Source organism: Equus asinus, chromosome 25 (genome assembly GCF_041296235.1).
Source record: "Equus asinus isolate D_3611 breed Donkey chromosome 25, EquAss-T2T_v2, whole genome shotgun sequence".
NCBI lineage: Eukaryota > Metazoa > Chordata > Mammalia > Perissodactyla > Equidae > Equus > Equus asinus.
Window position 1 is genome coordinate 43,109,403 of NC_091814.1, and position 144,179 is coordinate 43,253,581.

Genomic DNA, 144,179 nt, shown 5'->3' on the forward strand with positions numbered 1-144,179 from the left:
TATGTATAAAGTACAAAAATATATAAAGTTCATGAACAGACATACAGTATATGGCTGGTATTGAAATTTTACAGGGGTAGGCGATTAGAAAAAAAATTATCTAAAATAGCTCTTTAGGGAGGTGAGAATGAAAAATTTGAGAAACACTGCTGTAGATTCTTCTGCTAGGTTGGGAATACCTACATTAATTCCACTTGAGTGATAATTCAAAATCCCTGGATAAAACAGAAAGTCATGGTGATTCTAACCAGTGTATTTGTGAACGGCTCCCAATCTTTGGCCTTTGTTTCTCCTAGCAGAAGTCACGAAAATTGTTCTAGTGTAAGGAAAATTCTAGGATTCAAAAAAAAGCGTATGAATTATTAAGTTTACAACACACACAGATGGTACAAACCAAGAAAGTAAATTTATTTAAATTACTAAAATAGCTTTTAAAGTCATTTACAGATTAGCTGCTACAATTATTTTTCCTGAAAGATATAAGTAACATTAATTACTTTAAAATTATTTTGGTCAGTGAAACATTTAATAAAAACATTTGCTTCTCCATATAATATATATGTATAAAATGAGCCTTTTAAAAAACCTTGTTTTAGAATCCTCTATAAATCAGATGATTTGACTTTTGACAGTCAGGAAGAAATTATAATAAGGGATGTGAATTTATGAACACTGGTAGTCCTAGTGGGAAGAAACTAGACCACACTCTACTACCAGTCGCGGGATCCTCACAAGGTAAATGATGAAGCCAATAACTGGCTCTGGTACTCTAAAAACAAAATTTTCATTTAAAGGTTCGTAGACAATAAAAAAACACGGTGGATCTAGAATTTTAAGATACTAAGAAAACCAAAGCAGTTGGTAGATAAGCTCAGTTATAGATGCAAAGTTACAACCAAAATACTATAATAGTCCAGTAATGTACAGTAGTACCTTTTAACATTCTTCATATATGGTAAAGTTTACTTTCTTTTTGGCTTGAGGCACTCAATAAAATCTATCACGTGCATAGTAAATCCTTACTTTTGTTATAAGAGCATCATTCAAGGACTTAGACTGTAACAAGTAGACACACAGAAAATTAAATCCTTCTTCAACAGCCCAGAAAAGCTGGTTAACAAATGGTTTACCAATTCCTGAAACTGTATTTCTTGATTCAAAACAACAGCTTCAGGATATGTCCAAAATAAACTGCTCTGAATTTACCCATGCAGAAGAGTCAAATGAACAAATATACAAAATTTCATGATGTACATGCTTCGAAATCCTTGGGAGGACCAAAAATTTCTTAGAGGGGAAAAAAAACCATGTGAAAAACAAATCCCAAGAGAATTCTCTGAGAAAGGAGTTCACATGACCATGTTTGACTAATCTAAGTCTCAGTGGCTTAACATTTCACCTTGAAGACTGTTTTTTTCCTCCTTTCCTACCCCATTTCACAATTTCTCTCTTTTCTTTTGCTTCCTCCTCCCCGCCCTCCAAAAACAAAGGAAAAAAAATTCAAACACACACTCAGATGACCTTTCATTACTTTTGTTCCTATAAGCGGAAGCTGACTAAGGAAATCACACCTAAATGATGTAAAAGAGAACAAAATGGGAAAACCCATGGTTGCATTTAGAGAGCTGTCTAACAACTCAACAAACTCAAAGACCTAAGATAAAAAATTGGGAAGATTCATAGGAAGGAGCCTACTCTCTCCCACTGGTCATATCACAGCGATGATTCGCCCCAGAATCTGAAGGGATCCTCTGTGGGACTGCAGATCATTTACAGTCCTCAAATACCATTAACAGAGAGCTCATGGAAATAAACGATTCTCTCAAATAACAGATCATTAGGTTATATATATGGATGTTCCAGGTTTCCATAAGAACTTAACTTCCTTCAAAAAGAAACCAGTTCTTTCAAAAAGAGCTCTGAATCCTGTCTCTGGTTGGAAAGTCTGAAAAGTTCTCAGAACTTGAGACATGATTTTCTCTTCCATCACCCCTTACAAGCAGATGCCCCCTTTCAGGGCATTTTCAGGTTGTATAGGCAGGACTAAGTGAGAAATTCGGCTCCAGAGCCCACTCAATTTGTCTGGGTCCATGTGTTTGTAGGAGTTGGGTGTGTCAGAGTTGGTGAACTTGACTTTGAGGAAATCCCTCACTTTCTCTTCAATTTCCTTTAGGCCTAGACTGGTTTCAAGTGTCTTCTCCTCCAACAAGACAGTCAGGACTAAGGCTACGTCTTTGAAAGCTGCATTTTCATGGTCACAATACTTATAGAAGATCAAAGTGGAGCCTGCAGGCAGCGACTCGAAGCGGTGCACCACAGCTGCATTCTGGCCATTTCTGAATCCATTGCTCAGTTCCTGATCCACCTCTAGTTTGACAGCATCGCTGTCTTGAGTAGCTTTGCCTGCCCCATCAATCCTGATGGCACGGACACTGTGGACGGAAGAATAGGCATCAGCAATTTGTTCACTCAGGCACTTGAGTGCTTGTTCAGCATCTTGAGCAGCAGTGAGCAGCAAGATAGCAGGCTGAGGCCGAGGTTGGGAGCTATTAAGATGTTTCTCCAGGAATGTTAGGCTCCTTTTCCACAGCTTCTCATCTTGACCTTGGTACTTCTTCATAAGTTGTTTCATCCGGTTCTGGAACTCTTGAACAGCAGTGGTTTCCACCTCAGGAGTAGGAGAGAGCCAAAAGCTCCCAAGGGCAAGAGCAGCTATCAGAGCGAGTAGCAACCACCACTTCGTCTTGACAAAAGGTGCATTTTTGGGCTGTCCAGTCACTTCTGCACAGGAAAACAAAATGACAGATATAAATATTATTTTATTAGATTCAGGTGACTTTTAAAACCAATACTAATCTTTATAAACATTAGATAAATGAGGAAGAAATTTAAAGAAAGGAGTTGATAATTTACTTTCTTAAAGAAATAATTTCTCACAGGTTTTCAAGAAAATCTCACTGATAGGTTTTAAGTTATACGTATAAGTATGCATAAGTCTCTTCAATGTCAAAATGATAAAAGTCTTAAGAGGAAAAAGCAGGATTTAAATATATGAAATGGCATAAGCAGGTCAAAAATGATATAATTTATAAAGCAAAACTATTGCTACTACTGCTAATATTTGGGAGGTAACCAATATTAAAAGATACTTTACAAAATATTTTTTAATTTAGAATCTCAGAGTTCACATGGTTAATTATCCAAGGTGGAATTTTTTAAAGCACATAAAGGAATAAAGAAAAGGATGCACTGTAAGTGAGCGTCTTCAATGTATTAGGATAGCTAGCCGTCCCTGTAATTACATGGATGCCTATTTTTTTTTTTTGAAGATTTTTTTATTTTTTCCTTTTTCTCCCCAAAGCCCCCCGGTACATAGTTGTATATTCTTTGTTGTGGGTTCTTCCAGTTGTGGCATGTGGGACGCTGCCTCAGCGTGGTCTGATGAGCAGTGCCATGTCCACACCCAGGATTCGAACCAACGAAACACTGGGCCGCCTGCAGCGGAGCGCGCGAACTTAACCACTCGGCCACGGGGCCAGCCCCAATGGATGCTTATTTTTTGTGGCATGCAAGTTAATTCCGGTAAAATTTAGTTTGCAACTCATCTCTAATTATTACTGGCAATAATTTACTTTCATCTAGTGCTTTTCAGTTTATAAAGCACTTTCTTATATACTTCATTTAATCATTCAATATGATAGCAACAATGGTACTATTACACCTTCTATTTATTGATTGACTGCTTTAGGATAATAATTGTACTACGGACCTTTTAGAGCAACAGTTCTCAAAGTGTGGTTGGTGGGGTACCTCGAGATTCTTTCACGGGGGTCCTTGAGGTTAAATGTATTCTCATAGCACTAAGACAACAGTTGACTTTTTGTACCATGTTGACATTTGCATTGATGGTGCAAAAAGCCACGGTGGGAAAACGATGGCTGCTTTAGCATGAATCACAGGGCAGTGGCACAAACTGGACTAGTGTAGTCTTTGTATCCTTCACGGCCACACATTCAAGGTTATCAGTGTCACCTAAGAATGTCTTTCATGAAGCAGTTAAAATTATTTACCTTATTAAAACTCAACCTCTGTGTAGAAATCTTAAGAGTCTGTGTGAAGAACTGGGAAGCATACACAAAGCACTGCCGTGGCATGGCACCGTACAACAGTCGCCTCAAGGAAAAGAACTTTGCGCAACTGAGCTGTAAACTGAACTAGTGCTTTTTTCATGATATTTTTGCTTGAAAGAACCAGTGACAAACTATGATTAGTCAGACTTCCGTATTTGGCAGACATTTTTTTGAAAATGAATAAAGTGAGCCTACTGCTTCTAGGAAGAAAACGGACAATATCTGTTACCAATTATAAAATTCAAGATTTCAAGTGAAAATTAGAATTGTATAAATCTTGTGTCTGCCACCATGAGCCTGACAGCTCCAGTACTAAAGACATTTTTGTCTTCAGATTGAGGTGCTATTAACAAATGTGATTTACACTGTATTACAAAATGTGTCAACATATGGAAGATCTATGTGACTTAGTGAACCAATATTTCCCAAATGACCAGCATATGTGACATTCCATTCAAGGTACAAGACCAATGGATTTTTATGTAATATAATACAAAAAGTTCATTAACATGATTTCAGATTTCACATTTCAAATAACATTTAGAAACTACCACTTGTTGAGTTTGAGTTTTAGAGAGTATCAAAAGAGACACCCACAATTATCTGAAGACAATTAAAATTCTACATGTCTGTATAAAGCTGGATTTTCTGTAGATACTTCAATCAAAACAATCTATTTTAACAGACTGAATGCAGAAGCAGATACGAGAATCCAGCTCCATTTTATTAAGTCAGACATTAAAGAGATTAGAAAAAATATAAAACAATTTGTCACTCTTCTAAATTATTTAAAAATAAATTAATAAATATTTTTTAAAATCTTCAACTTTAATTTTAAGGTAAATATGGACAGGTATAACCTATATTTTATTTTCGGGTACTTACTAATTTTGCTGGTGGAAAGTGGTACTGAGACCAAAAAGTTTGAGAATCACTGTTATTTTCTTAGTACTCATGCAGGATAATAAACAGGATTAGAGCATTAAAGAAATTTGCCCCAAGGCTGTACAGAAGGTAAGTGGTCCAATCTAATTCAAATACAGGTCTGTAGACTCTAAAATCCGTGGTAATCCCATTATGTCATGCTATGTGTTGTCTTTCTTTTGACTCAGCCAGGTTCACTCAGTTGATAGTATCAGTCACTTTACTTATTAACTTTTACTTTTGATCTTATGGACAGTGAAGTGAAGGAGAAAAACCAGCTGCTGTTTCATAGAGTTTGTCCTTAAAGAATTTTTCTGCTCGTAAGATATCTACTTTTTCCTCTGAAGTGCTTAAAATACAGTTCTTCAAATAGCATTAAGTTATTTCGCTGTCAAAAAACTGAAAAACAATTATGGATCACCGATTTTAGAGACTCAATAAGAACTGAAGAGACAAACTTACGTTGGCTGGAGGTTGACGGAGACTGGTTCCAAAGTTCTGATGTCTGAACGCTGTCATCTAATGATAGGAGTGATAAAGACGATCAATTTATGTTTCACAATTTAAGTATTTCCAATAGAGAAAGAAAATACAAATTCCACCAAGAGAAAATAGGCAGAAATCAGCCAGAAACAGAAGAAAGAGCAGAAGATCTGAGCGCCCATTAAATTGACAGCTCCTCGAGACACAAGGCCAATTTCTTTCATAATTATTTGCAGCATGTAGAGGTGAAGTACAAAGCATGCTCTTAATACATGAGTTTTGTGAGAGAAAGCCTTTAAGTATTTGACCCAAATTATTTAATGGGAGTGGTGAAACTTTTGGGACAAATAAGAAGACAAAGAAAATAAGCACAACTATAATAAAAGGAAACATATTATACCATCTGAAAAATTGCCATGTGGAAAACTCTTGCCTGGTGATGATGCTGTAAAGACGGGAAAAAGGACAAAATATGGATTATGGATTCCTGAGCTATCCGGATAAGGAGTTTTCACATAAAACTCAATCTTAATCCTCACGATTTTCTACCTCAAATTGATTCAAATATTTCTTCTGGTACTTCTAACTATTTCAAATATCAGTAATATAAATTACATTAAAAAAACTTCACCATTTCTGTTAATAGACAAGTAATTCTGTTTTAGATTTGGGTTAAACAACAGATTTCAAAAATACCTTTCTCACAACTCCATCAAATCTCTACTTCCATCATTACTTTAGAAAACAAATTAAAAACTATCCCCACTCTTTCCTTTTTCCCTCCATCCTTGTGCGCCTGGCTGCAGATCTTAACATCTAAGAGAGAGGAAATGGAAGGACAGGGTTCAGAAGGTGAAGAGGCTGAGTTACCCATCTGTAGGACCTACATTTACCAATACTGCCATCTATAACTCGCCTGGAGTTTTGCAACTTTTGTATATATAAATGATCTTCCTGGTGGATTTTCCTGGTGTTTACCAAAGCTTTCACTTGAGAAACACTGGACTAAACTGGAGGAATAAAATTAGCACTGCTAAGATACAGTCTTAGTTTTGGTCATATGACAAAGAACCTCAAATGAAACAAAATGGCATCAAGCTTAAGTCTAAAGACATACTGTTTTACAATTACTAGTTTAGCCTAGGAAACGACATCATTTAGGAGCTTCAAAGCTGGTCTCCAAAGTTACAACTGTATTACTATAAAAAAAAAATTCATCAGATAATGTTTATCCTGAATACTTCACTCCATGATTGCAAAGATCAAATGAGATAATACTATAGGAAAATTCTATACTATGATGGTATTAATGATGAAAAATAGCTAAATAATAGTTGTTATGTAACATACGCAGTATTTATACATCTCATAGAACATAAAATTAAGAAAACAAAATTAACACAAACAAGGGCTGGCCCAGTGGCGTAGTGATTAAGTTTGCACACTCCCCTTTGGCGGCCCAGGGTTGCCAGGTTTGAATCCTGGGTGTGGACCTACACAGTGGTGGCTCATCAAGCCATGCTGTATGGCGTCCCACGCACAAAATAGAGGAACACTGGCATAGATGTTAGCTCAGGGACAATCTTCCTCAAGAAAAAAAAGGAAGACTGGCAATAGATGTTAGCTCAGGGACAATCTTCCTCAAGAAAAAAAAATTAACACAAACAAAATTAAGAAAACAATTCCATTCAAAATTGCATGAAAAAGAATAAATACTTAGGAATAAACTTAACCAAGGAGGTGAAAGACTTGTACTTGAAAACTAGAAAAAAACTGACGAAAGAAACTAAAGTAGACACAAATAAATGGAAAGACATTCCACGTTCATAGATTGGAGAAATAATATTCTTAAAATGTCCATACTCCCCAAAGCAATCTACAGATTCAGTGCAATCCCTATCACAATTCCAATAGCATTTTTTATAGAGATAGAAAACAATCCTAAAATTCATATGGAACCACAAAAGACCTCAAATAGCCAAAGAAATTTTGAATAAGAGGAACAAACCTAGAGGCATCACACTTCCTGATTTCAAATACATTACAAAGCTAGAGTAATCAAAACAGTATGGTACTGACATAAAAACAGACACATAGACCAAGAAAAGAGAATAGAGTCCAGAAACGGACACGCAGATGCGGTCATCTGATCTTCAACAAGGGTGCCAAGATCACACAATGGAGAAAGGACAGTCTCTTCAATAAATGGCGCTGGGAAAACTGAATATCCATACGCAAAAGAATAAAATTGGCCCCTAATCTTACACCATACACAAAAATCAACTCAAAGTGGATTAAAGACTTAAACCTAAGTATAGAAACCATAAAACTCCCAGAAGTAACATAGGGAAAAAGCTTCTTGATGTTGGTCTTGGCAATGATTTCTTGGATATGACAGCAAAAGCACAGGCAACAAAAGCAAAAATAGACGATGGGATTATGACAAACTAAAAAAGCACAATGAAATATGTGATCGAAATCACAATGAGATATCACCTCATACCTGTTAGAATGGCTATTACCAAAAAAACAAAAGAGTTAGGTATGTGGAGAGGATGTGGAGAAAAGGGAACCCCTGTAGACCGTTGGTGGGACTATAAGTTGGAAAAGCCACTACGGAGGTTTCTCAAAAAATCAAAAATGGAACTAACCATATGAACTAGCAATCCCACTTTTGGATACATATCTGAGCAAATTGAAATTAGCATCCTGAAGAGATATCTGAATGCCCATGTTCACTACAATAATATTCACAATAGCCAAGACATGAAAGCAACCACTGATGGATAAATTGATAAAGAAAATGTGGTATATATACATACAATGGAATATTACTCGGCCTTAAAAAAGATGGAAATCCTGCCATGTGCAACAACACGGAGGACATTAGGCGAAGTGAAATAAGCCAGACACAGATGGACAAATACTTCAGGATACCATTTATGTGAGGAATCTAAAATAGTCAAATTCATAGAAGTAGGGAGCAGAATGGTGGTTGCCAGGGGCTGAGGGAGGGGGAAACAAGGAGGTATTAGTCAAAGGCTACAAAGTTTCAGTTATACAAGGTGAAGAAGTCCTAGAAATCTACCGCAGAGCACAGTTACCCATAGCTAACAACACTGTATTGTATATTTAAAAATTTGTTAAGAGAGTAGATCTCATGTTAAGCATTCTTATCACACATGCAAAAAAAAAATAATAAACAGAGGGTGGGAGGAAACTTTTGGGGGTGATAGATATGTTTATAGTATAGATTATGGTGATGGCTTCACAGGTGTATACTTATCTCCAAACTCATCAAGTTCTATCCATTAAATACATAAGCTATTTATACATTAAATGTATGTCAATCATACCTCAAAAAAATGGTTTAAAAAAAAACCCCATGAGGATGGCAAGTGAAAGAGCATGAGAAACAGTCTTTTAGTTTAGAAAAAAAAAATCCATCAAGATAACGTTTATCTTGAATACCTTACTCCATGATTGCAAAGATCAAATGAGATAATACACGAAAAGCTGTTATGTGCTCTTCTATGATTTTAATGATGAAAACTGACTAAATCACAGTTATTATATAACGTATGTAATATTTATAATATTCATAGAACACAAACTTAGCAGGGTATATACTGCTGAAGCAGGGCAGTGTTAAAAAGGTAATGTCTATCCCTCTTATTAAAAACATTATTAGAGATAGTAACAAAATTCCCTAAAATAAAGATCTTTTTAAAAGCTAAAGCTCAAGTTTTCAAGTCTGAAGACTATGGTAACAATTAATCGCTCTAAAAGTCAAGAGCAGAGGGCACAAATCTTGCATAGTTATTATTATTGGTTATTACACACTATCTTGTTAATAATAAGCATTAATAATTATGTCGTATTTAGACTTAAAAAACTATGTTTACATATATAATAAGCTCATTAGAATAAATGAGTTATAGGCACTATTATCTCTACTTTAAAGGTAAGAAAATTGAGGTTCACAAAGGTTAAGTGACTTTACCAAGATCACTCAATTAGTAAGTAAAAGAGCTGGAACTGGGACCCAAGAGCCCTAACTCCAAACTCCCCTCTTTTTTCTACACCACTTTTAGAGACAGGTTCCAAAGCACACAATCTTCCTCACAGACACACACACACGCACACACAAAAATGAACTGTGACCATTACTGCTTTAATGATGGAAAAACAAAGTCATCGAGGTTATCTTGTCCAATTAGTCATTTCATAAGCAAGAGAGATATAATGGGGATTTTTATTATATTATCTAAATAAAAGTAAGGGGATGCCTGATGACCTCGAGACCCACTATGGTTGCGATGAGTAAAAGTTAAGGGGCACTTAAGGCATGGATTCGTTTTACACTGTCAAGGGTTAATGTGGACGCATTGCTACAGAAAGTATGATAGACTGAGTTCAGAGTGTGATTACTACATCACATCTATCTATGGTATTTCCTAAATTCTTTTACATTGAATTCATCCTAAACCTAAACACAAAAATACAGTTTGTGGATTTCACCCTTTATTGCTTAAAATAATAGATACACAGAGCTGCTCTAAATAGTTATTTATATACAAGTAAACAAAGTCTGCTAAAAATAAAACACATACTGTCAAAAGAGTAGAAATTCATTATCATGTACAAATTGTACTGCTGCTAGATAGAGCTGACAACTTGTCAAGTCCAGACTCACCATCCATGGGTCTTCTTGCACCACTATCTACACTTTACACCCAGTCCACCTCCTGCCAGTCCAAGCAGGTGGAAATAACTAAACTAGTAATCATAGCTGTCCTTTATTAATGAAATCACAAACAACCTAAATGCTTATCTGAAGAACTAAATATTTTTACATGTTAAATAAGCCAGAAAAACAGCAAATAAAATTATTTCAATAACAGTAGAGATTTATTAACTTACTTTGCACCCCCGTCCTTTTTCTTGTGGTTTGTTCAACCCATTGCTGAGGGGTTTTTTGATATGCCGAGCCTGAAGCAAACACATACACCAAGATACTATTTCACATAATTTGACAATGTATACCATGCTCCAGTGCTGTAAGGTAAATTTATCAGAAAGACAAAACAAAGTTGGGGAGGAAAACAACAAAAGCAATAGGTTCAGAAGTAGAAGATAATGTCAAAAGATAACATCAGTGAGGATGAACCGCTTCCCACAGCAAAAAAGGCAGCAAATAAACACACAATCACCTAACAGACAAATCCATGCACAAGTCCTTTGCTCTGGTCTATGAGAATGACTGGGTTCAATAAAACTTGAACTTGATTTCAACGTCGTTTACAAAGAAAAAGTTAACCATTTACTCTTGCCAATAAACTACTTCTGGTAAAACAGTCCTGAACACATGTCCACATCACAGAGTAACTATCACATACAGTACCAATGTGTGGTGCATTAAAAGGCAAAGAGGGTAAAATGACCTAAAATCCTATTCAAACTTTTTGTTGCAGAATAAGACAGGGTTAGAATTGGTTGACTGATAAAAGAACGGATAATCAACCACTTACTTAGCACTGAAGGTTGCTTATCAAGAGCTGTGAAGTCTCGATCTGGAACAGAAAACAGAGATAAGCTCATAGAATACCTGGAAACAAAAACAATGAAGATGTTTCATCGACATTTTACTTGTTTACTATGGACACTATAAACCAATAGTTAAAAAAAAAAATCAAACTTCTCATTCATCAGTCCCAAACATATTATATATATATATGTTTCCCCCCTTTTCCAAATTTCAAAATGTTCAGGAATTAGATAAGAAGCAGTCAGCTTTAGGATCAATAACATCAAAATAATGGCTAAATGTACTGAATGTTTACAGGCTATCAAGGATAATTTTACTTAATTCTCACACTTTATGCGGTGGATACTATTATTCTCATTTTAAAAACAAGGAAAGTGAAATTGATAATTCGCCCAAGATTATATATCTAAAACTAGCAGTGCTGAGATACAAACCCAGGCAGTCCACATGTAACAGTATATACTATATAAGCAAATCTGTGGACATTGCGAAGTAGTTATGGAGTGAAAGATGCTACTTCAAGTTTTAGAATGGCATTTAAGGACAACTGCAAAATGATACAATGAGACAATTAGGAAATGATATTACAAACAATTATAACAAGGTAAATTTCCAGACATGCCCTGAAGAAACGTTACTTCTACCCCTTGATACAAGTATCAAAGTAAATTTATTTTCAACTTTATTTTTTTCTAAATACAAATGCAATATATGCTAGCTGTAAAAGAAAGGCACCATTCTACAAATGTATAACTTAAAATTCATAAACATCTATTATGTACCTACTGTGTACAAAACATTACATGTAGGGACCCCATGGTGACTAAGACAGACAGATGCACACTCTTAGATTTGTTCTCAGTCTACACTAAAAAAATACTTTTTAAAAAAGTAGACACATGCTTTAAGTTGTCTTTCATCAATTCTAAGAAATACTTTTTGAAAAACACTTCTGGGGCTGCATCTTATAATCAATGGTATGTCATGGTTTAACTAGACGGTCTTTCTTTCGCTGTGATACATAAAATCAATGGTATCTTAGGTTCAAGGAAATATATCCTGATCATCTATTCATTAATATACAAAGAACTTTCATAACGAAAAGTATTTCACTGCATGAGTGTAGCATAATTTATACAGGGAGATACATTTAAGAGCTTCCAAAGGTCAAAGATTTAGAATAACAAAAGGCAAACATATAAGATGATTAATATTCCACTAATGATTTATGTTGGAGCTTTAGAGATTACATATATATATATTTACATTTTGAGATTACATATATATATGGTGGAATTCTATGAACATAGTGACTATAAAACTGATTTCCAAAGACTTTTTTTTAAAAAATAGTCTCCTATTTTAAAAATGATGATCTTGAAGGAAACAAAAGGTCATTGAAGATTCTACATATGAGGATATTTTTGGTTAATTAATAATTAATACAAATTCTGGGACTTGATTTGAAAAAGGAAAAAGAAAAAACAGTATCATTTCTGCTTAACCTAAGAAATACACATCCTTTGTAGATAACCTGCAAAATACAGAAAAAAAGTAAAAGAAAAATGTCATCAATGATTCTACCATCCTGAACAGACCATTGTTAGCATTTTAGTAATTACTTTCCAATCCTTTTGGTGTGTTATATTTTCTCAACACTTTAATATGAAAATTTTCAAAGTTGTAAGTAAAGCTGTAAGACTTTTATATACCCAGCACCTAGCTTACCATTAATTTTTTACTATACCTGGTTTATCACTTATTTATTCATCCTTCCAAACTTTTGCAATAGTGTTGAAATGATACTGCATATAAAATTTTATATCCTTATTGGAATATGTCCATATAAGTAGGCTCAAACTACTGCATCAGTTAAACTAAAAACAATCAACAAATTTATACTAGAAGCAAGGATATTCAACAAATCACAGAAAGCAGTACATTTTTGCTTTTTAAATTCTAATTCAAGGTTTGCTACAGAGATGACGAATTCAAGAAGCAAATTCAAGATGCAGGATGAGATTTTTCACATTCATCATACCTCTTTTTCAACATTTACATTTAACTGCAAAAGAGGATCTTCAAAAACAACAGCAGCATTTGACCATGCACACAGTCTAAGATGTAACACGGTAAACACGGCTTCACTCACTTTGTGCTAACTGCCAAGGCGATTCTGAATGCTGACTTGATGATCTGCTGGTTTGACCTAAAAAGTAAAAAAGGAATACAGCGCAGTATAAAGCATATTTAACTTCTTAAACACACATTTTACAAGAGAACAACGAATAACCACAAGAGTAAAAATATTCAGATAAATCCCAGGGAATTGAACACTTGGGTGTATAATTTATTTTAAAAAATAGCTTCTAAAGAGTTATGTTGTATCTAAAAAATTAATTATCCACTTTTTTTTAATTAAAGATTGGCACCTGAGCTAACAACTGTTGCCAGTCTTTTTTTTTTCCCCCTTCTTCTTCTCCCCAAGCCCCTCAGTACATAGTTGTATATTCCAGTTGTGAGTGCTTCTGGTTGTGACATGTGGGACAGCACCTCAGCATGGCCTGATGAGCAGTGCCACATCCATGCCCAAGATCCGAATCAGTGAAACCCTGGGCCACTGACATGGAGCACGCGAACTTAACCACTTGGCCATGGGGCCGGCCCCTCTAACCACTTTTTAAAGAAAAAATATGCAAGATATAGAACATGGCATGAGGTAAGGGAGATAATGAAAACTCTGAGTTGCGGAAAATTTTGCAAGTTTATAATAATGGATCTTCCTGAAATCATTAATACCCATTTTGCCTTAAATTTTTCTTGCAAGTGGTCAATATGTTATGTATCTTAGTCTACTCTTCTTAAAAACTTTTTTCCATATAAAAGTGGAGTTCATAACTAAATCAGTTTAAAAGTGACCAGATGGCTGTTTTGGAAACAGAAGCATTTGACACATTCAGCTGTGGTGGCTAAATATTTTTGTTAGTGTACACCTATTACTAAAAAAATTTTGAGCATCAATCTCCAAAATATTATTTCTTTCTAATATTATACCCATACATTACTGAAATATATTAACTAATGTGTTATGCATATCATAAAACAGACAAAAACAGACACTTTTAAATGATGAAATAAAAAATAAATATACATGAAATTCTAATACTTTCTTCCTGCATTCCACTGGATCGTCTTGTGACTCTTCAGTGATCTCTGGCCCAGAAGATAATTTAGGAAGATCAGTATTCTTCTTAACAGGCCTGACCTCTTTGTTCTTTAGCTAGAGTTTTCTTCTGCACGTAAGCAATGGCATCAAACTTTCGGCTGTACGAATGGCTTAATTAGTCTCTACTTTTATTTTTTATTTTTATTATTTTTTATTGAGTTAATCATAGGTTACAATCTTGTGAAATTTCAGTTGTACGTTATTGTCTGTCAGTCATGTTGTAGGTGCATCCCTTCACCCTTTGTGCCCACCCCCTACCCTACCTTTCCCCTGGTAGCCACTAATCTGTTCTCTTTGTCCACAGGTTTAAATTCCTCATATGAGTGGAGTCATACAGAGATTGTCCTTCTCTATCTGGCTTATTTCACTTAACATAATTTCCTCAAGGTCTATCCATGTTGTTGCAAATGGGACAATTTTGTTCTTTTTTGTGGCTGAGTAGTATTCGATTGTATATATATACCACATCTTCTTTACCCATTCACCTGTTGATGGGCACTTAGGTTGCTTCCACGTCTTGGCTATTGTAAATAATGCTGCAATGAACATAGAGGTGCATGGGACTTTTGGAATTGCTGATTTCAGGTTCTCTGGATAGATACCCAGTAGTGGGATAGCTAGATTATATGGTAGTTCTATTTTTAATTTTTTGAGGAATCTCCATACAGTTTTCTACAGTGGCTGTACCAGTTTGCATTCCCACCAGCAGTGTATGAGGGTTCCTTTTTCTCCACAACCTCTCCAACATTTGTTACTATTTGTTTTAGTTATTTTTGTCATTCTAATGGGTGTAAGGTGATATCTTAGTGTAGTTTTGATTTGCATTTCCCTGATGCACAGCGATGATGAACATCTTTTCATGTGCCTATTGGCCATCCGTATATCTTCTTTGGAGAAATGTCTGTTCATGTCTCCTGCCCATTTTTTGATTGGGTTGTTTGATTTTTTTGTTGTTGAGTTGTGTGAGTTCTTTATATATTATGGATATTAAGCCTTTGTCAGATGTATTACTTGCAAATATTTTTTCCCAGTTAGTGGGTTTTTTTTTGTTTCAATCCTGTTTTCCTTTGCCTTGAAGAAGCTCTTTAGTCTGATTAAGTCCCATTTGTTTATTCTTTCTATTGTTTCCCTTGTCTGAGAAGACATGGTGTCCGAAAAGATTCTTTTAATACTGATGTCAAAGAGTGTATTGCCTACATTTTCTTCTAGAAGCCTTATGGTTTCAGGTAGTCTCTACTTTTAGAGCTTTATGTATACATACATGAAAACTAATAGCAGCACTTAATTTGAGTATTTACTATGTGGTAGGTACCTTCTAAGTGCTTTGCACATATGAATTATAATTTAACCTCACAACAACCCAGATGAGGAAACTGAGGAACACAGAAGTTAAGCAATTGCCTGAGGGCACAAACCTAGCAGTGGAGTAACCCAGGGATTCTGGCTCCAGAGCCCATGTTCTTAACCACTATGCTAGAAGGCTGCATATCTCCTTTGGGATTTCTCTATCAAGAAAGAATGAGGAAAAATGAGGAAGAGTGGGGAATATATAGAATACCAAATGCCCATAAACCAGCTTATGAGCTTATTTTTAAAGTGGAATGATAAAGTAAAACATAGGAATTACAGAAATTCTCAAAAAGTGGTGAGGGAAAAATGGAGAATTACTCTTCCACAAGAGTAAAATATAAAATTACTCATAATTTATAAGGTGTACAAATCCATTTAGCATCTTAAGCCTCAAATTGGTAGTTTTTTTTCTTCAGTCAATTCTTTCATTGAATAAACTTAAAGATAAATTCACATAAACATCAGAAACTGTAATTACTAACTTGGTGTGAATTTGAACAATCAAGAGATAAAAGTAGTTATCTAAGTATATTAAAACTTCCTAAAAGCTAACTAACACTCCTGATGGTGTAGTAAGAACCAATGCCAATGTGATCAGGCTCTTGCTAAAACTTTTTTAAAAGGTACAAATAACTATTCTTTAGAGCACAAAAATTTCTTATATTTCATAAACATCAAAGCAGGCTAAAAGTGATTTGTTTAGACATTACATGACATTACATTCCTAATCAGATGTACACATGGAATCAGGAATTTTAATAAATATTTAAAAGCATACTTTTTAAAAAGTAGTTTTAATAAAATATTTTACAGTATTTTTAAAAAAACAAATTCACAGAATATCTTCATATTTTAACTAAAAAGACAGCTCTTAAGAATCATATGTACATAAAGCAATATTACCTCCAAAATTAACAGAATCCCCGTATCTGATCTTAACAGTGTCAGAGCTGTCTTGATCATCATCTTCAGTTTCTCCTAAAAAGAAGTATAGAATACAATAGTATAGTCTTTATTCTAATGCTTTAAAGATCTGGATTAAGAAACAAAAACAAGTAATTCAATACTAAAATGAAGCCTTTTTAATGATCAGATATAGAATCAATACTTATTATGCTTACTATTCTGAATCACAAAGTTCTAAATAAGCTGTGAACTCATTTATTTTATGTTCTCTGAGGCACATAATTATATCCCAAGCAAATATTCAAAGCAATCTCTCTAGGATTATATGCTAAGGCTTTAATGTAGAGTCAAAAAGTAAACAAATGAGCATTAAATAGTGGAAAAATTTTACCGGGGGTGGGGCACTACACACAGTGCATAAATTCAGACAAGATTAGTCTACGCATGTGTATTTGTATACCTGTGCAATTGTGACACCCATACACAAACATTTCAGTATGAAGGTGACTAATTCCACATTCTGATGGGCTTAAAAATGGACTAAATTTTACTGTACTATTCAAACACAGACTGGTTATGAGAATTTGGAAAAGCAGTTATTTTAATACCATAATCAAAAGCCAGCACATGCCAGAAACTGAAAATATTAGCTTTGCTTAAAATGATTAACTTAAGCAGACAAAAGATGCTAAAAAGGCACATAAAGGCTATCATCATTCATTCTGTCCTATTTTACCTGTCCACATAACAGTTCAAATAAGCATGAATGTTTTTTTCTGAAGAAAAAGATACTATTTCTCCTCTCACTCTTAAGTACCTATCAAAATTGCTTCTCACCTCAACAAAAAAAGATTTAGAATATATTGTGTGATATTTTAACAGAAAATACCTTCTTCAGAGAAAATGAACTTCTGTTGGACACTGGTGGCATCTAGAAGAGAAAAGCACACATGTTGTATATAACATCAAAAGCTAAAGCTTAGGAATAAATAACAGTGTCTAATTTAGGAAAGGGAACATTAAGACACACCAACTAAATTTTTTTTCTGTTAAATCATAAAAAAAGGAATCTACTATTTCTAGGCTATTTTAGAAATAAGTCTGATACAAACTAGAATCAGAAAGAGTTTATACACCCTCAGCCGCAGGTGTATCTGTGCGCTAAAAAGTAACCTGTGTTTGCAGGAAACATTAAATTCTACATTGACAAATATTCCAGTCCCTATAGATTTCCTATATTCTCGTTCTCCTATTTGCCAGATTCTCTACACTCCCTTGAAACGCCTACCATACTGGTAGAACTGACAACCAGCTCTTTAATGCACTGGCACATCCAAAAAGGAAGTAAGAAAGGTAAAGATACTCCCCTATCCCAGCAGGCCCACATATACCACTATTTCTCAGAACCAGAGAATTTGGACAAAGATAAATGAGCAAAAAGTATCAAACAAACCTCAAATGCAGTATTTTTACATGGGCTATTCTGAAATTTATTTAAATAAAGGGAGATAAGCCCAGATGCAGGCAGTGCACAACTGGGCTAAAATATTACTGATCATATGAGAAGTAGCATGAATCAGACTCTGTCCGCAAAGCTGAAAATTTGTTTCTTTTCAGCTTTTTCCTCTACTATCTTAACCTCTATTTGCTTTGCAAAAGAAAAAACAGTGGAAGGCAACTGCCCATACATTATATGGTGAATTTGGAAATATCTTCTTCAAATCAGTATATTTTTACTGGTATAATACTAGTCAAACTACTCCTACTCAATACTGGCAAATGCAAATTTCTCTGTGAAACATATTTACCAATTTTCTTTTGCTACAAACACACACTAACACTGAGAAAACTGCAGATAATACTATGTTATTCTTAAAAAGCTAGAATCTGGTATACTATGTGCTGTTTTAATCTAGGATCCTTAGGGAGACTGTCCTTTCATTTTCTCTTTTTTTCAAGCAGAAAAATGGAAAGTCCAACTTGTCTTAGTGCTGTTCTCTTAAAAATTTTTTCATTAGTACTTCCATTCATACAAAGGTATCATTTCCTTTTCGAGGTTTTATTTTCTAAGTGCATAACTATTATCAAACTTTGTACAGCAGTTTACTTTATTCATTTACACCACTATTCACATAGCACGCAAACAGAAGGTGTTTTCGTAAGAGTCAATGGTCATGTCTTAGTTACCACCTTAGTAACAGTTAAGTCCTTAATATTTGCATGCTGCTAGTTTTCAAAAAAAATCTTCTTGTATGTTATCTGATTCCCATAACGTCATAAGGCAATGCTTTCATAGGTAAGTCTGATAGATATTAAGTGACTTGTCTAAGGGTGTCAGGACTAACAAGTGAGAAAAAAGGACTTCTGATTTCCAGTCTACTACCCTTCTACCACTGCATCAGTCATGTTCCTAACAGCACAATTGTAAACACTCAATTTTTTTTATTAAGATTTTCTAAAAGCAGTTATAAGTTCACAGAAAACTAAGAGGAAGGTACAGAAATTCCCCATATACCTCCTGGCCCTACACATGCATAGCCTCCCCCATTATCAACATCCCCCACCAGAGTGGTACATTTGTTACAATTGATGACCCTATGCTGACACATCATAATTACCCAAGGACCATAATTTACAGTACAGTTCACTCTTGGTGCTGTATATTCTATAGGTTTGGACAAATGTATAATGACAGGCATCCATCATTATGGTATCACACAGAGTATTTTCAATGCCCCCCAAATCCTCTGTGCTCCACCCATTCATCCTTCCCACTTCTGAAACCCTTGGAAACCACTGGTCTTTTTACTGTTTCAATGGTTTTGCCTTTTCCAGAAAGTCATATAGTTGGAATCATACAGTGTGTATCCTTTCTATATGGGTTTCTTTCACTTACTAATATGCATTTAAGATTCCTCCATGTCTTTTTGTGGCTTGATAGCCCATTCCTTTTTAGTGCTGAACTAAATTCCATTGTCTGGATATACCAGTTTATTTCCATTCACCTACTGAAAGACATCTTGGTTGCTTCCAAGTTTTGGCAATTTTGAATAAAGCTGCTACAAATGTGTGTGCAGGTTTTGTGTGGACATAACTTTTCAACTCCTTCGGGTAATATCAAGGAGTACGATTGCTGGATCCTATGGTAAGAATGTGTTTAGTTTTGTAAGAAACCGTCAGACCATCTTCAAAGTAGTTGTACCATTTTGCACTCCCACTAGCAAGGAACGAGAGTTCCTGTTGCTCCACGTCACTACCAGCACTTGGTGCAGTGAGTGTTCTGGATTTTGGCCATTCTAATAGGTGTGCAGTGGTATCTCGTTTTAAATTGCACTTCCCTGATGACCTATGACGTGGAGCATCTTTTCATATGCTTAATTGCCATCTGTATATCTTCTTTGTTGAAGTGCCTGTTAAGGTCTTTGGTTGTTTTTTTAAATTGTCGTTTTATTATTGAGTTTTAAGAGTCCTTTGAATATTTTGGATAATACTTCTTTATCAGATGTGTCATTTGCAAATATTTGCTCCCAGTCTATGGTTTGTCTTCTCGTTCTCTTGACATTGTCTTTTGCAGAGCGGAAGTTTTTCATATTACTGAAGTTCAGCTTATCGATGATTTCTTTCACGGATCGTGCCTTTGGTTTACATCTGAAGAGGCATCACCACACCCTGGGTCATCTAGGTCTCCTCCTATGTTATCTTCTAGAAATGTTATAGTTTTGTGTTTACGTTTAGGTCTGTGATCTATTTTGAGTTAATTTTTGTGAAGGATGTAACATCTGTAGTCTAGATTCATTTTTTTTTCGCATGCGGATGTCCAGTTGTTCCAGCACCATTTATTCAAGACTCCCTTTGCTCCATTGTATTGCCTGTGCTCCTTTGTCAAAGATCAGTCGACTGTATGTGGATCTACTTACGGTTCTCTATTCTGTTCCACTGATCTGTCTGTCTCTTCTTTTGCCAGTACCACACTGTCTCAATTACCGTAGCTTTACAGAAAGTCTTGAGGTTGAGTACTGTCAGTCATCCTACTTTATTCTTCTCCTTCCATACTGAGTTGGCTATTCTGGGGCTTTCGACTTTCCATATAAACTTTAGGATCAGTTTGTCGATATCCACAAAATAACTTGCTGGGATTTTGACTGGGATTGCAATCAACAGAGTAAGTTGGGAAGAAACGACATCTTGACGACACTGAGTCTTCCTATCCGTGAACATTGAATCTCTCTCCATTTATTTAGTTACTTGATTTCATTCAGAGTTTTGTAGTTTTTCTCATACAGATCTTGGATATATTTTCTTAGATTTACACTTTATTTCATTTTGGGGATGCTAATGTAAACTGCATTGTGTTTTTAATTTCAAATTTCTCTTATTCATTGCTGGTATATAGGAAAGTGATTGACTTTGCTATATTAACCTTGTATCCTGCAAACTTGCTATAGTTGCTTATTAGTTTCAGGAATTTTTTTGTCCATTCTTTCGGATTTTCTACATAGACAATCACGTCATCTGTGAACAAAGACAGTTTTATTTCTTCCTTCCCAATCTGTATATTTTTTATTTCCTTTTCTTGTCTTATTGCACTAGCAAGAACCTCCAGAACAACGTTGAAAAGGAGTGATGAGCAGGGACATCCTTGCCTTGTATCTGACATTAGCACAAAAGTTTCTAGTTTCTCACCATTATGATGATAGCTATAAGTTTTTTTGCTGATAGTCTTTATCAAGTTGAGAAAGTCTCCCTCTATTCCTAGTTTACTGAGAGTTTTTATCACAAAGGGGTATTAGAGTCTGTCAAATGCTTTTTCTGAACCTACTGGTATCATCATGTGATTTTTCTTTTTTAGCCTCTTGATGTGATGGGTTACATTAATTGATTTTTCTTTCTTTCTTTTCTTTTTTTTTTTTTTTAGGAATATTAGCCCTGAGCTAACATCTGTCACCAATCACCTTTTTGCTGAGGAAGATTGGCCCTGAGCTAACATCCCTACCCATCTTCCTCTGCTTTATATATGTGAGACGCCTGCCACAGCATGGCTTGATAAGTAGTGTGTAGGTCTGTGCCCAGAATCCTAACCAGCAAACCCTGGGCCACCCAAGTGGAGTGTGTGAACTTAACTGCTACACAACCGGGCCGGCCCCTACATTAACTGATTTTTGAATGCTGAACCAGCCTTGCATATCTGGGATAAATCTTGGTCGTAGTGTATAATTCTTTTTGTACTTTTTTGGATTTGATTTACTAAAATGTTTTATTAAAGATTTTTGCCTCTATGTTCATGAGAGATATCAGTCCGCAGTTTTCTTTTCTTGTAAAGCATTTGGATGGTTTTGTATTAGGGTAATGCTGGCCTCACAGAATGAGTTAGGAAATAGTCCCTCTGCTTCTATCCTCTGAAAGAGATTATACAGAATTGGTATAATTTCATTCCTAAATATTTGATAGAACTCATCAGCGAACTCATTTGGGCCTGGTGCTTTCTGTTTTGGAAGGTTATTAATTACTGATTCAGTTTATTTAATATACATACACCTATTCATATCGTCTATTTCTTCTTGTGCGAGTTTTTGCAGATTACGTCTTTCAAGGAATTGGTTATCAAATTTCATCTAGGTTATCAAATCTGTGGGCATAGAGTTGTTCACAGTATTCCTTTATTATCTTCTTTTTTTTTTTTAGGAAGACTAGCCCTGAGCTAACATCTGCTGCCAATCCTTTTTTTTTCCCTCTGGCTGAGGAAGACTGGCCCTGAGCTAACATCTGTGCCCATCTTTCTCTACTTTATATGTGGGATGCCTGCCGCAACATGGCTTAACAAGTGGTGCATAGGTCTGCACCTAGGATCCAAACCATCAAACCCTGGGCCGCCGAAGTGGTATGTGTGATCTTAACCGCTGTGCCACCAGGCTGGTCCCCTCCTTTATTATCCTTTTATTGTCCACTGGCCCCATAGTGATGTCCCCTCTTTCATTTCTGATATTAGTAATCTGTATCCTGGCTTTTTTTCCTTAGTTTTTCTTTTTTTTCCTCCTTTTTTTTTCTTAGTTAGCCTGGCTAGAGGCTTCTGCTTTAAAGGATAATTTGACAATGTACAGATTTCCAGGCTAGTGTTTTTTCCTCTAAACAGTGAAAATCTTTTGCTCCACTCTGTACTTGTTTGCATGGTTTCTGAGGAGAAGTTAGATGTAATTCTTATCTTTGTTCCTTCATAGATTACGTGTTTTCTTCCTGTGGTTCTCTCAGGATGTCTTATTTTTGATTTTCTGTAGTCTGAAAATGATATGCCTAGGTGTATTTTTTGGCATTTACTCTGTTGGTTATTCGAATTAATTTTGGAAAAATTTCAGTCATTATTGTTTCAAGTATTTCTTCTGTTCCTTTCTTTCCTCTCCTTCTAGTATTCTCACTATGTGTATGTTACACCATTTGTAGTTGTCACCCAGTCCTTGGATGTCGTTTTTTCCAGTCTTTGTTCTCTTTGCTTTTTGGTTTTTGAAGATTCTATTTTTACTTAAATTTTGATATAATTGACATATAACATTGTATAAGTTTAAGGTGTACAACATGTTGATTTGAAACATTTATATATTGCAATATGATTACCACCAGAGCATTAGGTAACACCTCCATTACATCAAATTATCACTTCTTTGAGGATTCTGTTGATAGACCCTCTAGCTTGAAAATTCTTTCCTTAGCATGTCCAGTCTACCAATAAGCCCATCAAAGGCATTCCTCATCTGTTATAGTGGTTTTTTATCTCTAGCATTTCTCTTTCTTTCTTTCTTAGGATTTCCATCTCTCTGCTTACATTGCCCATCTGCTTGTGCATGCTGTCTACTTTATCCATTAGAGCCCTTAGCATATTAACCATAGTTGTTTAAATTCTCAGTCTGATAATTCCAAGATCCCTGCCACATCTCATTCTGAAGTTTGCTCCCTCTCTTCAAATTGTGTTTTTTGCCTTTTGGTATGTCTTGCAATTTTGTCTTGATAGCCAGACACGATGCAGAGGGTAAAAGGAACTGCTATAAATGGGCCTTTAGTAACATGGTGGTGAGATGTGGGGGAGGGAAGGCGTTCTACCGTCCTATGGTTAGGTCTCAGTATTTTGGTGAGCCTAAGCCTGTGGTCTGTGAACCTCACAAGAGTTTCTCCTTCCCCTGTAGGTGGGAGAGGATGTCTAGAATGTCTTGGAGTTGAGTATTTCCCTTCCCTCAGGTCATTTGGGACCTGATAATACTCCAGGTCAGACTCTGGTTAATAGCTTTCCCTGAGGGCAGGCCTTGTGAAAAAGGAAAGAGTGTGCTGGCATACATCAAAATGATTCCTTTTCCCCTTCCCCTGCTGGAAGCCCCGAGGGGACTTTTCTCCAATACTTACTGTGGGAACTCAGTCAAGCTCCTGGAGGGTCATCTCACAACATAGTCCTCGTCTATGACTGGTTCCCCCTGGGAATTTTTTACTCTCAGATTTGTTCACACTGAGTGCTTCAGCAATTTGTCAATCACAGTTCAGGTTTTCCTACCCCAGCACTGGTTCCTGCAGAGGTTTCCACTTTTGAGTCTCTGCTCTGGCAAGCCACGACTTCCTGTATTCATCTGTGTATTCTGTATTCTATATTTGCCCCAATCTTTGGGGCAGCATTTTGCCCTGTGTCCTCCTCTTTCTTATGGATCCAAGAAGAGTTGCTGATTTTTCAGCTGTCAGTGTTTACTTGATTTTTGGTTGGAGTGGCAATTTCCAAGCTCCCTACATGTGGAACCACAAGTCCCCCTCAATAATTTTTTGAATAAATGAAAGAATGAAGAAAAAAAGGCTGACAGCTAAACTCTTCCTAAAACGAGAAGTTCAAACAACTCTTCAATGTAAGTCATATTATACAGTAGCCTTGCTAAAGTTATATTTATTTATTTACTTTTTTTTAAGGAAGATTAGCCCTGAGCTAACATCTGCTGCCAATCCTCCTCTTTTTGCTGAGGAAGACTGGCCCTGAGCTAACATCCGTGCCCATCTTCCTCTACTTTATATGTGGGACGCCTACCACAGCATGGCTTGCCAAGCAGTGCGATGTCTGCACCTGGGATCCAAACTGGTGAACCTCAGGCTGCCGAAGCGGAACGTGTGAACTTAACCGCTGCATCACTGGGCTGGCCCCTAAAGTTATATTTACGTTCAGCCATTATGTTTCATATAGTTTAAAAGTTATTTGGTATAGCAAAATTTCTTTAAGGCCCAACTGATTTTAGAATCTATAACAATGGAAAAAAAGTACATTGAAGATTTATATTCATTCACTGAGCTATCAGACAAAATGAATAGTATAGCAATCTCTCCTTTTTTCACCGTGATATGATTTATTTCCATTACTTTTTCTTTGTTTTTGCACCATCCTCTCACCTTCCAGTGCTATATCAAAGCTCCACTGCTATTCAATATCAATTTTTTCGGAAGTGGGTGGCCAGGTCCTTCTTCCTAGTCTGTCTGAGTCAGGAAGCTCTGCTGAAACCTGTCTACCATGGGTGACCCTGCTGGTATCTGAAATACTGGTGGCACAGATTTCAGCATCACAGCAACATGGACCCACCACAGTATGACAACCGACAGACAGGTGGTGTAGTTCTCAGACTGGGAAACAAATCTGGGCCGTGGCGGTGAGAACACTCAATCTTAACCACTAGGCCACCAGGGCTGGCCTATTTCCATATACTTTTGAAGCTCCGTATCAACTTATTTGCAACTAATAATCAATCCTGCATAAACCAGATTGCCTAAAATTCAATCTCCTTTTTTCTGTTTATGTATGTGTTATCTAATTAAGCATGGGGAAGGACTTAAGAATTATTTTTTTAACCAGTTTATATAAGAGAGTTCCCCATTTACTTTTAATACTTCTAACGTTATTATATTTGAAGTATTCAATAAATCGTGGATTTTATCTATTTTCAAACACTTTTAAGACTTTTAATCTAGTGTCTAAAGATGCTTTCTTTAGAATTCCATGTTTATAACAATAAATATTTATCAACTGTATCCAAGACATGAACAATAACTTGTTAAGCAAGGCTGTCTTGTTAATATCACTAAAAACAAAGCCAGTGTTATTTTGTGCCTCATAATCCAATAATATCTTAGGAATTAAACATCCTAAATAATAATAAATCCTGTAAGTTTGACAATCATCATTGTATCAGGCTATCCATTGTCTTGGCTATATAAACATTTTTAAACATAGTTCTCATTCTAGTAAATAAAGCTCAAGAAATCCAAGTCTACTTATTTACGTCATTCTAAAAATTATTTAACATAAAATATTTGAGAGTCACAGCTAATTTGAGTGTTGTCCCTAATGTAAAGGAGTTTAATTTCTCTTACTGCAAGGTTTCTAAACGTAAAATAGTGAGGTCTATTACCAAACAAACTATAAAATTTGCAACTCTCCTTCTTCACTTTGCCTGCTACTAATCCTCTAAAATTCAATTCAAATGAAGGTACTTTTAAGACAATTCAATGCTAATCATGCTTTTGAGAACTGTCATAGTCGGCAGCAGGAAGGAGAGAGCAGAGAATAATTTGGGGATATCACTAGCATTCAAGCTTCCTGAATAGCTATTTTATATACTCCAAGATGTACAAACATAACTATAAAAAGAATCAGAGGGTGCTATCCTCTATATTAATCTCAAAAATTTCCTTTAAACTGGAAAGCACTGTTTTAAAAAAGTTAGTTCTATTATAAAGTACTTATAAAAATGATTTCTAAATCTAGGGTAGAAAGTAAAAGTGCTAGATTATTTCAGCTCCAAGTTCTCTTCCAATTAAGAGTCTATAACCTAAAAAAATTTTTTTTTAAGTGTTTAAATAGAGTAATTAAACTCTGGTAGGTAGAAGTACATGATAAGCTGCATACTGCAAGGATCTTTTTCAGTACCCAGACATTATAAATCCTTAAGTCTCTAAAGAAATTAGCCTGAACTTAAGTGAAAGATGAATTTAAAAGAAGTTGTATCTATTTATAAAGAAAAATGAAGCTTGCTTCCTTTCAATTCATCTCCAAATTTAGATAAGAATTGTAACTTAAAACTAAGTCCAACCACAATCAATGTAGGTTCACTTAAAGCCACAGATCTTGGTATCTCATGTTCTACACCAAGGCAAATACTGAAAAGAATTTAAATCAGTTCAACAAACATGGCAAAGGACACTGAGCTTACTAGAAAAAACACCTCAAATTCACTTTGTTAATGAAGAAAAAAACCTTAATTGGTAAGTTGATATTCCTTCCTTCAATATGTGAATTTAACAAAGGCTAATTAAAACTAAAATGTATTTGTTATCCCATGTTCTTACAGGAATTTAAACAATAATATAACAAAAGACATCATTTCAGATAGGCTAAAAAACCAAGGCTATTAAGAAAGGTCATGGTCATGGGGACGCAATGTCCCACAAGCTGAGACAATGAACAAAGTAAATCTCAAGCCAGTGACCAAACGTGTGTACTCCTGTATTCTACTGACAATCAGAACCCTCAAAGAGAATCTATAAGAATTAGAGATCAACAAACCTAATTCATTCATTTTAGTATTTCCATTTGTCTTGTATGCCGAATCTGCAAGAAAGATAGCAAGAAAATGATTAGAGCTTAAAAGGAAACGCATAATATGGTTCTTTACCACAGGTTCATCATCAAAAACCTTACAGATCTTTATCACTATAATACTTAAAAGGATAGGCATGTATCAAAAAAAAAAAAAACCACCAACCTAATTCTTTCATAAAGGAAATGATGAGGAGGAGAAATCTAATGTGAAGATAAATAAGCTTCCTTTTTAGTTCCCATGATAAAGCATCCTTATGGGCCAATAAACTCTAAAGTAGAAGTAGACCACTTGGAATGACTTGACTAGTTTTCTTTCATAGTCATGAAATCAACTTAAGGGCAACACTTTTTTAAGGTTTTAGTCAAAAACAAATGTAACTGAGGCAGGAACATTTTATAGCCCTGAGCCACAAAGCTTCAGCCGCGGATTTTTTATTAGCATTATACTGGGAAGAATAAAAAGTCCCTGACCTTCGTTTAAAATCATCACGCTAATGAAAAGAATCATAGCAACACGTGAGACACAACCTCTTCAAAAGAATGAGGAAGACCTTCATATACCTATATGGAAAGATGTTTCAATATTTTAAGTGAAACAAAAACAAACAATAAGGTGAGAATGGAATATTTATCAGGCTAAAATTTGTGTGAAAAAAGGGGAGGAAAAGATCCATTTATATGTGAATTTCTTTATATCTCCAAAAAATATCTCTGGAAAAATACCTAAGGAACTGACAACGTTGGCCGCCCCTCTTGAGGAGACTTGGGGTAGAGCACAGGGGCAGGGAGACTCCTCATTGGACATTTACAGTAACTTTAGAATTCTGAACCATATGAACACATGCACTACCCTATTTAAAAATAAAATCGTATTTACAGAAAGACGAAAAACAACAGACAAAACAATCTCTTACCAGATCCTGAGCTCCTTATAGGCGGTCTACACAGGCTCTTCACAGGATCATCACTCATCCCTAACATAGGAAGAGAAAACATTTAAAAATATATAAAATGTCAAACATGCTAGATTTGCTATACAATCATCCATTTATTCAACAATGGTTTTTCCGAGCTTTTCATTATGCTAAGTATGGGAATACAACAGTGAAACAAAGACAAGTTTCCTCCCATAAAAAATTTATGGACTTGATGGAAAAGTTCACAACTTTTCTCAGCAGACCATGGTTGTATAAAAGGAAAGGAATACCAAATAAAATTTTTCTAAATTTCTCAATTAAGAACCAAAATCTGTATTGTAGCAACACTCAGTTATCTATTCCATTTGTGGCTTAACCTCACTATGCATTATTTATGGCATGTTTTAATTTAGGATTAACTTCCTAAGAGTTAATACACTCCCTCCAACTATTCAACCTTGTGCACGTTCAGGAAATGCAAACCCTAATTTTAAGTAAAATGTTAATGTTAACCAGGGTTTATTTCAGACTCTGTATGATTCAGTGCATAAGGTTAATAGGGAAGCCAATACTATTAAATAAAATGTTAACATTTGCTTAGACAACCAAGGTGTTTTTTCTCAAAGAGCCTCACATAACATAATCTAAAACCCAATCTGTATCTAAATTTCAATTATATTGTTTTGTTTCGTTTGTCTCTACAAAAAGTCATTATGTTTAGCTCTGTATGAGAACTGCAAAACCACATTCTGAACTGGCTACCAGTGGCTCCCTCCATTACACTGGCTGCCTGTATTTGTTTTTACAAAACTGACTTAACCCAATTTCCCCTTTACAGTACCTAAAAGAGAAATCTTGAAGGGACAGCCATTCATTTGTTCAAAAAATATGTACTGAGCATGTTCTTATGCATCTTAAAGACAGAGATGTAGAAAAGCAATGAAATTGATCTCATGTAGCTCAAAAAAGGCAGAACTAAGATCAGCAAGAGAAAGCTACAGCAAAACAGCTTTCAGTTTAATATAAAAAAAAAACACCCAAGGGGCTGGCCCAGTGGCAGTAGTGGTTAAGTTCACACGCTCCACTTCAGTGGCCCAGGGTTCACAGGTTTGGATCCTGGGCACAGATCTCCACACTGCTCATCCAGCCATGCTGTGGCAGCATCCCACAGACAAAATAGAGAAAGACTGGCAACAGATGTTAGCTCAGGGCCAATCTTCCTCACCAAAACAAAAACAAAACCAAACTTTCAGTGTTGTCTCCAAAACAGAACAGATAGTGAAAATGATCAGGCAATGTATGAACAGATGCTAACAAAGGGACACCTGCACTAATAGAATCTTTGAGCAGATGACCTCCCTAAATCTTCCAGCTCTAAGATTCAGTGAAATATCTATCTGAGCTAGCATTTTACACATCAGGAATTTAGAACTTATATAAAAAGCTTTAAAAATAAATCTTGGACATGTCCATAATCCCATGATTATAACTACCTTCCTCTTTTTCTCCTCTGTATTCCCACCTTTTTCAGGCTTAATTAAAACCTAATCTATAGACATTAATTACTATTTCAGTTCCCATCTTTCAAGAAGCATTTCCTGAATTCTCTACTACATACATAGCCTTACATAAGCTAGTTGAAGGAGACAGAGTATTAGACAGAGGTATTAGAGAATAAAACAGCAACTATCCTTTTGTAGCAATCTTCTTCCCTCATCTGTGCTTTTGCTCACCACTACACCCCCAGCATCTAGCATGGGAACTGGCATAAAGTAGGTACTCAATAAATATCTGGAGAACGAATGAATGCTCTAACTATAGCAGCCAAAGAATCAAATGTTCATGACAAAACAGTAGGCATTCAAAAATATTTATCTAAGATTATTTAGCTAGAAACCACAACTGTTAGAATAAAAATATCTACTTAACTTTAGGAAAAGTAAACGAAATTTTCCTAGTATACTTTTAGATTATAAAATCAGTTTCATGATTTCCAGAAAGGAATGAATCTGGCCATAGAAAAACAGTTATGTATAGACTGAATTGATTTAGCAACCTAATGGCTATTTTAACGTGAAAATAATTCAGTTCAACTTCAAACAATGAGAAGAGTTCAAACTGTATCCCTGTTCTAAACTAACATAATCAACATTTTTCACAACTTCCAAAAACAGGATGACAAATGATGTGGTTGTCTTTACTAGGTTGTTTTAGAAGGTGGCCCCTTGGTTTACGTCTTTATTCTTAAGGGCATCTTCGGATAAATTTCTTTCCGACTACACCAGTGGCCCTATATTCAATTACAGCACTATTCTGAACACCAAAGTTAAACTGAAAGTCTATGATTCTATGAGGAGGCTGAAGGGCCCATCCTTAAATTCGTACTTAAAGCAGTGCTCCATAGAGTGACTCCTATTTAAATAATTCCTCTGCTAGACAGACTTTATAAGCATTCATTTAATAATTCCCTAAACTCTTTTCCCTTTCATTAAGAGGCATGAGATGGGAGCATGCCAAGAGCTAGATGTGGTATAATCTTTAAAAGCACCTTTTATAGTAAGAGAACTCTGAGTGTCCCTAATCTCCCAAAGATGCACATACCCTTATTTCTAGCTATATTGTATGACAGTGTGCTATCGATATATTCCAGGTAATCTACGCATGGGTTCCAATCTATCAATCATCTATACGGTCACTCGTCACTTACCAATGGGGATGTGTTCTGAGAAGCGCGTCATTAGGCGATTTCATCGTTGTGTGAACATCATAAGAGTGTGCTTACACTAACCTACATGGTATAGCCTACTACATACCTAACCTATATGGTACTAAGGGGACTACTGTCATATATGTGGTCCTGTCATTGACCGAGACGTTGTTATATGGCACATGACTATACTGAGAAATGTTTTGTCTTTTCCATTTCCAATTATAGCATAAGCTTCTTGAGAAAAAGAAATGCTTAAGCAAAATTTTATGAACTTCACATCTCTTGTAAAATGCCATGAGGAAAAAAAACCCTTATATTTGTATGTTTTACCATGTATAGTGATTTTACATGTACGATATCATTTCCGCAGTGGCCTTGTGAGTTAGACAAGGCAAATCATATAAAGGCCTGAGGCTGAAGGTGGGTGAGTAACTCAACCAAGGTCTACTGCTCTTTCCACAACATTATGCAACCATGCATCTCATCAGCAGTCCTTAAATATAGGCCTAATGTGAACCCCAAAAGACTGCTCAAGACATTCTATTATACATTCGTTTTATAATGGTCTATAGGCTGGTGTAACAGTCTTCATTACATCAATTTACTTAACTCTAAATTTCTATAAATTTATTCTATATTTTAAAGATGAAAAACTTTGGCTTCTCAAGGTATAAGGGACATGCAATTAAATCTATTGTAAATAAAATTTCAAGAATATGGTTTTTCCAAATGGCCTGGAAAATGTGATTAGAGTATCTACTACTCAAAGTATTTTTCTAAGATAGTTTATATTCTTAACACAGTGACACAGGCTGTTTAAGGAATTAAGCATAAAGGGTGTGTTTATTTGGAACTGAACTTGAACCAGATATACTTTACTCTACGTAGAGAATAGAATAGTTCAAATCATAAAGCGTAATCTTATTAGAAGCAATGGATAAGGAAATAAGTCAGGATATGGGTTAAAAAAAAAAGCCAGAGATGATCAGTCTCAATAGCTACAATCATTTATTGTTCTGGGACTTTTCTAATATCAAAAAAAAAACCCCCAGAAAATAAACAGAACTAAAAACCAAAGGATATTAAGATTAATAACTGAATTTAATCCTTTCTCCTGCTTTTCAAAATAGTTTAAACAGTTTTTAAAACTTAAGTAGACTATCAAATGTAGCCTATTTCCATGTTATATTGATACTAAGATGCAAATATTTTTACACTTTAACATCTCTGAAATTGGGATGCCTCATACAATATAAGGCACATTACAGTTTAATTGGCAGCATTTCTTCCTTCTAGGTGGTACATAAAACAATGATAGTGGATCTTACAACTGATGATATTTTAGATTTGATGAAATACATTATCAAACTGACAAGACTGATTGTATTGTGCCATGATTTTACTATGCAGACCACTTTATCCATTTTAAATGGAAGGTAGTGTGACATATTCATTCATTCAACACTTACAAACTTTAATGAGTAGCTAATTATTACATGGGAGAGTGACAGTGAGATGCCTGGGGAAAATGAAACGGCTTTGGAGAAGACAAACCTGGGCCTGAAGTTTGGCTCAGTCACATATCGTGTAATTGTAGGGAAGAGTCTTAGCTACTCTGAGCTCGTTTTTTCATCTATAACATGAATATATCTATCCTGCATAGTTACATGAATGAATTAACATATACAAAGTGGCTGGTAATTAGTAGGTACTCAAGTACCTGCCCTGTCTTTTCTTGACCCGTGCCTGTACTGCTTAATTCAATAAACAGCCTATAAAGAAGATTCACTGAAACTCTGAATGAGGTATGATTTGGGACCCTTGATGAACAAGGCTATAATCTGCACATTAAAAAAGTTGGCAGGTAAAGAAAAAAACAAAATCACTGTTCTTACCTGGAGTTTCTTGTGTTCTCTGGATGATTTTCTTTGAGCCCGTTTGGCTTAAAACAGTATTCGAAAATAGTTCATCCTCTAAAGAACAGACATGACAATTGTCAAAACTCAGAATATATGATCTAGGTAGAGATTATGCATATTAACAGCAATATGTAAGCAGAAATACAAGTAATTCATTGTTTAGAGATGTGTACTAAGGTTTACCAAAATTTAGGAATTTAATTAGTCAGAAATATGCACTCTTAAGACAATATAAAAATAAATGATTCACTGATGCTTTCCAACAGTATTATTTTTGAAAATTTAAAAGATGGGCTTGTTTTTAGTACCCTGGAGTCAATTCTGACTCCCAGCGACCCTGTGAACAGCAGAGCGGAACCCTGTCCGGTCTTTCTGCGCCGTCCTCTCACCTTTTGGTGCTATACCAAACAATGCTCTGCTGTTACGCATATGGTTTTCATGGCCAATTTTTTCAAAAGTGGGTGGTCAGGGCCTTCTTCCTAGTGTGTCAGTCTAAAAACTCTGCTGAAACCTGTCCACCATGACCTGGGTGACCTGCTGGTATGTGAAATACTGGTGGCATCACAGCAACATGCAGCCGCCACAGTATGCCAACCGACAGGCGGGTAGTGTGGTTCCCTGAACAGGAAATACACCTGGGCCTTGGTAGTGAGAGCCATCAAATCTTAAGCACTAGACCCCACCAGGGCTGGCCTAAAAGATGGGCTAGAGTTTCATAAATGATGTGGAAAAAGCAAAAGAGTGAAAAATGTTTAGAGTCTTACAGATTCACTAAAATAAAGGTAAATCCTTTGTGTGCTAAAAAAATTAGCTTGTATAGCTGCACTAGGCTCTGTGGGAGAGTCAACACAACGTAACATATTTATCGTCTGCTATGGGCAAAGTATTCTTCCAGATACTGAAGGAGACACAGAATTAGGGTAAGTACTGAAGTATAACATGGCCCTTCCAATATACATGACAGGATCTTAGTCTTCGGGGAGTTTATAATCTTAGAATAGAGTGATAACTAACATATATACGGACTAAACTGTCCTGAGTTGTTACATCCAACAGTAACTTACATATCTTTAAGTTTCCAAAATCAACACACCTTCAAATGTGTCAGCAGGAAAATGTGCAGTCTATTCCTCTGCCCTAAAGTGAAAATCCACCTCCTCTTTATATCCATCAATGGTCTACCACTAACTATGTAATCCCACTGTGATTCAAAAACCTTGATTTTTACCTCGTTGGTGCCTTACATGGGGCTAACATGAAATTTCACCTGTCTCTTAGTGTTAGGATCGGGGGGAGGGCAGGGTGGGAGAAGAGAGATTAAGGAAGTTGATCCACCTGTGACGTACCTAAACCCATACACTCACTTTGTCAGCATCCTTTTAGCCCATTCAGAAGAAAACTAATTAGAATCTTGCTTTTTCAGGCTTCTTAACCATTGAAGTTACACTGAGGGCCCCCAACGTGGCGAATTTCTGGCAGACACCACCATACTCGGAAAGAGCGATCGGCTCAAGTTTATCATTCATTGGGGAGCTTCAAGTTCAGGATAACCGACTTACCCCATTCCGGTGTAAGTCTTTGGGTAGAGTCTTAAGCCAATTCATCAACCACGCTATCCCTCCAAATGCCCACTCACAAAATTTCCCCTCCCTCTCTCCCCACCGGGGAAGTGAAGGAGAAAGACTGGAAGGTTAGGTTAGAACCATGCTTCTCAGCTGAGGACTTCTGGCCTCTGTTAAAGGAGGAAATGGAAGTGGCTGTGGCAGCAACATCCGCAGGACAGAGGAAACCGAAATGAAGCCGAGCCTGCAGTGATTCCGCATCCCGCCTAACTAGCCGTCCCCCCGAGGCCTGTAGAAAGAGGCAGTCCTGACACCCCTAAACTGATGCCTGGGGACGGGCAGAGCTCCCCGGCTCCGCTCAGGTGGCTCCGCAGGCCAGCCTCTCTCCAGTCCTCCCGCCCGAGTCTCTTTCCCGCCCGAGTCTCTTTCCCGCCCGCGCCGGGGCGCAGGTCCAGGGGGCGGAGAAGCCCCGGGTCCGGCGGGGATGAACTCCGGGAGGAGGAGCACACACACCCTCCGCGCCCGCCCGTTGCGGCCGCTCCCTGGCTGTCGGCTGAGACTCTTACCTCCGCCGGCCTCACCTTCAGAGGAGTGAGAGTCCCGTAACCCTCTCCTGGTCGTAACCGGAGACGGATGCGGCGGAGGCTGCGGTGAGTGCTGCTGCTGCTGGAAGCGAGCAACGCGTCGCGTCTGCATCTCCTCGGCTTCCGGGGGCCGCGGCTGCCTCCGCTGCCGAGACCGAAGGTAGTAGGCGCTTTCTCTCGCTTCCTCTTTCCCAGAATCAGGCCGGAACTCTTCTAGCAGTACTCGTCTTCCCACCGGGGACTTTTCTTTGGCCACCCGGGGCTCGAAGTCGCCGTACACTTCTGGCGGCGCTTCTGAGAACCTCACTTCCCGCCGGCCGTGGCGCGCCGGCGGAGTTCCGTACGCAGGCGCGTCACTGCCGCCGCCATTTTGAGGGGCGAGCCGCCGTCTTCCTTCCCGCAGGGGGGCCCTGGGCGTGACGGACAATCCCCATTCTTCCCTCACCGGCTCCGCCTGCCGCCCTTCGCCCGCCATAGTTGTTGACGCAGCTTGAGTCGATCGCGAAGATGCTTTGGGGTCCCTAGATTCTCCTGCCGTTGATGGCAATGGCTTTTCGGGGCTGCGGGGCGGTGGTCGCGGCGGTCAGGGAGGCAGTTGAGAGTCGCCGGGGCCGCCGCCTGCGTCGTCGCTGCTGTGCCGCAAACCTGCCTCTGGGCCCATGGTGTCCGAGAGGCAGTGCCTGTGCTGGGTCAGCTGCTGTGGGTCACTCCCGCCTCCTGGCTCAAGGCACCAAAGAGGAGGAGAAGAGGGAGGAGGACCTCGCTGTCCTTGGCTTTGGGGCTGAGGGGGAGGACGACGGAGGGACAACTGGCGGGGCAGATTGCCTCTCCTAAGCCCAGCTGCTCGTGCCAACTGCTGTCCGTAAACGGCAGACGCCCGTCTGCCCCCCCGCCCCCAGTGCCCAGCGTCTGGGAAAGGCCGGGAGAGACCGGGGCGGAGAAGCAGTTTCAGTCCTCGGCCCTGACTGTTGCGCAGTTTTCCTGGAACCCTTTTGATCGACTGTTACCTTAGCCGTGCCTTTCCAAGTGTCCCTAGCAGGAGTGAGCATAAGAGAGAAACTTTTGTAGGTGTCACCTTGGAGAAAATTTTATTTTCAAGCTCCTTGTGAAGGCAGTTACGCCGTTTTAAATTTAAGTCACCTGTTGAGGGTGTACAAAGTTCGATCTGCAGGCGTCCTCGGGTGGGTTTCCGTTTGCAAGATGTACACAGAGCATATAGTCTTATTCCCGGCCTTCGTACGCAAACTCTGCCCGCAGCACTGTTCGCAAACCTTGGTAGCGCTGTGTTCTGGACAGTGAGAAACGAACAAATACTTTGGTTAATGACAGCGCTGTCTTTTTAACTTGCGATCCTTTATTTTTACTTTGATTTTGGGCATGACTTGATGTATTGCATTTGATTTAGGGTTTCCTGTGTTTACCAAATAAGAAAAGGTGATAAAACCCGCTTGTTTCCCCTCCGTATACCACATTTTACATGTGAATAATCTGCAAATAGCTAACCAAATTTAGAGGTACTGAGGAAAAGTTAGTTAAGGTCTGAGTAGTTATTGAAAGAAAGATTAATGTTATTTTCAAATATACACACGTATTTTCTATAATTGATTTTAGCGACTAGATTTAAAAACCTGTAACTTAGATACCAGTGACAATAAGTGATTCTGAAAAGTTTGAAGGTATTTTTCTTTCAAGTATTTTAAACTCCCTCGAATGTTTTTGAGCAACTCTTGCTCAAACTGGGCACAAATTTCAATTTAATGAAATCTTAAGGTGTACTGTGCTTTCACTAATAGTTCGGTAAGTTTGGCCCCAGACACAAGAAATTACATGCTTTAGAGTCACCTAGGTTTAGCCTGTTAGGAGTTGAGTTTAGCTTTGTTTATTGTATACAATATAGCCAAAGAATCTGGAGGAACAGTAGCAAGGGAGATGCTACCTTTTTTTAAAAAAATCTTTTAAGGGCAAATCAAACTATATTCTTCCTTGTCAGCCTGGGTTAGGTAGTATATTTGGAAAATTTGGGGGACTTAACTCTTTTCTGACAAAATGTTGAAGAGTATATTGATACTTGGTAATACCTGGCTGTTATATACTTACGTTGTAAGTAATACTTTCTCCATAAGGTGCCTGTTATATTATTCATTATTAACATATGATAGTAAAAATTCTGTAATAGATGTAGTTACTAGAGGATATAAAACTTTATAGTATTAATACACAAAGTTCATATTATGAGCATTAATGCATATATTAAGAGCCTCTTTAAAACATTTACTGGGACAGGTGACTATGGAAACTTGGATGCACACTTGTAAAACTTGGGTTTGGGGGACGTACTAAAAAAGAGAAAAGGACAAGAGGTTCTACCTATTATGGAACAATCAGAGAAGATGAGAGGTCCTACGTATTGTTGAATAATGAGTATATGTATTGTTTTGTAATTAAAAACGCTTGTAAAGGCTTAGGAATGGCTTTCCAAAGAGCCAAATCATGAGAATCTTAAAGTAAAATCAGAGGCCTGGTAACTTTACTATGTATATTTGCTTCTTTTGTCTAGGTGGTAAGAATACATAATCCTAGCTCTGCCCTACCTGCCTCCTACAGCTAGCAACCTTACAGGTACCAACTTTCATCACATCACTGAGGTAAACTCTTGTCAAACCAGATATTCTGCTGCAGATGTTTTCCAGACTACAAGGGTGGCCCAAAAGAGGTGACACTGCAGAGACGGTAGACTCATAGCCAGTGTTATAAGGGAATTGCTGGGCCACAAATACTAAGAGGTGGCAGAGCTCTGGATGTAACTTACTTTGGGAATTTGAACTCTGTAGAGGAATTAATGAATCAAAGGAGAAGACAGAAGAAATGATTATAACAAAGCATACACATTAATTCATATATTTATTAAACATCTATTCTGTGCCAACATAGATGTTTAATGAATATATGAGTTAAATTAATGACTGTATTCTTTACCCTTAGGGAATTTTCCATGTATTAGGGAAGAAAGATACACTAAAAATTCTAATTCAGATTAAATGACTGGCATTAATTTATATACCTGGCTGTTAGGCCTAGGCCTGGAAATCCATTGTCTTGACACTGAATTTCTAAATAAAGTAGCTATTTTAAAGATTTTATTTTTTTCCTTTTTCTCCCCAAAGCCCCCCAGTACATAGTTGTATATTCTTCGTTATGGGTTCTTCTAGTTGTGGCATGTGGGACGCTGCCTCAGCGTGGTTTGATGAGCAGTGCCATGTCCGCGCCCAGGATTCGAACCAACGAAACACTGGGCCACCTGCAGCGGAGCGCGTGAACTTAACCACTCGGCCATGGGGCCAGCCCATAAAGTAGCTATTTTAAATGAAACATTTTACTTTAAAATAAGGTAATTTTTGAACATGTTTTTTGTTTAGAGTAAGCAGAAATCCAGTTATTTACCGAGAAAGTGCCTATCCATTTATTGTGCATAATATGCACATTTCCGGTCAGATAGGGAAATAACTTTGGGGTTATATCTTAGTAGAAAGAGGCAACATTGTTATTTTTAGTGAGGAAAAGTTTAAAATATTAAATAAGAGGAAGTAAATTAAACACATAGTAGCTGGCTCCATTTATTCCCCGTTCTCACAAGTGATAGAAAAAATATTTATTTTTTTTTTAAAGATTTTATTTTTTCCTTTTTCTCCCCAAAGCCCCCCGGTACATAGTTGTATATTCTTTGTTGTGGGTCCTTCTAGTTGTGGCATGTGGGACGCTGCCTCAGCGTGGTTTGATGAGCAGTGTCATGTCCGCGCCCAGGATTGGAACCAACGAAACACTGGGCCGCCTGCAGCGGAGCGCGCGAACTTAACCGCTCAGCCATGGGGCCAGCCCCAGAAAAAATATTTTAAAGACTGTTAATACAAATGACAATGTCTAGCTGAAAACGTTATATCGAAATTAAGAAAATTTAACGCAGTGAACGGAATATAGTAAATATTCTTCCATCTGTTCTTTGTTGCATTAGAAATTGCAGTCAGTTATTAAACAGCATCTAAGAATGTTCCCAGATCCTGCGACTTCTCCCAAAAGAGGATGATTGAGAAGTGAAGGCACCAAAAATCACTGTTTCATGAAGAATCAATAAATATTTGAGCTTCTGCTATGTGCTAGCCAGACCCTGTTCTAGGTGCTGGGGATTCAACAGTGAAAGAATAGACCAAAGGACGAAAATCCCTGCTTTATTGAAGTTTATATTCTATGGGAGTCAGGTAAAAATAAAGATAAGTAAAATAGTTTGTTGGTCAGAAGTGTTATGGAAAAAAACGAAGAAAGGAGAAGTGAGATTTACGTGAGTAGATTTCTTCTCTGTTGTCTTGAATTGGTGTAGGTCAGGAACAGAAATTTTAGACTGACTTGACCTTGCCCCTAACCAATTATGTGTTCTTGGGTAAGCTGCTTGCCATCTCTCAATTTTCACATTTATGAAGTTAATAGATCAAAATGATAGCTATTTTTTATTCACTTACTAGTATCATTTAGCCGACACTGTTGGGTACCTTAGCACATTTACTCACAACAACCTCTTGAGCTATGTAGCGTTGTCCCCAATTAACAGGAGCAAACGAGGTTTAGATTCAGCACCTCGTTTGAGGACATGCACCTAGTAATGGTAGAGGCCGGCTTCCAGGTGATGTCCGACTGGTGCTTGCCGTCATCATTGGGCAGAGCCTCCACTGTTTGGTTCCGTGGGTTCTTCCAGCCTGTGGATTTTAGGTCATTATAAGGGCTGGGGTGCTCGTCTTGCAGGGATGCCTGTCTTCCAGTCAGTTGGCCCCAGAGGACGCAGACGTGTGGCTCTGATGTGCGCGCTCACCGGGGCGCTCGCCCGGGCGCTGGCCGCCTGCTGGGGCGTGGCGAGAGGTGGGGCCGACTGGGGCGGAGGCGGGGCAGGGCGACTACCAGTCCCGGCATTCCGCGGGCCGTGCCCGCCCGGAGGTCGGCGTCGCGTGGACAGGGAGGGGGACTGTTCTGTTGGCCGCGTCGGAGGGGTGCAGCCTGGGGCAGAAAGAACACTCGAAGGGCTCCGCTGACGCTGACAGTCGACGCTTTAAAACCTCGCTAGAATTTGTAAGTAAACGAAATGTATATACAACTTTTCCATGTTTTAATATTTCATCTGATAGCTAATTTCGAAAGATCTTTGAGAAACGATCCTTCCCCACCCCCACTTCCCTACTGCAAGATCCCTAAATGGAGCAGATTGGGGTACATTTTTGTTTTGTAGTGAAAAAAAAGAGGCTCTTATAAACATTAAACAATAAGGTGGGAATAAATGTTTGATTTGGACTTTGAGACGGGAAGCAGAATTCCTCTCAGGCTCAAAATGTAAATGGGAAATCAGACTACCAGTGCAGGTGGTGATTACTTCCCTTTACCTGTGTGCCAAACAGGATCCCAAATTCGTCATCTTAATCCTTATAAGATAGTAACCCCCCCCTTTTTTTAACCCAAATAGAGCTAAGAAGGGCAAAGTTTGAAGTTTTAGTAAGATCCTACAATTACCATTTTGCTTACATATTATATATGTAATCCCAATTGTGTTTCATACCCAGTGAGAAAGTTTCTCTTTTTCCTTCTTTGACTGAAGTGTACAGTGCTATCAGTAGTGCTTAATTGTTAGACTTTATACGCAGATACAGAAATGTTATCTTAATCTGATTCAACATACTGTTTTTGTTTCAGTTTTACCTGTTTTTAGGCTTTAAGACATTTTATTTTGGATCTATATGAGAGATCCTTTTCTTGTCTCTATTTTTTAAGAATTAGAGCCGTGGCAGCTATCCATATTTATCAGCTTTATTTTTCAAGCACATAATTAGTATATAAACAGCCAGTGGGAAATCATTTAATGAAGAAAGGAACTTCATGGTAGAGGAACTAAAAAAATATTCTTGGAAGCCTTTGTGTGGATTAGAACAGCTTGAAAAACTGACATTTGCTATGAAACTTTAAAGTGGGAGCCTCTCAGTAATGTTTATTTTGCTGAATGCAGAGTCGGCAAGTTGATTATCAGTTTCGATGCTGGTTTATCACGTAACCATGAGTGACTCATTTAAGCTCTATTTCACTTGTTTTCTTTCTGTAGAGGTGGTGATACTAGCCTGAGAGCTTCTGTAATTTACAAATAAAGTGACTTAAGAATATAGCTAATTATTTGAGGATTATTAGGTATTTTAGTACTATATTGTGTCTTGTATATAATTTGTTTGTGCCCAAGAAGTCATTTAAGCTGTATTCCATATCTTATGACTACTAATGTGTCGCACATGAGATAATTCAATATAGTGATTATACTTGATCATAAATTTTACACAGCAGATCAGGCATTTGTGCGTAATGAAGGATGTCCTCAACACTGGTTGTGAGCATAAACTTTGGAGTCAGAGCTGAGATTGAATTCCAGTTCTGTCATGTGTGACTTGGCAGGTTGCTTTATTGCTCTGAGCCCGTTTCCTCATCTGTAAAATCCATAAGGTTATTTGAAATATTAATGAAATAGTTTAAGGACTCAATAAATGGAAACTTATTACTAACTGGGCTACTTTCTTAACTAATATTAAAGGAGTTGGCACACGAATTTGATAATCAAAATAGAAAGGAAGAAAATTCACCTATAATTCCACTACCTCAACAGAGCAAATTGTTTTGATTTTTGTGTACTCCCCATTAGCCCTTGACCATAGGTGTACATAATGTAAATGTAGTAACATTTTTGAAAAAAGTCAAATTAAAACATTGATTTGTTAACTTCTGAGGATTTTGCTTAAATTACACAAATAGAGCTTTCTGGTTCTGCCTTTATTCTGATCTACTAGTGAAGAAACAGCAGAACTGTTTTTTAGCACAGTTTCCACTTGCTTTCCCCATTCTAAAAAATAAAACCTGTAGTTGCACTTTTATTTAATAGTTCAGTAATAAAAATTAACAGCTTTTGAGGACTTCTTTTGTGGCCCTGTAGTAGTAAGTGCTGCACAGTGTCTTTTAACCCTCACAATGCGTCTTTCATCTGGGGAGTGTTATTGCATTTTGTGGTTAAGAAGACCACAGCATAGAGAAGAGTTCACCAATCCGATGCTGGAGTAGTCCTTCTGGCCTGGGTAGTCTGAGTTAGAGGACAGTGCTGCAAGGGTTTTATATTTGTAGATTCACTATATGGATGGTAGGTCATATAAACAGGCAGGAGTTGATCCTGGAGGCTGATTTAGAACTTCTTTGTATAAAAGTAATAGTATTTGTACTTTATAACTGCTGGGACCACCACATTTTAAAAAATTTTTATAGAAAGATAACAAAGATAGGAGTGTTAGCACCTTAACAGATGAGGCATTCACCTATAGTTTTATTAGCTGTGTTAGTAAAAATATGATTTATATACAAGACAAGTGATTAAGACTAAATTTTCCCCTTTTTTATTAGAGAAACATAGTAAAGTAAACATAGGGTTTATAGTGAAGAAAAACTAACTTTTCTTCTTTAAAGCAGTGTTTCTTAAACTTTATAGTAAGCATCAGAATCATCTGGTGAACCTGTTAAAATACAGACTCCTTCAGAAGATCATCAAAGATTCTGGTCCAGTAGGTCTGGGATGAGGCCCAAGAATTTGCGTTCCTAGCAAGCTCCCAGGTGATGCTAACGATTTCCAGCTAATGAGTTTGGTAAGGAAACAAATATTGGTGGTTGTCCAAATTGTTGGCCTGACAGTGAAACTCCAGTAGCAATGAGCACCCAGCTCTTGGTTTTTAAACACGGTTCTCAATAAAAGGAACTAAGATTTTTTGGTGAAGTAGTTGATTCCAGAGCTGGGGCAGGGAAAATACAAGATGAGCCTGGAACTTCTGATCCTTGAAATTAAGGAAATGCTCAAAAAGTTTTTGGGAGCCATGCTGTGGCAGGCGTCCCACATATAAAGTGTAGGAAGATGGATACAGGTGTTAGCTCAGGGCCACTCTTCCTCAGCAAAAAGAGGAGGATTGGCGGCAGATGTTAGCTCAGGGCTAATCTTCCTCAAAAAAAAAAAAAGTTTTGGGGGCTTGTTGAAAGGACACAGGAGCCAACTTGAGGGAGCTCCTAATGGCCGAAGCTGGAATGACTTGAGCAACAAAATGAATAATGATAGTATTGGATTTTAACCCATAGAATCAAGTAAGTATCCATGAGTCCATAGTGACATAGTTGAATAGATACAGGAGAATGGACACTCTTTCTTACAGAAGAATTCCAATTAATAAACATGGAAAGCAGGAAATAGAAAATCACCATTAGGCAAAGAGCACTGCAGTAATTATTGCAGACAAAATTCACCTGTGATGCTAGTGGGTGGAAAGTTTGAGGAAAATCAGGATATTTGCATAGCCTCAAAGTAATTCCCCCAAGATAATTATTAGCTACAAAGGAAAAATGGTAGCTTGACAGTGGAGACACCATGTCAACCAACTGATTGAGGTTAACATCACTAGTAACAGTGCATATGGACATCACGAACCCAGTGATGCGATGCAGTTGGAACAACGCAACATCACTTCTCTGATGTTACTCTTGCCAAAAATGCATAACATCTTTCTAATCATGAGAAAACATTATATGAACCCAAATTGAGGGCTATTCAGCAAAATAACTGACCAGTACTTTTCAAAAGTGTCAAGGTCCCAAAGACCAGGAAAGGTCACAAAAGACAAGTAAATACTGAGAAACTGTCACATATAGAAGACTCAGGAGAATTAGCAACTAAATGCAGTATGGGACTCCAGATTGGACCCTGGAACAGAAAAACGACATTAGTGGAGAAAACTGGTGAAATTTAAGCAGTCTGTAGTTTAGTTAATTGACTTGAACCAGTGTTAATTTCTTGGCTTTTATATTGTACTTTAATTTTATGAAATGTTGACTTTAGGAGAAACTGGATAAAGGATGTAAAGGAACTCTGCACTATTTTTGCAACTTTTCTGTAAGTTTGAAATTAGTTCAAAATAAGAAGTTTAAAAAAATGTGTTGGCTTGATGTAAATACTAAAGATGATTAGGGGAGTTGAGCTAAAACTGGGAATCAGTTATGCTACCCACTGTCAGAAATCTTAGCAAACTCTTTGATCCTTTGTGCACTGCATTTTACCTCTACATGGTCAGCCCAAGCCTGAGATACAAGTCAAGGGAATTGGGAGGGAGTAAGAAGGGGAAGAAGAAAAGGAAGATTTTCCGTACTCAGAAAATGTATATAGTATCTGAACTGCTCCAGGCATTGAGTCTTTATGTAAGAAACAGTTCCCTGAGAAAGTAATTGGAGTCCTTTTTGTTCCTAGTTTGGTACTTCTTCAAACTCCTTTTGAAGAATATGGAGTAAGTACAGTTAATGAACATACTGGGAAATGAGTGGGAAATTGCAGAAATAATAGTACTGACGTTATGACAATGGATATGGTGCAGAGGAGTGGGTAAGACTTAGAAACTTAGTTTTAAACAGACAGGAATATCTGGTACAAGTATAGAAATACCTAAGCTTGGCCCTAGGTCTCACTATTGAAAGCTGCATATTAACCTTAAAAGCTTTGGCTGCTGGTATTTTATGTTGAAACTGTAGATAGAATTTGAACCATGGACTTGTAGTTCATTAGGGCAAGGTAGATTGAAATATACCAGTAAATTGCTCAACCAGTTGTTCCCCTCTGGTATGCTAGCAATGCACACACACACCTGTGTTGTTTGTCGGTTCCTAGCCTAAGAGAACATTCTGCAGCTGTTTTCTAACTCAGGATCATATTTTTCTTTCGGCTTCTCTCTTCTTCGTAGGAAGGAACAACATCGTGTGTGTTAAACAATGCTAAAGATTGTCATCCGTATGCCTTCTCCCAGTGATCTCAAGACTTTCCCAAATTAAAAGTAGTTCCTCAGAAAACAGGATGAAGACGTTTTCCAGGAGCATTGTTTTTATAATTTTAACAAAGAATTATTTTAGATTATATGAGTTTAAAAAGACGAGCTATTCCTTTTTTTCATATTCCTTAATCTCCCATCATCTAAATTCCAAGCTAGTTATGAAATATGAAGCTACTAAGATTTTGCTTCGTATATGAAACTTATCAAAGAAACTGTCATACAAAAAAATAGGCAGTTTTGATTAAATAGCCTTATAATATAATACTCTATGGAAGAAAATATTTAAAATGGGAACTCAAGAAGTTTTAAAGCATTTATATTTTTTCTATGTGCCTATCTTTTGATATTACCTATCACATGAGGAGTTGGCTGAGGCCGAAGTCTAAGGGACATGTTTGCCTGGAGAAGTCACCCCAATCCTGATTCAGTCTGAAACTTCTATTATCCTACCACTAAAAAGAAAAAGGGAATTTTTGTCTATCAAAGGCAGATTTGAGCTTGCTTACTAACATCCATTCAGGAAATAGCAAAGAATGAAATAGAATCAGAATATTTAGAAAAGATGATTATTTAGTATGTAGTAAGCTGCCATCGTTAGTAGATGTAAATTTCAGTGGATTAAAAAGAACTGCATTTTCTATTTTGGTGTTAAAGTGCTATTTTCGAAATTTTTTTGTAATAAAGTTTTAGGAAGAATCTTAAATTTATTTCAGTTCTCACACACAAAAACCTGATTTGTCTTTTTCTTTTGTAAACACTTGTGCAGTAGGGAAGCTCTTTAAGCTTCAATTTTGGTCCACAGTTCTTGGTTAGTAGGTTTGAAAATAAAGGCGTTCCAGCTGCTTCTGTGGGCCTTCCTGAATTTCTTGTGCTTTCTACAGACCATCTTTTCATATCCACCCAAAAGCCTTTAGCCTTTACCCAAAGCATTGACTCCACTCTGGATTCCCTGCACATCTAGAAGTCCTGTAAGATTTTTCTCTCTGTGTCCTTAGGATTTGGCATAGGGCCTGGTGCATGGTAGTTTCCCCAATAACTTAAACAGTTATGTTTAATAATCAGTAAAGTAGGGGTGGTTCTCAAGGTAGTCTCAGCATTTCTTCAAGCCTGATAACAATCATGTATTTGCCTTAAATTAACTTCTTTTGACTTAAGCTAATGGAGTTGAGGAAGGAAATAAATCCAGAATATCTAAATCTTTCTTTATGATGTGGGCACTTTGCATATTATCTGTAATTTAAAACATTGAAAATTTCTAAACCAAAGTTAGTAGCACTAGTTTTTTCTTGTTTTATTAGAAGTTCTGATTGGCAGGTCTACATGTCTAATTAATAAAAACGAGAGAGTGATATTATTACAGGAATGCTAGTTGTTGGACATCCTTCCAAAATGAGATCTGGGGAGGGGCATCTGCTGGGAATGGAAGTTGCCTGAGATAGCATAACGATTAGGAACCACGAATGCCTACTGGTTCTGGACTATTTAAAATTATTTTGCGAGTCTAAAAGTATGTATTCTCTTTCTGGAAAAAAATGCACATATATACTTAAAAAGTTTTATATATAATTTCAGAGGATTCAGGACTCTCTGAAACCTGTCTTAGATCTTTTTGTATGCAAGTGGAAAATTATGAGAGATGATTTCTCCCACCCACACCTCAATATATATGCACAATTGAAGAGTATTCTGTAGCTTCGCAAACAGCTTATGAAAGGGCTTTCTAAAGTTTAACTGTCACTGCTCCAGAAAGGCAATATCTTAACAGTGGCAAAGGCTACAGGCTCTGGAACCAGTCTGGATTCAGATACTGATTTTTCTACAACGACCTGTGTGACCTTGGGCAAGTTGCTCAGCCTCTCTTGTTTCCCTAACCATAAAATGGAGTTTTGTAAGGACTGCATGAGTTAATACATGGCAAGTGTTCAGAACAGATAGTGGCACTCAATAAGTGTTAGCTGTTGTTATTTAGTATTTTTATCTCAGAGGGTTAGGTACTCTTAAATACCTGGCCGTGTGAATTTCTCTGGGTTGTATCTTGCCTGGCAGGAGGGTGCCTGTTTCTAATTTGCACAAAGGCACCATATGAAATAACAACATCCTTGCCCACAGATGCCTGCCTTTGTGGAATATGCCAAGACAAACTTTCTTTTTCATACCAGCATTAGGTAGGCCTCTTTACCTTATTTCTGGGATGAGATAGTTGCTAACAATTGAGAAAGACGAAGATCTATATCCTTCTGTAAGGCTTCTCTTTTCCTCGGTGTGTCAGTCACCTGCTTTGCCTCTGAGCGGAGTAACTGCTTCTGCTCTTTTTGTCCACAGTGTGAAAGTTTGGTTTTCCTATTAGTCTCTTTTTCTAGTCCATTGCATTTCCTCTCTATTCTTTTTTTTTAATTATAAAATATTGAATTGCAACTATGTAAGCTATCAGGATTTATGATACAGTGAACAATCCTGTACCTTCACCTAGTTAAAGAAAAAACATTTCCGATTATCTGTAAATGCTCTGTATACCTGCCCATCCCATCCCCTTCCCTCTCTCATCAAAGGCAATAATAATCCTTGTGCTTATCCTTTTCTTTTTAGCTTTATTGCATATTTATTCCTAAACAATATATTGAAACTTTATGTAAATGCAAACTATATAATTGTGTGTGCTTGTGTATTCTTCTGCTACTTGCTTTTTATTTTTTAGCTCCATATTCTTGAGTTTCATCTATGTCTGTATGTACAGTATTCCATCATATGGCAATACCTCAATTTATTTATCCATTCTCCTGTTCACGGACAGTTTGGCTGTTATTTTGCTATTACACAAAGAACTAGCATGAATATTTTTATTCATGTTTTTAAATGCACATGTGCAAATTTCTCTAGGGTATATAGCTAAGAGTGGAATTACTAAGTTACAGGAGATGCACACCTTCAGCTTTACTAGATAATGCCAAATTAATTCCAAAATGGTCATAGTAATTCATGCTCTTGTCGTTAGGGTATAAGGATTCAAGCTACTCTTTTTTCGTGCTGGTTATTCATTCAAGAAGTGTTTATTGGGCACGTACCGGCAGTAAATAAAAAGACAAAAAGGACTACTCTCGAGGAGTTTATATTTTAGTAGAGATAAATAGCTAAAATACTTAATATATCAAAATGGTATATGTGTAATGGGAAAAAGCCAGTAAAGCAAGAGGAGGGGATGTCATCCTCTTACTCTTAGAGTAGTGTAAGGATTAGAGACTAAGGGGATGAGGTATAAGCAGGAAGCTCTGGGCTTCGTGTGGTGATCGACATAAACAGGGATATAGGTATGATGAGACTGGTTGGTTGTGATGCTCTCAAGCAGATAATGGCAGTGAAGCTGTGAGTGTGGGGGAGTGAAGTTTGAGAATCTGGCCAGGAGCATTTTCGGGAGGCCCTCTTTGCTCATCCAGTATTGATAAGGCTAAGGAATGAGTGAGGAGGCTGGAAATAGGTGATCTTATTCTGCACACTTAGTGCTTTGGGGCCCTCTTTTGACTCTTGCCCGAAGTTTGGAGAGGACCAGGGGAGGGGTGGTCTTGTCTGGAACATATGGAACACTAGGGTTCTGTTGATTCAGGAGTACTTGGAGCTGTAGTGTTTGCTTGACTCTTGAAGTTGGAGAATTGGAGGTTAGGGGAAGGGCGGATTTATTCTGAGCATTTGGAGCTTTAGGGCTTCCTCTTAACCCTGTTCAATGAGATGTGGAGTCCTGGGGGAGGGTTGGTTTTGTCTAGAGCATGTAGAGCCCCGTTGTCAAACTTGTTAATTTTTGCCAGTCTGGTGGATGTGAAATAATATCTTGCTGTGGTTTTAATTGCATTTCCCTTTTTCACTGTAAAAATCCAAAATTCTGTATCTTTTCAATATCAGACTTAGTCATATAACTTTACTACAAACTTTTGTGCTAAACCCCATGAGCATGTGGGTTTTATTCATCATTTGTCTGTCCCATGTACTAGATACTCAAGATTTCCCAACTCAGCAACTGAAACTTTTACTCTGGTGGATCTTGTCAATAGACCCTCAAAGAAATCTGTTATGCCCTGTGTTGTCACCACACGGGTCGTTCAGTCAAGAACCCTACCTTCTCTTCCCTCTGCTAGAGGAGCTGAATTGATAGCCCTCACCCATGCGTTGTTACCTAACCTCAAAAAACACATCAGTATATCTACACCAACTCTCTCTCACCTCGTCTGGGGCTCCCATCAAAATATAGGCCCCATGTTGCAGCACCGTCAGAGGCTCTTCTTCAGTTGCCCTTTAAACTTGCCATTTTAAAATCTGAGAATCACAACTACTATTGATAGTCTCTAAGGAAAATGCTTTGGCTTACCACAGCTAAGGCTCCCTCTGCTTTTCAGGCCAAATCTTTATACAGTTTTAACACTCACACCTTCCCCGTGTCCCTTTGCGGTCTCACAGGATGAAGCCTCAGAATTCATGAAAAGAACACTGGAGAAAGGCAGGGTATACATTGTACTCTGATGATCTGTGGCGCTGCCTGAGTGGTTGCGTAGTTAGTCCATACATCCTACTACCCCACCTTGTTTACTTGTTAGAGTCAGTATCATGAAGGAGTAAAAAGGTGACAATAAACATCTGCAAATTCTCAGTGATTTACTGTGTATTTTCCAAGAATTGCTCAGGACTGTGCTGTACTTGCCTTCTTAAACTTACAATGTGAGTAAACCTATAAAGATAGATATGGACAATGAGACATACCCCTCTTGGTTTCTTTTTCAGCCTTCAAAAGGATTTTGTCCAACTTCCTATGGTTAGCGATTAAGAATATTATCTAGTAATTCTGTAAGCTTTTTTCTGGATGTATTGAAGTCTATTATGAAAAGGTTGTCACCATTGTTAATGTTATCCCACACATTATGGGAATAGCATATATGGCATCCATTTCACAGAAAAGATATACAAAAAATCTCTAAGTTTTACCAGGTTAAACATAATTATACAGACCTTATTATTCCCAAAGTGCAAAAGGAGTAGAAAAAAGAAATATAGTCCTAAAAAAGAATTAAGCTAGTACAAATCTTAAATGAACCAAAACCCTTCCTAGTGCCTAAATAAGCATAAGAATAATTCCCAATGGATAATTGGTTTTAACCCATATGAAATTGTCATGGGGAAACCCATGAGACAATTCTCATCCATCTTGACTGACCCAAATGATTTCCAAATGCATGTTTCTAATAATATTGTGAGCAACTCAAAGCCCATATGAGTCGTCTGAAGTTTTATCATTTACAGGTATGTGAAGCATTCCCAGACCCTCCAACCAAGTCAGCATCAGCTACTTCTCTGTGACTGGGTCCTGATTAAGGTCCTCCTACGAAAGACTTCATTGGATCCACGCTCAAGAAGATTCTACCAGGTTTTCCTGACCCCCCTACATCGCTGTAAAGTGCCAAGGCTTTAAGACTTGGGTACGTGTATTACAACGGCAAGAGTGCCAGCGCCCACAAAAGACCCATTGGACCTGTCAGCTCCTCTGTTTCAGCAAGCAGACATAATAACTTACTGGCAAAGCAGAGTAAGCCAAGTGTCTCTGCTTCACACCACCAACTGATAACACACAAGAAAAAATAACTAATTTAGACTAGAGCCCTATCTTTTCTTATGAAGCTGGGATTTGAAGGAGCTATTCTGAGATCTGTGCTGCTAGTAAGTGACTGATAACATTATAGACTGGATCGGTCCCTGAGTTCAGAGACTGAGTTGCGATTGAGTGAAAAATAGACAACGAAATCTTGAAGAATTGCACGGAGGTGCAAGCCAAATTTAACCCTCTCCAAGTAATGTTGGTTGGACTGAGAAATTGCTAAACCAAACCTGTAATAGGACTGGTTATTTGGGTGTCTCTCTTTGTCATTGTTGCCTCTTAACTGTTACATTGCTTTCTGTGTTGTCTCTCTAGGCCCAGATGTTCTCAGATAATTCACATTGCCCTGACTGTGGGCAACAGTGGTTCCCTAGTTTAGAACTAGGCCATTGGTTGTACCAAACTGAGCTTGTTGAAAATGAATGTTACCAAGTATTCTTAGACCGTATTAACAGAGCTGATTACTGCCCTGAGTGTTATCCTGATAATCCTGCTAATAGAAGCCTTGTTCTGCCTTGGTCTTTCCCACTCGAGTGGGCTCCCCAAAATCTTACCAGGTGGACCTTTGAAAAAGCTTGCCACCCATTTCTTCTGGGTCCTCCACTGGTTAGAAAAAGGATACATGACTCTAGAGTAGCTGGCTTTAACCCTGCATTACAGTTAATCTTGACCAGAACAGACAAAACCTTAAACAAAAAACTTGGCCAAAACAAGTAACTTCTTAAATGGTCAAAATCATGGAGACTTTAGAGGATTTCGTAATAGTAGCCTAAGGAAGATAGAAAAGTGACTCCTTTCTAAATCTGATCCAGACTGTCGCTACTTTGGGGAACTGCTTAAACGGTTGGATCTGCCTACATGGTCTACGCATATATTGTTCAGCATGATTTTAATCAGTGTTGCAGCCAGACTGTTCGTGTAGATCCAGACTAATCCATGCTTCCTATATTTTGGAATTAGTTTACTCCTCCTAAAAAGCTCCAAAGCCTAATTGTTGACATATGACAAAGTTGACCTGAAGGAGAGGCCCCATACCGTGTGCACCGTAATGGTATTTCTAGTGTTAATTTTTGTGGGAAAGGATCCTCATTGTAGCTGGATTCTAGATTATTCCAGTAAAACAACTAGACATTATAAGAGGAAACTACATTGTTCTAACTTCCACCTCTTATACATTAATCAGTGATGATATATATATATAAATATAATTTATTCATATATAACCATTTATTCATTATTGGCTCTGTTTGGCCCATCCTCAGTGTGGCTTCAACATTATCAATAACTGGTCACTGTCAGAGTCGTCACATTCTATCAGGCAATATCTACATAGATTACACAGAAACATTCGGAAATGCCACTGAATGCACTTACTTGGCTCTACATAAACAAAGACTGTACTGTCTTTGTGGTGACTGAACTTAGAATGTTCTTCCCTGGAAATGGGAAAGTACCTGTACTATGAAATAGGTGACAAAAGGAGTTATCAAGCTCAACTCCATATATGTTATGAACAGTGTAGGGGAAGCATCTTAGAACTAAGAAGGTCTTGCCGGACATCAGCCACATTCTGGTCTTCGCTTGTTTGTGAGAATCATGGAGCCAGAGTTCAGGTTAAGGAACTTAGAAAAAGCTATTGAAAACATCCCAGAGGCCACTGAACAATGTTAAAATTCCACTTAAGATGCTAGATAATCCAGTGCTTGTGTAGCAACCCAATGTTCTCAAGGTCTCAGATTCCTTCTTTCCTTCCCCGCTGGGATCCTTATCATGTTGGCTTCTGTCCTCATAGCTGTTTCCTCAATGAGTACAATGTGGCTTGTTGCTGCTCCAGACATTTCAATCCCAATCAAAGGCTGAAGTAGGGAACAAAAAGCTTTCTCCTTTCAAGTCTCTGTCTTTTATTTGGGAAGAATATCTTTCTCTAAAGTCCCTTACGGGTTTCTTCTTACATATCGCTAGAAGATACTGGTTCACAAGGAAGCCTGGCCAAGGGGAATGGGGTTGGCATTGGCGGGTAGGGCACATTGTCTCTCCTAATAAAATTAGGGCTGTTTTTGGAAGGAAGATGTGAGAAATGAATGGCTGTTGGTATGCAACAAAGTATGCCCGCCACATGTTGTGAAACCTAAAGTTATTTGTTAGTCTGTATAAAGAATGGAGCCCAGAGATCTACCCTGTATCTGCCTTATGTCTATCATGATATGAAGTTCTCTTCTGTTGTATTGCTGAATAAACTGTGTGGACTGCTAAATTGAGTGAAGACTAGTTAGTTTATCCTTAACCCTTGGCTAAGAACTCCTTCACTATCCTAAAGCTCTTTCTAAAAAGTGAAAATTTGCTTTGAGGTGTTGTGTTTGAGGATGGTGTTACGATCAGTATTTTTCAGACACATACTAAGAAACACTCTACATATGGGCAATTTTAAATATCAGCAAAATAGAGAGGGGTTGTTTTGTTTTTGTTTTAACCAATCTCTCCTTTAAATAGTAAGAACAAATTAAATGAATTTATATCATTGATTCTTAAATCAATACCTGGAGGAGCTTGTCCAAACATTCAAATTTCTTGATCTTAGAGAAATTTTGATTCCTTAGGTTGCTCGGGGCCCAGGAGTCTGCATTTTATAAACAGTGCCTTCAGACATTGTTCTGCAGGTGCTCTGTGGACCGTACTTTGAGAAATACAACAGCAACACATCCATGGTGTTTATCTGGCTTAAAAGCATGAGAACTGAGTACTCTTAATACTGCAAGGCAGTGGTAGATAATTTACTTTGCTAGTGACACACAAAGAGGTTTCACCTCAGACTGAAGGTTACTGTTGGTATTTCACGTTATAACTCTGTCACATTTTTCTCATAATTAAAATAATTGGGACTGTTGTAGCCCTCCCCACCAACAGGTCTATGTGATGTCATTATAAGCTATGTGAATATATGGGCAAGAGAAAATCAAAATACTGATTTTAATATTACATTAAGAAGAATACTTTGCCTTCAGACATGATTATATTATCACATACCTGTTATATGGTCAGCTCTTAGAAATAACATCGTGTGTAGAGTTCATAAAACAGAGCAAGGGAGAAAATTTAGAAAGCTTTGTAGCTTTTCAGCTTAGATCTTTTTAGTATGACTTCACTTAGCTTAAAATATTGCATATTATTCTAGAATACTCCACTACCTAGTTATGAATAATGAATTTTAAAGTTTAAGTATGTTCCTAAAGTTCTCACGACAAATGACCTGGAAGATCTTATCCACTATTTTAGATGACGTGAGCCATATTAATCTCCACTTTCATGCTATGGAAGAGTTGATAATATTACTTACACATAGTGGTAGCCATTCTCCAGTGAGTTTTATAACTATTTCCTGTTATTTTACAGCAGACCTGGGAGAGGAAGGTTAATGGAAACATACTGGGGCAGACTGGGAAGAGGAGGCTACTAGAAAGGAGGTCTACCCTGGGTTGTGGGTGACTGAGTTAAGATTCATCTCTAAGTTATAAGAGAAGGAAGGCCAGCCAAGCAGGCAGGCAAAAAAGAATTCCATGGCATCCTAAGAGTATGTGGCAATCAGTGTGTTAGAGATATCTGTGAAAGTGAGATGAGCCATACCCCTTCCATCTCTTCATTCTCCCCCAGCAGCCGTGAGTCTCCATGGAATCTTGGGAACACAGCTTGTTATAGAGGAAAAATAATGGCCTTGCAGCCAGCTCACCTGGGTTTGTCTTCTAATTCTAAAATTATTAAATGACCTTGGGCATCTTAACCTCTCTCTGTCCAGTTTCTTCATCTGTGAAATAGGTAGTGTAATAATACCTACCTCATACTATCGTGGGCTTTAACTGCGATAACGTATGCCAGTTGTATGGCACGTAGTAAGTTTTTAGGACTAGGAAAGGTACGGGAGAACAAGGCAGAAGTTAAAGCCAGGGATAAGGTAGAGTCCTAGTTTCAGAACAGAGATTAAAGCCAATTGTTAGAACTTGATGCTGAATTATCCCAAACTTCTTAAAGCCCTTCCAGTGAAGGACGAGATTAATCTTGGGACAGCGGTTGAGCCTGTCATGAGTCAAATGGCCTTACATGTAAAGATTAAGAGGCCTGGAGGGACAGATGACCTGAGGCCAATGCTTGTCATGTTTTTTAGGCCTGTTTATAATCATAAGTATAGTAGATGTAATTGCTGCTTGATTTATTATATCACCTGAGACTTTTCACACGCTGAGATAAGCAGTTTGAGAAAAGTTGAAGGATATGTGCAGATTCTGCACATATGTGCTAGAGTCACATGTATATGCTAGAGTCACAGTTCAAACCTAGGTTCAGGGTGCTTTGTGGTATTTTTACTGGAAGCTTTTTTTTTAGTGTCATGGTTAAAAGCTTGGGTCCCACAGCCAGCCTACCTGAGTTCAAATCCTCTCTCTGCCTTTACTGCCTGTTTGTTCTTGGGTAAAGTTCTTAACCTCTCTGTATCTGGGTTTCCTCGTCTGTAAAATAGTAGGAACATTAATAGTCCGTACATCCTAAGGTTGTTGTGAAGATTAAATGAGTTAATACGTAAAGTGCTTTGCTGCCTGGCACAAGGAAGGCCTTCAATAAATGTTAGCTATTACTGTTGTGTATGTTTCATATGTTGTTTGTCTCCACAGCGGGATTGTAAACTGAGGGCCGAGATACCTGCTTTTTATCCCTAGAGCCCCAAATGGCATCATTTACTAAAATAAAAGATGGTTAAAAATAGAAAAAGATATGTACTTGTTGGGCCCTGACTACCATCCATTTGTCGTGATGACATTTATATCTAAACTACCATCCTGGGTTGACTGATTCTCTTCTGTCCTTCTTAGTTGCTCAACTTCTAATTTCCCTCTCCTCCTTTTTTTCTCTTTAAATTTACATCTTAGTGTTGCAGATACCACTGCTTCTTGATACCCGTCTCTTCCCTCTTAACCCAGGTCTTCATCCCTTCCCCTCACCACCTCCTCCCTGGTCCCCTTGGCGGGCCTGGAGGTTTTCAGGATGGAGTAGAGGTCAGGTGAGGTCCTGTTGCTCTCCCAGCCCTGATTTTGTTCTCACAGGCAGCTTTTCCTTGTCCTGTCTCCTCCCACTTGATTGTGACAGAATGTGTGGGAGGCTGTGGTTAAAGTGTGCCTCTGTAATGTAAGTTCTTTGCTTGTGGACTCAAAGAATTAATATTACAGGTCTTTCTTTTTGATTTTTACATTTCCCCACAGAAGCTAATGTATTTTATTTTATTACTCATTTAAAAAAATTAGCAAGCCAGCCCTGATGGCCTGCTGGTTAAAGTTTGGCGCGCTCTGCTTCAGTGGCCCAGGTTTGGTTCCCGGGTGCGGAATCATTCCACTGGTCTGTCAGTAGCCATGCTCACACAGAAGAACTAGAAGGACTTACAGCTAGAATATACGACTGTGTACTGGGGTTTTGAGGAGGAAAAAAAGAGAAAGATTGGCGACAGATGTTAGCTCGGGGTGAATCTTTCCCAGCAAAAAAAAAAAATAATAAAAAAATTATCAACTATGTCAAACATATCGAAAAGTGAAGAAAATAACACTCACCTGTGTACCCAGATCTAAAATACATTAACATTTTCCCACATCGACCTCACTTTTTTCTTAAAGATACTTTACAGCTTCAGTTGAAACCCACTCTTGTTGCCATCCTATTCCTCTCCTTTCTTCTGCAGAAGCAAGCACTAAATGGAAGTTGACGTGTATCCTTTCTATTCATGTGTTCAATTTTTAAATTTTATGTATATTTAATGTACAGAGCAATAAAAAGGAATGAAACACTTTTAAAACTTTATTACTCAGTAACAAATTTATATATCAGCATGTAATATGCATCAATTTGTAGAGTTACCCTTACAGCACTTTAGTTTGTACTTTGGGGTCTGCTAAACTTGGTTGTGTGACTGCAGTGCACAGGTCATTTGGTGTGCCAGACAGTGAGCACCTACCAAGTTGTCAAAGCACTTACCATTGGTACGATGAGATGGAGCAGAAAGGGTACAAAAAAAGAGCATTGGGCAGCCACATTTGCAGAGGAAAATTTGTGTCCCTCTTTAGAGAAGACCTAGGAAGTCAAATTAAGGAAGGCATCCCTCAGCCTACCATCTGGTGCATTCTCAATAATTGGAGAATAAAACTTTGTAGCTTTAACCTGTTTCAAGCCCTCACAGACACAGTTAAAGCAAAATGATACAAGTTTTTCTGCAAATTTCAGGGTCACAGGGAAGTGGAGATAACTGCCAGTGATGGGACTGTTTTATTTAAGTGGAAAAATGAATCATCATAATCTCCATGTATGGGGGCACTAGAACCAACATTTCATGATTGAACTTGAAAGGGAGTCACTAACAGTAAATGTCTTTTGTGCAGTATGAACCCCCTGGGTCTTCATCAGTTCCTTTTTGCAAAAGATACCGTCAAAGGTATCTTTTTTGGACATGCTTATGCAGTGGTTTTTCTTACAGCTGCGGAAAGTCTCTACCAACCCCATTTTCCTTCAGGAAGAGGCTTGGCCTCACTTCCATTAAGCAGTCCAGAGGTTCCTGATGTACACATTTCCTGGTATGGATTGGACACTGTTGAAAAGATTGATCTGCCTCTGGGACAGAGGCCTCTAGATCTCCCAGATACCCCACCATGTGACTTCTTGCGAGAATGTGTGGAGAAATTCTGTGTTTGTACCACTTCTTGCAGCCTGGGGGGAATACCATTTCAGCTGCAAGCAGTGATATGTTACAAAGGTCTGAAGGAAATGGGCCACAGGAATGATGTGTGCCTCGTGGACAAGACAGGTGTACATTGAGCATTTGTAAGAGTATAGAAATATCTGATGGTTCCTTTACAGGTGGTTTTTTGGCTGCAACGTAGTCATCAAGTAATACATTTTTTAAAGCATTCACTTCTATTTATTTGAAATAAAGTTTATTGAGGATATTCTGCATGCAATAAAATATACAGATTTTAAGTTTGGTGACACCTGTAACCACCACCTCAATAAAGATATGAAGCACTTTCGTTTCCCCAGAAGTTTTCCTCATGCCGTTTTCCAGTCGGCACTCCTTTCCCCAGTCACTGCTGATCTGTTTTCTGTCACCATAGGCTATAGGCAAACAACCATTTGCCTATCCTCGAACTTCATGTAAGTGGATCATTTGGCCTTTCCTCTTACGTGTGGCTTCTTTCACTCACCATATTTTTCACTCATCCATGTTGTGGTGTGCAGAGTAGTTGCTTCATTTTTATTCCATTCATTCAATTCTTTTTGAATCACCTAATGTAGTAGTGTTTTATGTTTCTTAAATTTATATAAATGCATTAATACTGTCATACATTTTTGAGATACATGATTCTTTAATTCCCATATATAATATTACATTGTGAGAATATGCCACAGTTTTTTTTAATCTACTTCCTTATTTATGGACATTTAGATTGTTTTCTCATTTTTCCTCATTTTAAGCAATGCTGCTACAAAGGTTTTTGGGCACTTGAGCAAATTCCTCTAAGGTATATACCTAGAAGCAGAATTGCTGATTGTAAGATAGGTGTGTCTTAACTTTAGTAGATATTGCCATATTGCTCTCCAAAGTTGTAGTAACACTTTACCTCATTGCTGGTGGGGTGTAAGAGCTTTCTCTATCTCCAAATCCTCACCAATATTTGGTATTGCCTAACTTTTAAATTTTTGCCAGTCTGGTGGTTGTGAAATTCTATTTCATCAGTAATTTATTTTGCATTTCCCTGACGACCCTTCTTAGCGATTCATTAAACCTTTAGGTTTCCTCTTAACTACTGGCTCATCTCTTTTGCCCACTTTTTTTTTTTCTGTAGTATTATTTCTTTCTTAGTGATTTTGGGTATTCTTTATGTATTCTGGATATTAATCCCTTGCTGATTATATGTGTTGCTATTTTTCTAGTCAGTGAATTTATCTTTTAACTTTGATTTTGATGATTTGTATAAAAATTAACATTTTTTATGTGCTCACGTTTGTCAAATTTTCCCTTATGGTTTGTGTATTTTATATCTTGCTTAAGAAACCCTTGACATTTTAAAGATATTTGATATTATCTTCTGAAAATTTCAAAATTTTACTCTTTACATTTAGATCTTTAATCTGGAATTGATTTTTGTGTCAGGTGGGAGGTAGCAATCCAATTTTTTCCCCAATGAATAGTCAGTTGTCCCAAAATAGTCATTAATTCATTCTTTCCCTTTTGTCACTTAGCCAGTTTCCTTTACATATGTGTGCGTATGTTTCTTGGCGCTCTATTCTGTATATTGTTTGTTCTTGCGCCTATGTCATATTGTTTTTATTGCTATAAGTTTATAAGTCTTGATATAGCTAGTAAAGATAGCCCCCCTCCTTCTTCAGAACTATCTTGACTCTTCTTAATCCCTTACTGCTCTTTGTGAATTTTAGGGTCAGCTTGTCCACTTTGTGAGAGTCACATAACAATCAAAAAATTGTCTTGAGATATTGTTTCAAATTGCAATGATTTAGAGATTAATTTGGAGAGAACGGGCATCGTTGGTTCTGAGTCTTACTGTCTATGCACATATGTTTCTCTACTTAGGTGTTTTTTTATGTTCAATAAAGTTTTATACATTTCTCAAGTCCTTTTTTTAAGCAGCTTCATTGAGATATAACTTACATACCATAAAATTCACCCCATTCTAAAGTCTTGCATGTACGTTGTTGGATTTATTATGGAGTACCTTCTGGTTTTTTACTACAAGGTACCTGGTAGTTATTATGAATAGCATCTTTGGTTTCTAAAATTTTTGTTACTGGCGCATAGGAAACTTTTTACCCGTTGTTTTCTTGGTTGGGGCTGGCAGAAAAACATTTTTTAAAGAAATCTGAAAAGGACTGGGACTTTTTATTTTCTGTCATGAACTGGGATAAGAGAGAAACCCTCATTGCAACATATGATGGTAATGAAAAGGAGAGCCGGAAGCCGAGTCCCAGCAGGTTGAAGAAAATCAAAGGGCGGCGAGGAACCCTCCGAATCTGAGATGTGTTCCTCAGCAGAAAGGAGGCTGTGCCCAGTCCCTCCCTCCCCTCCACTCTTGTAATTGGCACCACTCTTTATCCATACATTCATCCATTTACTCGTATGCGTTTTAGTTAAAATATGGAGTTCTCACTCTACACTAGGCACTGCTAGGCATTTGGGATTAAAGATTTTAATTTTTAAAATTAAATTTTACAGAAGAGTGCCATGAGAAAGACACAAAGAAGACTAGTTGGCTAAGCTCTAGACTATCAGAAAAAATGTAACACTTTGCAAAGCTCTTTCACATGTATTTTCGTGCTTAATCTTCATAGCAGTCCTTAACCATTTTTACAGATAATGCAGGTTAAGTAACTTTGAGTAGTAGTGTTTTTGACAGAAAATAAGATTTAACTGTAAAATGATATAAAGTTGTTGTTGCTTATAAATTGCCTCTGATTTCAATTCCTTTTGTGTATAGCTCATAGTAGTTTATATATCAGTCTTCTTTGAGCACCACATAAAGAAGCATTGTATAAAGAGATATCTGTCTCCATGTTTTGTAAAAGAATACTGTGACAAAACCACTAAGAAGGCAGTGACAAAATTCTAAATGCGTGTTTCCTATTCCCAGGACCAAGGCAGCCATCTTAGTTTGTAGGTATCACCTGTATGTTGTTACTTGTTAATGAGAAGTGAAAGCTTCTGATAGGCACTCTGAGAAATTTGTATGGGACAGAAATTGAAGACATAAGGAAATCAGCGATTAAACAGTGACTTAAATTTCTACTCTTAAGATTCATTTTTTTTTAAAGATTTTATTTTTTCCCTTTTTCTCCCCAAAGCCCCCCGGTACATTGTTGTATATTCTTCGTTGTGGGTCCTTCTAGTTGTGGCATGTGGGACGCTGCCTCAGCGTGGTCTGATGAGCAGTGTCATGGCCACGCCCAGGATTCGACCCAAGGAAACACTGGGCCGTCTGCAGCGGAGCGCGCGAACTTAACCGCTGGGCCACGGGGCCAGCCCCTTAAGATTTACTTTTTATTTCAGTTTCAAAGATAAGATTCTGGTCACTTGCTCTTTTTACGCCCTTTGAACCACACTGGAGTGTACTAGAAGATTATGGCATTATGCGAGGTTAATAATCTGAAGCTTTTTTTCTATTTGCGCTCTAGAATTTGGAGTATGATTCTCATGAAAGCCAGAAAACATTATTTTTTCACTAGAAAAGTTTCAGAGAGGAAATATTACTCAAACTAAACAAATTTAGTAACTAAAGCTGAAATTGGCATTTCTCTCATGTATGAATAAAAAGTCACTTAATGTTTTTCATTTTATTTTAGTCACTGTGTGTATGCCTTGTTTCGTGGGTCCGCGGGAAGCATGAATCTGTTGGGACTTGGGACAAGAAGAAAACAAGACATCTTCACAAGGAATACCAGACAGTAACAAAAAGTATCCCAAAGTCTGAAGAGATAAAACAAAAACATGACGGACAGAGGACTTAGGGACCCTCCGGAGGGTAAGACTAGTTTGTACAGCACTGAGCTTTGTGCTGTAGAAAACTAGGGCTGTGCTAAGAGAGGAAGCCTCTGACGACTAAAACCTGGAGTTTGGATGTAAAAAAGTTAATTTCATTGATTAATTTGTTATGATTATTATTTCATATTTACTGGATTTTTACCGTAATTCCAGACCCTAATTATAAGGAAGATTAATATTTTAAAGACTCCAATAATAGGAACCTATAGTATTGGAAAAATGCAATGCGTCTTAAAAAAACATGGTAGACAAATATTTAGAGTCATATTTTAAAGAAACCAAGAAAATTGTGGTATGCTGTATATTTAGAGGAGATCTTTCAATTACAGGGAAAGATGAAATTTAAATTCTTCTTTGAGCTCATATGTATGTATAAGAGAGAGGAAAGAAGCAAAATATGGAGTAGATTTTTCAGAAGAGTAGAAGGGCATGTTTACCTAAATCTTTTATTAAGGATGTTTTTAAATATATAAAAGTAGAACAGAATAACGAATCCCCATGTACTCAGCATTCAGCTTCAACTAATACCTGCATAATGCTGATCTTGTTGCCTGGCTTGGTATTTAAATGCAAATCCAAGACATTATATCATTTTATTTGTAAATAATTTACATCTCTTAAAAATAGATTTTTTAAAAAAACATAGCCAAAATAGCATTAGTATACCTAAAAAACAAATTAGTAGTTATCCCTTAATATCATCATATTCAGTCAGTATTCACATTTCCCAAATTGTCTCATAATCTTTTTTTTCTTCACAGTTGGGATTTTTTTTTTTCTTTACAGATGGACCAGACACTGCGTTTGATTGATAGATCTTTTAGGTTGCTCTTTTTTTTTAAGCTTTACCATAGGAAATTTCCAACATGTGAAAGTAGAGAGCAAGATGAAATGAATCCCATTACCCATCAAACAGCTTCATCTGCTCGCAGCATATCGCTAATATTGTTTCATTTATACTCCCTCACTTCTCCTTTCCCCCGTAACATTTAATTGAAGCAAATTCCAGACATGTAATTTTAGCCATAAGTACTTGAACACTTATCTCTGAAAAACAAGAAAAAATTTTTTTTAAAACATTATCACAATACCCTTATCTCACCTAAAAGATGAATAATAATTCCTTAGTATCATCAAATATCTGGCGTTCAAATTTCCCTGATTGTCTCATAAATATTTAACAATCGATTTGTTGGACGCCAGATCTAAACAGTGTGGTCCACACATTGCGTTTGGTAGATGTGTCTCTTAAGTCTCTCTTGATCAATAGGTCACCCCTCCTTTTTTTCTTTTCTTGCCGTTTGTTTTTGTTTCTTGCTGTTATTAAAGGAGCAGTCTTTTGTCCCTTGGAATTTCCCACGTTCTGGGTTTGCCAATTGCATTCCTGAGGCATAATTTAATATATCCGTCTATCCCTGTATTTCTTAGGAACCAGTAGCAGCTCTTGAAGCTTGCTCAGATTCAGGTTCAGTTGTTTGGCAAGAATACTTCCTAGCTGGTATGGGTATGCTTTCTATTCCATTGAATCGGGAGGTTAATGATAGCCGGTTTTCCCTCTTTTTGTAATGCTGAGATTGATCAGAGCATTCAACCGTTGTCAGTCTGGTTCATCTATTATAAGACTCTTTACCAGCCTTTTGCATAATGGTTTTAGTTGCTATTGATGATCATTGCATAGATCCATTATTTCATTGGGGAAGAGGATGTATTTAATATAACCAAAAGTTGGTTCTGTTGTTGAAAAGAGTTTTACAATTAGTGTTACTTGTTAGATTTATTAACATGATGATAAATTTGTTTATTCATTAGCATTCATGTTTACTTATTAACTTGATAAATTTGTTAATCAGCTTTAGTGGAAGTCAAAAGAAATAATGTTTAGGAAAATTGCCTTGTAAACCCTAAAAATCTATATAAATATTACTGTTAATCAGGGACCTTGTTAAAATACAAAAATATACGGGAATTTTTTTCAATAAAAATTATAAATTTTTATCTCATTAGACTCTCAAAAGGATTTGGAAAATGACCCATCAATAAATTCTCAGGCACAGGAGACCGCAGTCACAAGTACCACTGAAGAAGCGCAGACCCCAAACCCTGCCTCTGGTCTTAACAAAGATCACCACGAGGTAGAAACAATAGGTCCAGCAGGTGCAGATACAGGTGATCAATCAGAAAGTCCAAAGGAAACAAATGATGGGAAATCTCCAAAGGATAAAACAGAACATGAGAACAACCAGAGTTGTCAGGATGGAGAAGAAAGGCATCCCAGCCCTTCAGAAAATCTGGGTAAGGACCCCTTGGATCCAGAACCCAGCCATTCTCCAGGTGAGAAGGTAGGAAGAGCGGATGCACACGGAGGGAGCGGCCCTGCAGCCCTCGCTGAGGAAGCGAGCGCCAGACCTGGAGCTTCACTGGAGCCATCTGCTGCAGACCCCCAGGATGCCCAGAGTCCTGGTCATTCCAGTGCGGGGCTGGAGAGCCAGGAGACACTGAGGAGGCGAGGGCGAGAGCTGGCGCCAGGTGAGAGAACCCCCTGAACTTCTGTCCTGTTTTGTGTTGCTCTGTTACTGAGAATGGGTCGGGGCCTTCTTTTCAGAGGATTAAGGCCGTTGTGCCTTTCCCAGGGTCATGTAAAGAGAGATGACTGAGTTGAGATTAGAATGAGGTTTCTCATCTTCTAGACTAGCTCATTCCACTATATCAAGTTGCTTTCCACACATTAACTGCATTTTTAAACAGTGTCTTTATTTATTTACTGTTTATATTAATGCAGTCTGATAAAAATGGCCATGACTTTTTAAAATTCACCTCTGGCCTTTAATATATAGCAATTTAATATAACGCAAAAAGCAAACTAAGAGATGAGAAATCTTGTTCTAATCTCAACCCGGCCACATCTCTTTATGTGACTTTCTGTAAAGCCCTTAATATCCCAGGACCTTTTGTCATGATAGGTAAGGTAGGGGGCTGGAGTAGGTGATCATTAAAGATCCTGTCAGTCCTTAGATTCAGTGATATATTTTTAAAACCTGCTTTTTGGTGTGATATAACTAAGTGAACTATCCATATAGGTGAAGACGACTCTGCTGCTTTATGTTAACAGAGTATGCTCTTTGAGTTGTTTTTCCAGTGAGGGTTATGGGGAACACTCAGCTTTCACTGTTACGCGGTACCTGGCTGGGGTCAAGTGCGCATCTAGACTCTAGAGTGACTGAGCTTGGGTTCTACAAAACACTGTCCTCCTTTTCACCCATACATTTTAAGATTGATGTCTCAGCCCACACCTCTATTTTTATGCAGTTTATAAATTTCCTTATCCTTATATTTCTTGCCTTTCATACCTCCTTCACTAAGAGGGTCAAACTTGCTTTTGTAAGCTATTTTGCACCTGTAGGGTAGTCTCTCCTGTCTCTGCACTTAGAGCCTGTGTTATTTGTACACCTGGGGTCTTGAGGAGCTGCGTGAGACTTGAACACTAAAAGTGAAGCGTCGTTGCCCTGTGATGCTGAGTCTGTGCACAGCCAGCACTTCTTAAATCCCTTCTTCATTTTGTACATTTTGTCGAATCACATTTTAGATAGATTTGGATGCAATATTACGATGCTTGTTTTTTTGTCTTTGGTGTAAGGGCCAGTGAGGAACCGTGAATGTAGCAAGAATATCCTTAAATGAATTTCACAGCACTTCATTTTATTCTTCTAAGTAGAATAAAAGTGATAGTGAGCCTTAACGAAAAAAGTGAGCTTTGCATGAAAGAAAATTTTACGTAGTAAACTCCTCTCAGTCAAATAATCCTTTGGTTTAGTAAGAAGTATAAAGGTATAGTACACACTCGCACTAGAGTGCTGTCTGAAAATAATGTTCCTTGTTTTCCCCAGAGGCTGAAAGTCATCAACAAGAAACACAAAAATTGGAAGAAAATAAAGAGAATGTACATGATACCTTAAGAAAGACTAATAAAAAGGATTTTTGCAACTATGGTGAGAACAAAACTGGTCTTACTGAAGTGTTGATTCACATTCAGAAATCCTCAAAGAAAATACCTAGAAAACTAGCAGATTTAAACAGTATTAACATGTTTTTAAAAAAATGTTTGATAGTAAGTAATAGTAAAATAGAGCAATGGAGTTTAAGAGATTTTTCCTTTAGGCGTGCTGGCTGATATTTTGCCATCCTTAACAAAATGGGAATTCCCACAGGAGGAAGAGCTTTTCATAAACAAGAAACTAAAACTGCCTTTTCAATTAGAGAGTATTAACTTCTCAAGTGGCATTTTTACATTTTGACCTTTTAGAAAAAAATGGCCTGTTACAGGTAGTAGGTACTGTGAGAAGGTGGAAGCATATCCTGATAGTTCATTTCTAAATCACATCATTAGTTATAGCAACAAATAAACTTAGTTTTTACTCTTTTTTTTTTTTTTGCTGAGGAAGATTTGCCCTGAGCTAATGTCTATTGCCAATCTTCCCCTTTTTGCTTGAGGAAGATTCGCCCTGAGCTAACATCTGTGCCAGTCTTCTTCTATTTTGTATGTGGAACGCCACCACAGCATGGACAAGTGGTGTAAGTCCATGCTTGGGAACCAAACCTGGGCCCCTGAAGCAGAGTGCACTGAATTTAACCATTAGGCCACCTGGCCAGCCCCCTTAGTTTTTACCTTTTTTTCCTTAAAGAAACATTTTATTTTATTTTATTTTATTTTTGCTTTTTCTCCCCCAAACCCCCTGGTACATAGTTGTATATTTTAGTTGTGGCATGTGTGACGCCGCCTCAGCATGGCCTGATGAGTGGTGCCATGTCCACACCCAGGATCTGAACCGGTAAAGCCCTGGGTGGCCAAAGCAGAGTGTGCAAACTTAACCATTCGGCCATGGCAGCTTACCTTTTAACAAAGATTTTGTATCTTCAAATAATTAAATCTACGAAATTAGAGCAAAGGTATTTCTGACCGGCTTTAATAGTGGAAAGTTTAAATGATTTAGGCAAAAGAAACCACAACCAGTAAAATCCGACAGTATCTCTACCTCATTTCAGTTTACCACAGGCTTTATTTCTGACTCACGTTCTCTCTAATTTTGTCTTGTATTTTCTCATTCTCCGACAGGCTGTATCTTTCTTGGCTTCCTGGTTGTGACTCTTGTTTTGCTAAGTTGTGTTAGTAGCTACTATTCCTCTCCAGCCCAGCAAGTGCCCAATCCAGCTTTGGAGGCCTTCTTGGTTCAGTTCAGCCAATTGAAGGATAAATTTCCAGGCCAGAGTTCCTTTCTGTGGCAGAGAGGACGGAAGTTTCTCCAGAAGCACCTCAATGCTTCACACCCCACTGAGCCGGCCACCATCATCCTTACAGCCGCTCGAGAGGGGAGAGAGACCCTGAAGTGCCTGAGCTACCATGTTGCAGATGCCTACACCTCTTCGCAGAAAGTCTCTGCCATTCAGATTGATGGGGCCGGAAGAACCCTGCATGACAGCGACACGGTCAAGCTCCTGGTCGACATGGAGCTGAGCTCTGGGTTCGAGAACGGCCAGAAGGCTGCCGTGGTGCACCGCTTTGAGTCCCTTCCCGCAGGCTCCACCTTGATCTTCTACAAGTATTGTGACCATGAGAACGCTGCCTTTAAAGATGTGGCCCTGGTCCTCACCGTTCTACTAGACGAGGAAACGTTGGAAGCAAGTGTTGGCCTAAGAGAAACGGAAGAAAAAGTGAGAGATTTGCTCTGGGCCAGGTTTGCCGATTCTGACACTCCCAGCTCCTTCAACCACATGGACTCAGATAAATTGAGTGGGCTCTGGAGCCGAATTTCACACCTGGTGCTGCCGGTCCAGCCAGTGAGGAGCATAGAGGAGCAGGGGTGCCTTTGAGGAGCTAAGCCTGCAGGTGGTCATGGGAGGCATGGGTTCCTTGAAGAGTCTGAAAGCCTTCCATTTACGTGGAAGGAGATTGATGAATGTGAGAGCACAAATGAGCTTATTTTAGAAAATAATTTTTCATTTTTCACTTTTTGTAAAACCTTTCTAATCTAAGCTTGACAAAGCTAAAAAATTGACCTGATTTTTTCCCTTGCCTTTTGAGCAAATCAGGTTTGAAATATAGCATGGTATATGTAACTGAGGAATTTTTTTTAAATGCAAAAATATATCTTCCACAGAATCGTTGCACGGGAAGATACTCTTCTCAGAGTAAGTACAGAGTGATTTTTGTTTTCTTGACACTCTGAAGAGCCTTTGGAGAGTGTGGACTTGCACCAAAGCAATTACAGTTATGAAGCTGTGATAATTTTTAGAAAATTTTTCTATCACATGTTAAATATTTTAATAACCTATTGTGGGATTACATCTTATACTAATTTGCACTTTTGAATAGTATGAAAAAAAGAAACACAAATTCAAATACTTATCTAAAAGCTATCTGTAAGGCACTGTGCTTTTATTCCGTTAACGAGCTGAGGTGGAACTAGCTGTACTCATTGGAAACAATGGGGAAGTTGGTTATAAATGTTGGAAATGAAAAAATTCCAATTGACTGTCTTTACGTCAACTTTCCTGATTGACTTAGAGCAGTGATTTTCAGGCTGTGTCTCCTGGCACCCCGCCACTTTGTATCAGAGCTGTTCTCCTTTGGCTACTTTATATATTAGGATTCTCCATTAAGATTGAATTGGAGCAAGGAATTCCACTGATAATGAAGTTTGAAAACCACCAATTAAGTGAAAAAACATCTTAGAAGATAAGAAATGGGTAGAAAAAAATGAATGTATTAAAACTCATGAGTAGGAAGAGAATGAAATGTGTAGAGTTGTTGTATAGACACGCTATTTATGAAAGATAAACAACTACAGGTGAACAGAAGAATGTATAAACTAGTATTCAGTAGCATATTTCTGATGCTTCTGTTAATTTCTGTTAGTCATTTCTGTCTCCCCTGAGTGGAGTTTTTTAGTAGCCTAGGACGAGAGTTTGAGTGACTTTTAAGCAAAAGAGATTCTAATCTCAGTTGAATAGTAGGTTTTATATGGTCAGATTGGCATAACTTTACCAAACTCTTTCTTGTTATGCAGTGATGGAACATTATATAAGGCAGCTTATTTCTTGACCAGCTAGTCCTGTCAGGTTAACAATTAGAGACATGCAAGAGATGTTATGCTTAGAGGAAGTAGAAATGTTAGATAGATTCTCAGAGGTTTTAATGGCCAATATTAATTGTTGGACCATGGTCTGTGATTGTGCTTGAGATTGAGAGCAGTGTTTCTGGAGACAGTCGTCGTTTATTTGCATTTCAGTTCTGAAAGCAGAATTCCAGTAAAATGATCTTGATCTGTTTAACAAAGGGTCTGTTCCATTACATGATGTACCTAGGAACTATCACCATGATCCTGGCGTGGTTCAGCTAGGTTTCGACCTCTCTGCTGCTATGAGAGTGAGTATGTGTGTATGTATATATTTAAGAAGTCACGTGATTAAAGTATGGAAGGATTTTCAGAAACGCTAAGAAGACATAGGGATTTTTATTAATACCTCGGAAGGGATCTCAAAGACATGGAGGAAGAATCTATTTGAAAAGATCTGTTCCAGAAAGAATGCATAAACCTCTTCTAGCCAAGGCCTCCAGTTGTGCTCAGTTGAGCATAGGGGCATAGCTAAAGGAACTGTTTTCATTTGGGACTCTGAGGGAATCTTCCAAGAGATTTGAGGAAAGACCTGCCTGGACAGAAAGTTAAATCATAGTGAGTATAATATCTGTATCAATCCAATATAAAATCAGAGGAAATTGAAGAAAAATCTATATAGCATAGATCTCAGATGTTAGCATTACATCACAAAACCAATGGTGCCTTGTAAACTATCCCATCGGCCTGCTGATGCTTGCTACCTCAGATCCATCTGGTCCCTGTCAGCAACTCAGATCACAGTTGAGACAAATACTCTTGTTTCTTCATTCAGTTGAATGTGGTTTTTCATCATTTCCTTTCAGTATAATTTAGAAAAATTTCAAAAAGTCACAATTTTTTTTTTACTGTTTAGCCTTTGTTAAAAACACTTTTCCTTCCATGCCTAAGTGCAATCAACCGAAACTCTTGTCAATTTTCTGTCCACTATTTCAAAAATCATTTTAAAAAGAAGCAGTATATTAGCTCTGGGTCTTCTGAGGAATAAAATGATAAGTTTTAAAGCATAAAATTATATATTTTTTAAATGTACAAATAATTAAAATCTATTATCTAAATATACCCTTAGCTTAATTTCTATTCAGTTTCTGTTTTTTACATTTTTCAAGTTTTCAGATTTTCTTTTGTGTGTCTGGTAGTTCATTTTTCATTACTGTGATAGGTAATTTGCTTAGTTGACTTAGAACAATGACTTGTGAGCGTAGGATGCCATACATGATACCCAGACATCACCATTTAATTATTATTGCAGAACTCTCATTACATTATGTATTAATATAAATCCTTTCTTGAGTAATCCCAGGGTTCTGGAAGCAAGTAGGGGAATCAGAAACTGTCTCTGGACTCGAGTTTTTTCCCGTGGAAATTTTAGGTTTCCCAGTTACTTTAGGGTAAACTTTAGGGTTCCTCGTTAGTTTCCATGGCAGAGAAGTTCCAGGGGATTTACGTCACTAACTGTAGTAATGCTGTTGTTTTTATTTCTGTTTTTTAAATCAATAAAATAATTTAAATGTATTTTATTTGAAAGCCTCCAAGCTGAGGTGGTTTTGACCCTTTGATGGTTTTTAATTGTTTGATTTACAATTTTATCTGTTAAAGACACGAAGCATAATGTTCATTGATGTTAAAATATAGCAAACATATCAATTTGGCATGTGAAAGTGACAGTAATTCAGCAAGACGATCTTCACCAGGACTATGTTTTCATGTGTCTGACCAAAATTTTTATGCAGCATATACAGGTGTCTAGCACTTCAAAAACTAATGTTAAGTAGAAAATATAAAATATATCCACTTAGGTTACTATTTAATGGGAAGAAAGCGTATGTCCATACACAATTTATTTGTAGAGAAGTACTTTCAAATAGCAACATGAAACCTTTTTCTTTTACCATTTGACAATAAAACACTTATAAAAATAAACAGGTACATCTTTGTAAAGCCCTCATACCATTTTATAAAAGCAGTTTTTAATCTGGTTTTCAAGTTGAATATGTACTTACAAATGTCAGTCTTCATTTTAATACTTTGGCCACCAATCTGAGCATAATATATTTTATTTTAGAATTTGTTGAAAAGTCATGTTGCTTTTGTGTTTTGTTTTTTTCAAAATTAAAGTACCTTGAACACTGTGTATCGCTTGTTCAATGGGAATGTCGTTTGTTTTTATATATGTATTGTGAATATTATCAGTGATTAAAAATCACTTCTTTATCATAATTTATATAAATATGATGAAATGATTATTTAAAAATTTTTCCAAGGGTGTTCTTGAGATTATAAAATGCTGAGGTTTATGAGTCATATGGGAAATACTGGTTATCGATAGTAATATATTTGCAAAGAAGACGTCACCCATCCTAGAGAGAACCCCATGAAGTTAAGACAGTCGTGTAAAACTGTTTCTCCAGATGGCTCTAAAATAGGCCTGACTCCTATTCATGTTCAGGTGTAGGTGTTAGGTTGTGAAGTACTTGATAATGGGGGCCTAAATGTGCCTCATTCAGACTGAGACTTGGCTATTAAACTCATTTCCAACTAATACACTGCCCTCTCCCTTCTGTATCTATACGCATTGCTTCTCAAGCTGTTTTTAGAAACATAGATAAACTAGGGAAGGGCACTAGCCTTATCCAAATGGCCTAAGAACACAATTAGCATCCCCTAATCTGTAAATAATCTGTAAAGATATAAATAATTGTCTTCCATGCCTTTCCTCCCAGTAGAACCTGCGGTGTCTATTTCACTTGTTTTGATGTCTTTAAAAATCCATAGATTGATTCCTATATTGGGAAATAACCTCCCACTTTTCCTCCTTGAGGCTCGTAAACTAAATTTGCCCTTGGCTAGGAGCACTGAACCAAAAAGAACGTTTGTGCTCAGGAAGCAGCGGGCTTAGTAACCTTGTGGTCGGGTAGAGCTGGCAGGAGGATGTTGTGCTTGTCACGACTGGTCCACAGAAGTCACAGCCCTCCGCCCTGTGTCCAAAGTGGGCCTCAGCATTGTCAACACGAGCTCCAGGCCTCTGCTCCCAGCTGATCAGATGATGAGAGATTTAAATCTATTTGCCATCCCCATCATAAAACAAAGCAGCAGCCCATTGACTTTTAAACCCAACCGCATTTTGTTTTTTCCTACTTAACAAAAAATAAGTGGACTTTTCCAGTATTAATGTCAGATTTCTTGGCATTCCCTTTTTCCTTATGTAACCACGATGTCTTTTGATTTCTTATGGATTTTGAAGAATGTGCCTTTTTCAAATTAGTTGTCTGGTTATTACCAAAAATAAATCTCCTTCATTTTTCTCGGTTGTCTGATTCTTGATTAAAGTTCCAAAACAGCAAGTTTATAGAAATGGGCCTGTGGTCATTAATGGTGGGAAAGGAAACTGCTCTTGGTTGGCAGTGAGTTCAAGAGCCTAAGAACCCCGTGAGGGTCGGGCGGCCATTTGCAGAGTGAACCGGCGCAGGCACTGCCTGGAACCCACCGCAGTGCTCATTTAGCATTCTTCATGTGCTATTCCCACTTAAGGAGGCTTTCTGAGTAGGAGAGAGAGTGGGGTTATAAGTAGAGCCCTGGGAATTGCACTTAGCCCAGCGTGTGCTGACTGGGAATGTGTTTCTTAAGTGTGGACATCATTCAGTTGTGTGTTGGGATGGGAGAGGCCAAGAGTGTGTTAAGAATTTCTGCCTTATAATGTCAAACCAGAATGAGCAGAAGTACCTGAATACAATCCCAGCCCCTCACCCACCCTTCTCCCGGCTTTCTGCCCCCACATTCCACACCTAACTGAAAACAACGTCTGTTCACATTTTACAGAATAGTTTTCTACCAAATCTGAATTCGACTTTGAAAGTCTAAAAAACTTAATCTTGCAGCTTAGAAAAATAGAAACGCTCAGGAGCCAGCATATCTTAAAATCTGTGCTTTCAGTGAAATGGGCTAAAGTCAAAGGATAAGATGAGCCCGAAGGGAAAGAACATAGAATTTCCCAATATTTATTCCAAAAGTCCACAGCAGGTTTGCAACATTATTTTTTTAATACGTCAACTCACCACTAGAGGATGTCACGTACTTCTCCAGGTACAGTGGGACAGACTGAGGCCTTAAGACTGTGAATACTGATTAATAAGGAAGAGAGGTGATGTGGATTACTGTAGGAGTTGTAATTTAAACAGGGTGTACTAAAAATTATGTCAGGTCTGAAGTTGCAATCTGGGTCATGGAATATTTGATACAGAAGCTGGTAAAGATTCTTTGCTCGATCAAACTTCAGGCTCCTGAACCTTCTAGGCCCCTCAGTGCCCTTCCTTGTAAAACTCAGTTTTAGAAAGAACCCTGCTAAGTCGGTGTAACCAGAACCTGCTCCCTCCATATCCCATCACTCTGGATATCTTATCAGGTCCCCCATCCTCCAGCATCCCTCAGGTGAGGTCTGATCACCCTGGCCTGTCTTCAGCAAGAATCCTGTTAAGTGAGTTGAGCCAAAACCCTACTTATCCCTGATGTTTTCTCTCAGTAGTTTTCCATCCACTGGACCCCCACCCTGCTCCTGGGCTGTAAATTCCCACTTGCCCATGCTGTACTTGGAGTTGAACCCAATCTCTCTCCCATACTGTAAAATCCCATTGCAGTGGTCCCTACACCTATCACGAGGGTCCTGGATAAAGTCAGCCTTCCCGTCTGTAACGAGTGCCATTGAATATTTTTTCTTTAACAAAGCAGCTTCGTCAAGCTAAACTAAGATAGGATCTTAGCTACTGAGTGAAGAGCTTCACTACTTTAAGAAAAGGAAACAGAGTAAGCAGATCCTGTTTTGTGTACATGCAGGGACTGCTTTACTGAGGAATCCTCCCACGTGGTGTATGATTTTAGGGCCTGCAGAAAGCCGCTGGGCACACATGCACTGAAGAGAAGACACGTAAACTGTCTTTTTTGACCTGGAGCCTGACACTTTCTATGATCCCTAATTTTCTAATATACAAATCAATATTTAAGATGAACCAACAATTCAGTAAGCCTTTTATTATCGTATTACCTGAGATGCCATTTTAAGTTCTCACTTTAAGTTGGCGTCCTTCTGTAACTCAAACACATAACAATAATAGATAAAATATTTCAAGGGAAATTTAAAAAGACAGAGCCAGGCTCAAAAACAAGAGCTGCATCTTCAAGAATCAGAAAAAGAATAGAAACAAAGTGGTAAGTGGGGCTGAAGCCACAGGCCTACTGGATCCTGCATCCAGTCAGGCAAGGCTGCTGGGCACCTGGAACTGAGTTCTCCATGTGAGCTACACCAGTTTGGTTGTGTAAGCAGGATGGCTTGTTGGCAAGCCCCACAGTATTGGTATTGTTATCTGCAAATGTTCAGTAACTCTTTTGTGTCAAGCAGCCTTTTGAAAAACATCTTCTTCTGGGGCCCACCTGGTAGTGCAGCGGTTAAGTTTGCGGGCTCCACTGGGCGGCCCAGGGTTCGCCAGTTCACATCCCAGGTGCAGACCTATGCACTGCTTGTCAAGCCATGCTGCGGCAGGCGTCCCACATATAAAATAGAGGAAGATGGGCATGGATGTTAGCTCAGGGCCAATCTTCCTCAGCAAAAAGACGATTGGCAGCGGATGTTAGCTCAGGGCTGGTCTTCCTTGGGGGGAAAAAAAATCTTGTTTGAGTGCCTTGTCTAAGTATGCTATGAGTCAGTTTCATAATTTCTTATATGTCATGTAGTTTGTCTTTGGCTGAAGAAGGTTAATTTGAATGTGCTCCACTGTCCTTCTGCTTATATCCAGTAATTCTGTTACATGATGTGGGGCTATAATTACTCACCAAACACAATTCTGAGCCATGTGAACAAACATCGTGTACTCCTGGTTATTGAGTCGCCATGTTGATTCTATCATCAATGACAACTGCATCTCAATTTTCCATTCTCTATATATTTCTTCAATCAGATTTTTACTGTATTGCTTCCTGAGTGAAACCCAGAAATTTCTCAGAAAGCAAGGAAAGCAGAAGCCTAGATGAATTCATCATTAATCCACTGTGCTGTCAAAACCACTAACGGTTGTTCTCATATGACCAAATGTCCCTTTGTACGTGATACTGAATATTATTTATAATAATAGCATTTATATTGCACTTTTCTGCATACTCTATTCTTCCTTATATCTGACACATAGAAGTCCTTATACATAATTTTGGAATTATTTCCTCCCCATGAAATTTTGAGGTGGCAGAGTTTTGATATCCTATTTTTAACGTATCTTTACAAGATGTGAAAAATTTCTAATAGGACTCTTTAAAAAAAGACTCATGGCCTAAATGGAAATAAATACCTAAACGTTAAATGCCATTTTAAAAGACTATTTTGTTAAGTAATAGTAAATAATCATAGGAAGATTAAAATTATGATATCTAATCTATCTGCTTTGTATTATTTACGTTTTCCCCAGCTTTATTAAGGTATAATTAACAAATAGAATTGTACATGTTTAAAGTGTACAATGTGATGATTTGATATACATATATATTGTGAAATGATCACCACAATCAAGTTAATAACATACCCATCACCTTTCATAGGTACCTTTTTTTGTGAGGTGAGAACACTTATAATCTACTCTTTTAGCAAATTTCAAGTATACAATACAGTATTATTAACTGTAGTCACCATGCTGTACATTAGATCCCCAGAACTTACTCATAACTGAAAGTTTGTACCCTTTGACCAGCATCTCATTATTATTATTATTATTTCTTTTTTTTTTTGCTGAGGAAAAGCTAACATCCATGGCAGTCTTCCTCTACTTTTCAGTATGTGGGCCACCAGCAGAGCATGACCACTAACAAAGTGGGGTAGGTCCCGGCCCAGGAACTGAACCCAGGCCACCAAAGTGGAGCACGCCAGACTTAACCACTAGGCCACCGGGCCAGCCCCAAATTTACCATTCTTAAAATATTGAAAAGTGGAATGAGCACTGGTTCCCTTGCTGTGTGGTGATGCTGATGAATATAAGGTGACCCAGTGCTGTGAGTGTCCTGTGGTGCAAGGTAGTCTCACCGAGCACTGCCTGCCTGGTTTGATTATCCTCTCCTCGACCACCATCTTTAGCCGCCCGGACGAGGTGTGCCAAATTCCACATTCTCCTCCTCCTCAGAGCTGCCGAGGGCTGGCCATGTGATCTGGCCTCATGGCGAGGCGATGCACTGACCAGGCTTTGGCTCTGTTGGCCATGTGGGTACAGACACAAATGCACACATGACCAAGGTCGGTTACATTTGGTCCAGCACCTGTAAACATACTTTCTTGTAGAATAACAAAGCTGTGGTGAGTCCTTCATCCTCTGTCTGCATCTTACCCATCCTGTAGCCACCCCGGGTTTCCTTGGTTAGTCCTGTGTGGCTCTAGTATCTAAGAAACTAACACTCCAGTGGAATTAGAACCCTTTTTATTTTATTTTATTTTATTGGTGAGGAAGATTGGCCCTGAGCCAACATCCATTCCAATCTTCCTCAATTTTGAATATGGAACGCTGCCACAGCATGGCTTGATGAGCAATGTGTAGGTCCATGCCTGGGAGCTGAACCTGTGAGCCCCACGACGCCAACGCGGAGAGTGCAAACTTAACTACTATACTACCAGTCTGGCCCCTGTTTTTATTTATTTATTTTTTTGAGGAAGATTATCCCTGAGCTAACATCTGCTGCCAATCCTCCTCTTTTTGCTGAGGAAGAGTGGCCCTGAGCTAACATGAGTGCCTATCTTCCTCCACTTTATATGTGGGACGCCTACCACAGCATGGCATGCCAAGTGGTGCTATGTCCGCACCTGGGATCCCGACCGTCGAACCCTGGGCCACTGAAGCAGAACGTGCGAACTTAACCACTGCGCCACCCGCCCGTCCCCCTTTTTATTTTTTAAGAGCCTTCTGCTTAGGTGTTTTCTGTAGCTCAGTCCTCCTCTTCCTCTTAGCATAGAAGCAGCAGGAGCTTGCATTTTCTGAGAGGAACGAGAAGACGAAGTCAAACCTTTGCCCTTGAATCTTTGCAGGTGATTGACCCCATAATAGTTGTCAAACACCAGTGGGTCACGCTCTGCCAGGGCTGGCTTTGCCCTGTAATGACATCGTAGACTCCAGGATTGTCTGATTATCCTTCAGAATTGGATGCTTTTTTCCCTGTCAGAGGGTTTCTGTGGTCATGCATCGAGGTGGGCGTGGACATAATGACCTCTGGCAGTCTTCCAGCCCTTGGACCCTATGATCCTAACGGCCAGGATCAAGTCTTAGAGTCTATCTTCTTTCCTCTCTTGGCTCTTTAATTCACCTCATTATCTATTTCCATCGTCTCCAGGCTCTAGCCTTTCACCTAGCACATCTTTTGTGTATCTGCACCCATCTCTGGTTGAATTTCAGTTCTTCTTCACTGTCTCCAAATTACCTTGATCAGTGGTTTCCTGCCCCTAGTAACATGGGACCCATATGTTATTGACTGAATGCTTATGTCCCCCACCCAGTTCATGTGTTGAAATGCTAACCCCCAATGTGATAGTTTTTAGGAGGTGGGGCCCTTGGGAAGTGATTAGGTCATGAGGGTGGAGCCCTCATGAATGGGATAATTCCCTTATAAAAGAGACCCCAGAGAGCATTCTTGTCCTTTGCACCATGTGAGGATACGATGGGAACACGACATCCACGAACCAGGAGGTAGACCCTCACCAGACACAAATCTGCTGGCGCCTTGACTTGGCCTTCCCAACTTCTAGAACTGTGAGAAATAAATGTTCGTTGTCTAAGCCACCTACTCTGTGATAGTTTGTTGTAGCAGCCCTAACTAAGACACCATCCTTAGTAATTTCACTCTTTTCTCTCTGATCTGAGGACAAAGTCTGGCGCGAAAGAAGTGCTGAGGTTGGTATCAACTTCCTAAAGTAATTATGCCACCTCTGGCAGGCGGATAGACCCACCCGTCTCTGACCATGGCCAGTCTGAGAACACCAACTCCGTCTCCTACTATCTGAGACTCTATTATGTGTTTTAGTCCAGGACAAGTAAATACCTGGAAGGGTTTAGTATTTCACCTGCGAAAATGTGTGTCAGTTTTCCAACCTAGGGTATAAACATCTTGAGGGCAGGGTGGTACTTTCCATTTATGTTTCTCTAACATCTAGCAGAATGTTTAGCACCTACTGTGGGGCCCCCCCAAAATGTTAGTTGAATGGACAGTTTTGCCTATATTAGCCCTCCTCTCTATTGACTATTTTTCAAGATCAGTCCCCTTTTGGCCCTCCTGCCTGTGTCAGGTTAGGAGCACTTGGGTTCACCTTAGAGTAATAGCTGTCACATGGGCCGAAGCTGTGGACACAGCTGCAGAGGGAACCACTTGACTCACCAAGGAAATGATGACTTCTGGCCAATTAACTTCTTATATAACTTTATGCAACACACAGATTCCTGAAAGTTACACGAGTCAGATTTCTGACAATCAAGTTGCTTTGTCTTTACTGAAACATTCTGACTGCACTTGATTGTACTTGGGTAACCAGTAGGTATCTTACACTTTGGCTTTAAGTTTCCTTGCCTAGAAGTCTCTAAGTCAGGAATCTGTGTGGGGAAAAGGGGGCGTGCAATACTAAAATGATTGAAATGGTCATATAGTCTAAATCCCTCATTTTCCAGATGGGGAAACTGAGGGACTAAGTGATTATCTAAGGCCATGTAGTTATTGGTGCAAAACTGAGACCAGAACCTAGATCCTGAGCCCTAGGCCACTGCAGAGAAAACCAGCAAGGGAACTAGAGAAGCACAGTATTTAAAAGAAGCTAGTGTGACATCAAGAACAAAGAAGATAGTGGCTGGGGCAGGAGGAGGGTAAAAATGCAGAGCTTTAGAATGCGTTCAAACTTGAGTTATCAACTTAAAAAAATAAAACCCAGTTACAAGATAAATACGTCCTGGGGATGTGACGCATAGCACAGTGACTGTAGTTAATAATACTGTATTGTTTACTGGAAAGTTGCTAAGAGAATAGATTTTTAAAATCTCATCACAACAACAACAAGAACAAATCTGTGACTACGTGTGGTGATGGATGTTAACCAAACTTATTGTGGTAATCATTTTGCAATATCTCAGTAAACAAACAAACAAATAAAAGAAACTACTATTGAACTATCCTGTGATGTGGAAGATTGCTGTTGGCCCCGCTTTGTGGCTGTGTCAGCACTCTGGACTTGTTCCACAGAGTACTCCCTCTACTTTGAGGTGCTTATTGTCTAAAGCACCAAGACGGCAGGACCAGCAGCCCGGCAGGGGCCTTGGTGGGAGCGGAAGGAGGCCCTGGCAGGGAGGCCCCACTCTGGTGTTCACCTGGTCCTTCCACACACGTGATCCACAGGTACTGTTCTCCATCCTCCCTGGCTCAATCCTCCTCTGCTTCCCACGTTCCAGGAGCCAAACATCACTCCGTGGGCAGCCCAATGCAGGTGACACCAGATGTGTGGGCAGCAAGTAGGGCAGCTTCAGTGCTTCCAGCCAGGCCGGAGGGCCTCTGTGGGGTCAGGAGCAGCTGGGGCAGGCAGAGCAGAGCCCCCAGGCAGGGAATGCACAGGAACAGAGCCTGACGTGGAGCTGGAGGAGGAGGGCTCCACCCCGCAGTCTCCACAGGGTGGGCTGAGAAGGGTGTCTAGACGCCGGTCCCAGGTTGTACAGATGCTTGCTGGTTCCCTATGCTCCCGCTTAGAGGACAGAGCTACTGTTGCGAATGCTGTACTAGGAGGGGACTGTCCTTGCCATGCCAAGTCCAGGGAGATAGCCACAGCTTTGTGTGTTTGCAGCCCTGCCCGAACCACTCAGAGAGCTTCAAGCAGCAGCAGAGCTCCAGTTTCAATGCCAAAGCCTTTGGGAGGCACTGCTGTGGGTGGATGCTGCTCCCCCCAGGTCGGTCTGCGCTCCTGAAAAATGTGCCCCAGAAAAAAGCCAAGCCTTGACCTCCAGACTGATGCCTCTAGAATCCCACCTTTTCACAGCTGGGTGTGGAAGCAAGAGGGATAGGGTGGGGGGATCATTTTGCATGAGTTGATTTGGAGGAGCTTCATTCTGGAAGAATCTTTAAATGACCAACTTGTTTTATTGGGGTTGGTCCTGGTTGCTGAGTAAATCCCGAAAGCGAGGGAGCTTAGTGAGGAGGTGATAGAGAAACTGGAAAATTCCCCCGTTACCAAAGGAGTGTAGCTTTGACTGTTCAGGGCTTGCTGCTCCAGATCCTGGAGCAGGTGCAGAAAGCTTTGGCGGCTCTCCCAGCGGTCTGAGCTACACTCCCCAGCAGGCAACCTCGCCCAGAGGCCCTGGAGTTACCCACTTTGCTGCAAATCCACTGTGGAATCATTTTCTCCAGGGGCTCACACTGCAACTTCCTTAGATCCCTGCTGTCATCACAGGCTTGGGAGTAAATGAAGCCCCAGCGTTTCATAAACATTGTAACCTAACTCCACTTAAAGGGAATAAGGGGCATTCTCTGCTCCCTGAATTCAAATCTTTTCTTCTCCTCTCGTATTTATTGTATTGTTCTATTTCTTCCTGGCCACTTCTGAATACATCTGTCTCTTTCAAAATATTAAAAACGGCCCAACGAAAGGGAGAAATGCATCCCCCTTCTGTTAGCAGACTTTGCTGACTGGGAACTGTGTGCAGAGCCCTGTGCTGGGTGCTGGGGCTGATGCAGTGGTGAATCAGCCCTCCAGGAACAGCCTGTCTCCCAAGGAAGATACAGGGCCTGCCCAGCATCAGCGCTCCAACCTAGAAGGCCACGGAGAGGAGGAGATAGGATGCTTGAGTTATCCAAAAAAGGGAGTGATTACTTCTAGGGATGGCAGAGGAGTAAATCATTGAATCATGGGAAAAGTTTGAAGCATGGGTCAAATTTGGGCTGGTGGAGATGGGTGTGTGGAGTCAGAATTGTAATTGAAAAGTCATTCCAGGTGGGATGATGAACAGGATCAAGAAATTCCTGTTTTGTGTTTTGAACTTTTTTTTTTGGCAGGGGAGGCATGGATCTTTTCTGGAAACCCGATGCATGTGCATTCACGCTGAATCCCAGCGGGTTCGTGGGCCTCATGCACATTCAAAGGGATCAGTTAGATGAGGTCCCTGTGGAGAGTCTGGTGATGCTAGTGTGCACCTGGTGTCCTCTCCTTCCCTCCCCGCTCTGTGGTCTTTACTCCACCTGCTGTGGCACTCTGGGGACTGGGGACCATGAGGTGGCTGCTCAGCAGAGGAGGCCCAGTGCCGTGAGGTCTGCAGCTGAGCCAAGAAGGTCACCTGGGGACCGTGAGTGGTCTGCCTGAAGCCTCTGCCATCCATCCCATTGGCTGGCACAGCCCAGGACCTGAGTGTGCTGACAGGCAGGGAGGAAGGAGGCCAAGCCTCCAAGCCACCCTCCCACCACTGTGAGATTCCACCCGCTGAACCTTGCATCTCCCAGCTGGTTCATTCTCTCCACTGTCCAAATCCTCTTCTTTCTCATCTTAAAATATGCTGCCTGCCCAGGACTCCCCCCACCTTCCCCCAGGATAGGCTGTAAAGCTACATTCCAGCCCTTCTATCTTCGGAGTTTCCTTGAAGTTGGTTTCTGCTTAGGAGATTTCTCTCATCATGGGGGAAGGGACGTGATGATCCCATATCACCCCGCCTTCCTACAGGGGTCCTGAGCCCTGTCCTTGCGGCAAGACCGGCAGGATGAGCCTGCCTTAAAACTTTGCTTTAACGCGACAATAAAACATAGCTGTTAAAAATAATTCAAACATCGGGGCTGGCCCCGTGGCCAAGTGGTTAAGTCTGTGCACTCCGCAGCAGGCGGCCCAGTGTTTCGTTGGTTTGAATCCTGGGCGCAGACATGGCACTGCTCATCGGGCCACGCTGAGGCAGCGTCCCACATGCTACAGCTAGAAGGACCCACAACAAAGAATATACAACTATGTACTGGGGGGCTTTGGGGAGAAAAAGGAAAAAATAAAATCTTTAAAAAAAAATTCAAACATGAACGGTTACAGAGTTTCCGTTTGGGGTGATGAAAAAGCTTTGGGAACAGCGGTCATGGTTGCATAACATTGTGAATGTAATTAACGCGACTGAATCCTATACCTCAAAATGGTTAACATTGTAAATTTTATGTTATATATAGCTTACCACAACAAACAATAATTCAAAAAGAACTTATACAAAATGACCCTATGTTGCCTGACACTGCTTTTCCGTCTAGTCTTCTGCCCGTTGGCCTTGTGGGGAGAAAATTGCTTCAAGCTTGTAGCATGGACCGCCTGTTGTCTGTGGAGTCTCTGGAGAGAGGCCCAAGGGCAGCCGTGTCCCAGCCCCAGAGCCGGAAGGATTCAAACGTGGCAGCATCTTAGGAGACTCACGGCGTTCCCAGGCGGCCACCGTCTGACAACACAGCATGTCTTACAGTGGAGGATGAGAACAGAGGCCTCTGCGGGCTTCCCCCGCTCACAGTGGGCACACACATGCCTACGTGCAATACCCAGAGGGCACCCTCTATTCTCAGGCACAGTTTTGGTGTAATTTAACTCAGAAAAAAAATCTTTTCTAAATGTAGAGTTACAAAAATCAAAATACTATAACAGACATACATTGAGGAGCTTTGTTTCTGCGTCCTCACTTTCTCCCAACAGGAAGCCATTTTTATTAGTTTTTTATGTATCCTTCCAATGTCTATCTCAGGCACATTTTATATTACCACTTTTTTTCCCCCTATTTACAATTCTCAGTTCTTAATTGAACTGAACTTCTGGGCTCCTCCTCAGTCATCGTCACCAGCTCCAGACTCCTCCTCACACAGGGTGGGGGGGAGGGGGTGGGGGGAGTTCTAGGGCCGGGTGGGCGGAGGGAGGCAGAGGCAAGAGAAAGTGAGAGGGCTGATGAAAGCCTCAGACTCAGGGGCCTGGGGTCTAGAGTCTTCTGATCCTTCCGGATCCCTTTGGTTGGGCCCTCTATGTTTGGAGAAAGAATTCAGAGGGCGTTGTGAGGAGGGTCAGGCCTCTGCTTTAATTTCAGGATGTTTAATTAGACTCAGAACACAAATCCTCTCAGAGGAGTGGTCCTTTGTTAGGAATAAGGATGTAATTCCCAATGGGTGGAAAACCTCTGGCCCAAGGGAAAACCCATCCCAGAAGAATGTATAGATCTTGGGATGGGTGGGAAAGGACATGGGACCTGGCTTGTACTTGCAGGCCAGCGCTGGAACCCAGTGTTCCTCCAGGTGATCAGGTGCCTGTGGCTGGGGCTGGATGAGCTCTGTCACCTCCTGTGGAGACCCGGAAGGGAAAGCAATCTCACATGCCCAGTGTGGTCCAGCCACCAAGCCTCTGGACGTTCACCTCTGCTAAGACTGGAACTCCCCTGGGTGGAGCAGGCCTGGGAGCCAGTGAGTCTGGGGAAAAGGGCTGCCTTACCTACCCCCCAGCTCCTAGCTATGGCAGGGGATCCTTGCTGGTGGTGGTGGTGGTGGTGGTGTGTAGAATGGGGGGTGAGGGCCAGTTGATGACAGGATAAAGAGGAAGTGGAGGAGCCAAGCGCTTCCCTGGAGAACTGGCAAATCCTCCCCCAGGGACTGGCCACCTTTGGGAATGGCCCTCCTGGAAAAGTAGGCTTGCCTGGGATTGTGGGGGAAAGTCTTCTGGAGAGGGGTGACTTCTGCCTTCCTTGGGGCAGGGCCCCAGGTGCATGTTCATCTCCCAAGCTTCAGCAAGAGTTCAGGGCTGCCAACAAATGAGTTAAAAAGAAGAAAATACTATCCTTAAGAATATTCATGATGTGTGTTTATCCTGAATGTATTTGGATATGTTTGTGGGACAATAATTTCACAGATTTGGAGAACTGAGATTTTCACAGCCTGCACGTGGCTGCTTTCAATGATCTTGCCTTTTAGAGATTAGGCACAAGAAGGTGGAGGTGACATCCTCCACCCTCCTCCCATCCCTTTCCCTAGGACTCCACTCTGCCTCAGGATTCCTGCCTGGGTAGGAGTTTGGGAGACCCCTCCCTGGGGTTTGACCCCTCCTCAGCTATACTGCTTTTGTGGGTAAGAGTACCAAGTGGCCATCTGGAGAGGCCTCTCCTTTTGGTTGGGCCTGCATGTTTGGGAAGAGTTCAGAGGATTTTGTGAGGAGGGTGAGGCCTCTGTTTAACCCTGAGTTGTTTAGTTAGATCCAGAGCAAAACTCATGGCCTAAGTGTCAAAGAGTACATCTAAAAAGTACCCTGAAAGCCCCTTGAGAAGAGGGTAAAGGGGAAAAGGCAGAGGCACTATGAGCTGCCCTGACGGAGCCCTGTCCCACTTGTACCCACCGCAGGGCAAGGAAGAGAGATGAAGGCAGATGGTGCAGGCGGTCGGTCGGCGGCACTTCGTGGGCTGTGCAAGTCCTGCCGGCCAGCCCCCTCCAAGGGTGCAAGTCGGGGGGTGCCTGGGAAGGGTTTGATGTTCTCTTACAGAACCAGCAGAATGAGGCCCCAGGGTCGTATTTCCCAGAGTTCAGTCTAAACCCAGTCAAGCTGCCTGAGCTCATCTTGAAGTAGAAACAAGTCTGTGGATATGACATTCCCTCAAACACCTTAGAATTATAGAAAACTTACCAGGAGCCACACAGAGTGGTGTGACAAGCACAGATGAACAGGAGCACAGCAGGCTTGCAGGGTTGGCGTAACCATTTTGTAAGCTGAACACAGAAAGAGAACTTTGATTTTATTTCTTAGGAAGATTACATCCTTTGGGAGGAGGGGATGTGAGTGATCATATGATGGCCAGTCGGAGAAAGAGAGTCCTCTGTGGCCCATGGGTTAGGTCTACAGCCGGGCCGTCACTTTTCTTTGTCCTCTGTGGATCCAGGCAGGACGTGAGGAGGAGGACGCAGGGCACAGTGAAGGTGGGCCCACAGAGCCAGCGCCGGGAAAGGCCATGTGGACGTGGCAGGTCCACTCCTCCAGCTGGTTCTCCCTGAAGATGCAGATGGTATCCTGCAAAAACACATTCCCGCCCTTCCCTCCCAGACAGCGGGATACCCTTCTTCCCCGCTGTCACCTCCCCACTAACGCCTGGGACCCCTTGTCCACTCCTGGTAGCATGGAAGCCAGAATGTCTTCCAGGTTCTGAGTGAAGCCCAGCAGGGCCAGGGATGGACAAGCCAGGCAGTCCAGGCTCAAGAGGAAGGGCTGGAAGTCCCCTGCACCCCTTCTGATGGGACGTTCAAACCCAAGCCTTGAACTTGGAAGCCAGTGAAAGGAGAAGCAGAGAGCCAGGCTGAGAGCTGTGCTCTGAGTTGGAATGTGAATACTCTCCTTCATTCGTTCAGCTTATTGGGGCAAATGTGAGGTGAAAATGCAGTCCTCGGGTGACGGGAGCCTTGGTCCCCCAAAGAGTCACAGGCAGTTATTGGGGAGGGGGGTTCCGAATGAAGAGAGAGGCAGTAATGAGCAGAGACGTGGTCCCGGCAATGCCTGGAACGGGCAGGGAGAGGAGGGGAGGCTTAGGGAAGGCTCGGGGGCGAGTAGAGACCAGGAGATAGAGTGGAACCCAGAGGACCCCCCCGCCCCGGCCCCCGAGGCCTGAGCAATCCCAGCTCGGGGCCCTGCTGCCTCCACATCTCAGACTTGGGTCCACCTGAAAATCCCGCTAATGACAGTGGCTACCACGTGTGTGCCAGGCTCACTTAATTTTTACAACCATGGAATAAGGTAGGCAAGGTGATCCCAGTTTTACAGACGAGGAAACTGAGACACAGAGAGGTCTAAAAGTTGCCTAAATCACACAGTAAGTGGTGGAGCTAGGGTTCAAACTAAAGTCTGATACGAAACTCTACCCTCTGATCACGACTAGATTGCTACCTCTGCAGGGTGTGAGGTCACAGGGAGGAAGGAGGCACCGGCTTCGTGACCTGGAAGGTCTTCCTAACCTGCTTCCTGCTTCCTGCTGTACCCAGCACGACACCAGCTGTGTCTGGGGATGAAGGTCTGGAGGGTGCTGTGTGCTGGGCACCCGAGGCGCCCTGTGAAGGCGCCAAGAAGCCTGAGGTGCAGGCAGCGTCTTTCAAGAGCTTGTGTACTACTTGGTTCTCCACAGAGGGAGATGCTTGGCGGTGGAGGAGGGACGGCCAGTGGGGCTGGGGGACTAAGGTGAAAATAGTGGCCAAACAGGGAGGAGAGAGGAGCAGCCTGGACCAGCTGAGGAGGAGGGAGAGGTGCTGGCTGTCCTTGTCACTGTTGTCTGTGACATGCCCAGGTCAGTGCCCCAGGTTCAAGGAGTGTGGGCCATTTCCATCCTGAGCAAGTGGAGCTGGGGGAGCATTGTGCCTCTTCTCGCTGCTGCACTGAGAGCCCCCGACCTTGGATATTTATGATTCCGTGTGCTTCCCCTGGACATGACCAGCGGGCTCTGAGCAACACTTGTAAACTGGAGTATAGAAAACAGCTGAGAAGTTTCTATGGTGGAAGAAGCTTCTTGCAGAAACCGCAGGGACAGGGCAATGCTTTGGGGATCTGGGTTGGCATGACACTGTTTATGGGCTGATGGGGTCTAAGGCGCCAGGGACTGTGTTGGTCAGAGAGACCCATGGGTGTTGGGGAGATGGGCCTGTGATATTGCCCACAGCTTCTGCCCGCCCCTCCTCACCCCTTTGGGCCTGGACAGTGGACCTGTGACCAGGGGCTGAGGCTGTGGGGGCTCAGGTGCTACCAGGGAGAAGATCTGGGCCTGGGCTGTGATCCCAGCACAACGCCTGAGGCTGCACAGAGGTGCGGGAGGTGGGGGTGGGGGAGGGGGTAGCCCTGCCACACCACGTGTGGGCGAGAGGCAGGGGTGGGTGGGCATGGGCCGCTCTGCGCGGATGCAGGAGATAGCTTGAGGTTGGGGTGAGCACAGTGATGAGAGACTTGCTCAGTTTCTGTTCCCAGAAGACAACCGGTGACAGAGCTGTGGCCAACTGCCTCCTGGGCCGAGGGGGAAGCTGTGCCCCCCGGAAGGCCTGAGGCAAGGCCTGCCAGGCAGAGCTCCCCGAGCTCTGGAGGCCTGGGTGCTGGACTGCTCAGGTCAGGCCTCCCGCTGCCCACCCAGCTGGAGTCAGGGCTCCCTGTGGCCCTGTGATGGGGAGGGTGTCTTTCTCTCATACACACTCAAGTGCACACACACGCAGACCCACCCTCACCCTCATCCTCCCTGCATTCTCCCTTTCACACACAAAACTATTTCCTGGTCCTCTGGTCTTAACTCCATACCTCTCCTGTTTTTACAGTCTCTGCTGGAGTTTGAGCAGAGAATTTGGTCCCCAATCTCTCCTCTTCCCTCCCTTTCCAACATGCGAGAGCTCGCTGGATGACACTCTGGGGCTCCTTGAGCTTCAGAGAGTTCATGCTTTAACCCTGAGCTACAGATGGGGACACCAGAGGCCTGGAAGGTGAGCGTGGGTGGGGCAGGGAGGGAGGCCGAAGCCTGGTTGCTCCCCAGTGAGGCCCCCCACCATCGGCATGGCCACTTCCACCTGAGAGGTCGGCAGCAATGACACTTCAAGTGCCCTTTCCCAACAAAGAACACATCCTCCCTGGATGTGAGCTCTGCCTGAGGCAACGATGGGATAGCAGGCACACGGAGAGGGCTTTGTTAGTGTGCGAGCAGCAGGGGAGAGGAAGATGGTGGGTCTGGGCCTTGAAAATAGACATTCTAGGTGATGAAAAGGGGCATTCACTCTTAAATCCACGCCCAGCTGCCCCCTCCCCAGGTGAAGAACAGAGGACCCTGTGGGATTTGTATTTCAAATTCCTCATTTATTTTGACATTCACTTGGTTGTGACTCCAAGTTATCAAAGATGCGGGACAAGAAATCTGGAGCAGGAGTGGTGAGGTGGAGGTGGAGACAAGATGGTGGAGAGGACTGGGTGTTCCTCCGTCCCTCCCTCTCTTCCTGTTTAGGGTGCAGTTTGAAAAGTGTCCCAGAGAGTGTCCCAGAGCACAGACTCCGCAGCTGAAAAGTGCAGTGCAGCCAAGTGGGGTGAGCTTCCTCTGGCACAGGCCAGGCCTCGCCGCCACCGGGAGGTGCGCAGGCCATCTTGAGCCTGAGCCCTGAGCAATGGGGACTGTGGGGGAGAGCCGTGGCCCACCGTCTCTCCAATGCCCCAAATTCAGACTCTGATTTGTGGGTTGACAGATTTAGGCTGTGGAAGCTATGGGAGGATATGGACTGCATGACATGCTTTGCACTCAGGGACCCCAGTAGATCAGGGGCAAGAAGCGGGTCGGAGTTAACTGGGTTGTCTTGATTTCTCCAAAGTAGAAAGTACGAAAGCATTGTTACTTTTTGGTGAGGAGGGACAGCCACTGCCGTGGCCGACTGGCTGTGGAATTCCAGGGCAGCAAGGCACTGGGGCTGGTGGTCAGGAAGCAGCGAGGGCGGCCAGGCCCAGCAGCTCACATCAAGGGGGTGCGCTTGGCCCAAGAAGGGCTGGCGGTGGGATGGGGTATGATAAGGCTGCCCTCCTAAGCTGGTCCCTCTGCACTGAGAGACAGATCTCATTACCTCCACCTACAGTCACCTGCTGGTAGAAGACAGATGTTCCCATCTGAAGTCACTCAGTAGGAAGGTCAGACAAACCTGTTTGCTTTTCACTGCCGGTTACAATAGTTTTGCCTGCTAGTCCTGTGGTTTACTGTGGTCTTTCATCTCCCAACATGCATCCCTGCACACAGGACCAGGCAGTTGGCAAGTGCATCCAGCCCCTGCCAGGATTAGGGCAAGAGAGGGTGGCCAGGCTGGCAGATCTCTGGGAGGCTGGCTTCGTGGGGCAATTAAGGACCCTCAGAGTCTATCTGGGCAAGTCTCATTTCCCTGGAGAAAATGGAGTCTCAGAGAAGATAAGTGACTGGTCCTAGAGCTAAGGAGTGACCGAAGAGTGACCAGAGCCAGGTCCTCTGATCGCCTTAGTTACAGACGGGATGCAAGGTGACAAGTGCCCGAACAGAGTAATGCAAAGGTTGTGGTGAATTCTCTCCCCTCCCCCGCTCCCCCAGCTGCGCCGGGCCCTTTCTCAAACGCAAAATCAAGATTTCAGCAGAGGGGCCACGCTCTGCAATATTCAGAAGCCAGGAGTGGGTGGGGCTTGGGGGCGGGGCGGGCAGAGACCCCTTACTGCAGGGGCAACCAGAAAACTCATCAGATGCATTCACTTAATTAGCATAAGGCCACAGCAGAGTTATAAGTGGGAAGTGGGAGCTGGACTTGGGGCTGGAGTGAGACAGCAATAAACAGGCCCTCACCCGGAGACAGGGCCGGGGCAGTGGAGGGAGGGCAGCGAGCGTGGAATCCAATTGCTAAGTCAAACTCCTCCAGTCCTGAGGAGTGAGGGCTGCCGTCCCTGGTGGAATGAGTGGTCTGCTCTGTGGCGTCATGGGTGGAACAGAACTCCGGGCCTCCAGAGGTGCTTTATGTGGCTTCAATGGCTGCAGCATCGTCCCACGGGAGACTTGCAGGTTGTTCTGTCCCAGCCGGCTGGCTGCTGTGGGGATTGGCCACCTTAATCACCTTTTGGCACAAGCTGTCTGGGGTCAGATTTTTCTTTCTAGTTGGGACATCAGAGACCCTCCACTCCGCAGCTCCTGAAGGTGGCAAAGCCCCCGCTGTGTGCTGGTGGTGACTGCCGTGTGTGCACATACCTGAGAATGCACACATCCTCACAGGACCGCATCCACACACATAGCTCAGTGCGGTGCACCAGGGCCCGGTGACCATCAGCAAATTTCATTCACTGAGCCACCTGAACTCTAGCAACAAAACTCGCAAAAGCTTCTCCAGCAGGGGCAGCTGGTTCCCGAGGCAGAGGAAGAGGATTTGCGGGGAGACAAGGTTATACTGTCACTTTTTGGTGCAGACCCCACAAATAACCTTACGACATGGCCTTTAAAGTCGACTCGACGTGTCCCACGAGGAAGGGGGCAGATACAGATGTGGTGTGTTCAGGAACCGATACCCATGTTGGAGCAGTGACGGGATGGCCGTCTCTGTGATCACCAAAGTACAAACCAGATTGTCAACTAGCTCTTGAATGCGTTTTAGCAAGTCCTGAAGAGGCCCCTTCACCACACCTCCCCCTTCTCAGATTCTGCAGTGTCCCGGTTCTCACCTCGCTCCCGCCCCTAATCCCCCTTTCTTCTTTCACGCCCCAAGGATTCTGGAGGCCTCCAGCACCTTTGGTTAGCTCTCCCTGGCACTTCTCTCCTCACAGTCCACAAAGCCGGGGCAGGGGAGGAGTGTGGGGGTTGTGGTGGTGCTGGAGCTGGCCAGAGGAACGTCCCAACAGAAACTGGCAAAGCTGACAACTCCAACTGTCAGGCTGTCACCTCTGGGCCACCGGGTTGGAACCAGACAGACCCTGCCCGGGTTCTCAATGCACTGCCCAGCCTGAATCCTGGTGACCCCTCCACTCTGGGGCAAGAAAAGCCAAAGAAACTGAGGCTGTCCTTTCGGGCTGTCGGAGGGGTCATGGCTGCCCCCATGGCTCCTGCTGGGCCAGCAGCTTGGTGTGTGTTGGGGGGTCAGGGGTGAAAGGGGTTACACGTCTGTACTAATAGCCCTTGGATTGGTGAAGGCCTCACGCCCAGAGCCTGGCCACGTCACCGGGTAACTCTGGGGCACTGCCAGTTTGAGGGATGGGGGCCCCCCCTCCTTGTAGTACGTGGGAGCAAAGGAGAGCCTCTCGCCTCCGCCCCCATTGGGCACCATGTCAGCCGTCCGTATGTAAAAGGGGGAGCTGTATGGGGAGCAGGTGGCACAGTGGCTGGCTGCCACCCTGCATGGCTGGCTGCAGGGCTCGCCGCTGAGAGGCACCAGGCCGCCTCGGCCGTCCCGGGCCTGGGAGCTGCAGGCATTGCAGATGGGGCCTCTGGGGGGTGTGGGCAGGTCGTGCTCCTCCTCCTCCGCCTCCTCCTCGTCTGCATCCTCGGCTCCGCTCTTCTTGCAGCAGTAATACTGGGGGGAGAGAGGGGAGGCCTGAGGGCTGAATGCTCCCTCTAGAGTGTGCGCAGGCACCCACACCCCTGCCCCACGGAGGACCCTGTGCCTGGCACTTTGTTGGTGCTCAGATAAAACTCAACACCAAGAAGCCCATGTTCCAAAGTGTGTATGCTAGCCTTGCAAGACCATCACTTTCCTTTTCCTGCCCCTATGTCCCAGGGCATTAACTCCAGGCGGCGGTTGAGGGAGGCAGGGAGGGACGGCCTCACAAATCATATTGAGGACAGGGCTGCTGGGAGCCGCTTTCAGAGTCTTCCCAGAATGGTGCCCTTCCCACCACTCCTGCAATCTCAGAGGTGCAGGAGACACAACACAATGACCCGGTGTCTTTGCAGCACACTCTCTTTGGGTGCCCTGAAGGGTGGAGAGGGTGGGGGATGTATGGCTCGCTTCTGATTGCTCCCCAACTCCCAGCCACCTTGACTCATGCCCCCCACATTCCACAGCTCTGGGCTTTGTTACCCTTGAAGTGGGCCTCCAGTTTCTGCCCCCATAATGAGGCAGTGGTTTGCTCGTGGCCTCTGGCCACAGGCGCAAGGGACTGACCTGGAGCCTGCAGTAGCACAGGACAGCGATGATGCAGAGGAGGATGACCGTAGCTAGGATTCCGCCAGTGATCACAACCGTTCCCGCTGTCATCCGCCCGACGCCCCATCAAACTCTGCAAAGATGTGTGTGGAGAGGTGAGCATAGGCATGGGGCGGGCCCCCCCCGGAGCTTTCTGCACAGCTGGAGGCAGGGGGACCTGAGAGCAGCCAGAGCAGAAAGGGCCCTGGGCACCAAGACACCAGGCGCTTCCTGAAGATGGAGTGTGGCTGAGGTTCAGGGTCTGGGCCAGCCAACCCGGGGGGCGGTGGTGGAGGGGGAAACTTCCAGCTGTGGAGGGAAGAGAGGAGGCCAAGAGCGAACTGAAGTGTAATTAGTCTGGGTGAGGCACGGAGCAAGCACTCCCCTGGTTCTCTCAGTTGATCCTCCCAATAACCTCTTGGGATAGTTCTTAATTATCCCTGTCTCACACAGGATCAACTGAGGCTTGATTGGTTTGGCTGGAATTCCCAGCCTAGTTCACCCTAATGGCCATGCTTTTCATCACTGCCCTCTGGGGCACAAACACCAACAGTCCCTGAGCCCTTGACCCCAGCTGGGTGGACAGGGCCCGAATCTCAAAAAGTTCCACCTGTTCTGCCCTGGCTCACACACACACTCCTTTTGTGGAAAACAAGAGCAAGGTGAGCCCAAAGGGAGGGGGCAGGTGGCATTCAGCTCCTGGAAGGTTGTGGAGGCTGGAAGATGGGTCCTGGCAAATGGAGGCTGAACTAACGGGATAGACGCAAGCTCTGGCCATGAGAATCTCTGGCCTTGGGCAGATTCCCCTTTTAGGCCACGGAGTGGGGATTTCTGAGCCCCTCGGGTACAGGGGGACCAAGGCTGACTGTGCCAACAGAGCAAGAGGGTGGGAGGAGACCTGGCATATTGAGGCTGGAAGAGTGACGATGAACACTTAGGTTCAGTAAAGGGAATGTGACCTGCAAGACAACAAAGGGACGGAGATGTTGGAAGATGAAGAATGTCACTCCCTGAAAAAGACCCCAAGGGTAGATTCCTCCCTCTGCTCCACCCCACCTCATCTTGCTTTCCTCACTGCATGCACATTAGAGTTTCACAACGCCAAGGGGTGTTCCCCTAGTTGTCCAGACTTTAAAATCCTCAGGTTCTTCTTTGGCTTCTCCCAGTCTTCTGTTCACTGAGCCTGCAAATCCCGAATATGGGTCTCCAGCTGTGTCTCCAAATGATCGTAGACAGACATTTCACTTGGATGTCCCACTGGCATCTCTAACTCGATGATGACGGGCTAAGCCATCACCCTCTCTCCGACTGGGCTCCCCTCCTCCGACCTCTCCATCTGTTAGCCGTTCCACCAGCGCTGCTCTGAAGGCTTCTGCAGGTCGTTCGTTACTCAGAGGGCAGGCGGGGCTGGCACTCTGCTCTGAAGCCATGCACCTTGCTGTGTTCACCTGGCGGACGGGGCACCTATCTCCTCACCCACAGACCCCGCCTGCTCCTCTCCATCATGCTGCACGCACCCAGCACTGCTGCTGCTTCACTCGGAGGTGCTCACCGTGCGCTCTGTGGACCACAGCATGGGTGGCCCCTGGGAGTGGGTAGAAATGCGGCATCTCGGGCTCCCCCCCCAGGCCTAATGAGTCCGAATCTGTATTTAACAAGGCCCCAGGTGATGACTTTGCACAGTAGAGTTTGACACCGCCCCAGGGTGTTCCCCTAGTTGTCCAGACCTTAACACCCTCAAGTTGTTCTTTGGCTACTCCCGGCTTCTGTTCTCTACCTCAGAGAAGACTCTGCTCTCACACCTGCACTGCTGCAGTTTCCTAACCCGGCTCACGGGGTGTCGCTGAGCACCCGTTGCCCCACCCATGGTTTAGCCTCTCATCAGGCCCCAGCGCCCCTGAGTCCTCCAGAGCCTCCCCAGCATCACACTGCCTGCAGCAACATGGATCTGGGCACAACTTTTAGACGGAACTTTCAAGGCCTTGTCCTGCCCGACTTCCCTGCCTGCTCTCCACCAATGACCTTTCCCTCTGCCCCCTCCCATTGTCCCCCTGCATGAATCCTCTGCCCTCAGACAGTTCCAGTTCTTAAGAAGCTTATAACCTGGTGATGAGAAGACACTTAACATACCTATGATGTGGCGTAACACACGCAACCAGAGACACACAGACCAGGGGCTGTGGGGACACAGGGCAGGGGCAACTGACTCCTAAGGGAAGGTTCCATGGAGGATGCTATGTGAGTGAATCCTAGCAGCTGAGTGGGAGCTTGTCCAGTAGACAAGGTGGAGAGGGTAGAACGGACAGTCCAGGAGCGTGAAAGAACTGGAGTTCCAGGAACTATAAGGAATCTGGAGAGGCTGGGACGGGGTTAGGGTGGGCATGCAGCTGGAGAGGCTGTGAGCCAAGCGAGAAATGGGGATTTAACTCTCGGGGATGACGGGGGTTCCTGAAGCCTTTCAGTGGTGGAGTGTGTGACCTCACTTCCTCCATCCACTTGAATCCTGCCCATCCCTCAAGGGCAGACTAGGATGACTTTCCATGTGCCACTTTTCAAATCCTGCCTTGGTAGGATGCTTGTCAACTTTCACATGGAAACATCTTGATTCCTCCACTAAGTCGTGAGTCCTTTGGGATGAGGAGTTGTGTCTTATACTGTTTCCTATCCCCCTGCAGCATTACACACAGTGCCTGGCACACAGCAGGTACTTAATACAAGTTTGGTAATCCTTTCGCCGTTGTGCATTTCTTTCACAGGCTGGGCAGTTATGACTCTGATCTACCACCAGGGGGCAGCAGGTTGTCTCAGCTCACACCCTTTCTGCTGCCTTGAGCATCAACGTTCAAGACCAATTAGACTCTGCCCAGATGCATGGGGGACCATGATTCAGGGGTTCACTGGGGAAGTCGGTGGGGGGCAGATGAAGCTCAGACTTGGGAAGATTTTTGTGCCTTCACTGCACCCTGCCCGGCTTCCCCTGCATGCTCACCACTGAGGGCTGCTTAAGATACAGACAGGCCTATGGAGTGACCTGAAGTTGGGGGAGCAGCAGTGACCCACTCTACTGAAACTTGTGGCCTGGTCATCCGGGATGTGCCAGCCTATGTTAGGAGACAGGGAATTATGAAGCCGTGTAAGAACAGCGCCCTCCCTCCTCCTGCCCAGCACGCCTGGCCTCCGCTCTTTCAGTGCCACAGAGGCTGTGCAGCAGAAGTGGCCTGGAGATGGGGGCGCATGGCAGTGCAGGCAGAGCCACGGGTCTGAAGGCCCAGGTTCAAGGCCCAACTGTGCCACTTAGCAGCCGCCCTGTCTTGGAAACTGACCTTCTTTTTCACTTGCAAAAGAGAGATTAACAGAAAACTCAGCTTACAAGCATGATTATGAGGAAAAAGTGAGATTCATGGATGCGAGGGCCCCTTGTAAACTCTAAAACATCCTCCAAACATGGTTATTTGTGGGGAAAGGGAAGGCCCAGACATTTTGTGGCTGCTGAAGTCTGGCATAAGTCTTACAAGCATAAGCCAAGAAGACGTGTGTATGATTAGCTTCTGAGGAGAAAGAGGTGTCTGTGTTCCCTCCTAGGGCCCAGCAGGTCCTGACAGAATGATTTGGTGGTGACCAACTCAGGGACTGAAGGCAGCCAAACGGCACGAACCTACTGCCCACTAAGGAGTCCTGGGGTCTGCCTTCTGTGACCAGGACTATCCGGAGCTCACTCCCCACCAGTCCGCCTCCCCTCCCAGGGCCCAGACACCTTCTCTCGAGCCTTATACTTACGTGAAACAGCTGGAGCAGCGATGGCTCAGTCACACAGGCTGCGCCTGAGCAGACAGCAGTTGGGGGTGCGTCATGGCCAAGGGCATCAGTCCCTGCCAGAGAAGAGAGGGGAAGGTCAGTGAGAGCTAGAGGGGGAGGCCGAGAGGACAGAGAGGCTTGCATTTGCACCTGCTTGTGACCCCATGACTCTGAAGTGGAAGATCCCAAAGGGGCTTGTTTCTTGACATCCACATTTTAGGCCCCCAGACTAAGAACCTGAGGACAGACCTCTAAGGCCACATCCTATCCCGTGTGAGGACCCCGTTCTTTCCTTCAGTGCTGCTCTCCAGAACCCTCTGCTCAGCACAGCTGGATACCGGGCAAGAGGCTCTGCCCGTTCTGGGAAGTGAGGCTCACTGTGGGGAAGGGAGTCCAGCAGCCTTGTTCTTCCTCCGCTGGAGAAATCGGACATGTCCCCTGGCGGATGTGTCCTTGTTGCCTGCACGGCTGATCCCTCTCCCTATTCCCCACAGACGTCTTTTCCACTCTCTTCCCCTTTCTTCCCTGGGTCTGTCCATATTCCAAGTGCCCAGAGCCCCACACTCTTTTCCCTTACTCCAATATCCCGACTGCCTTCAGGCCAACATGCCCATTGCACCGTCAGATGAACAAGTTCTGCAGTATGACAAGGTCATCACACGACGACAAGATCATCTAACGAAGTGCTGATGGAGGAGGGGGAGGCAGGACCCAACTGAAATGTTTAGGAATCCAATTATTGGGGGACCCTTCAAGCCAAAATGCTTTAAATATCCACTCAACATTATTTCAAGGAGAGCCTGGCCCTATCCTGGGAATGGTGGTGTGGGGCGAGGAAGGACGCCCTCTGGTGGTGATGCTCAGCCCCCGCTGGTTGTCCTGAGGAGGTCAGGCCCTATTGGGTGTGTGTTTGTGTACTGGAGAGGGAACACAACCATTAAGTGGATTCACAGAATCACCTTCCGTGGGGAAAGGGCGGACCACCTCCGGGTTCTCTGTCCCGGCCATAAGGGGGAAGTCAAAGGCCAGATGTTAGCCTGCCTCAGGGACTGGTGCTCATCGAGGTCAGCAGGTCTCAGGAGCAGAGCTCCGGGAGAAGCTGAGAAGGAGCAAAATGCTCACCTTCGGAGTCGTCCCATCCACGCTTTCACCCCCCTCCCCTCCAGATCTGGGCCTCAATACTGTCTCCAGCGCCTGCCTTGGGTGTTGTGGGCATTTGGGCTTTCTTTTCTCAAAGCTGTTCTCACGCTCATTAAAATGGAAGTCACATGTAGCTGGATGTCAGAGCGGGACTCTTCCTACCTATGTTTTGATTGAGGTGCCAACTGATAGAAATCAGAGGACTAAAGTGAGCTGGGGACGGGCCCCTCTGCCCTGGCCGTGTGCAGGGGAGTGTACATGGGTACATAGGAGTGTCTGTTTCAGGGTCCACGAACCCTCCCCAGCTTTGTCAAATAAAGATGGGTCAATAATTTGGTGAGGATTTGGTGAGGAAGATTTCCTTGGCAAGAGCTGTTGCTGAGCCATAATCCCTCACTCCAACCCCCAGGGGACAGGGCCATAGTGCTGGAAAACACTGGTTGTCTTGAGTCCTGTCTAAAAGTGCCACCTGGAAGCACGAGAAGACCCCAGTCGAGGAGGCTGGAGGTGGCCTCCAAATGCCCAGGGGCTGAGCAAGGAGTTGCAAGAAACACCTGGAATAAAGATGATGTGCTCACCTGGGTTAAGGGGACAGCAGGAGAGAGGGGCCCAGCGGGAAACCTCAGCAAAGCCACAGAAACGTTCACAAAATCAAGAGCCAGTTTTAAGCTTCTTCCTGCTCTCTAACCAGTGAGAATTCCCCATTTCAATCCCGGAGCTAGTGACACAGCAGCTCTTGGGGGTGGCGGGAGGGAGGGTCAAAGTAGGGGGGTGCAGACAGCAGAGGGACGTGGCCCACCTCAAGCCGCTCCAAACCTGAAGCTGATCCAAACCGGAAGGAAAGAAGAACGCGGTCAGATTGGGAGTGTTTCGATTATTATTTGTGACTGGCATTCTGATGTCTGAGTTGAGGCTGCATCCATAACTTAGAGTGACTACAAGACCATCACCTAAGAGTGAACAGGGCTGGCCCAAGTTTTTAATCTAGGGCCAGCGGAAGATTTCTCCCACTGTATACATTTTATAGTAAAGAGATACTCGAAGAAAAAAAAATCAATGTTGCTTTTTAAGCACAACCTATGCAGCATGCTTGTTTGACATACCAGTTGCTTGTAGAGAAACGATCCATGGAAGTAGAAGGTCTCTAAGAGATCTGGCCCCAAATCTTTATTTAGTAGATGAAGAAATCAAGTTCAGAGAGGACTAGTGACTTGCATAACCACACAGAGCAAGATAAAGACAGAGCAGGAGAGGCGCAGGGAGTGGGGCCTCCTGGCTTCAGGCCGGGGCCCCGCCGTTAGTACGCTGTCTCTCTTTCAGATCTGCAGTCGTTTCACCAGGAGCTAAGGTATCCCCTGAAGCAGAGTTTCCCAAATTGGCTTGATGGTAGCAATCACCTAGGCCACATGTTAAAAAACAGAGACCCCAGACCTACTGAAGCAGCCTCTCCACGGGAGGCGCCCGAGACTCTGTTTTTAACAGGTTTGAGTCTTCCCATCGGGCCCTCTGGGAAATGATGTAGGCATGAAGGTCTTTGGGAGGATTTCAGGCTGGAGGCAGCAGGGGAGCTGGGTGACCTTGCAGTGCCTGTGGCATCATCTGCTGCCCACAGCAAGACTGGCTCTGGATTCTGCGCCCTTGGGGCAAGAGGGCCAGAAGGCAGAGGAGGAGGGCATGGGAGGAGAACCATAGGTACGTGGTGTCCCTGGGGGAGGAAGCCAACGAAGAGGTCAGGATGGGGGTCCTTAAAAGCCATTCTTCTAGTAGAGGCTGGGGGTGCATTAAATGCCACCCTGATAGAATGTGTTGGGAAATGGGTTTCCCACACAAGGCCGGGGGTCTGTGCTTTCTCCGAAGGGGCCCTGCCCTCAGTGGCTTCAGCGCTCTGAGACAGGGTCACCTCCCTCACTGCCCTGGCGAACGCTGGCAGGAAACGCCAGCCGCAGCTGGCACCAGCACATGTAATTAAGGATCGGCTGCTCCCTCTCCCTGCTCGGCCCCCTTAGGAGCGCAAGTTAATTGAGTGGGGCCTAAGCACCGGCTGATCTCAATTCCTTCTGGTGATGTTAAGCCTTCTCCAATCATTTATTAACTCGTGAAATTGACACAGCAGGTTAGCAGCTGCGGAGAAAAGCAACAGTTTTTTTGCCTGGTTACCTGTCTTCCCGACACCAATCCTCGGGCAAGGCTGGCAGAGCGGATAGGAAGAAGGGTTCCTTGTATTCTGGTTTTACTTAAGGCCATGACTAAGCCCTGACCTCCAGGATGAGGGTGTGAAGAATCGGTGGTCAGATTCCTTCCTCTGCCCCGGATGGACAACTACGGCAGCAAAGAGGCACGTGCCCTTCGAGAAGGGGCTTCTCCAAGAGATGCAAGGAAACTTTGCAAATCATCAAGGGCAGGAAAAAGAGAACCTCAGCGTAATAACGGGCAATGGACAGATGGTTTATGAAAGAGGAACTCAAAAGTCTAACAAGAAAATGAAGAGATGCCCAAATTCATGAGTAATCTGAGAAATGCAAGTTGAAACCACAGTGAGCTATTGCTCTGCGATGGTAGGACTGGCAGAAAATAGGATGCTGGAGGATGCCAATGTTGGAGCAGAGGTAGAAATTTAGGGGCACTGCTGGTGGGGGTGTAGCTGTTGAGGGAGAGAGCTGGCACTACTTGGTCATATTAAATTCACACATACCCCGTGAGACAGCAATTCTGCTCCTGGCTCTATGTCCCCCAAATTTCTCGACACATCCATAAGAGGTCATGTGCGAAGATGTTCATCACTGAGTTGTTTATGGTGGCAGGGAACTGGAAGCAAGCTCAGTGATCGTCACTGGGGAGGGAAGAGGTAAAATCAGGTAGATGCACACCTCAGAGGATGACGCGATGCTGAAAGCAACGGGCGAGATGGACCATAGCAACATATAGCAACAAGGATAGATCTTGCACGGCACTGAGTGAAAAAAACAAAAAATCCAGAATGAGATGTATAATACTGCTTACATGAATTTAAAATACAAGCATACAGATCAACAATTCACATTTTCTTTCTTTTTTTTTTTGAGGACGATTAGCCCGGAGCTAACATCTGTTGCCAATCGTTCTCTTTTTGCTGAGGAAGACTGGCCCCGAGCTAACATCCGTGCCCATCTTCCTCTACTTTATATGTGGGATGCCTGCCACAGCATGGCTTGCCAAGCGGTGCCATGTCCGCACCCGGGATCCAAACTGGTGAACCCCGGGCCACCGAAGCACAACGTGCACACTCAACCACTGCACCCCTGGGCCGGCCCCAAGAAGTCGCATTTTCAAGAACACATACAATAACAAAACAAAAAACCCAAAATACCAAGCTCATAGATATAGAGAATAGACTAGTGGTTGCCAGAGGGCAGGGATGGGGAATAGGAGAAATGGGTGAAGATGGGCAAAAGGCACAAACTTCCAGTTATAAGAAAAATAAATCATGAGACTGTAACGCACCACATGGTGACTATAGTTACTAATACTAATTGCATATCTGAAAGTTGCTAAGAAAGTAGATTCTAAAAGTTCTCGCCACAAGAAAACATTTTTTCTAATTTGGTAAGGTGATGGATATTAACTGACTTATTGTGATCATTTCACAATGTATACAAATATTGAGTCATTATGTTGTACACATGAAACTAATGTAGTGTTGTATGTCAATTATACCTCAATAAACAAAACAAAAACAAAAATACTTCCCAAAAAATGGATACATATTTAAATATGTTAGAATGGCTGACTATGGAAGGAGGAGAATGAGAATGGGAGTAAGAATAAAAGAGAAAAAAATAAATAAAACAAGGGCCTGTACAGACCAATAATGATGATAATATGGAGCATCTGAGAAGTAATATGAGTGCAATTAACTTAACCTTCTGCATCTAAGGTCCAATTCAAACAAAAAAGAAGGTGGCTCTCACCGCCCCCAGGGAGCCTTCCATGATTGACATTTTTATTTGACCTTCCTATTTGAACTCAGGTAACTGTATTTGTTGATACACTGGTGTCCTGTGGGTGTATTTTGCTTCCTTCATTAGATCACAGACCATCTGAGGGCACAGACTTGGAACCCCATGTCTTTGTAAAGCTCCACTCCAGCTGCCTGGGGTTTTGCACATTCTAGACACTGGGATGGCAGGTCTAACGGGGAAGTTGCTTTGCATGCAGAGCATTGTCCCAACACACAGCCTTCCATTCTGATCTCCTTTGCTGTGTATAGTGGAAAGAGCGCTAGTCTACGAGTCCCAAGAGTTTGGTTTCGATTCTATCTTCTATACTCATTACTTGTGTGACTTTGGACAATAAATGATCTCTTTGAGGTTCGTCTGCAGAACGAAGGTAAATGATACACCCTCCCTTACAGGGTAAGGATTATGGGAAAGTTGGGGGTGGTGGTGTTTAAAATTATGCTGCTGTCTAAGGAGGGTGCAGGGTCCCTGCAGCCCTCTGTGCTGCTAACAGAAGAGACGGCCCTTCGTGCTCACTCCTCCCTTGATGAATTGGCTATGCCAAGGTTTGGGAGTAGACCTGGTAAGAGCTGGACCACTTGGCAACATAGAGGGAGAAGAGTTTATTGGGGTAGAAGGTGGCAGGCAGACCAATGAGGATGGGGGGAGGAGAGGAGCCAGAAAAAATGGCTGAGGCTGGGGGCTTCTGTTGAGTCTCTTGGCCAGTTAAAAATCCCAGCAGTTAGTCACTGTAAAAGGCTTTTGAGATTTGGGAGGTCTCTAAGCTTTTTGTATTGTCTTCTCAAATTGTCAGTAACTCACAAATGTGAGTGATGCTTTTCTCACTTGTGGCAATCAGTGAAGGGGCTGAGCTTAGACCTCGGTGCATATGGTGGAACACAGATGACGCAGCAAAAACAAATTCAGCAGACGCAGGCGTTTAGAGCTAGAGGTGACCATGAGAATGATGGCCTTTGGGACAGATTTTGGGCTCCCTATGAGCCCTGTAAAGGGGGTCTGAGCAAGTCCTGTCTAGATCCTTGGAACACATGCCCCCCAGCTCACATATGAGTTATGCCTTAGGCCAAGCACGTGAAAATAGTTTGTCCTCCCTTGTCCTTTCTGGCTTTGACCTGCCTCACAGATCAAGTGTGTCCCTAAGGTTCCTCATCATGACCTTGACTAGCATTCCGGCTGGGACCTCTGTGTCTCAGCATGATACTGTGGAAACGCTGTGTTATTCCCCTCGTTTATTCTTCAGCTACTTGTTATTGAGCATAGCGCCCAGCTTTGAGCTCGCCTCAGGGACACAAAGATGGTGAGGCAGAGCGACCTCAAGAAGCTCACAGGGTGGGTAGGGGGCTAGTAAAGAGCAGTGGACATCATCTGCCCTCAGGGCCCAGGACCCCCAGATGGAAGACCTGGGGGAGACTGTGCAGTCCCTAGCAGACCACCACAGTTGGGAGCCTGCCAACTCCCTGGGGCAGGCGGAGCTGCTTGTCCAGTACTCGGGTTACCAGTAAACATTTGGTGCAGATAAACAGCAAAGACAAGGGGCCCTCTCCTCTTAGCTGGGGCAGTCCTGGAGATGCTGCCTGCATCCTTGATGCCTCTGTCAGAGGCGACCCTGAGTTCACCTCCTCCCCGACTGGGGTGGCACAAAGATGGGCTGCTCTGCATGACCCCTCAGTAAAAACTGTGCTGGTCACGGGAGAACAGTGGGTGCGGAAGTGTGGGCACCCTCACACCTGCAGAGCCTGAGAACCCGGTTATGGGGCCCTTGGACTGGGAAGGGCATGTGACTTTGACCTAAAACCCCATAAGCACGTTGCTTTGTGTCTGCCAGCGAACCCCCAGCCCTAGAACATGGCAGATGCTCAATACTTATTTGTCAAACAAAGAAACTAGTGAATAGGCGCATGCCAAGTTTGTGGGAAGTCTTCCCCGCACCACCCCCACCCCCAACACTGCCCACCTGCTCCTGCCGCAGAGCATCACATGGGCACCTCAGCCCCGCCTGCCCCACCTCACAGCCTTCCCTGAGTGCTCTTCCTGCAAACCCCAGTTGCACTGCTAGGACACAAGTGGGACTTTACGTCTGTGTCATTTTAGGTGGGGGTGGGCTATTTTGTACAGATGACCCTTGCAGCTCTCACGGTCAGCGGCCCAATCGTGGGTCTGCTCTCTCTGCTCCGGAGAGACAGGTGCAGAGGCCAGGACACTTGTCAAGGGCTTGGTTCACTTTGGACTTGGCTTGGCTTCCCTCTCTGCCTTTCAAAACAACGTTCATTACTGCTCACGGAGTTTTCCTGTGCTTCATCTTGTTGGATCTCCAGGCACGGCAGTTTTGGATTTTTCTTATTTTACAGGAAACATTAAGCTCAGAAAAGCCACGCACACAGCTATGTTGAGGGGAGCTGGGTCACCCTGCCCGTGCTGTCCTTCCATGACCAGCGTGGCTTTTGCCGTGCAGGAACACACACAGCGGCCCATCTCCGGGCTAGCCAGGCTCTTCTGACTCCATGTCCGGTCCTTTTTCCCAGGCTGACCTCGTGCAGGAGGCATGGGGCACTGTGGCCTGTGTTGTGGGAAGGGGTTCGCTTTTCCTCCCCACAAGGTGCGTCGTCCTGCACCGCGGGCTCAGGTTTCTCTCCGTCTGTATTTGACGTCTACTACTGTTTGGAAGGTGTTCAGAGATCCCCGGGCAGCAGGCCTCCAGCCCAATGACTGCTAAATAGGCTTGTTAGGGACAGCAGAAGCGCCTGTGGGCTTTGTTCCTGCTCTCTGGCAAGAGGTCAGTGGACTGGAAGAGATTCAGATAAGAACACAGGCCATTGAAGGGACCGAGCGTTGAGTTTTAGAGGCCAGATGGTGCTAAGGAGGGGTATGGCACCAGGCTCACAAGCCAGCCAGAGGGAGCTGGCCTGTAGGGACCGGTCACTGGACCAAGAGTCGTCCCACTCAGGGTCGCAGGGAGTGGAAGGCTTGCTTAAGGCTTTCCGGGGGGACAAGATTTGAAGTAGGGATAAAATCATACCGAGGAAAATTTAGACCAAATCCAAATTACATCTCACAGGACACAAAGAAGTGTGACAGGGAGATCTGGAAACTGTCAACCCACGTCTCACAGGGAGGCCTGGGGAGCATTATTGGGCTGCTCTCCTCTCCTCTCCTCCAGCCCAGGGCTCCTGGCCTATTTCTCTCACCAGTCCGGTCTGACTGGGCCAGCTGAGGGCAGGCGGAAGGTGGGACGTCCAGGGTGGGGCAAGGCAGCTTCTGGGTTTGGAGACCTTAAAAAATGCAGCAGGATTTATCCAGAATCCTTAACCGCTTCAGAGAGAACATTCTAGAATGGGCAAGCATGCCCTGAGGAGGGCTCTCAGAAGTCCAGTTGGAGGTGACCAGGTGCAGCAGGCAGCAGCCTTTTGCTGTGTGGGAGCAGCACCCCATGGAAATGACGGGAGAAGACGGGAGAAGGGGAGGGGCCTTCAGCGAGTGCTCCCGGCAGAACCCCGTGGGCAAGCCCAGGGCAGACACAGCAGGGCCTGTGAGAGGGTCAGCAGAACCTGCAAGGAAAGCATCTGACTGGATCAGAACAGCACTATCCTCTCGGCCACAGGGATGGGAGCTCCCAGCCTCACTTAGCGAGCAGGAATGGGAAATTCACATCCAACCCGCCTCCTGTTCTCAATAGTTCACACACACATGCTCGAGTCAACTGCCCACCAGAATACACGTGGCTCCTATCCCACAGTCTTCGTGTAGTAATTCTCAGCTAATTCGCTGGGTGCCTTTGTGAAGTTCCAAGTCAAACGCTACTAAAAATCGACCTACTCGACTATGAGAGTCAATATCCCAGTGTGCAGAGAGTAAAACTAAGGAAACAGCAGCTGTGTCTCAACGAATCCTATTTCTGTCTGAGTTACACTCTGATTTCTCTGGCTCCCCTTGGGGAGGGTCCTGTGTGGCTCTTGCAGCTGAATCTTTATCGCTCTGCATTCTGTAGTAGCTGGGGTGGGGGAGGCTCGTGCTAATTCTCACCTGCAGCTTCTAACTCTTCCCAGAAGTGGAGCTCGAGGACTGGGGTCCCATTTCACCCACTGGCAGCTGGGGGGCGCGGTGGGGGGCTGCATGTGGCCAGCTTACCCATCACAGGTAAGCCTTGCTCTCCCAGAAAACAGGTTAGGAAGGTTAGGTAGGAGAGCGACGTTACGCTTCTTTTTTGTAACAGGAAAACATGTTAAGCTATAAAGTTTAGAGCCTTTCCCTCCTCTGCTTTCTGCTAACCTGTGTCTACCAGCTCATCTCCTGCTAACCTGTATCTACCAGCTCATCTCCTGCTAACCTGTGTCTACCAGCTCATCTCCTGGACTGGGCAGATCAGGGGTAAAAGATAAGTTGGGAGGTACCATGCTGTCTGAATTTATATGAGAAAGGTCGGAGTACCCAACCTGAACGCACTTAGACAATGAGAGAAGGAGGAAACCAAGATTCAGCAGGAAAGGTATTTGAGGAACATCATGGAGAGGCTGCAGAGAGGAAGTGACTCGGGGTAGCCATCATGTGTGTGAGCTATTGGGAGAAATGGACACGGGGAAAGAGGATTTTTTTTAAAATATATATTATGGATGAAATTTCTCTCTTTGGGATTTTTCCAAAATCTTCAATAAAGATTTAAATTGCTTTCCAAATATGTTTTGCACATTGGATTTGAGTTTCTTTGAATGTGGTACATTGAAGAGATTGAGCCCAAAGGGCAACTTTCGTGGGTTATCATCATAAAGGAAGGTGACTTGTCTGAGGAAAAATAACCAGTAGGAATTACCAGTAACTCTCAGAGATAGGGAGATGCCAATTTAAGTAAAGTTGAAAAGAAAGACAGATAGGTTAGCATTTATAAACTTCCTAAATTTTAAGCAAGTGTGTGTGTGTGATGTTTTTCTGGAAAGGCAGTATGTAGCTTTCATCAGCTACTAGAGAGTTTTGTGACTTCAAAAATGTTAAGGACCACTGAGTAAGATGAGGTATAGGGAGCACGTGGAAGAGGAAGGGGATGGCTAAGAAGACAACATCGGTTAAAAAATAATAATAAAGGAGAAAGACTCCTGTCCTGGGTCCAACAGGTAAATGAAGCAGAATAATTAAATTTAAATCAGTTCTGAGTGGCCAAGACAGGAAGTCATTTCCACAAGCAAAACCAAGCCAAATAGGAGGGAAAAATAAAAAGACAAAGAAGGTAGGGATTTGTTAGAAAACATGAATGATAAACAGTTCCTGGGAGGTAACCCCTCTGGGACCAGCTGATGTCAGCACTGGCCTAGTCCAAGGCACCCGGCTCTCTGACTATTTTTTAACCCCCAAGGGGGACGTAAAAAAAAAAAATCTCCTTTTATTTGCATGATCACTTCTTAATTTCATACATTTTTCCTACTTGCTACTTTGTGCTTTTCCTATCACCATCTTTGAATATCACTAACCAGGTGTATCAACCCTTGCAGTGCCATAAATACTATAAATATTTTTCCCAGTATGGACTCTCTTTCCATGCAAAGGTTTTACATTTTTAGGGAGCTAAATCTGCCATCATTTTTTCTTTCCTACTTTGTTTAGGGACGAACAAGGTTATATAAGGAATTTTTCATTTTTTTAAATTTAATTCTTCGTCTAGCAGCGGTCTGTTTTTATATTCTTAGGGTTTCGGGTTTTGCATATTTTTAGATAGAGAGCTAATTCTGCTGCGGAGCCTAATTTTCCTAGAACTAAGTTATCATCTTTAGCACTTCTTAATTCCAGATGTATATGCAGATCTATTTCTGAATTTGCTATTCAGTTCTATTTACCTATTTGCCTCTAATTATCCCTATACTCTGTTTCTATCAACTTGCTGCATCATAAAATTTAATGGCTCGTGAGACCATATTTTAATTTTTTATTGAAGTGTAACATATAGAAAGTGCCCAAATCATAAAGAAGCCCTGTGATGAATTTTCTCACATTGAGCACACCCCCCAGAAGCCTCCCCCGGAGCTCTGTTGTTGGGTCTGTTTCCGCCCCAGGGCAGACCTTTGCTGGGGGCTGTGAGTGCAGACTTTCTCATGGCCACCAGCCCCTCTGCTGCCAGCTCTTGAGCCACAGCTCAGGGCCTCATAACAAGAAGCCAAGGTAGGGAAGATTGTTATGCTGGGCTATGACAAGGAGAAAAATGGGGACTTCTGCCCCAGGGCTCTTCCACTTGGAAAGAGCACCGAGCCGTGCCATCTGTAAAGGAGCAAACAGGAAAAGCTACTAAAGCCTGTAGGTCGAGCTCAGTTTCTTCTTATCAACAACAAGGAGAGTTGGGCCATTCCCCTTTCAGTCTCCACTGTCCAGCCCGGTGGGATTGGAAGTACCTGGGACACAGTCTCCTTGAGAGGGGGAGGAGCTACGAGTGCAGGGGCTGCTGCCTCCGTCCTCTTAACAGAGAGCCGAGAGGAGAACATCCAGCCAAAACCCGAGACTGCTCTGTGTAACACTGTAAAACGATTTCTCTGTTGTGGACAGAGCAACCTCTATGGGTGATACTGTGTTTAGGGAAATGCGGGCATACCTCGGAGATACAGTGGGTTCACTTCCAGACCACTGCAATAAAGTGAATATTTCAATAAAGCAAGCATTTTTTTTTTGTTTCCCAGTGCATGCAATAGTTACATTTACACTATACTGTAGTATATTAAGTGTGCAACAGCATTACGTCTAAAAAACAATGTATATGCCTTAATGAAAAAATATTTTATTGCTACAAAATGCTGACCATCATCTGAGCCTTCAGCAAGTTGTAATCTTTTTGCTGGTGGAGGGTCTTGCCTCAATGCTGATGGCTGCTGACTGATGAGGTGGTGGTTGCTGAAGGCTGGGGTGGCTGTGGCAATTTCTTAAAGTAAGACAACAAAGAAGTTTGCCGCGTAGCTTGACTCTTCCTTTCACAGACGTCGTCTGTGTAGCAGGCAATGCTCTGATAGCATTTTACCCACAGTAGAACTTCTTTCAGAATTGGAGTCAGCCCTTTCAAACTCTGCCGTTGCTTTATCGACTTAGTTGATGCCATATGCTAAATCCTTTGTTGTCATTTCAACAGTCTTCACAGCATCTTCACCAGGGGTAGAATCCACCTCAAGAAACCACTTCTTTGCTCGTCCGTTAGAAGCAGCTCCTCGTCCGTTCAAGTTCTGTCCTGAGATTGCAGCGATTCGGTCCCACCTTCAGGCTGCACTTCTAGTTCTGCTTCTCTTGCTGTTTCCACCACGTGTGCAGTATCCTCCAGTGAAGTCTTGAACCCTCAATGTCATCCATGAGGATTGGAGTCACCTTCCAAACTCATGTCACTATTGATATTTTGACCTCTTCCCATGAATCACGAATGTTCTTAACGGCATCTAGAATGGTGAATCCTTTCCAGAAGGTTTTCAGTTTACTGTGCCCAGATACATCAGAGGAATCACCATCTATGGCAGCTGTAACATTATAATTATATATAATTAATGTAAATAACATTAATCTCATTACACATCTCCATCAGAGCTCTTGGGTGACCTGGTGCCTTGTCAATGAGCAGAAATATTTTGAAAGGAATCTTTTTTTTTCTGAGCAGTAGGTCTCAACAGTGGGCTTAAAATATTCAGTAAACCATATTGTAAATAGATGTGCTGCCATCCAGGCTTTGTTGTTCCGTTTACAGAGCACGGGCAGAGTAGATTTAGCACAATTCTTAAGGGCCCTAGCATTTTCAGAATGGTAAATGGGCACTGACTTCACTTCAAGTCACCAGCTGCGTTAGCCCCTAACAAGAAAGTCGGCCTGTGCTTTGAAGCTTTGAAGACAGACATTGACTTCTCCACTCTAGCTATGAAAGTCCTAGATGGCACCTTTTTCCAATGGAAGACTGTTTCGTCTCCACTGAAAATCTGTTGTTTAGTGTAACCTGGTCGTTAATGATCTTCGCTGGATCTTCTGGATAACTTCTGCAGCTTCTACATGAGCACTTGCTGCTTCACCTTGCACTTTTATGTTATGGAGACGGCTTCCTTCCTTGAACCTCATGAACCGACCTCTGCCAGCTTCAGGCTTTTCTTCTGCAGCTTCTTTATCCCTCTCAGTCTTCACAGAATTGAAGAGAGTTAGGGCCTTGCTCTGGATTAGGCTTTGGCTTAAGGGATGTTGTGGCTGGTTTGATCTTCTATCCAGACCACTAAAACTTCCTCCATATCAGCAATAAGGCTGTTTCACTTCCTTATCATTTGTGTGTTCACTGGAGGAACACTTTTAATTTCCTTCAAGAACTTTTCCTTTGCAGTTACAGCTTGGCTAACTGGCACAAGAGGCCTAGTTTAAGGCCTATCTTGGCTTTTGACATGCCTTCCTCACTGAGCTTAATCATTTCTAGCTTTTGATTTAAAGTGAGAGATGTGTGACTCTTTCTTTCCCGTGAACACTTAGAGGCCATTGCAGGGTTATTAATTGGCTTAATATCAATTGTGCTGTGTCTCAGGGAATAGGGAGGCCCAAGGAGAGGGAGAGACGGGGGAATAGCCAGTCAGTGGAGCAGTCAGAACACACACAACGTTTATCAATTAAGTTCGTTGTCCTATGTAGGCGTGATTCGTTCCATCCCAAAACAATTACAATAATAACATCAAAGATCACTGATCACAGATCACCATAGCAAATATAATAATGAAAAAGTATGAAATATCATGAGAATGACCAAAATGCGACACAGAGACACGAAGTGAGCAAATGCTGTTGGAAAAATGGTGCCAATAGACGTGCTTGACGCAGGGTTGCCACAAACCTTAACTTGTAAAAAGCGCAATATCTGTAAAACACAATAAAATGAAGTATGCTTGTATCTTTCTTTCTTAATTTTGGTTCAGACTGAACTGTCTCTGGGAATTATTCGACCTCGGGAGATATGTTGTATGAGTGCGTGTGTGTGTGTGTGTGTGTGTGTGTGTGTGTGTGTATGCATGTTTGAACCAATAACCCTCTAGAGAACTGCAGTAACGATGAGAAGGCATCTCTGTATATCACAACGCAGGAGAGACAGAGACAGACAGACGTGGAATGCCCACATGGACTGCCCATCCTGGTAAAGCTACCCCCTCCCCCATACGCCCAACGTGATTCTAGATGGACTTCGGAGGCTGTGAAGTAGACTGCTGTCATATTGTGTCCTCACATTGCCATGCAGGAACGAGCAGGACAGATCTTAAGGGATGGTCAAATTCTGTGGGTCATGAACGGTCATGTGGGTCAAGAATGGTTCCCTCTGAGAAAGACAGAAAGAGGAGGGAGGGAAAGATGACTTGCTTTCTCTCCCCTTGAATTACGGTATAGGACTGGCCAGGCTCAATATCCATTTAAAATTTTTCTTCCCTGCAGAATACTCCCCTCTAACCATTCCCAACCTGCCAATCAAGTATGTTACACACACACGTCTTGGGGGCGGGAGGTCGAAGGGATGGACCACTAAAGGCAAATGTGATTCCCCAGCCCACTGCTCCATGGAGGCTAATGCAGCAGAGGCAGCATGGAACCAGAAGGCCAGAGACCTACGTCCTGGCTGAGAAACAACCAAAGTGGAGCTGAGAGTGGCAGGGAAATGATGAGAAGAGCATTCCATGCACAGACACTGATGCCAGCAGCTGACTTGTGATCGGATGTGGCCACTTCCTTATTTTCCCAAATGTTCTGGAGGAGGTGTGAGGGGGAGAAAGGGGAAGGGTAGGAACACTTGGGTAACAAATAAAAGAAGAAATAAGCTGAAAGCTGCCTCTTGGGAACTTTCACCTGTTCAAGCTGGTTTGTCCCTAAGGGTCAATATGATACAACTATTGCTCTTCAAAAGACAGCCTTCTCAAGATCTCAGGACAGACAGCATGGCATACAAGGCCCTTCGTGCTCAGCTAGCTGCTGTAACAGAGAAATCCCCATATCTCAGTGCCTGGGGACTTGGCAGGTGGCCTTCCAATTGGTGATGTAGGGACCCAGGGTCCTCCCATTTTGTGACTCTTGGCCTCCGGCTATCAGACAGAGGAAGAGTGGAGGGTCACCGGAGGAAGGCTTCCGTGGGCCAGACCTGGAAGTAGCAGACATCACTTCCACTCACAGGCCATTGCCCAGAGCCTAGACACAGGCCGCGCCTAAGTGCAAGCAAGGCTGAGAGGCATAAAGGGGCTGTGTGCCCAGGAAGAAGGAGGAGCAGGTTTTTATTGAGCAGAGTCACCGCTACCACAGTCCCTACCCTCTAGTCCATCTTACTTCTTGGCATTCTCTCTTTGTACTTTTGCTCCCATAATACTGAAATACATGTTGCTCCCCCAGGTAACCCATCTTCTCTCATGTCTCTTAATCTTTAGATATACTTCTCCTTCTTGCTAGGCCAGCTTCTTTCCAAGCTTACCTACTTGGCAAATTTCTATTGCTCCTTTAGGAATCAGCTCAAGTACCTCTCCTGCCCCTTTTGAGCATTCCTTGACTCCTCCAGGCAGACTTAAGCACTTCCTCATTCTGGACCACATGGATACCTCCACTGCAGCACTTGCAAACTTTACAATTCATAATTTATAACTGTTTTGAGATAGACCTGTTTCTTCTGCTAAACTGCAAGCCCAGTATGGGCAGGAAGGGTGTCTTTATCTCTGCACCTGCTTGGCAGAGTGCCTGGAAGACAGGACTCAGTAAGCACTTATGGATTGAATGAATGAGCACAAGACAGAATATTTCTTCCTGATTTTCTTTTTTCTAGGTGAAATGTTCTCTTTTCCTTCTACCTTTCCCCAAGTGGCAAGGCTCCAGTTTCTTCGCTATCCTTGTCTCCATCTTCAGAATGAGCTCCAATTTGTCTATGTCCGTCATAAAATGTGGAGCCACAGGTCTGAACAGGGCCCTCTGAGTTTGAACTGATTGGTTGGATTCACTGGGCAGACTACCCCCCTGCTTCATGGTAAAATTCACAGCAGGTGTGGGACAGGGCCTCAGCTGTGGTTAGGACCTTTCCTTCCTCTTGGAATACTTGCCCCCAGCCATGCACATCTAATATTCCACTCAAGAATCATCCATTCTGATAGGGCATTTTAAAGATCTTAGAGAAGGGATGTTATGTTTAGATGTGTAAGGTATTGCTGGGTTATGCAGTATTTTGAAAATTACGCCAGATGCTTCTCTGTCTATAGTTAGGGACAATCACCTTGAAGCAGATTTTCTTTCCTAGTGGAGGAATCACTTGAGTAGCCTCTTTTTGTCATACAAATATAAATTACCAGTGGGAATTGGATTGGAGCACAGCATCTGTTCCAGGCTCCTTCTTGTCTGTCTTACTGAAGGGCAGAGGCAGGAACACTAAAAGTGACATTTCCAGACTCCCTTGCAGCTAGGATACTGGATATGATTTACGTGTGGCAAATCAGATGCACTCACATGAGATTTGGAAAGTAGAAATATGGTAGAAGCTGCTTTTCTGTTGCTCCTGCTGGCAAAAAAAATATGAGGGTATGAATTTGCATAAGGATCCAAAAACCCTTCTGAAAGGGAAGATACCAAGACTTCAAACCTTTCTTCCCAAGATTTAAAGTTAGGGAGTCCTGTTGGAGTGGCTCTGACCAAGATCTGCTGGAAGTAAAGGACTCCAGGGGACAGTGGGTACCTGTGAAGGTGATTCAGGCTTAACAGTTGAGGGGGATGGGTTGTTCTGACTTGTCAAATGGCTCAGGTCAGAAGCCTCTTTTCATCCAGCTACCTTGCCATACTATGGAGCTTTGGGGAGTAAAGTCTGGCTGGGAATAAACAGATATTGAACCTGGAACCATGGCCTGTTCAGGGACCGCGTCAGCTGGGAAGACTTTACTACAGCAGCAAACACATACGTCCGTAGACAGTGCAGAGCTAGCATTCAACAGGACACCATCTACCACCAACCAGGGCAAGTAGACTGACCAGAATTTCTCGTTTCCCTCTTGGTCTTATACTGCGAAATAGGACTAGCCTCCTCTGGGCTGAGTAAGACCCTTAAGGTTTGCAGGGAGAGGGTAAAGAGGTCTCAAGAGGGAGATATTGAACCTTTGTGAAGTAGGCCATTTGAGGGGTTGAACAATTAATTAGAGAAATGAGACTTATGAACTTATTTGGATGTGGGTCATCCAAGTTACACATACAAAAGAAGAACCTAACTACATTCAAAATTAAAACTTAAGTATGAAACAATCCAGAACAAAAATTAATTAAAAGATGAATAGATAGGGAAAGTACCTGTAGTAAATATGACAGCTTATTTAGGTGATAAAGGAATACATTAAGACCAAATAGGTAAATGGGCAAAGTACATAGATAGACAGTTTACAAAGGATGAAATAAATCAATAAACATAATATAGAAATATCCAACCTCACAAATAATCAAAGAAGAGCAAATTGAGACATATTTCTTTCTTCTACTAAATTAGGGGGAAATTATAATACCTAGTGTTGATCAGACTGTTGACCTCTGTTGCTAGGTGAAAATTTGTAAAGCCCTTTGTGAAAATATTTGGATATTTACTATAGAAATGCACATCACAAAGTCTTCTAGTTCTAAACGGCCGATCAAAACTGTATATTTATTTTTCCTACCTCCCAACATCCCACTGCAATAATAGAAGACAAATGAAAAAATAAATAAATTTACAGTAGTCCTGGAAAACCAGGCAAGTAGGCCTCCAGTGAGAAATTCCTGGATGAGATAAGGCTGAGGGGAACAGATTGATAGTGAACCCCAATAACCCATCACGCCATAACAGATGGCAGAGAGGGGTTTTCCAAGCAGAACTCTGGTGCAATCCCAAGATGAGAGGTGTTCAACATTGAGAAAGGAGCTGACCTTGGGCCTTGAACTTGGGGCTTCAGACAAACTAGCTGAGCCAGTCTCCTCCCCCTACCATCCGAGCTGCTGAATTCCCATTTTGCGTTTCCTTATAGTAATGCCCGTCCTAACTTACACTGTCACACTGTTGTGTAAATGTCCCCCTTCAGCACTTCCTTGTTACCCAGAGTTCACCCCCATGTAATATATGTCTGAATTCCTCACCAGACCTAAACTCCTCTGATACATGGTTCTGCCTTATTTATTTTGCATCTCCCACAGCATCTAGCAAACAGCGCTGTAAATCGTGGGTACTCATATTTGCTGTTAAATCAAAGTCACACATATAAAAGTACCATATAAGCCTTTTACAAAAGCAAAGGATTATTGTTTTTTTTAATTAGTATTATCATTAATGATTTTTGGTCTACTCAGTTTCATCTCACCATCAGGATTTCTCAAAGCGTGTCTGTCCACCACGTATAACAGAAACACCCAGTATGCTAGTTTAAAGTTCAGATTCCTGGGAACCCTTAAATCTTGTAAACCAGTTTCTCTGTGGGTGGAGGCCTGATAAGCTACATCTTCAGTAGGGTGATTATTCAATTTATTGCCCAAACTGGGACACTTTTGAGTAAAAGGGGACACTATTAATAGTTACATTGAGACAATTGGCATAAACCAGAACAGTCACCCTCATTTCAAGTATTTCCTTTTACAATGAAATATGAGAGCCACTGCCCAAGGTTCTAATTCCGTCATGGCGGAACCAAGTGTCTTCCCTCCTTTAACTTCCACAGCAAGGACAAGGCCCTGAACCAACAGGGTGAGCAGGCAGCTATGGTGCTGCCATTAGGCTGAGCAGAAGCAGAAGACAGCAAAGAGTGTGAGTGCAAGGACAGCTGGTGTCCTAGGCAGGTCCTGGCCCGGGATGGCCTCCTGCTACCTTGAGAGATGCTGGCTGTGGCCACCGAACAAAGCTGACGGCCCTGGTGCCAGTGTCCCCCTCCAGCTATCCTTCAAGGACCAGGCTCTTTTCACTCAGAGATGGGGCTTTAAGGGGACTGCATTCACACAAATAATGCCCCATATTCAACAGTGAGAAAGAACACCTGTGTCAAGTCAGACGGCCTGGGGCCAACAAGAGCCACCTAGCGTGTGGCAGGGCTCTGCCATCTGCCAGATGCCCAGGGCCGCATTTGAGACAGCAGCAGGGCCTTCAGCTCCTGCAGCTGGGCTGTTGTTTCCTTCCAGGAGAACTTCCCTTCTGTTCCTTCTGCCTTTCCTTTTAATTTACAATCATGGAAAAGCACCCAGTTCCATCAAAGGCCGTTTTAAGAGCTTTGAGCCTAAGTGAGCTGGGAAATTACACCTGCAATGCTAGTCTCTGACCTAGCTCTCCAGGATCCCTTGAGATTTAATAAGACACCGTCTCGAGCTGGAGTTTCCATTGTCCCCTAATAGCATTAAGCCAGCAGTGCACAGAATCTCTGCGTGAGCACACACATTCTTTCTCTCTTTTCTATGCCCACACTCTCTTCAAACACATACTTTTTCTGTGTCCACGAGGCAAGCCCACACATGACCTTGATGATGAGCTTTCAGTGTTGCAGCGTAGCTTGTAGCTGCTTGGAATTTTGGAAAGTATAAAGGGCTTTAAAATCAGGTTTTAATTATGCTACAGCTAACAAACTGGTCGTAGTAATGTACGTGACATGTGTAGACCTTTAAGTATTCCCTGCCATTTGGACACAGAGAATGGACGAGATCCAGGGCAGGCCCAGGGAGACTTCCAGCCAATCAGGTGAGTGATGGTTGAAGAAACTGAGCTTGCTGAGCCGCCCAAGAGAAGATGCTGGAGAAAGGACGAGGGAGAGAGGCTATGATAACTTTTGTCAAACATCTGAAGACCTGTCACTTGAAAGAAGGATCTGTATTTATTCCATATTTCTGTTCCAGCAAATGACGTGACTCCATGCTTTCTTTTTCATGATATCCCTCTCTCTACCACCTCCACTTCTCTCAAGTGCCACAAGGCTCTGTGAAGCCTTCCTGAGGCACAGCAGTTGTCCTCTCCTTCAGGCTGCCACCACCTATCACATTGTATTCTTTGTAAAAAAATTATTATCTCTTTGTCTTATCCAGTAGAGTGTGGGGCCCTCGACAACAGGAGCTGGGGCAAACTTTTGTATTTTAGCACCCAATACAGAGTAGACCTTTCATGCACATTTACAGAGTGAACAAATGAATAAATGATTTTCTGGTAGGAGCTTTTCAATATAAGAGCTCTGTGAGGGGCCAGCCCTGTGGCCAAGTAGTTAAGCTCACGTGCTCTGCTTCGGTGGTCCAGGATTCATTGGTTCAGATCCTGGGCATGGACATACACATCGCTCAGTAAGCCATCCTGTGGTGGCATCCCACATAGAAGAACTAGAATGACCTATGACTAGGATACACAGCTAGGTACTGAGGCTTTGGGAAGGAGGAAAAACATGAGGAAGATTGGCAACAGATGTCAGCTCAGAGCCAATCTTCCTCACCAAAAAAAAAAAAGGTGTAAGAGTGCTCATTAAAAAAATGCTCTGGGAGGCCAGCCCGGTGGCACAGCGGTTATGCTGTGGTGGGCGTCCCACGTATAAAGTGGAGGAAGGTGGGCACGATGTTAGCTCAGGGCCAGGCTTCCTCAGCAAAAAAGAGGAGGAGTGGCGGTAGTTAGCTCAGGGCTAATCTTCCTCAAAAAAAAAAAAAAAGCTCTGTGAGGAGATGGAGATCTTCATCAACTCCATTTTACTGATGAGGTAACCAAGGCTCAGAGAGGATGGGCGACTCATCTAAGGTCACACAACTAGTAAGTGGTGTTGCAGACTGGTTCTTAGGTCTTCCTACGTCAAATACCAAACTCTTTCTGCCATGAGGAAAGTGTGAAAGCACCTAGGTGAAAAAACCGCACTATTTATTGGCACTAATTATGTCCCCCCTCACTTGGACCGGGCCTTCTGTTTAAGACATCAAGAGTGAATAATGTCCTCACAGCTACAGAGAATAGATTGGTGGTTGCCAGACACGGGGGTTGGGGGATGGGCAAAATGGGTGAAGGGGTGAAAAGGTACAAACTTCCAGTTATAAGATAAATAAGTCTTGGGATGTAACATACAGCCTGGTGACTATCGTTAATAATACTGTATTGCATATGTGAAAGTTGCTGAGAAAGCAGATCTTAAAAATTCTCATCTCAAGAAAAAAAATTTCTCACTACGTATGGTGACAGATGTTAACCACACTTATTGTGGTAATCATTTCACAATATACACAAATATTGAATTATTGTTTCACACCTGAAAGTAATATGTTAGTTACACATCAATTTAAAAAAAAGAATGAATAACGTCTACCATAGATATTTACTACCCACAACAACCCTTTGAAGTGGGAATTATTTATCATTTTTTTTTGTCAGGAACATTGGCCCTGAGCTAACATCTGTGCCAATCTTCCTCTGTTTTATGTGGGATGCACCACAACATGGCTTCACAAGTGGTGCTAGGTCCGCACCCGGGATCCGAACCTGTGAGCCCCAGGTCGCTGAAGTGGAGTGTGTGAACTTAACCACTATGCCATCGGGCCAGCCCCTGAAGTGGGAATTATTATTTCCATTTTACATGAGGAAACCGAAGGTAAGAGAGATTAAGAAACTTGCCCAAGGGGCTGGCCCCGTGGCCCAGAGGTTAAGTTCGCGAGCTCCGCTGTAGGCGGCCCAGTGTTTCATTGGTTCGAATCCTGGGCGTGGACATGGCACTGCTCATGAAACCAAGCTGAGGCAGCGTCCCCCATGCCACAACTAGAAGGACCCACAACGAAGAATATACAACTATGTACCGGGGGGCTTTGGGGAAAAAAAGGAAAAAAAGAAAATCTTTAAAAAAAAAAAAAAAGAAACTTACCCAAAGTCACACATCTAGTAAGAAGCAGAGTCAGGATTTGGACCCTGCTCTACATGAGGCCAAAGGTCATTTACCTCTGTACTTTATCACTTGGCAGAGTAAGCCTTCAATTATTACTACTAAATGCTGTTTCTGGAACAAGAAGACCAACTTTGACTCAAAACAAAGAACCACTTCTTACCAGTGAGAAACTGCAGAGACGGAGTGGTCTGGTGACTCACAAGGCAGTGAGGCCAATGTCAACCATAATTGGGGGTGTTTAAGCATTTGGTGGGAACCTGAGCTTGGCTCGGTGGATGGAGCAGATGACTTCTACGGTTCCTTCTATCCAAGGTCTTGCTCCTAACATTTGTGGGGTCCAGGGCAAGATGACAAATGGAGGCCACAGACCATATTTCTAAAAATTTTAAAGTTAAAAATCAAGCTAGCACCTGTGAAATAAAATGTTCCATCTTCCTACCCTGATAAATATACTTTCATAACACCTGGACAGCCAGGTTCAGTTTTAGAATTCCAAGACTTCTTGGAACTCCATGCTGAAATGCAGCAGCATGGGGATGGCTGGATCAGTTGCCAGCATACAGCCCACCCACCTCCTCTTTCCACCTTGGACTTGGTCCTAGACCCATGAGGGGCCTCATGTGCAAGGAGTGTAGACTGACTATCCAGGGTCCATTCACTGTCCCCAAAGAACTGCCTCTGGGCCACCCTGCACAGGAGTATGCATACCCATGGAAAGACAGACTAGGGGGAAGAGGCCTACACAGGCCCTGGAAGCAGCTCAGGGCTGTCTAGACAGAGCAAGGGTCTAGAAAGGGGGAGGGGGCACAGACACATCCTCTTGACCCCACAGACTGGTCCTCACCTGGGAGGGGCATGGCCTGAGGAGAGTCAGGACAGGGGCCTCTCTTGCGTGGGTCCAAGGGCTACTTCCAACATGGAAGTTCCATGATATTAAGTTCCTTGGGTCTTTCCGTTCTTTGGGATATTTTTTACTAGCTGAGTTTAAGACCAAAATCCTCTGTCTGGGACAAAGACATCTAGGCTGGATGATTCTGAGCTGAGCATTAGGGGAGCTTTGCTCGGCTATTAGATTTTGGATGCAGTGGCCTAAAAAGGAATATTGCTGGAGAACCCAGACAAAAATAACTGGTGGCGAGTCTAATTTATTTCCATTTTTTTTGTGTGTGCTCATTTCTCCCTGGCTGGCTGCCCACACAACATCCTTTACTTAAGAATGTTCTGGGCTTTGGGGAATTTTCCTCCTTTCTCCCACGACTTTCTTCTTCTACTTATCTCTTCTCTCTCCTCATTCTCCGATGTTCCAAAGGCCACCATCTTCCCAGGTCTGCCCGGAGTCTGAAGTGGAGTTGTCTTCTCCCACCCCTACAGTAGACCTTTTCTCTAGCAAATATCTTAAACAGAAATCCCACTCAGTGAGGGCTGACTGCCATCTACCCACATCAGTGGAAGGGTGAATTTGGTCTTTTAGGAGTGACAGCATCTACAGAGGCCAGGTCTGCCTTGATCACCAAACCAACTCTCCCTCTATTCCAGCTTTTATCTGCAGGTGGGTTGGAAGGGCTGGTCAGTGCTGGGTTAAGAGTGTGGATTCTAGAGACTGTCAGCCAGACCTGGGTTGAAATACTGGCTCCATTGCTTATTAGCCCTGTAATCTTGGGCAAATCACGTAATCACTTTGGGCCTCAGTTTTCTATCTCTAAAATCTCTAAAAAGGGGATAATAATAGTAACTATGTCATGGGGCCATCAGGAGGACTTAATGAGAAAATTCACAAAAAGCTCTTAATTTTGCCATGGTTGGCACATACCAGCTGCCCAAACAAAAAAAGTCAGCAGTTATTATCAATAGTTCCTACTTTTGCTGATAGTATTCCTTCCACCCCAAGGCTTCGAACCTCGTATTATCTCTGACGCACTTTCTTTGTCTCCCGTATTTTCTTAATCATCTCGCTCTTCCTTTCTATACCTACTGCCATCACCTGAGCTGAGGATAGTATTTCAAATAGTTTGTCTCCTTCCTACCAATGTCTTTTCCTTTCCATGTTTCCTGCGTGCTGCTGTACTCACCTTCCTGAACCATTCTTCAGTCATGTTCCTTCCTTCCTCTAAAACAGTCTGGGCTTCCCCACCGCCCGCTGCGTAAAGCACAAACCTGCCTGTTCAGCCCTCCGGATCGTAGTTCCAGTCCTATATGTCCACCATTATTTCCCACCATCCAAAACAGGAGTCTTCAATTCAAGCCAGATTGGTCTATTCCCGGATCCTGGCAGTCAGATGTCCTGCATTCAAATCCAGTCTGTGCCCTGTATTAGCCGTGTGGCCCTGGACAGGACTCTTAATCACCTTTGAGTCTGTGTTCTCATCCTGCAAAATGAGGGTAGTACTTCTACTTTATTCTCGAATGACTTTACCTTCCTTTAGGGTGGTTGTGAGGACCAGCTAAGTGACAGCACTTTGTAAGCTTAAATCACTCTGCAAATGTTAAGTTTTTAGTCATTGCGGGTCTGGTCCAGGACACTCTTTGTCCTTCTTTTGAGGGACAACTCAAGGCAAAGCTCCTCCTGGTTGGATGATCAGATCTAGGGCTTAACAATGTTCTAAAATGAGAAAAAGGAGGAGAAAGAAGAAAGAGGACGGTAAAAGAAGAGGCGAGGAAGACTGTGATCTCTTCTCCTGGGAATGCATTTGAAGATTTTGAGATGAAATAACCAGAAATTTTCACTTATTTCAAATTGATTTAATGACCTACTAGAGCCATCTTTGGGCTCAGAGAAGGGGGCCTGGTGACAGACATGTCCAGAGGGAGACCATGCTGTCTGTGTCAGCACGGGGCTGGAGGTTGGGGGCTGACATGTGCTAACTGAGGAAGCTGTTTTAGGGGCCACAGGAGGGTAGCAAGGGCTGAGGCCTGGACACAGTGCCCAGAGAGGGGCAGTCTCCATGCTGGGTGAGTGCAGTGCCTGGTAAGTGAGGCAGGCTGCAGGGTCTGGCTTTGCACTGCAAAGCAGTCACAGAGCCAGAGTGCCCAGTCTGCAGACATCTTGAGCCCTTTCACTTTTTGTGACATCTCTCCTCCCCAAAGTTGCAATTCTGCAATTCAGTTTTCTTGCACCATGGCATACCTGATATATGACTTGCACGCTTCATTTCAATCTTGCAAGATCCCTGGGGTATAGGTCTTATTTCCTGCATTCTAGAGATGGTGAAACTCAGGCTCAGAAATTTAAATTACTTGTCTGAACCCAGGCAAATGGTAGAGGCAGGGCCAGGATCTGTACCCAAGTCTGTGTGTCCCAAAGCCCCACACACCATGAGGGGATCTGGACTCAGCCCATTAGAGATCTGTACTGGTTCTCACAGGCTTTGGCACATACAAGAAGGCAACAGGGTCCGTGCAAGCGCAGGTCTTGGCCAGAGCAGACTCTCCCTGTGAGGCCTAGGTCAAGGAAGTCCCCCTGCGAGGAGGGAAATGGGCTCTGAATAGTTAACAAGTGCAGTCTGGGAGTAACAGTCTTATGTAAAAGCAGAGGAATGTTACTTGGATTTACCAAATACACGAACAGGGGAGTGGGTGGTGGGAAAGAGATTATTCACTTCCAAAATGGTTTCCCTTTTGTTTCACTTGGCTGGTTGGAGGCTGGAGGACCAGGGAAACAGATGCAGACGTGTTAGAGACTGATGGTCAAACCTGTCACTGATTATGCATCGAGAGAAGTGATCAGGTGGTATTTGGCAAAGTTACTTTTACAGAGGAAATCCTGAGAAACATATTACTCATATCGCTTAGCATTTTACAGCTTACAAGGCCTACATACCAACTCATTGTCTCCTAGAGCCTCTGAGCTGGAGGACACACAGGCCAGCCAGCAGTTTCCAGGCCGGCACCAGCATCATCTGGGGATTTTTGTCACCATCCAGGTCCCCAGATTCCATGCAGACCAATGGAATGAGAATCTCTGCAGGTGGAAGCTGTATGGTTAAATGGTCCCATGGGGCTTCCTGCAGCACACTGGATTTGGGTACTGTTGATCTCAGCCAGGCCAGCTGCCCTGCCTCCCATCCTCTCACCTGGGCTCGGCCCTCCAGTCCTTCCCCACCCAGTCCCTTCACTCTGCCACCAGGTTAAGTTCCCTAAAACACATCTGATCAGATCCGTCCCCCACCTCCCTCAGGCTACAGCCTGGCACTCTGGGGGCACCCCACAGAGCGGCAAGTCTACACCTCCCTCTCACACACGCCCCTCCCCTTGTGCAAAGCTCCTCTGTGAAGTGTTTGCTAACTTCGTCCCAGGCCTGTAGCAGGTGCTGTGTATCTTCTATTAGCACAGCTCTCAGGATTATGTAGTTATTGGATTTCCGACCCATTTAACTGCACAAGAATGTGCAAGAGGGAGCCTTCAAGGCAGGGGCTGTGTCTTGTGCATTTCCGTATTCCTCATGCCTGGTCAGGGACCCGCACAGGGTAGGGGCTCTATAAACACCAACTGAATGAATGAATGAATGAATGAACACACACGTGCATGCAGGTAGCTCGAGCTGTCATTTATGTTCACTTTAAGCAAGCAAGACTCAAGAATAGATGTGTTTAGGGGCCGGCCTGGTGGCATAATGGTTAAGTTTGTGTGCTCCACTTCAGCGGCCCAGGGTTCACAGGGTTGGATCCCAGGTGCAGACCTACACACCACTCATCAGCCATGCTGTGGCAGTGTCCCACATATAAAATAGAGGAAGGTCAACACAGATGTTAGCTCAGGGACAAGCTTCCTCATCAGATAAAAAAGAAAAGAATCGATGTGTTTAGAGTGAGCTCTCCTTGCTCAAAAGCCTACTAGCACAGCTAACTGGCTTACTGTATTTACTACAAATTAAGAGAAGCCTTGGGCTAACGAGATTGCTTGGAACTGGAAGACTCTGCTTTGGGTTTGATACCACTTGTTCCATGACCACTTAATGTTTTTGAAATAATCTCATTTCAAATATTATAAATAATACTGCTTTGTAAGTCAAAGGATGTCAAGGTTCACCTAATGGACTTTATCTAATTCATCCTCCCACATCCCTGATGGTTAGGGAGGTCTCACTGCCTTTTCCTGGCAGCAGGCCCGATGTGGCCAGGGTGCAGGCAGAGCTGGTGGCAGGGTGCCAGAGTAGAGCTCAGGCACTCTGCTCTCCTAACCAGTCCATTCCACCTCCGCTGGACCCCCAAGGAAGGGCCCCGGCTCCTGGGTCCTGAAACTTGCAAAATCTGTAAGGATGAGGATCAGAGAAGCTGAACTGAGAAATGCAAGGGGGCAGATATGTTATTGGTCACATTGGAGATGCTCCGTATTTGGAGGCTGAAGTCTGAATGTAAATCCTGCTTCTCCTTGTGACCTCGGGAGAGTTACTCAATCTCTCTGAACCTTGACATTTCACTTATAAATGGGGATAATACTTGTATCTTCCTTACTGGGTTCTCTTGAGGATTAAATGACACAATTTTGTAGAAGGGCTTGGCGGGCAGTTAAGTGCTGCACACACGTGTGGCTGGTGGGACGGAGCCTGGAGATCCCTCTTTGCTGCTGAGCTGAAGGCTTTCACAGGGAAGCTGAAAAGCCAGCTCTGCACCTGGGCCCACATCCTAGGTAGTTTCCCGTTGAGACTGGCATTTCACTGTGCGCATGGCTCTCAGGCCCAGAGCCCAGGTTGGTGGCTGGCCCAGAGTATCCTTCTTTCAGGCTGAACAGGACAGGGACCTTTCAGCCAACCTGTGCCTGGCTCTGTATCTACCCTGGGGGAACCCCAGACCCCAGTGCTGTCCCTGCCTCCCTCCTCAGGGTGAGGATCTCAGCAGGGCCTAGCCAAGGGTGAGGGGAAGGAGCATCCGCCACAGGTTAACCTCCTGGTGGTTCAGGGGCCTTCTGTGATGTGTAAGTCAGTGCTAAGTGCTGTTTAGATTAAACAACGTGACATCTTTTTTTAATCCAACAAATTGGTCAAGATTAAAAATTATATCAATAGTCAATTTTTGGCAAGCGTGTGGGGAAACGGTCACAAGCATACACTAGTGAAGTATAAATAGGTTCGATCTTTCTAGAAGATAGTCTGGCAACATGTACCAGTCTTAAAAATCAAGAGCCCAGCAATTCCACTTTGCATATTTACCCTATATGCAATATAGGCTATATGCAAACTTTAAGTCATTAATGTTCGCTGCAGCATTATAGATGAGTGACAATCTGTATGCAATCTAAATGCTTAACAGCAGGGTAAAATTTAAATACATTATGGTACATATAGAATACTACGGAAAATAATATTAACATAAATACTGCTGAGCAAGCAGGCTACAAAACAGCATTACTAAATGACACTCTTTAAACATGATTTTGTGAAGAACAAATACGTATACATACGGCCTCGGGGAGAAAAAAGCCTAGAATAATAAATCCTAAAATGGTAACAGACTTTTCGTAAGGGGTGGGATTATGCATTATTATTCCCCCATTGAGCTTTTCAGTGTTTTTACCTTGAACTCAAATACCTTTTATACACTGTGAAGAAATAACTGTTATGAAGAAACAAAACAGAACCTGGAGTCTGGGCTGGGGGGCCTGAGGCAACAGTCCCACCGGAGGCTCAGAATTCCCAGGCGCACTCCAGACGGCGGGCTGCAGCATGAAAACTCAGGGAAGGGCTTTTGGATCCCGGCTGGATGTTCTCCCATTTCATCAAAGGAATACCTCAGCTGGAAGACGTGGGTGTGGAGGAGACAGTGCGCTTCAGACTTCCACTCACAGTTTAGAAACGCCTGTATTTATAGCCTGTGCAGTGACCTTTCTAGTCGACTGCAATTTATGGTTTCTTAATTGGTTTTCCTGAAACAAGCAGTGGTAACTTAGATCCCAGGCAGGGGAGGAGCAGATCCCATCGGAGGCGGGGGCGAGGGCTGGGGACTGGGGGGAGGGCATGTGGACGGGGGTGGCAGAAGAGGCTGGACCTGTTCTTTCTGCAGCCTCCCTGACACGCGGAATTACGGTGCCTTTAATTGATCTGGTGCATCGCAGCAAGGAGATATTGGAGAAGCTGGGCTCTAAGTGAATAATCGCTTGATGTTCTATATTTATTTGTCCCCCCGCAGTGACGTCCATGGCCAATTTCTAAGGCTGGGCAGCTTTTTTTCCACATTTGGGACCACCTGCCTGGTAGCCTGGCAACAGAAGAGTCCAGCTTGCCTGGCAGAATTGAAAGGACAAGGACGGGAGGATTCAAGTCACTGTTCAGTCAGTGAAATAAAATCATCACAAGGAAGGGGTCCGGAGGGAATGCCCTAAACCCGCAGTATCTGGCTTTTGTACCCTGCAGTGTGTCTCAATTCAGGGCTCTCTTCTATATAAAAGAAATGAGACGCAGGATCTTTTTTCTTTCTCTGCCATATAACAGGAATTCAGAAAATGTTAGTCTATTTTTTTTTTTCTAATTTTGTGTTTCATACATGCAGGCTTTTTGCCTTCACAAGATGAGAAGCCCCACCAGGGAGGATGCCACACCATATTCCTCTGGGTGTGGGCACGCCAGTAGTTAGGGCAGGGCTGGACACACAGCAGGAAGGGACTTGCAGAAGGTGACACCGAGGGACGCCTTTGAGGGGCCAGGCTCAGCATTAATTGCAAATTTAGTTCATCCTCACTACAAATTCTAAAATGCAGAATTGTCTTTATTTCCAGAGGAGACAGGGGTTTCAGAGAGATTAAAGTAACTTTCCCAGGTCGCCCTACAAGGAAGCGGCAGAGCTGGGATGTGAACTTAAGCCACGTGGCTTTGGACCCCACACTCTTACCTTCTCCACCACTGCTCTCAGAGAGGAGGCACTGGCCCAAGGGGGCAGGGGGACAGGGACGAGCTGTGACCAGGTCATTCTTGGAGAGGACAGGAGGTTCTGGAAGGCCCAAGGTTCTGGTGGGTGTAGGGCAGGCCTGTTGTCAAATATAACCAACTCTGCCCAACCCTGAACTGCCCTAGCCTTCCAGAGATCCTCCAGCACAGTCACTGCAGACCAGAGCCAACGTCCGACCCCTGTGCAGACGGACGGGCCTCTCAGTGAGCCCAGAGGAGACAGGAAGCTCAACCTGCACATCTCTCCTTAGGGACTTCTATTCCAAATGTGTCCCCGAGGGTGAAGATGGCCAGTGTTTCAGCAAACTCCGGAGCCAGGAGGTATGATCCGAGAAATATTCCTTACACCCACCTAGCCTCACCCGTTAGAAAGTATAATTAGGTTTTTTATATGCTCAACTGTAGAAAATGTGGAAATTATAAAAAGGTGCAAAGCATGTGGCAGTCCCCCATCATGGTGGGGGGTTCATATAGATTCAGGATCAGATTCTAGACTTGCTACTTAATATCTATGTGACCTTGGGCACATTTTTAAACCTTTCTGTGTCCTGCTTTTCTTATATGTAAAATAGGATTATCCTGGCTTATTTCTTCTATTATTTCAATGGAATGTTGGGAAGGAGAAAGATAGACATAGGGAGGCCTGGACTGCAACCCTGACACTGCCTCTGACAAGTGGTATGGTCTCAGACAAGTTCCTCAGCTTCTCTAGGAAACATTTTCCTCTTCTGCAAAAGGAAGGTGTGGACCCAGGACCTTTAAGGAAGGCTCTGGAGCTAATGTTCTTCATTCTCAAAGCAGGAGGCAGCCTGGTGAAGTAGGCCTGGGACTGTGGGTCTAGAAAGGAGAGGAGATAGCAGCAGCTGCACGGTCCCCAGGAAGGCAGATGGGCACAATTAACTATCTAGAACGCTGGTAATGGTCTTTGAGAATCCAGATCCCCACAAGCAAAGCCCACCAGGCAGACTTACTGGGGCCAAAGGAGGCTGGGCCCCACGTCTGTTTGCACACCTTCCTTGGCAAATTAGAAGACATCCGAAGGCAGCCCCCCTGACCACATCGCCAGGCCTCACTCTGGCCCTGCTGACCGGCCCCTTCCTTGTCTCTTCCCCAGCATCCTTCACATTAGTGCCCTTCTCATCCCCTCTGCATTTGCTAATTCAATGAGTCCCAGGTCTGTTAAATTAAGCCCACTGCTGCCCCTGCCAGAATCCTCTAACAGCTCTAATTGGAAAAACAGCCTCAGCCTCTGCCCATCAAAGCTGATTATATCTGCGAGCAGAGGGGCCTGGCGCTTGTCCGGGATGCTCGCTCCACCCAGGCCCGTGCGATCAGCCCGCCCGGTTCCCTGGGGCTGTCTGCGGCTGGCAGCAGTCAGCCCGGGAGAGGCGCCTTCTCCACATCAAGGAGCAGCAGCTGGCCTCCCAAGCTTTGTCTCTGGCGGCATGAACAAATTTGTGCTCATCGGGGGAACTGGAAACAACTCGCTCTTAAAGCAAGAAGATATTTCTCTCTAACCTGTGTTCACTTTTCCCCTCTACGATCCCAGGGGAGTCTCTCAAACTAGAGGTGAGGATTTACCCCAAGAAAAGGTACACTTGCCTCAGGGAGCCATCCCAAGGGTCCACGGTGCAACCATGTTAATGCCCACGCGCCCGCCCATTTGAACCTCCTTCTCAGGGGTCAGAGCAGACAGCTAACCACAGAGAGCTCTCTGAGCATCTATTACGTGCCCCACTCCATTCTGAGGGTGGATGCGGGAGGAGCGGAAATAAAAGAGAAGTATAATCGCTCCTCCCCATTAAACCACTGTTTTTTTGAGATAAAATTCAAATTTTATCCATTTGAAAGTGTACAATTCAGTGGTGTTTTAGTATACTCAATTTTCTGCAACCAGTACTACTTATCTAATTCCAGAACACTTTCATCACCCCCAAAGAAACCCTATACCCATTAGGCAGTCACTTCCCATTCTCCCCCCACCCATCTAAGGCCTAGAACATCACTAATCTACTTTCTGGCTCTATTAAATCACTGGATTTAAGAGTCATCCTGCCTACCTGCTCTCCCCCTTCATCGCTACATTTTTTCATAACTGGGTACCAAGAGACCTTCACATGAAGCATATTGGATGCTTTTATTTCTGAGATTTCAAAGCACTTAAATGCTACAGGTTCCTTGGTTCTTGCCACACATTGCGATTAAGTGCCCACTGTCCCCACACTGCCAACATACTGAGAAGAACACTCCTGGTTCTTTGGGTTAAGCCTGGGAATATATCTCTAGTCTAGCTCATGTAACTAGGTAGTGTCAGAAGTGTAACCAATGTCAAGAACCTTAGTTATCTTAGCATGAAGAGTAAGGCATTGTAAGCAAAGATGGGAAACCATGAAGATAGTTCATGCAAACTATTTTGAGGCAGGTACCTGCATAGAAGTCACACAACCTTTAGCAGCATCAGAAACCCCTGGGGGGCTTGTTGAAACCATTGCCGGCCCCTGCCCCAGAGTTTCTGATTCAGCAGGTCGGGGATGGGACTTGAGAACGTGCATTTCTAACAAGTTCCCAGGCGATGCTGATGCTGTTGGTCCAGGACCACACTCGGAGAACCACTGACAGTATATGCGTGATTACAACCCCTATATTGACGAATGGCTACAGCAAAGAAGGATAATCACCCAGCCCATGCATTTGGCTTTGTTCATCCATCGCCTCTTCAAACTAACGGATTAAGTTGAAGTCTTGTCTTGATTATAGTCATTGGTAAACAACATTGCGTATATTTTCGTATGTTTTATGTTCAAAATTTACCATTTCACACTAAGGAGCCAAGATCAGCAATTCCTCAATGTGCTTGCAAAGGGCATGATCAAATAGTAAAATATTTCCTTTCTGAGTAGAAGTGTGACTGTGAATTTACAGATTATGTTTCCCAACTAGTTATGGTCACCTTTCAGATCTTTACCCATAACATAAATTGGCATTCACATAGCCCTGGGCCCTTCTGGTCCATCATCTGTAGGGCTTTCCTTTGAACACGTGTGTCATGGCTTGTATCATAATATCCACATGAACCTGCTTGGCCCCAGCTCCCCACGTGTTTTGCTTCAGGGATGGAGCAAAGATCAGGCTTTGGGTTATAGCCAGGCAGTCCTCAGGGCATGTACTCTTTGCAAAAACAACCATATCTCTTCTGAAAAGAAATAGTATTGTTCTTAACAGTAACTACACACACACACACACACACACACACACACACACACACACTTATACATATGGCTCCTTATAACTTATATACTATTTTCATATCATCTAATAGAAAGCTTGAAGCAACCCTACGACATAGCTGGGATGGCATTACTATTCTATTTAACACATAAATCAACTGAGGCTTAGTTTTCTGAGGTGATTTTCCCAAGATCCCCAAGCTGGGGGTGAAGCCAGGCCACTAACCAAGGCCATAGCCACATGTCACCACTTTATCATTCACGTGGATTCCCAGAGTTAAAACCCCACCTGTCATCATGGAGGCCTTGGGACCACCTCTTGAAAACAACATAAATCTATCTGTTTATCTATAGTAGGATAGCAAAAACCAATGGGAGCAGATAAGCAGGAAATGCGAATGCCTATTAGTATTCAGTTATTTGTCTCAAATGTCCAGAAAGCAAGACCATGTTCCCTGGAACATTTCAGTCTATTCATTTAGCTGAAACATCATCTTGTCACTGCCTGGCTCCTTTGCTGAGACCCACTAACCAGCTCCCACTGGGACTTTTAAGGCCTTTGGGAGGAAGCAGCTGTCTGTGCCAGCTAAGAGCCACCCACAGTCCCCAGCCTCACTAGTTCTCAAAGTACCAGGGGGACAGGAACAGTGATGGGTCAGGGGGCACGTGGGCTCTCCTGCTTTAACCACAAAGTAAAGGCGTGATTTCTCTCTCTCTCTGTCTCTCTAGCTCTCTGTCCAGGCTAACTCCCTTTTCTAAAAGGCTCAAATCCAACCCCTTCTTTCTACTCTTGCTACCAATACCCTGGTTCAGAGCTTTGTGACCCCTTGCAGACGACTGCCAGTATAAAATATGTTAAATGTTTATTTTGATATAACTTTTATTGACTCCTTTTCCAATAATATAAACATCGGTAAAGATAAAAAAGTATAAGGAAAATAAAAACGACCCAGATTCTTAATACCCAGGATAATCAACTGTTAATATTTTCTATCATTTTCAATACATGAGTGTATTTTGAAAGCATTCAGTTTTGTGAGTTACTTTCTAAAATACAACCATGTTGGTCTCCTGCCTAACCCTTTTGAAGGCTCCTCCCACCTCTAAGATAAAACCTAAACATTCTCTGCCTTCCAGGGTCTGTCTTCTCCCTCCTTATGAACCTGCTTCCCAAGCCCCGTGACTCTAGCTCAGAGCCTGAGGCACACAGGCATCAAGCATGTGTCCAGCTGGCTGCTCTGTGATGTCCCACAGTGTCTGAAAGGACAGCATTTCTAGGCAAGGCGGGTAGTACCTGGCTCCACTACAAGCCCCTTGGCACCTACTACCTTACACACACACACACACACACACACACGGCCTTAGACGTGTGTGTTAACTGCACACCCCTGCAGGCCTGTGTGTCTAGCTACACTGATCTATGTACCCTCCCCCACATCTGCCTCTGCTCAAGTGATTTCCCCTGCCTGGAACACTACTAGCCTTCCTACCACCACTTGTCAGAAAACTCAGATCAAATTTTCATCTTTTCCAGATCCTATGGTCAGAACAATCTCTTCCTTGCCTTTGCTCCTGGGGCAGGGGATCCTCCATTGCACTCCTATGTACTAACCATGGTCATTTATGCACATGCCGTCTCGCCCTCTAGAATTCCTATTGGCCTGAGACCACCTTTAGGTTGCCTTTTATTCCCTAAAGTGCTGTTCACAAGTACCTGCACCGGGTCAATTGAACTGAAACTGATGACAGATGTCTAAGGCCTTGGGCCCACCCGTCTTCACCTGATCTGTCCTGGGTGGCACCTCCTCCTTGGATCCAGGGCCAGTAGGGTGTGAGCAGGCTGCTCTAGCCTCCTCATGCTCTTGTCTGGGCCACCTGGGGTTCTGCGCTCAGAATTAATGGCAGGAGGACATGTATACTCACAACTGCCAAGATGAGGTATAGTCCCAGGCTTAAACCAAAGAACCAGGAGTGTTCTCAGCATCTCGGCAGTGCGAGGACAGTGGGCTCTTGTCAAGGACAACGTGCAAGAACCAAGGAACCCGCAGCCTTCAAGCCAAAGCTAAGTAGTTTCTCACAAACTTTTCTACTCTGGCTATTTCCCCGCTCCACCGGGCCTTTGTCTACAACTCCCTCACCTCTCCTCCCCCAAGTCTTCCACTCTTTATAACACTGGGTATCATTCTCAGCTTCTAGGGGTTTACGGATCCCTTTGAGAATCTGATGTCAGCCATGGACACTCTTCCTGAAGGAAAAAGCACAGACTCTCAGAATTCTGCCTTCAAGTTCAGGGAATTCATGGAACCCCCAAAGCCCATCCCTGGGGGTCCACGGGCTCAGGGTTGGGAAGCCCGGAGTCCTCTCCCACTCCATCAGGCCTGGCAGCCAGCAGCAGTGCTCTCAGCTGGCAGCCCCTGCCCTGCAACGTGCTCGGCCCTCAGGACACAGGAGGGCTCTGCCAGGCGGGCTTCCACGTTCTCCTTCTCTTTCCAGGCCCTTCACCGCTGGCTCTGCCTGACTCAGTCCCTCCTCCTCACTCTCCCGGGTCTGTGCCTGCTTCCCTTTGTTCTTGCCTGTCCCTCTCTCTCTTCAGAGTCTTTCTGCCACCCAGGCACCTTTTTCCACGGTGCGGCTCCACTCCAGGCCCTCGGTACCGCCCTTCGCCCCTTTCAGGGGGCCTCAGAAAGCTGCTGGGAACAGCCTCTGGGCAGGAGTCAGGCTGAGCAGAAGCTCCTGACATGCTGTTTAATCCCTTCCCGTGGGGGCACCGTCAGGTTCAGCCAAGTAGCCCGGAGGTGAGACGGCAGCTGGTGCTGGGCAACGCCTGAAGGAAAGAGCACCGGAACATGGAGAAAGATGACAGGACGGAACTCTTTCAGAGTCACTTCAGAACACGCTTCAGTGCTCCCTGCCCTGACGGTAGTCACTGCAGTGACATATGGATCCACAAAGTCCCTCTCTGCTCACTGCCCCTTTCCATTAGACACAAGCCATTTTCATTTTCGGTTAGATGGCAACACACCTAAGAATCTCGGTGCTTTCTCAGCATAGAGGCTATTGAAGGGCAGAAAAATACATTTCGTTGGCTCTATTCAGGACCATACAGGTGAAGAGGCAAACACGTCGTAAATACTGGTCACAGCTTTGGGGCCCGCCCTCTAGAGCTCTATGCTTTAACACAAACATTAACCTGGTGGAGGAGCTCAGCATGTGCCACCCCAAAATATGCCACGCAGTAGATTGGTTATTTTGAACTGAAGACACTTGAAACCAGCAAATGCATGGAGGGGCTTTCTCTGAAGGCCCCTTATCTGCCTAAAAACACATCCTCCAAAAGGAACTCGATGGTCATAAATCCCTTCCCAGCGAGTTTCATCAACCAATTTCATCTTATCACAGGAGAGGAAACTAGGAGTCGACACCACACACAGACAAACTTTGTCACAAACTATCATATCTTCCATCTGTTCTTCTAAGGGCCCATTCATCTTTCCGAAAAATCACTTATTTCCCCTTAAATTCCTAGATTCCCTTTCGCCTTCCCCTATTAATACCATATATAAGCTCTTAAATCTCACCAACTTTTTGGGTATTCACTTTTTTCCCCTGTGATGCCCCTGTGCACGTAATATTAAAAATTGATAAATTTGTATGCCTGTCGTCAGTTTATTTCATAGACCCAGCTGTTGAACCTAGGAGTGTAGAGGGAAAGGTTTTCCTCCCCTACACTGCCAAGGCACGGGCTGCTCCGGAGGTACCTTACTGCTTGATTGTGAAGGTTTTCTTATGTTAAGAAGCCTGTACTGTTTACTTGGGAGGATGGGTTTGGTTTATGGCAGAGATCCCTGGTTGCTAATAAGATCTCCCCTTCCTCATTAGTAATAGAACCTCAAATTTGTTTTTTTCTTTTTAATTTTTCATTTGGAGAAAATGTAGATTTACATGCAGTTTGTAAAAAATAATAGAGATCCTATATACCCTTCACCCAGTTTCCCCCAAAGGTAACATCTTGCAAAACTATAATGCAGTGCCACAGCAGGAAATCAGCATTGATACAACCCAGTGACATTCAGATTGCACCAGTTTTACATGAACACATGCACGTTTGCAAAAAACTCTATTTCCCAGCTTCCATTGAATCTAGTGTGGCTATGTGACCAAATTCTAACCAACTGGACTCAAGCGGAAGTGTTATTTATGTCTCTTAAAGGGAGCTGACTCAGCTGAAGTCCTTCTTTTGGCTCTTCTGCTTTTCCTCCTGGTCTGTATTAGGATGTGTGATATTGTGATTTACAATAAGAAATACATATATGGTCTTTGTTCCATTCTGGGCACAGAGCTCCTAAAACTCTAGGAATTACCTAAGTGTTGAGAGTGGTAAAGGTGTCTTTTGTAACGTTAACAAGATGACTTTCGTAAAGCCCCTAGGAAGCCAAAGGACAGGGGCTGGTTGCAGGGAATCGACCGTGTAGTTAGAAGGTTGGAACTTTCAGTCCCACCCCCAACTTCCTGGGAGGGGAGAGGGGCTGGAGATTGAGATCAACCATCAATGGCCAACGAGTTAATCAATCATGGCTGTGTAACGAAGCCTCCACGAAAACCCAAATGGATGGGGTTCCGAGAGCTTCCCTGTGGAGATTAGGGGAGAGTGGTGGGCTTGGAGAGGGCATGAAAGCTCCACGTCATCCCCCATACCTTGCCCTTGTATCTCTTCATCTGGCTGCTGATTCCTATCCCTTAACATCCTTTATAATAAACTGGTAATCTAGTAAGTAAAATCTTTCTCTGAGTTCTGTGAGCCACTCTAGTAAATTAATTGAACCCAAGGAGCAGGTTGTTGGAACCTCCAATCTATAGCTGGTTGGTCAGAAGCACAGGTGACAACCTGGACATGCAATTGGTGTCTGATGTGGGGAGGGCAGTCTTGTAGAACTGAATGCTTAACCTATGAGATCTGATGCTTGGACACCCAGGTGGTGTCCAAGAATTGCATGGTGTGGGGAAAAAATTCACACATCGGAATTGGAGCAGAATCATTAGATGTGATAGCCAGAGCTCTAGCAGCCACCTTGAACCATGAGGTAACCTTGATGAGAGAGAGCGCCATGTTCCAGGAGTTGAAACAGAAAGCCATGACCCTGGGTTCTTGATGACACTGTAGAGCTGCTGTATCAGCCCTGCATTGTCCATGGTCAGACTTCTTTTAAGTGACAAATAGATTTCCATCTTGTTTAAACCACTTTTTTAGTTGTTATAGCAGCTGAACCTAATCCTAACTAAACAAAGCGTTTTAGGTTTTTAAGCAGAAGAGAAACTTGCTTAGTGCTAGGTTTGAGGGCTGTGGTTCCCCAATTTTAGTATACATCAGTATCACCCCACACAGATTCTGGCAGGCCCTACCCAAAGAGTTCCTGGACCTCTGGAATGGGGCCTGAGAGTATGCATGTGCCAGGTGATGCTGAAGCTGCCGGTCCAGAGATCACACCTTGAGAACCATCTCTTCAAAGGGATGGACTTGGCAGCAGAGTGAACAACGGGTCGGGGCGTAAAGACTGGAAAAAAGGATCTAGGGGAGAAGGAAGGGGACCAAATGGCTTCAGCCAGAGGCAGTGAGACCTAAACTAAGGGTGGGAGGAAAGGAGACAGATGTGAGAACTTCAGGGACCGCAAAAGTGACAGGACCTGTGGGCTGACCGGATGTGAGTGGAGGAAGGTGCCAAAGGCGGCTGTGGGTTTTTGAGCGTGAGGGACCAGAGAATGACAGTATCACTAACAGAAAGTCCAGAGGAGTTGCCATCCAGAGGGGAGCAGTTTGAATTTAGCCTTATTCAGCAAAGTTGAAATGCAAAATAAGAGCAGGAGAGTTGTTTGGCCTGGAGACCATGATCTAAGAGCTGTCCACTTAGAGGGGTCTTTTAGAGCAGCTGGGTAGATGGTGCGGGCAGAGGACAGAATCTCAAAAAAACTTACATACAGAAGCTGGGAAGATGGGGACGTGCTAGCAGATGAGTCAGAAAGTGTGGACAAGGACAGAAGCCAAGGCAGGCGATGTGGTGCCAGGGAGCCCAACAAAAGTGTCCAAGAGAAGAGGATGTCAGCAGCATCCAAAGCAGCAGAGTCAAGGAGACTACTTAGGAGTTGTGATTAGATGGGCATGGGTGGCTTTGGCCATGGTGGTGGGGCTACAGGGGTGGGGAGTGAATGGAGAGCCATGATGACACAGAGATGGTGAGCCTCTTCTGGGGAGGAAAGGGAGTAGAGAGGCAGGATGTTGACTTATGGGGGTCCCAGGGGCAGGGGGGAATTTTATAAGAGATGGATAACCAAGCACAGTGTAGACAGAAGGAAAGAACACAGGGAAGAGGGGGACAGACAAAAGATACTAGAAAAAGGGGGCAGTGACGGCACGAGGTCCTGAACGAGGAAGGAGAGGATGGGGTGGAAGCACATTCAGAGACAACATGAGAGAACTAGGGAAGGATAGAAACTTCCCAAAGGAGAGAACAACTGTGGCAGAAGCTCTCATGGAAGAACCCCAGCAGGGCCCAGAGATCAGAGAGGTAAGGCTGACGGACTTTGAGCATCTGAGGGGCAGGAGAGGACCCCATTGCTGGGTGAGGCTCTGTGGGTGCAGAGGTGGCGGGGCTGCAAGCACAGGAGATGCATCTGGGCAGGAACCTCTCCTAGGGCTGGAGGTGAGGGACCAGTGGGTGGACCAGCTGGGAAGGCCAAGCTCCCCTGACCAAAGCGGGTGTCCAGAGGTCATTGTGCAGGTCCTCCACAGTCGAGGGGTACAAGCAAGGGGGCTGAGATCGGTCTAATGAACGGCAGAAGAGGGTGACATCACTCCTCCAGCAGAGGATGGCATGACAGATTCCGCAGCAGCTGGAAAACTTCTTTCAATGATAATCAGACCAGGGAATATTTGTGGGATGACCAAGAGAGCACAGGGGTATCTGGGGACTGAGATACAGTAACCTGTCTGAGGCAATATATATTGCTGTACTTTTCCTTTCTTTCAAATCAAATTTATTCAGTCAATTCAAAAAATGTCTACTGAACACCTATAATAAGTGAGGCTAAGTGCCACGAGGGGAGAGTTACATGATGGGCTCAGAGCAGGCACACCAACTGACTGGGTCAAGGAACACTTGCAGGAGGAAGCGAGGGTGAGCTGAGAGGCCTGCAGGACAAGTAAGAGTTAGCCAGAAGAAGGCGGGGAGGGAGAGCATCCCGGCAGAGGGGACAGCATGCGCAAAGGCCTGGAAACGAGAAAGAGCATGGTGTTTTGAGGAACGGAAGGAATTTCAGGGTGGCTGGGGCACAGGAAAAGAGAGGGGTGGGGGTGAAAAATTATGCTGGAGAGGCAATCGGGGTCGGGTCTCCAAGGACTCTCTAAGGCACCGCCAGAGTATGGACGTCATCCTGAGGGCGGTGGGAAGATTTTCTGGGGTTTAGGTAAGCAAGGCTGAGTGACATGATCAGAAGAACGGATAGGAAGGAGCAGGACAGGGAAGAGTGGTGAGGAAGAAACCAGTTAGAAGGTGTTCTAAGTTCCTGGAGGGTGGGAGGCAAGAGTGGCCCTATTCAAATATAAGATTTAAAACACATTTTAAGATTAAAACTTTTTATTATAGAAAATTTAAAACATATACAAAAGTAGAGAGAATGGTATAATGAGTCCCCAGATTTGTTCCATCCATAGCTTCTACTGATTATTTTGAAGCAAATCCTAGACATTGTACACTTAATTTACAAACATTTTAGTAGGTATTTCTAAAAGCTGTTCTTTCTTTCTTTCTTTCTTTCTTCCTTTCTTTTTTTTGGTGAGGAAGACTGGCCCTGAGCTAACACCTGCTGCCAATCTTCCTATTTTTGCTTGAAGATGATTGTCACTGAGCTAACATCTGTGGTAGGCTTTCTCTCTTTTGCACATGGGACACTGCCACAGTGTGGCTTGATGAGTGGTGTGTAGGTCCACACCCAAGATCCGGGCCAATGAACCCAAGACCATGGAAGCAGAGCACATGAACTGAACCACTACACCACGAGGCTGGCCTCTGTTCTTTTTCTTTCTTTTTTTTTTCTTTGTGAGGAAGATTTGCCCTGAGCTAACATCCATTGCCAATCTTCCTCTTTTTTTTTTTGCTTGAGGAAGATTATCCCTGAGTTAACATCTGTGCCAATCTTCCTCCACTTTGTATGTGGGATGCCTCCACAACATGGCTGATGAACAGAGTAGGTCCACACCTGGGATCCGAACCCATGAACTTGGGCTGCCACAGTGAAGAACACAGAACTTTAACCACTTGGCCACGGGGCTGGCCCCTAAAAGCTGTTCCTTTCAAAACATATGACACGATACATTAGCACACCTAAACAAATTACCAATAATTCCATAATATCATTAAAAATGCAGTGTCCTTACACATAGGACATTTGACCACACCAAAGCCAAAGCCGGATGTTCTCAAAGACACACAGTCATCAGGACTTGCCTGAAGGCCATCAGCTGCCTCTCGACCTGTAGAAATCTTGGAGGGCCTATCCCAGGAGCCTCAGGTCAGACCAGAGCCTCCCAAATGCTGAGGCCAGAACCCAGGAGGCAAGGGTAAGATCCTGAACAAACAGACATCTGATTGGTGGTGCGGTCTTGGGCAGGTCACTTGGTTTATGTAGGTGATCAGCTGCAAAATAAGGAGTTACAAAAACTGAGGAAGCAACCCAAATGTCCACCAGCAGATGAATGGATAAAGAAAACGTGGGTACACACAATGGAATATTATGCAGCCTTAAGAAAGGAAATCTTGTCACAAACTACAACATGGATGAACCTCAAGGACATTATGCTAAGTGAAATAAGCCAATCACGAAAGGGTAAATACTGCATGATTCCACTCATATGAAGTATCTAAAGTAGCCAAAGTCACAGAAACAGAAAGTAGAAAGGTGGTTGCCAAGGACTAGGGGGAGGGGAAGGAGAATTAGTGTTTAGTGGGTATACAATTTCAGTGTTGCAAGATGAAAAGGTTCTAGAGAGCTGTTGCATAACAACATGAATATACTTAACACTACTGAATTGTGCAGTTAAAAATGGTTAAGGTAGGGGGCCAGCCCCGTGCCTAAGTGTCGGCGGGAGCTCCACTTCAGCAGCCCAGGCTTCAGTTTGGATCCTGGGCGCAGACCTACTCTACTCCTCAGCCATGCTGTGGAGGCGTCCCACATAGAAAGTGGAGGAAGACTGGCACAGATGTTAGCTCAGGGTGAATCTTCCTCACACACACACACACACACACACACACACACAGATGGCTAAGACGGTAAATTTTGTAATGTTTTTCCATGTAAAAAACAGCTTGTGAGGTCCATTCTGGCTGTAGGAACTCGAGGGACATCATAAATTCTGGGATGCTGTTGCTTTGATCTGGGTTGGGAGCCATCAGAACACCATTACTCTCCATCAGGGAAATGGGGCGAGAGGGATCCTCTATTTGGAACCTCCTCAGCTTCTGCCAAATCTATCAGGAAGCATGTGGCTGTGTCCCAGCAGGCTGCAGGGAGGGGGCGCCAGGGGGCTGGGCGGGCTCTGTAAGGTAGGAGTTGGGGGCTGGGGTTCACCAAGTACAAGAAACAAAAGAAAGCGGAGGCCTCATCCAGGGCTGGGCTGTCCTCGGGGAACATTCTGGCAAGAAAGGAGAAAGCCCAGCTGGCCGGGAGCAGCCATGCGGGGCGATCCGAAGTGACAGATACAAATGTGTCATACACTCGGCAGACACGTGGGGGATGAGAGGTACACGGATGCTGACAGCGGGGAGGGGAGGGAGCTGGACAGACGGAGTCCCTGAAACCTCCCAGGGCACTGGGGTCTGAAGAGCGCTTTTAGCGGTCATTATCAGAAGGCTGTTTGCCAAATTAGCACAAGCCTGGCCTCAGGGAATCCAGACAGCACTGCTCTTCTGGCTCCTTCTCTCCGACCTCTCCTGGGAAGTTCCCCGGGATTCTGTACGGGCCAGAGAGCAGAGAACAGATGCGCTGCATGGATGGTAATATTATCTTGGCGCCCGATGGGGTCTGTAAGGGAAGACAGTTCGGAGAGGGAGGGCAAGAGGACCCCTGTCCGGGCTTTGAAAAAGGAGTGAAGGCACCTCCAATGTGAGGGGTCTTCTGTTTATGCTTAATTTTGATACTCAGATTGTTTGTCTGGGAGAGTTGGGTCCGTCCATCCGAAGTGGAATATAAGATCGGGACTCCCGTTCTGAGGTGGCAGAGGAAGTATGACATCCCTCCAAGGCCAGGTCGCTGTGGGGGAGTTTGGGGGAGACACCCGAGGCCCCAAGCGGGGGCTTCTGTCTCTTCTGGCCAGCCCTTCGGAACCTTTCTGCAGCCATGCTCAGCCTGCGTGATCCCTGGGCACTGAGGGGCACCACACACCTTTGTCTACCACTTAAGAGAGCAAATCCATGGACACAAGTGAGCGAGAAGGATATGATTACAGCAATAGTCTTGACCCAGTTCTGATATTTACAAAAAGCAAAAAATTCCTCAAGCTTCACTTCTTTAACCAGTATTATTGACAGTCTGCAACACTCCTCCCCACAGATCTCAACACCTGCCTAGAGTTTGGGGGCCCTGCCGGCTCCTCTACTCCTCGAGCTCCTCTCCTCGAATACTCTAAGTGCATCTTAGCAACTGCTCCCAGGACTGAAGCTCCAACCTGAGGAGCTTCAGTACGGCATGAATTTCACAGGCTCTCGCTCAGACTCATGCAGGCTGACACATGGTGCTCTCAGGGTGATCCTGGACCAGAGCATCACCTGGGAGCCTGTTAGAAATGCAAAATCTTGAGCCCCACCCAGCCCTGCTGTATCAGAATCCACATTTAACAGGATTCAAGATCCTGGGTGATCTGTGTGCACGCTCAATTCTGAGAGGTACTGTACTTAAAAATCGCACTCTACCCACCTGGCCAACAGGGGAAGTGGAGCGGCATCCACTCTGAGGCCAGACAAACAGCTACCAGCTGCAGCTGTCACCTTTGTGAGGGGATGTTGTGGGGGGGTTGGATACAGAAGGGGGTCACTACTGTGTGTGCACTGAGATGAAATCTAAGAAGGCATTCCATCAAGTCTGAGAGCCTGTGATCTTTGTAATTAACAGGCACATGGTGACAATGCTTACTGAGCCCTTATTATGAGACACGCACTGATCTAAATAAAAGTGCTTTACATATGTTGACTTATATAATTTCACATAGCAACCTCTTCAGGTATAGATGAGGCCACTGAGGCACAGAGAGGTCAAGCGACTTGCCGTGGGTCTGGCCCGGATGCCAGAACCAGGATTTGTACCCAGCCATGTGCCCAGAGGCCACGCTCTTGACCACCATGTGACTCCACCTCCAGAAGAGGGCTGGGGAAACATTCTCCCCACAGGAGCTTCTTCTGAAGCAGTGACATCCCCTTAGGGTGACCAACCACCTCGGTTTGCCTGGGACTGAGAGGGCTCCCCGGATTTGAGACTTTCAGTGCTAAAACTGGGAGAGTCTCGGGCAAGTTGGTTACCCTCCAAGACCTCGCCCCCCACAGAAGAGAAATAGAAGGAGGGGAAATGAAATGTAATAGGAAATCCTTGAGATTACAGAATTTGAGCTGTTGGAGCACTAAATCAGAGGCTGGGCAACCTGTTTCTATCTGAGGAACCCCAAAGCCTGTCCCAGGACTTTCAAGAAGCCAAATTCTCCGTTTACGGCTCAGTTTCTCCACTCCTCAAAATGGGTAGACTCTTAGCTGCCTTGCTGCCTTCCCCACCCCTTCTGCCCAGATGGTCTGAGAATAAACAGGAGCCTGCTGCTGGTGCATGCAACGGCACCAACGTCCTGAGAGAACGAGGGCAGATAAAAATACCAGCTAGTGTTTCCCTCGTCAAGGTCACCCCACACCCACACGGGCATCTCCATCAGCTCTATTTTCTGCAGTGCTGCCAGCCAGTTCTGTGAATCTTGTTCCTTTTGGGCCCCTGGGAAAGTTATTTGATAGGTTCAGGTTTCTATTTAGCCTCAGAACCATTGTGATTCCCCAAATAAAATACAAAGAGCTCACTCAGTGTGTATGTGTGTGTGTCTTTGATCTTTTAGAAATGATTTTTAAAAGCAGTTCCCCAATCCAAATTGGATGGAGCTGGCAAGGAAGCACCAGAGGCAGAATCCGAGGGAGGGTCAAGGAGAGGAATTGAGACTCCTCCACACACCTGGCAGAGGTCTCTGGGAAAGCACCTCTTCTCACACAGGGGAAGGCAGTTCAGCTGCAGCCACTGCACAAGTCCAAGCATTACGATTTCTCGGCCATTTTTTAGGGGGGGAGGTCTGGCCCTCAGTTTCCACATCTGTACAATGGGACTTGCAAGAGCCTCCCACCAGAGACCATGTGTCTCCCCTCAGGCTGAGATGCGGTTCTCCCAAGTGTCCTAGGCTCTTTCTCAGAAGTCAGTTCCTTCAGGTCTTCCTGATTAACCTCATTATAGTTGTGATTAAAGAATGACCGATTGTTAGGGCAGACGGAGAATAGGAAAAAGTAGAGTCCGTCCCAACTGCCTTCATTTTTCAGAAGAAACTAGCCAGTCCAGTGTGCCTCCTTGCTCGCAGGTGTTTCATAACAACTTCAATGGCATTGCTCTGTAATTTAAAGTTGGTATCAATTCATTCTCTTTCCAAGGAAGCTGTGAACCCCTGGAAGACGAGGACCATCATGTTGCCTGAAGCATTTCTCTTCGAGGCTGCTGCAGGGCTCTGGACACAAGGGCGTTCATTCCTGTTGCTGGCTGACTAATGCAGAGCTGGAAAAAGGAATATGAGCCTTTTCTATGCACAGCCAGGAAGATAACTAAGGAGATGAGAGATGTTCCCTCACTGTCTACTTGCTGACCCAATAACCAATCTCGAGCGTTCCTGAAGTTGACAGCACACACAGGGAGAAAAACTGCTCTTCATTTGAGCCAAGGGAAGGCTGTCAGTGTGATATAACCTTGAAAAAAATAATAAATAAAGCATTTCCCTCACAAGTGGCCGAGGAAGCTGCACTGTTTGTGCCTCTGTGCTCCCCTGTGTCCCTGGACCACGAGAATAAGGGATGCAGGAGAACTGCTAAGACACAATGGGACCTCGGCCACCAATTTGCAAACGAGACCAGTAGACATCGAGCTTTGTGCATGGGAGCTGGACCAGGCTAGCACCTCTTCTCCCCCGAACGGTGACAGGATTGACAGACCCACATACCCAGCATGATCCCAATTCTCTCCAGCACTTGGAAAATGACTCTCCTGATGTTTACTCCCATCACAGGCATGTACTTGTAAATCTTGGGTAGGGAACAGAAAGAGCTGTTGAATCCTGGCCACATCCATTTGTAGCAACTAGTTATGAAATAGGTTTCTAATGTGATTATCTCTCTCTAACTTTATATGATTATATGACCTTTTAAAAATCATTCTTTGGGTTCATTCACTCACTCATTCATTCACCCATCCATCCATTCAACAAGAGCATTTGGCATCTATTCCATGCTGAGTAACTTCTAAGCCAAAAGCAATAGGCCATTTCCCAAGCTTTAAAATTGTCTGCCTTCAAGCAGTATCCATTAAGTAGGGAGGGGTGTGTGTGTGTTGGGGGGGGGGGGGTGTTCAGTGAAGAAACAGCTGTTTTGAAACCTAAACGCTGTTATTAACTAGTTCTTCATTCTCTCCGAGCCTCAGTTTCGACAGCTCTAAAATGGGAATAATTCCTCATAGAACTGTTAGGAAGTTTAAAGAGGGGAAACTGTGTATAAAACTATACTCGACGCCTGCACAAAAAAGGGATCCGATAACTGTTAGCCTGAAGAAAGTGACCCAAGAATCGAGTTGGCTCCCCAACGCTCTATTCTCCTAACACCTCGCTGACCCCCGTCAACATCTTTCAAGTTCATTTTGCTTCCTAGGACAGTGTTCTGTTGTTTTAACTCTCTGGTGAGCTCGCCCCGTCTTTATTCTCACTGATGGACTATACCATTTTGAGGATGTGATCTGTATCTAAGTCAGCCGTGTCGCTCCTGGAGCTTGTGGGAGGATGGATACAGACAGTCCTGTTAATAAATAAACACACAGACATCAAGGCTACCGGCTGTCGTAGTAACAAGACTTTATGCTTTCCTGGCTCCTGTCATCTTCGGGACTGAAAGCATTTAATGAATTAGTCTTGCTTGCCGTCCTCCTGGAGAAAAATACTGCTGTGTCTACAGTGAGCAGTCAGGGTAACCAGCCAGAAGTCAGTCACTCTCGGGAACACTGCCAACCAGATCCCTAGAGCAGCTTTGTTTGTTGTTTGTTTCTTATCATAAAAGTAATGATTGTGTATTAGAAAATATTAAATATACATAAGTCAGAAGATAAAAATTAAAATCCCCGGTAACTGTTTACTTGGTGATAAGCACTGTTAATATTTTATTAATTATATTCTCATACACATACCCACATTCACTTACTAGGAGTACATTGTGTCCAGACTGTTTCATAATTTAACAATAGATCATGAGGATCTTTTCACGTGAAATATGTTTCTACACCATTTTAAGTGGAAGCTAGTTTACTAAAGAAATCCCGTATTATTAAACATTTCAGTTGGTATTAGTCATTTTAACTGTGAGAACAATCTTATGTTTTCTCTTTTTAGGATTTCCTTTTAGGGTTTAGTGGGCAGCATGAGTGAGGGCACATGGAAGAGAGTGGCGGTTTTGTAAATGTTACTCCGTGTGGCAGGAGTGGAGTGGGATGAGGACACTCAGGAGCCACGTGGGGAACCTTGTGGGAGACACAAGTCAAGGGGAGCACCCAGCGATCTTGAGGAGTTCTAGGCTTTAGGAGGAACCCTCTGGCAGCAATAGAAGGATGCACTGGGGTGGGGGGGAGGGGCTACCCTAGGAGATGGAGACCCCACACCTCTCATCTGCTCCTGTTGGCACCACGAAGTCAGTTGCCCCTTGAGACCCAGAGGTTGCATTTGCTGTCACGGTCTGGCCCTTGCCAACCCCTCCAGCCTCCTCTCTTACGTATCCCTGCCCTGGGTTTTATGCTTCTGCCCTGCTAGTATTTGCATCCTCTGAGTCTTTACTGGGTTGTGCTAGGCCCGGCATGCCTGTTCTCCTCCATTTCACTTGGTTGACTGATTTTTTAATAAATCAATTTAGGTGCCACCTCCTGCAGTTCTGCCTAACTCTGCCCCTTCCCCCAGGCGGGGTTAGCTCCACAGACTTCCATAACACCTCATGCACACAGAATCACAGCACCTCCACACTCTATCATTCTGTTCTGTCTCCCTCCTAGACTCTGAGCCACCTGGGTCAGTGCCTTACATGTCGTGCATACAGTGGGCACTCAATGCCATTGAATAAAGCAAAGGTGGTGCCAATCCTTGGGTATGAGCAAAACATGTGAGGCATTAGGAACAAGCAAGGCAAATCCACACCTCTCCATTTCCACTGCCATGCTCCAGGCTACCCTCAGTCTCTTGCCTGGACCAGAGTAATCATTTCCCAACTGGCTGCCACTCAGCACACAGATGATCTTCAAACATCAACCTGTGCGTATGTCTTTCCTACTTAAAACACTGCACAAATATTTGGATTACTCCTAGAATACCATGGTTTACAAGGCCCGACATAATCTTGCCCCTGCCTACCTCTCCAGTCTCATCTTGGACCACTTCCCCTCTGGTCACTAGACCTCAGTCAAAGAGCCTCCTTTCTGCTCTTCAAATAGCAAAAGCCCTTTGTTCAGTCCCTCGTTCCTCACGTGACCTGCTCCTTCTCATCCCTGGGGCCTCTCCTTGAGTGTTACTTCATCTGTGAGGCCTTGCTTTATCGTCAAACCTAAAGTAAGTCTCCTTTCATTCTCTATCACGGTACCTGCTATTTTTTTTTTAAGAGCATCTTTATACTTGGTAACTGTATTTTTATTTTTGTGATCATTTGTTTGATAATACTTTTTATCCTCTCAATGAAGGGAAGGGGGACTTTGCCCCCCAAGGAGACATTTGGCAATGTCTGGACATATTTTTGGTTGTCACAACTGGGGCAGTGCTATTAGCATCCAGTGGGTAGAGGCCAGGGATGCTGCTAAACATCCTACAATACACAGGACAGCCCCACGACAAAGAATTATCGGGCCCAAAACGTCAATAGTGATTAGAATGAGAAACACTACTCTAGGCTATAGGTTCCACAGAGGGACCTTGCCTGCCTGTTTACCATTGTACCTCCAGCCCCTGACCCAGTGTCTGACACACGGTAAGCCTTCATATGTAGCTGAATGGAAAAACAGATAGATGGATGCAGGGGTGTTATTAAAACTGTTTAACAATGGTAGAACACATGACGACAGAACTGATGCCCACCATAGCACTGGAGCTGGGAAGAGGAGGCCCCTGCTGAGCCAGGCATTACCCCTTAGCTTGCTGGACTGCAGGGAAGTCTGGGTGTCCTAAGGGAGGGGCTGGAGCAGCCCCAGGGGTGGAGGACTCAAAGAAC

At 43.2% G+C, this 144,179-nt stretch overlaps 4 protein-coding genes across 10 annotated transcripts in view; 2 read left to right on the plus strand and 2 right to left on the minus strand.

Annotated features, from left to right (window-relative positions):
- Positions 1-387: 387 nt before the first annotated feature.
- Positions 388-39,744, minus strand: TOR1AIP1 (torsin 1A interacting protein 1). Of its 4 annotated transcripts, none has more exons than XM_070497681.1 (12): positions 39,377-39,744; positions 34,863-36,153; positions 32,696-32,773; positions 28,088-28,147; positions 27,138-27,182; positions 17,457-17,498; positions 16,565-16,639; positions 13,238-13,294; positions 11,069-11,110; positions 10,461-10,529; positions 5,517-5,573; positions 388-2,781 (listed from the first exon to the last, which is right to left on the minus strand). In XM_070497681.1, exons 2-12 carry the CDS (start codon positions 35,338-35,340, stop codon positions 1,994-1,996), a joined length of 1,791 nt encoding a protein of 596 aa, XP_070353782.1. In that variant the 5' UTR covers positions 35,341-36,153; positions 39,377-39,744; the 3' UTR covers positions 388-1,993. The 4 variants fall into 4 exon arrangements, with proteins under 4 accessions (XP_070353782.1, XP_014700765.1, XP_014700764.1 ...); XM_014845279.3 differs by lacking the exon at positions 39,377-39,744 and adding an exon at positions 5,938-5,982 and having other exon boundaries at positions 34,863-36,509; XM_014845278.3 differs by lacking the exon at positions 39,377-39,744 and adding an exon at positions 5,938-5,982 and having other exon boundaries at positions 34,848-36,509.
- On the plus strand, positions 34,888-71,460 carry LOC106833921 (torsin-1A-interacting protein 2-like). Of its 3 annotated transcripts, XM_070497682.1 has the most exons (6): positions 39,783-39,977; positions 50,060-50,235; positions 60,789-60,967; positions 62,992-63,513; positions 64,872-64,973; positions 66,098-71,460. In XM_070497682.1, exons 3-6 carry the CDS (start codon positions 60,934-60,936, stop codon positions 66,850-66,852), a joined length of 1,413 nt encoding a protein of 470 aa, XP_070353783.1. In that variant the 5' UTR covers positions 39,783-39,977; positions 50,060-50,235; positions 60,789-60,933; the 3' UTR covers positions 66,853-71,460. The 3 variants fall into 3 exon arrangements, with proteins under 3 accessions (XP_014700770.1, XP_070353783.1, XP_014700769.1); XM_014845284.3 differs by lacking the exons at positions 39,783-39,977; positions 50,060-50,235 and adding an exon at positions 34,888-35,025; XM_014845283.3 differs by lacking the exon at positions 50,060-50,235 and having other exon boundaries at positions 39,815-39,977.
- On the plus strand, positions 50,229-52,665 carry LOC106833923 (torsin-1A-interacting protein 2). The gene has a single exon (XM_014845285.3). It carries the CDS (start codon positions 50,733-50,735, stop codon positions 51,126-51,128), a length of 396 nt encoding a protein of 131 aa, XP_014700771.1. The 5' UTR covers positions 50,229-50,732; the 3' UTR covers positions 51,129-52,665.
- Positions 71,461-86,957: 15,497 nt separating the features above from the next.
- The window catches only part of LOC106833924 (protein FAM163A), a 71,155-nt gene continuing 13,933 nt past the window's right edge, over positions 86,958-144,179 (minus strand). Inside the window, exons 2-5 of one of the 2 annotated variants that reach the window (XM_070497631.1) lie at positions 98,410-98,547; positions 94,560-94,651; positions 90,762-90,876; positions 86,958-90,170 (exon numbers count right to left, since the gene is read on the minus strand). In XM_070497631.1, the coding sequence (XP_070353732.1) occupies positions 89,754-90,170; positions 90,762-90,854 (510 nt within the window). In that variant the 5' untranslated portion in view covers positions 90,855-90,876; positions 94,560-94,651; positions 98,410-98,547 and the 3' untranslated portion in view covers positions 86,958-89,753. The remainder of the gene's footprint in view (positions 90,171-90,761; positions 90,877-94,559; positions 94,652-98,409; positions 98,548-144,179) is intronic. The other variant, XM_014845286.3, reaches the window with a different exon arrangement.

Excerpts from the sequence above, each read along its gene's own strand:
- TOR1AIP1 (XM_014845278.3), bottom strand. The coding sequence starts at position 35,340 with ATGGCGGGCGAAGGGCGGCAGGCGGAGCCGGTGAGGGAAGAATGGGGA. Across the intron at positions 32,774-34,847 it reads TGAAGGTGAGGCCGGCGGAG|AGGATGAACTATTTTCGAAT; the intron begins GTAAGAGTCTCA and ends TCTGTTCTTTAG. Across the intron at positions 16,640-17,456 it reads GTTCATTTTCTCTGAAGAAG|GAGAAACTGAAGATGATGAT; the intron begins GTATTTTCTGTT and ends ACTTCTTTTTAG.
- LOC106833923 (XM_014845285.3), top strand. The coding sequence starts at position 50,733 with ATGTTCTCAGATAATTCACATTGCCCTGACTGTGGGCAACAGTGGTTC.
- LOC106833921 (XM_014845284.3), top strand. The coding sequence starts at position 60,934 with ATGACGGACAGAGGACTTAGGGACCCTCCGGAGG. Across the intron at positions 63,514-64,871 it reads AGGGCGAGAGCTGGCGCCAG|AGGCTGAAAGTCATCAACAA; the intron begins GTGAGAGAACCC and ends TGTTTTCCCCAG. Across the intron at positions 64,974-66,097 it reads AAAGGATTTTTGCAACTATG|GCTGTATCTTTCTTGGCTTC; the intron begins GTGAGAACAAAA and ends ATTCTCCGACAG.